We start from the raw sequence: 136994 nt of genomic DNA, 5'->3' as shown, positions 1-136994 counted from the left end.
GCATCCCTAGCTAGGTGTGTCTGACACATTTCCTTTTCTTTGTACTTTGTGAGATGCTAGACTTCACAAATCCTGCCTCTGTGACAAGCACACCCTGGCCCTGGTGTTTCTCCTGACTGGTCGCTGCTGTGTTTTGCTGCAAGCGGCATTTTGGACCTCCGCGTCTTGGAACCGGAGACATGAGCGAGCCAGTTTTTCAAGCTGGAAACAAAATCTGGTTTTAACCATGCAATCTTAAGTTTGTTTTCTCGTTCGTTTCCAGTCTTCTCTGGAGTAATGATGGGATCCGGCCCCCATCAGCTTGTGATGGATAAGCCTCCACTGTGATTTGAGTGTAGACTGTTGCTTGTTTAGGCAAATGAGGAATTCACGCAGGTCATTCCTCGACTTACCACAGTTCATTTAGTTATAACGGCACTGAAAAAAATGGCTTAGGACCATTTTTGACACTTAAACTGTTGCAGCGTCCCTGTGGTCACGTGATCAAAATTCACAACTGGTTCATATCGATGACGGTTGCAGCGTCCCAGGGTAATGTGGGGGGGTGCAGATTTTGCAGGAGTGGAAAAAAGCCCTCGGGGGGGGGCAAGGAGAGGATGGTCCCACCCGGGGGATTCCAATTTTGCATTTTCACTTGGCACGCCTCCTCCAAAACCTTGTCCTCTGTAGCGTGTGCAAATTGATCAATCACATGGTGTGATTTCTCATTCGCTGTCAACTTGCTCACTGATACTGCAATTACAGTGACAGTAGAAGGATGGCACATAAATGCAGAATGCATTCTAACCACATAGATGGTTAGAAAGGAGAGCTTGATAGAAAAAGAGATATTTAACAATAAGGCAATGTTTGTAGTGTGCAGATAGGTAGAATTGGCTTTGTGGTTTTTAACTTGTCTTGGGCTGTGTGTATTATTTGCTTCCCTGGCTAGGGTTTGTGCTTTGTGATGAGGTCTTGTGGTTTTCATGGAGAGGATCCCCACAGCTTCCTTGCATTAAATGTTTCGGTGGACGCGGAGGGCAAGCTTAATTGTAGGCTTCAAAAGATGGTGACTTCTGATCTTGGCTTCACAGCCAGGAGCTCACATCAGTTTTTGCCTGTGTGGTTTTTCACTTGTGAGAATAACAGCTGGAGCCTGACTGAAGGGTCCTAGCAGAGGTGGCACCTCCGATGTTTCAGAATTACACTTGTGAGGAACGCTGGAAATTGTGGTTCTGCAACACACTTGAAGGTCTTGGAGGTGTCCAACCTTGTCCACTTTAAGACCTGTGGACTTCTAATCCCAGAATTCCCCAGCCAGCTATGCTGTCTAAGAAGAGACTAGACAGCCACTTGTCTGAAATGGTATAAGGCTTCCTGTTTGAGCAAGGGGCTGGGCTGGACTAGAAGGCCTCAAAGTCCCTTCCAACTCTATTATTGTGTATTCATCCTGGAAGCCAACATGTCCCATTGGAATGTCCCTCCTGCGGTCTTCCCAAAGGTCACTCCAGTTTCTCTCTTTGACTTGTGAACCAGCTGTTCTTTGCATCCTGTTATTTCTGGCTGTCCCCAGCAGATGACCTATTGCTTGTTTGACATCTATTGGGGTGGCTCTTACAACAACGGCAGGACCATGTGCTGAATCCTGCCTAACTTGATTTCTCTCTGCCCAGAGATGGATTTCCATAAAAGCTTTTTAAGTGACTGCAATTCTTTCCACCATCAGTTCTTCGCTTCTCTAGGTTTTTTTTGTTGTGAGTCATTTAATGTTGTTGCTTTAGCCAAGTCCCCGTTTGCCCTGGAAATCTAACATTAGAGAAAGGGGAGTGTCTAGATTGTGAAATGCTAGAGGCCACCAGAGTGGAGTAGCTTAAGTTTCTCCCTTTCTTAAGAAAAGCAGAAAACTTTGAGTTGTGGGTCTTGAAGCCCCTGAGTAGAGATGTCCAACCTTGGCAATTTTAAGACCTGTGGACTTCAACTCCCATGTTGGCTGGGGAATTCTGGGAGTTGAAGTCCACAAGTCTTAAAGTTGCCAAGGTTAGATACCCCTACTCTAGATTCTACATTGCTAATGCCAGCTCCTTATCTGACCACAAGAGCTTAGACTTCTGGAGATGAGAAGAATTTGAACTTCAGAAGGTCATCTGTTTGAAAGGTGGCTTATCCATCACTATCATGTTGCTCTCCTTCCAAACCTAGCTTCTAGAAAGCATTGGTGTGACTTGGATGATCTTTTATCCCAATTTTGCATTTGGCACATCCACTCAGTGCACTTTTCCGTGGCATCCTTTGATGCTTTTATTGTTCTACAGAATTTTAAGTGGCCCTCAAGTCAATGTTGTAAGGTTAATGTCCCTTTCGTACCCATGCTTTTTCCCTCTCGTCATTATTAATCATTCTTTTTTTGTTAAACGTAGCTGTCTGTTGTTTGCCTGCCAAAATAAAAGGTCATTACCGAAGTCTTTTTTTACAGTCAATTCATAACTCAGATCTCAGCTTGTCTTTAATTCCCAAAGTAGCAGCCTCTTTAAAAATCACTTACAAAACACAAATGAAAGGAAGGGAGGGAGCAGGGAAGTGAAAGAACAGGCTTCTGCTGTTATTATTATTATTTTAATTACTTGATAAGGGGTACTTCTCGTGCTACCCATCCTGATAATGCATGGACAAGGAATAGAAAAGTATTCCTAATTTCCCAGGTGACATTTTGGGGCCCCGAGAGACAGGTTTATTTGGAGGTCCCCTTTTCAGCCATTCTTAGCTTAATAATATTGATATTTATCTGCCCATCTATTCCTCTAATTTCAGAAAAAGAGCCGGGAAGAGACTTGTGGTGAAGGCAGCGGCGTGGAGATTTTGGAAAACCGACCGTATACCGATGGCCTAGGTGGCGATGGGCAGTACACTCATAAAGTATATCATATTGGTATGCATATTCCCAGCTGGTTTCGATCGATACTCCCCAAGGCTGCCCTCCGAGTGGAAGAGGAATCCTGGAATGCATATCCTTATACGAGGACGAGGTACCACCCAGCGATTTTTCCCTTGCATCTTTGCCCCCTTGGTTTGTTGGTTTGTTTTTGCAAAGAGCCTCTGAAGTGGCAGACCAGGATTTGGGAACATGAAAGCGAGCGTTAAGGGTGACCCATATCTCTGCTCGCATGTGGCGGGAACGGCACTGGACCTCACCACAAATCATAGCAGATTTTCTTCCCCCTTTGATTAGAAAGAAATTGGCTATCTACAACATCCAAGATAGCATTTATATGTGGAGAAAAATGTCATTTTAGTTTCTCCAAATCTGCCACGTTGGCAAAAAAAAAAAAGCTTTGTGAAAGCTGAAGTGCTAATGAAATTCTGTGTTACTCTGTGACTCCTGGAGGCCTTTTAATTTATTTTGCTGGCTTTTTCCTTAGGAAAACAGCTGCCTTTATTACACACCGTTTTGAGGTGAAGAGGTTTTTAATCTTTGAGCTTTGAGACTGCTCTTTTTCTCCTCCTCCTCCTTCTTCTTCTTCAGGTACACCTGTCCATTTGTGGAGAAATTCTCCATCGATATTGAAACCTATTATATATCTGACTCAGGAGAGCAAGCCAACGTGTTCAACCTTTCCCCTGCAGAGAAGAGGCAGACTGTTCTGGGTGGGTGTGAGCTTTCCCCCAAATTTTAATTTCTATCTTACGGTTGCTAGCGTGGACGGACAGGTGAGTCCCGTTCCTAGGTTTCAGTTGTGATTGGCCTTCCTCAGACCTCGGCAAAATGGGGATAATTCTTGTGAGTAATTGCATAAAATTGTGACGGGACTCAAATTGCTCCCTGCTGTTTCCCATTTGACCTGAGAGATAGATAAAACATACGAAGAACACTTGCAGGGATTGGGTATGTCTAGCTTCATGAAAAGAAGGGCTAGGGGTGACATGATAGCAGAGGTCCAATATCTGAGGGGCTGCCATAAAGAAGGGGGGGGGGGTCAACCTATTCTCCAAAGCGCCTGAAGGCAGGACTAGAATCAACGGATGGAAATTAATCAAGGAGAGAAGCAACCTGGAACTAAGGAGAAACTTCCTGACAGTTAGAACAATTAACCAGTGGAATGATTTGCCTCCAATACTGAAGGTTTTTAAGAAGAGATTGGACAACCATTTGTCTGGAATGGTATAGGGTCTCCTGCCTGAGTAGGGGGTTGGACTAGAAGACCTCCAAGGTCCCTTCCAATTTTGTTATTTGATAGGAGAAGAGATCTTTTCTAGTAGGAAAACCTCTAGTTTCGGCGAAAGTATGTATCGGCCTCTTGATGTCGTTGGAGCCATCTCCATTGGGTTTAACCTATTAGAATATGGTGTCCTTTTAAGAAAGAGGTGACAGTTAAGATGGCTTCTCCTGAAATGTAGAAGAAGAGAGGTGTTCTTGCTGGCTTCTCCAGGGGAAATTGAGGCCACCCAGCTTCTGCCAACTTGGAATAAACTGTTTAAACAACCAGCTCTTCTTGTGTAAATAGAAAGAGGTGGAGACGATGGTGCTGTTTCTACAGCTCTCCAAACGCAACAAGCCTTTAGGAAAAGGTTGTTGAGGGACAGTTTCCTGTGGCTTGCGTGTATTTATTCTGTGTATTTCCCTCTCCCTGTTTAGATCCTATCGATATTGTTAAGGATCCCGTCCCACCCCACGAATACAAATCAGAGGAGGACCCAAAGATATTTAAATCAGCCAAGACAGCCAGGGGCCCTCTGCCAGAAGACTGGATCAAAGAGCACAAGAATAAACCCGGGAAGTATCCCATCATGTGTGCCTATAAACTGTGCAAGGTGGAATTTCGTTACTGGGGGATGCAGTCGAAAATTGAGCGTTTCATCCATGATGTTGGTGAGTCTTTGATCTCAGGGTCTCCACCTTGAGTTCCGTTCATTTAGGGGGGGTCCTGGCTCAGCCTCCCCAGTGACAGGCATTTCAGGACAGCCTGGTTGAGCCTGGGCATCCTCCAGATGTGTTCCATTCCTAGAATTTGAGAGTTGTCATCTTGACACCCCTGACGTTTGGGAGAGGAAGTTCTCAAAGACCAGAGGACCAAAGATCCGGAAGAATGGTGGAAGAAAGCACAACACCTTGTTGTTCTTCTAACCACTATGGAACAGCTTAAGCCAACTTGGGTTAACCGTTCATATGCAAACAAGCATTTCAATTTCCAGAATTCTGCAGCTGTTGCCTAGAATTCTGGGAATTAGTCTACACATCTGGAAGGCTGGATCTGGAGTGGTATTGCCCAGTGGACTCTCCAGCAGAATCCGTATAAACTGACTCAAGATGTGGTCTGCAGACCCAGGATGAAAGACATCCTGAAATTGAACAAATCCAGAAAGATACATTCCTCAGAAAATGAGGTCCCCAAATAGAGCTCTATCTCAACTGTGAGACGCAGGTACACCCTTCCCAATAAGTTCTAGCTACCTTCACAACTTACAGAAACATCATGAACTCTCTCCAGGAATTTCAGGAAGGAAGGATTTATATCTGAACAGGGAAGAAAATATGGAAACAAGCAAATTATTGTCTTTAGTGGATCGGTAGATGGAAGGTTTTCATTATTTGAGAAGCTTTTGTAGCTTGTCTTAACATGAGTTCAAGACAGCTGGTTGATGAGGGCTGATTTTGGTTTTCCCCCCAGGTTTACGGAAAGTGATGGTAAGGGCTCACCGACAGGCTTGGTGTTGGCAGGACGAATGGTACGGACTCACCATAGAGGACATCCGGCAGCTGGAGAAGGAGGCCCAGCTGATGTTGGCTCAGAAGATGGCCCAGTTCAGCATCAACGAGCCTGATCTAGAACCACACCTTCCCCAAGACTCCTTGAATGAGCGCAGTGTGGAATCCAAGGCCATATCGCCATCCATCGAGGGGGTGGATGCCACAAGCAATACTGACGAATCTTTGCCAGGGCGAGTGCTAACTAAGCAGTGGTCAACGTCTTCCAAGTCCTCTTCGAAAAGGGGAGGTGAGTCGGGCCCCAAAGCTGGCAAAAAGAAAGCTATGGGACTCTAGGTTCCATGGTGGATTTTAGTGTAGTGTGAGGAGAGTCATCCTATGAACTGTATTTAATAGAACTTTCTTCTTCTTCTTCTTCTTCTTCTTCTTCTTCTTCTTCTTCTTCTTCTTCTTCTTCTTCTTCTTCTTCTTCTTCTTCTTCTTCTTCTTCTTCTTCTTCTTCTTCCTCCTCCTCCTCCTTCTCCTTCTCCTTCTCCTCCTCCTCCTCCTCCTCCTCCTCCCCCCCCTCTCTCTCTCACACACACACACAGAACTGCTCTCTCCCTTGAGACCAGATCCACCCAACTGCAGTAACACAGGACAACAGGTTGATCTAGGAACGCAGGTCCCAGTGGGCTTTTTCATCATCTTTTTGAGCTTGCTTGAGCAGACATCTGCCCACTGGCGTTTGCCTTTCCTGCTGCTCTGATGGGAAGGCAACTCTTCTGCCCACCTGCTTTTCACCTTGCTGGGTTTTCTACTGCCCAAGCGAGACCCCTGGAGTAAGCTTGGAGGGCCAGCCTGTCTGATTCCCTCTCCTATTTTTAGCAGCTTTTACACAAGAGCCTTTGACGTCAATCTAGAGTGATTTAATTGTCAGTCTGCTCCCTGATCCCCAAAGGATTTGGGGTGGAATCAGCAGGAAGGGTGCACGGAGCCAAGGCGGAAGACAGAATTAGTTCCGCGGCTCATCCCATAGCCTTTCCAGAGGACAATTAGTGAAATTGGAGTCCAGAGCAATTGCTGGCAAGGTCAGCTTGTCTTCTGGTCTGCTTCAGAGAGAATTTGTTGCAGCTCAAGGTTGAACTGTGGGGTCCTTGGTGCTCTCTGACTTTGGTGGTTTTCTTGCAGATCTTTCATTACCCAACTAGGTAACATCATCAGTGCACTGATAGTGTTACCTAGTTTGGTTGTGAAACATCTGCAAGAAAATCACCAAAGTCAGAGAGCACCAAGGACCCCACAGTTTCGTCCTCCTTCAGTTCCACTCTGCAACCCCCCTCCCTCCTTCTAGCACTGATGATGTTATCTAGTTGGGTAATGAAATGTCTTCAAGAAAGCCCGGCAAGCTCAGAGAGCACCAAGGACCCCACAGGTCTTCGGGCATAAATGAGGGGTTTGGGGTTCCCGTGCCATCCTCCATCAGCCTTGCTATTCACCAACACAATCCCAGCAGGAATCTCTATTTGTTTCCCTGGTCCTGCACTTCCTAGAAAAAAAGCAGATTTTTTTTCCCCCTCAGGGGGGGCCAAGGTGTAGTTTTGGTGAGGAATGTCAAGTACTTTAGGAATGCAGTTTTCATTTTCTTTCTGTGTGCTTTTCTGCATTAATGCGTATCTCACTGCCTGGCAAAGCACAGAGCTTCTCTGCTTAATGACAGGCGGAAGGTCTGGTTTGTAGAGGCAATTAGGGTTGATAAAAAAAAAACCTGAATTAATCACTCTCTGATCTCAACAACTGCTGAAATTGTAATCTTAGCTGACAACCCCAGCACTGCGCTTAGATCTCTCTCTCTCTCTCCCTCTCTCTCTCTCTCTCTCTCTCTCTCTCTCTCTCTCTCTCTCTCTCTCTCTCTCTCTCTCTCTCTCTCTCTCTCTCTCTCTCTCTCTCTCTCTCGTTTTGCCTGCTACAAAAGCTTGCTGTTTTTTTTCTTCTTCTTTTTTTTTTTGCAAACCTTCCTAACAGGGGAACGAAGCTCTTTACTGCAACCTCCCTGTGCTTTGGAAAGAAAAGAAAAAAAAAACATGTTCAATTAGACCACTTCCTTTGCTAAATTGCCGGCCTGTGCATCCAAAGTGATTTTTTTTCCATCCTTCCCTGGCTTATAAATAGCTTTACTCATTCAGAGCGAACAGCGGCCGGAGGTTCTCTGATTGTCAGGCTGTCTGGGCAGTGGGTAGTGAGCACCATAAACAAGGGTCAATGTCGGCAAGGGAAATTGGACGTAGCATCCTTGGATCTGCCGTGCCCTGAAAGCACGGCGGATGAGTTTCCACGGGGCTGCGCGGCTGGGCCAGTGCCAGCAAAGGCACCCACCCCTTGGTCTCCGTGAAGAACTGAGGGTATAAACCTCTCCTATTTCTCCTAGCAAGCCCCTCGCGCCATAACATCTCGGAGTGGAGAATGCAAAGCATTGCTCGGGACTCGGAGGAGAGCTCCGACGAGGAATTCTTCGATGCACACGGTAGGTGGGAAAACACACACACACACACACATGTACACACCCGCTTTCCAAAGGGGTTGCCTTAGATGGGGCGGGTGGCAACCTGAGACTTTGCGTTCTTACTTCCAATTCTCGCCATCCAGGCAGGCAGGCAGGCAGCAGCTGTTTCTGGAAGAGAAAAAGCTGGCATTGCTCGGCTGACACTTTTTGGTTTGATGGGTGGAGGGGGCCAAGGAGGTCCAAGATGCTCAGAGGGGCAATATATATATTGATATATATATTTAAAAAGGCAATGAGAGCCTTCCCCTTCAATTCAGGCCCAACTGACAGATGATAAAATATGATTAAAAATATAATGTTAAAGTATTTATGCCTTAATTGCTCTCTTCTTCTCTCCCTTCCACTTCCCCTTCGGCTTCCTTCCTTTCTCTTTCTTTTTTTCTTTCTTCTTCTCTTTCTCCTTCTCTTTCTCTTTCTCTTTCTCCTCCTCCTCCCCCTCCTCCTCAGAGGATCTGTCTGAGAACGAAGAGGTGTTCCCGAAAGAGATTACAAAATGGAGTTCAAACGATCTCATGGATAAGATTGAAACGGCAGAAACGGATGAAGTCTCAGGTAGTATATATATATGTGTGTGTGGAACAAATTGACGAAGAAGAAGAAGTTTCACTTCACATCCAAGAAGCTTCATGGGTTCACCAGAATGATGAAGCTTCTTGGAAGAGAAGTGAAATTTCTTCTTCTTTTTTTCTTCAAAGATAAAAACAGTCCAGTTGCCTTATGACAAAGCACTTTTGAGACATTCACCTGACTGTGTTGAGTGTGGCTCAAGCTGCAATGATCACAAACTTCCTCCAGATTAAACCCCGGCTTTTATCTCACTGGCAGGAGATAAACCCAGTTTACAGGCCCACCTTTTTTTCCTTCCAGACGATCCTGGCCTGGAATCGGCAGCGGGATATCATGTCGGATGCAGCGTGGAAAGACTAAGCATTATTGAGGTATAACATTTGAATCCATGTCCTGCTCTAATCGAAAAGCAAACCAACTTAATTCTCCTGCACCGTACTTCTGTGATCTGTCCATATGACCTGGGACTTGGGATGTGGGCTCCAGAACAGCTTGGCTTGTTCTCTGAGGATGTTCATCAAGAATGGACCCAGAATTACGGTCATTAAGTCATTACAGTCAAGGCGACACATAACCAGACCCTATTTTATGACCATGGGACCGCGGCAAATAGCCGTAAATGTGGCCACATGTCTGCATGGGGGAAGAAGTGGGGCAGCTGTCACATGGAAGAGGTCCTAAGTAGCTTTGGGGAGTCTGTCATAACTTCGAACGTTCTCGAGTGGTTGTAAGTCAAGGACTACCTGTCGTGTTCCGTCCCTACTATCCTCTCTATGCAAAACCCATGGAGTTTTCTGGGAATCCAGTTTTATGCAACACGTCTGGCTAATTATAAGGAGAATAAAACACGTAGCAGCAACAGTGTTCAATTAAGGTGCCAATGTGCCAAGGGGAACTTGGAAGTGATACAAAAAAATTGAGCAGGTTCCAGGAAAGAACGCAAATCTATTCTTGTCACCCTTCCAGCCGATCCTCCTTTGTGTTTACATGTCTTTCTTCATCTCGCCTGAAGCATCTGAAGCCTTGTATGGTGTCCAGGGGCCCATAGTGATGTCTGTGAGATTTTTGGGGTTCAGTTAGGGATCTGCCTAACCAGCAGGCCAGAAGATCTGAAGGCTTCCAAATGATTGGACCATACCCCAAACTTCCTGCTTCTCCAACAGATCCTTGAGAACCCATTTGATCTGAATCTGGTCTTCCTCGCTCTCTTCTTCCCAGGATGAAGTGACACCTCCACGGGTGCAGCCCAGCCAGATCCATGTCCTCCTTTTGGTTCTGCATGGAGGCAACATCCTTGATACAGGGAGTGGGGAGCAGAGCTCCAAGCAGGGGGACGTCAACACCATCGCCACCGCCTTTGAGACCGTCATCAGGGTCCATTACCCAGCTGCCCTTAGTCGGATAGCCATCAAACTGGTCCCTTGCCCAGCTATCTGCTCGGAAGCATTTTCTCTGGTTTCCAAGTGAGTAACCGCTTGGTTTTCCAGAAGGTGGGATGGGATTTAGGGAAGGGTAGGCTTGTCTTGGTGCCTAACCCAGTCTCTGGTTTGTTTTATTATCCAATGGATTTAGGCGCCAGCTGTGGACCTAACATCTGGTTTTAATTTTGATGGCTGCATGTGTAATAAATCACTTAAGATGGCTACATTGTAACTTTGAACAAATGGTTGTAAGTCAAGGACTACCTATATCCAGTAGGCTTTTCCGAGAAAGGAAAGATCTTTGACTCCTCCTCCTCCTCCTCTCTGTAGCCTCAGCCCATATAGTTACGACGAAGGCTGCCTTTGCAGTAGCCAGGATCACATCCCCCTCGCTGCGCTTCCTCTCCTGGCTACGTCCTCCCCGCAGTACCAAGAGGCGGTTGCCACAGTGATCCTGAGAGCCAATCAGGTGTACAGCGACTTCATCAAGTCCCAAGAAGGTGTATCGTTCAACGGGCAGGTGAGCAGGGGGATGGCCTCCATCATCAGAGATAAGCCCAGCCACCCTCTTTCCGGGCTGGCGAAAGTTTTATCAAAACAGATAGTTGATTTAAGGCTTGATTTAAGACCAAAAAAAAATTCAATATTGAATAACCGTTATTGAAAGGAGTCAATCTGCAGATTGAATCTGCCAGTATCTGGATTCCTGTTGAATAGGTCATTGGCCACATTGCGTTGACTCTCAGCTGAGGAACACCAGTTGGGTCAAATTGTGGCTGTAGCTTCTTTCCTTACCCCAGGAGTAGGCAAGATATAGACTTTCAATGTACACTTTGATCTCCTCTCCAAAGTCCTTGAAATCAACATGTTCACCCCTCTAACTCTACTGGTGGTAGCTAGTATCTTCACCGGTTAGGATGAAATGGGAGAAACAGGTGTGTCTATACATTCGTGACTTTAATTGTTCTAGTTTTGGACTCCTGTCACCACCAGCCTGAACTTCCCAAGGGAATGTTCTAGAAGCCACATACTTTTTTGGAGGAGAGGGAATATTAATGGATAAAGGAGAACCTCCAGGCTGCAGCAGCCTAGATTTTTATGAGCTGAAACCATGCCAATTGCTGTTCTGCCTCCAGCACCATCTGAAGGAACTCATTAGAAAGCAGGTTCCTTCTGCTTTCAAGCTTAGCCAACAGGCCTTCCACGTAACCATGGATGAAGGTGGCCTTCATCAACATCTGGCGTTAGACAACTGTGCTGGGTCCACTCTCCTTAATCTAACTTAGTGATCTTCAAGGTGGACCCTCTCAGTGAGCCCTCAGACATGGCTTTCTAGAGATACCCATAGCCCCTAGACTCAATGTTTCCCAACCTTGGGCATTTCCAGAAGTGTGGACTTCAACTCCCAGAAGTCTCATTCATGATCATGCTGGCGGTGGAATTCTGGGAGTTGAGGTCCGCACTGCTGGAAATGCCCAAAGGTTGGGAAACATTGAGTCTAGCCTTTCATTCTCTGCTTTTGGTTGGGAACTTGAGTTGGTGTCCCTCAAAAATAACCAGGTATGGGTTTTGTTTTCCTCAGGTGTGTCTGATAGGGGACTGCGTGGGAGGAATCCTGGCATTTGACGCCCTGTGTTATAGCAACCAGACCATGCTGGAGAGTCAAAACAGTAGCCGGCGTGGGAGCGTCATCAGCGTGCAGGTAAACAAGTCAAGCTCTCAAGCTGGTTCTGGACAGAAAGCAAAGGCAATCAAACCAGGTTGGTGCAGAATCCGGGACCCACAAAACCCCTGTTGGGGACCCCAGGGCCAACATGAATATGGCCACTAAACTGTGATGTTCAGTGCAACGGATGAAAAAGGATAGAACACACGGTGAGTAACAATATTAATGGATTTTTGTTTTTTATCTTGGGTTTAGCTTTGTCTCTGACTCTGCGTGTTTCTTTCTCTTGGCCCTGGTCCTTTGGGAATTACGCAGAGAAGGAATTACGGACACGTTATGCTCTCTGGAAACTGGGCAGGCTCTGAGGTAGACACAGAGCCTGAAATAACAATTCCGCAATTCCTTCTCGGTGTAATTCTCCCATTTCACCTCTGCAAGGCCAGCACTGAATTTCATAAACCTGCTTAGCTCATCTAATTATTTATTAAATTTATATGGCACCCATCTCACAGTCAAGCCACTCTAGGGGGCTTGCTACAAGATTAAAACAATCTTATAAAACAGGGCTCTCTCCAAACTTGGCGACGTTTAAGACTTATGGACTTCAACTCCCAGAATTCTATGGGAAGTCTATGCTGGCTGAGGGAATTGTGGAGCTGAAATCCACCAGTCTTAAAGTTGCCAAGTTTGGAGACCCCTGATCTAAAACACTGACAAATATGAAGATTGCAATTAACCAAGATTCGCTCGGGAAGGAACCCATCTCCACCCGACAGGATGGAGATGAACCCAGATACGACAGGATGATGTTTTGCATCCTTCCACGGGATGCAAATGCTTGGTGAGCACCAGTGATCTTTGCAGCCTCACTTTCTCCCCTCTGGGCTGGTGGTTAAAACCACAGCGGCCACAGAAAGAATCAGATTACTTGCTAAGTGCAAACCCGACAAGCGAGGGGTGAACCGGTCCAGCAGCCGACGGCGGTTGAGCTGGCAGTCGGGCTGTGCGTGGATCTCCTTTCCCCAACAGAGCTGGACACCCTTCTGCCCTTTCTCGAGACTCTGATGACCTGGCCTGTGTCGTTCAAATTCCAGGACGCGGATCTCCTGTCTCCCGGCATCCTGGTGAACAACAGCTACTGCTCGGAAGGCTGTGGGCTGGAAGCCAGCCGGCATCTCAGCCGGAGCACGGCAGATCTGCCGCGCAGCAACGAGGAAGACCCCCAGAAGCAGCAGCTGCTGCGGAAAAGGAGCGACTCCTCCACCTTCGAGCTGGACACCCTGAAGCAGCACCAGGCGTTCCTGTCCAGGTAGCAGAGGTGGAGAGGCGGATCTAGTTGGGCGCCATGTTTGTCTTGGACTTCCTAGAGAAGAGAATAATTGTAGCTTGGGGTTGAATCGTCGGCGTCCTGGGTGCTCTCTGAGCTGGGTGGTTTCCTTGCAGATGTTTCATGAGCCAACTAGGCAACATCATCAGTGCTAGAATGTCTGCAAGAGATCCACCCAGCTCAGAGAGCATCAAAGACCCCACAGTTTTCTGGGGGGGGTGCCAGGTCTCCCCTAATACCTATTATCTCCCAGCAAGATCAACCCTGTGATGAGGTAGGCCATGTTGAGATAGAGAGGAACCGGCTCAGATTGCTGAGCGAGCTCTGTGGGGACTTGAACTGAGGTTTCCTTGGGATTCTCCAGACTTGTTCAATGGACGCCTCCCCCTCCCCCCAGTGAAGCGTTGCTCTGCCCTCCCCCCCCTTGAAATGAGCTGCCCAGGAATTGATGTGCAGGTGGTCCCAAGCTGATAAGAATGCTTGCTGGCTCAGCCATGCTGCCATCAATTTTATTTAGCATGTTTCCCATCGGTAGGAAAATTCTCTCTGTTGTTCCGAAGATTTATCGGATTTGGGCGGCTTTTGTTTTACTCCCTGCACTAAATAATTTGGAGCACTGTTGTCTTCCTCCAACCTCGGAGGAAAAGGGAAATTATAACACCTTCGCTTCGACTCGCTGCTTGTGATTAACGGCTTCCCCAGCTCTGCAGATCACCCGGCAAAAAATGCTGGATGATTGTAGGGACCTTGGAGGTCTTCTAGTCTAACCCCCTGTTCGGGCGGGAAACCCAATAATTACGAGAACCTCATTTTAAGGTGGTGCTAAACTAATTTTTTGGGTTTATTTATGTTTTAGTTGATATAGTTTTTATCTTTCATGATTGTTAGCCGGGCAGAGTTACCTTGAGGTAAGGTGGGTGGCCTATACATTCTACAAATAAATAAATAATGTTGTGTGCGAGCTGCCGAGATTGCCTTCCTCTTTCACTTCCCTCTCTTATTTCTTCTCTCTTGTTTCTTTTCTTTTCTCTTTACCCCTTTTAACTACCCCTTCTTGCCCCAACACCTTCCTTGAGGAAGAAATAGGTAAGCTGCACTCACCGCTTTCTGTGTTGTAGAGAAATCTAGAACGTCGGGGGCATGGTGCTAGTCTGGAGGGCAGCCATCTGCCAAGAAATCTCTTGAATGTAATCCAAGAGAGCAGATTCTTTTAGCAATAACCCCCTTGATCGAGGGGGTCTGACTGATGGAAAGCCTTGCCCTCGTGGCATGGAATAGCCCAGAGAATAAAGGCATTCAAGAATGGCTGAAACCTTCTGCAGATGTTCTTCTCATGGACGAGAGAAACTAAATAGATATCTGAATGTGTTTTTTTCTCTCCAAAATATCATGGGTTGAAAATTAAACCTGGCTTAAGGGGTTGTATTCAGAAATATTTCAGCCAATGCCTACATTTCTTCCCTTCCTGTGGCATTCTGTCAAGAAGTACCAAGTCAGATATCAATATCAGTGAAAGACAACAAAGAATACAAATAAAAGAGAATGGTCAAAAAGCAATGAGAGGGAGCAGAGCTTTGCTTAATCCCTTCTTCTAATTTAAATTTTGCAATCAAAATAATTCCACGTGGGGTGGACCCTACAGCATAATCATGCCACAAAATTGATGGTTATTTCATTCTGCTGCTGCTTTAAGCAGCTAGTCCTCAACTTGAGACTGGGATGGAGCCTGTCCAGTATATGGCTACCAGTCTTAATGGTTGTAACTCTTGACCGTTGTGAGTCAAGTGTCTGTGGAGATTCTCCATCATCCAGGTCATGGTTGTCCCAAAGAGGCTTTTTCCACAAGGCAATTGGACTTCCTTGGTTTTTTCCCCTTGAAAACATTTTGCTTCTCATCCTGAAAAAGCACTTTTGGGACAATTGTTGAGTCAAGGATTCTCTGTACAGGCCACCCCTGCAAATGTCCTCTGTCCAAGGTTCTGATGAGTACTTTTCTGGTATTCCTACAGCAAAATTGCATGTTTCGTCAACTGGAGCATGAAGTATAAATGTGTTTATTACATAAATGTGTTTTACTGATTGTCCCTCTTTTGGTGTGTCTGTATCGCTGCTGATGTTCTATCTTTTGCCCTCTCTAGTTTACATTCTAGTGCTCTGAAGAACTTTCCGGGATCACGGCGATCCAGTAGCTCCACTCAGTTGGACGGTGGTGGGAATCTTGGGAAGCTTGAATTTGAGATCTCAGACTTCTTCCTCTTTGGGTGTCCGCTGGGGCTGGTCCTTGCCTTACGAAAAACCATCATACCAACTCTTGACAGTAGGTTCCCTGGTGGGGAAGGGGGCCTCCTGAAGCTAGGTCTTCCTTTTCACAGGTTTTGCGAGCAAAGATGCAAACTTGGAGTGCTGGAATTAATCCCGAGACCAACGCGAGCATTTCTTAAGAGTTTTTCCAATGTATGACAAAATTCAGAGTTGCACAGATTGCATTAACTTTGACTATCTGGAAGAGCTTTAGAGCCAATGAAGAGGGTTGTTCATGAGATAGCAGAGCTGTGGATTATGGTTTCAGTATCCGTCCCCTTTGCCAATTCTTTCTCTTCTCTCTATGGCTTAGTCTTCCAGTTGAGACCAGCCTGCCAGCAAGTCTACAACCTCTTCCACCCAGCTGATCCTTCTGCCTCTCGCTTGGAGCCTCTTCTAGAGAAGAAGTTCCATATTTTACCTCCCTTCAACATACCACGTTACCAGCGGTTCCCTCTTGGGGATGGCAATTCAGCTCTTCTGGGTAAGTTCAGTCTCCCCATTTCTATCTTATAAGCAAACAGGTGATGGGGTGGGCGGCACGTGCTTTAAATTCCTGAAGTGTCTCTTGCCAGCGAGAAGAAGTTGAGACACGGTCAAGATGTTCCTCAGGAATCTGAGGTCCACATATTGTCTTCTAGGCTGGGGAAGCATTGATTTGCAAATCCAGATTTCCTTAAGTCCTTAAGTGAAGCTGGAGAGTTGGAGAAAATCAAATCCAGCTGAGGTGGCCAAGTTAAAACTCTTTGGATGACGAGATACACAAGTCCTAGACCCTTTGTTTCTGAGGAACACAAGCAATGGCAATTTCCTAGGGTTTTAATCCTTGCTGTAGAGTCGCCCTTGTCTTCAGCTGCCATAGATCCTTTTTCATGTGAAGGACACACTATTCTGAGTCAGCCATCAGGAATTAATTGCTGTCAAGCTTATGTCCCATGTGGAAACTCTGTGGGATTAGCTTTTGAAATGATCTCCAGCACAGTGGTGATCAAATATTGAGTCTTGGGCTAACAAGCAAATACAGCTGTCTGTTTAATGAACAGCGATGGTAGAATGTTAGCTTTCTCCCTACGGGTGTGTAGGAGCCCCTGGAGGTAGACTTCAAAATCGTTGCTCTTAGCTACAATCCACCAAGTCTTCTGCTCCAGACTTCTTTAAGGTCCAACCTGATAATTAGAACCAACCTCTGAAGGATGGGTGGGAGCTCAGCTGAAATGGTCATATCTTGGACATCAGAAAAAACAGATCAAGTTGGATTTATGGGTGGGAACTCAACCAAAATATTCATACCTTGGACTTCAGAAAATAAAATGCACCAACAATAAAAGAAAGCGTTCTGCATAGCCACGAATTCTGGTTTTTATGCCACTGGGCCCACGTCACCGTGAACTGCCCCCACTTCTGCTTTTGGGTCCAGGACAATGTGATTGGGAGAAGATCTGTGTTTTGGACTATGGATCACCACTGAACAGGTATAAAAGGTGGGTTGACTTCAAGTGGAGAACAAACAAGGTGGACAAAGAATCCATCAAGACTCTCCCTGTTCCTAAAAAGATAACTCCATTGTCCTCTCGTCTAGATGTGGACCTCACCCCCACAGCAATTAAGGTCCAGCATCTTCTCTCAGCTATAGCCACCACCCTTTTATACCTGCTCAGACCTCACTAGGGTCTACCACCAAAGCTTTGTTTCCAGCATCCAAACTCTTGTAGAAGACGGTGTTGATGTTGGTTGTAAGTGTCCTGTTCCAGTGCTTGTGGCCACATGTCTCTTGTCTTCTTGTTTTTTTATTTTTCTTGGTGCCCCTTTTTGTTTCCTTCCTCGTCTGCTTCTAGTGGAAACAGTCCAGAACAATCCTGCCCTCCTCGTTGAAAGCAACCTTCTGGTTGCTCTTCAGAACCAGGACAACTTCATGGAAACCAGTATCCCCGTCCCCACCTTGAACTGGCAAGACGTTTCCAATAAAAATTCTGGATTTGCTGAGTGTGTGTGATCTGAACCTTCCCCCATTTGGTCTGGTGTGGTGTTTTTGGAGTGGCGACTAATGCTTGTGCATCCCATCTTGAAAGCTTTTCCATCTTCTTAGAAGACAGACCCAGGGAGAACGTTCCAGCTGTGCTGGAGAAATCAGGAGAGATGAACGAAAGAGGAAACTCTTTGCATTGCTGGAGAGACAGACCCCCCAAATCAATATCCATCTTTGACGATTTTCCTCTAAAGATGAATGATCTCCATTCGTTTCAACCATTTTCTCAAGCGGGGCCCCTCCAGATATGCTGAGCTAGGGTCACCCGTAAGGGACCAGAACAGTTGTGATGTTGACTGAGGATGATGGGTGACAAGACATCTGGAAAGTGCCAGGCTTCAGGGAAAAGCTGCAGCCACGTCTGCTTAGAAGTCACCTTTGTGTAGTATTTCAGTGGGATGTAACTCACGTTGGTGGGTACGGAATTATGGAAGTTCTAGCAACAGAGTGCCACCTTCTCTAGAGCTCAAGTTGAATCGTCAAGTTGAGTTCTTGGCTTATTTCAGGGCCCAGGAAAGGCCATGCTTGCATTTATCTTTGCAGGGGCTGCCTCCAAACCTACTTAATTTTTGGCAAAGGCTGGACTTAAGAATTTTTCTTGCTCCTTTTGGGAAAGCTTTCACAACCCCCCCACCTTCTCCCCATCCTTCTTGTGGCTTCTCTTCCCTGTCCCAACAGCTCTCCTGCATGGCGTATCTGTCAGCTTGTGGGTGTCTTGTTTGAGTTTTAGGATTTGGGTTGCCTTGCTTTCCCATGCCCCCCTCCCATTCAGATTTGGAATCAACTCATGAAGCCCCTCTAGAGCAGGGTTTCTCAACCTTGGCAACTGGAAGATAGGTGAACTTCAACTCCCGGAATTCCGCAGCCTGCATGGCAACCTTAAGATGTACGGACGCATCTCCCAGAATTCCCTAACCAGCATGGTGACCTTAAAATGTGTAGACTTCGACTCCCGGAATTCCCCAGGCTGCATGGCAACCTTAAAATATGTGGATTTCATCTCTTAGAATTCTGGGAGTAGAAGTCCACACATCTTAATATTGCCGAAGTTGAGAAACTCAGCTCCCCACAAAGTCTGCCTGTTGGTGTGAGTCATTCCAGCACTCAGGTGGAATTCTTCGATTTTCCCATTTCCTTCTAAGGAAGATTTGCTTGGTTTCTCTTCTGTTGGTTTCCATGGCTGTGGAGATCCTGTTTTGATGCTTTTGTCATTGTCCACCTAATTTTTCCCCCTTGGTGCTTCCCTACCAAAGCTTCTTCTTCTGTGGAGTTGGTTTTGAGAGCTTTGATTTGATGTCCACCAAAGTGACATCCAACCTATTTTTATGTGCCTGCCTGCTTTTTCTTTCTTTATGTATTTATGGCATCCTGGTTGTCTTTGTGTGTGTGTGTGTGGTTGGTTTTAATATTCTCGATTTCCCTGTTTCGTCCCTGTAGCAGATGTTGTTCAGTCTCATGGTGGCGTCTTGGTGGAAAACGCATCCCCGTCTGCTCCCGTTTCCACTCCCCAGTTCAGGGCCTTCCGGAGAGCAAGTGAAGTGAGCACTGTCAGCCAGGTGTCGGGGATGGCAGACAGTTACACTGCTTCCAACATAGCCAACAGTAAGTGTTTTTTCCCACGGAAATGAGCCTACCCTGTGCTTCGTTCCCTCAACCTATGAAGATCAGCTGATACCTTCTGCTTCTCTTTGCTCCTACCATGAAGTTCTCCAAGACTGGGAATAAACCTTTTCAAGATGTTGCAGAAGAAGGAAAGGCTCGTGGTTAGCACCCAAAATGAATGCCGTGTCCCTCACAATCAAAAAAGCCAACTCTTTACAGATCCAGAGTTTGTACTGCAGTGTTTCTCAAGCTTGGCAACTCTTAAGATGTGTGGACTTCAACTCTGGGAATTGAAGCCCACACATATTAGAGTTGCCAAGCTTGGGAAATATGGCTGTATTGCAATAAATCAGAAGTTAAATTGTCCATTTTTGTTCCTAGGTTCAGAGAACATCATTCCAACTCAATGCCCCGTTGACCTTCAGAGTTTTTCAACTCTACTTTCTTACCCTCCCATAATTCCTGAAACCCCAAAGAACAAGGGCGCAACCCTTGTTAAGAAGTCTTAACTTTCAAAAATTGCTTCCCTTTTCAACTTCCTATCTTGGTTCATCAGCTCAAGATCACAAATTCCCAACTCCGAAGCCAAAGGAATGGTTGACTTTTACCTCATCCAATATATGGTTGAACGCATTCTACACCCCAATGTATTATTAGAGGTCAAAAATCTGTGGTGCATTTTTTTTTGCATGGTTCCCTGTCTGTTTTAACAAAAGCGTGTGTTTTATTTTTGTGTTGTCTTTCTCCGTCTCTCTCTTTCTCTTTGAAAATGTGATTCCTTTTAGAGAAAAAACACCATCTCAACCACTCCAGAGGGTTTAGCCTTCTGGCTCTCCTAGCGCTCCCCCACAAACCCCACATCCAGTCCTTCCCCCAGAGGACTGGGGGGCACAAGCTCGAAAGATCCCCGAATCCTTTAGGACGAAGGTTTGAGAGCTCCCTCCACAGGGAACTGGAGACCGTTCATCTGATTCCAGAGCTTGACGTCCATGAAGGTATTCTGGAGAGTGAGGAGAACGGGATCAAAACGGAGCAATTGCTTATCTCTTCTTTCGCTGTCTCCAGAACCCAAAAATCATCTTCAAAGGAGGTCTTTCTCAAATCTTGCTCTGTTTAACAAACCACTCTTTTTACTCTCGCTCTGATTAACCGACATGCTACTAACAGCCCGTCACAAAGAGTCAAGCTCATTCAGATTCCTCTTAACGTTCTACGCTGCACGTGTCCTCCGATTATCTTGTCCTCTTGAGCTGTTCCTTGGGAAGGAAAGGCTGGTTCTTGACTGCCCTACTTTGGAGAATTCCTTAAATACTTGGTGAGCCTGAAAAAGCAGAAATCTTTTTTTGCAGAATTTGGCTTAGAAGCTCTCACTTTGCTTTCCCAACTCTCAATTTAACATTGAGAATCTGGTCAAATGTGGTCCCACTCCATATTTGAGTGGCTATGTGTATTATCATCTCAGGTGTGGCTTTTTCCTGGAATTAAGAGCAGAATTAAGAGAAGGAATTGGATGAAGTTCAGCAAAGTCATTTCTTCTGAGATGGAGGCTACATAAATTTGATTTATAAATAAATCAACCAAGTTAGTTCGCTTTTCCGGACATAAAATCTAGGGATTCTCCTCATGGGCTAGTCTTTGACACTTTCCATTTAAATTTCCAAGAATGATAACACTGAATAACAGGTGAGGACTTTCTTATCCAGTTCAGCTTCTTTCTGTCCTTTTTTTGGGGCCCAAATTTTGGCTACTCTTGTCGTAGATTCAGAAATAGGTTCCTCAAATCACAAGGAATGCCAATCTGTTGACTCTCCCAAGGTGGTGAGGCAGCTCCTCCTGGACCTTCCATGGTCCGAGAAGAGCCGTGGCCAAACACTTCATAGGATTGACGTGGCCAGGGGAGTTTTCTCACCCTTTTCCTGGAGGGTACATGGTTTTGGGAGTTGACACAGATGAAACGATGGGATACTTTGAAGAAACCTAACAGGATCTCTTTCTGCTCTCAGTTGCGGCAAAGTGGTGGGGAACCAAAAGGATTGACTATGCTCTCTACTGTCCGGATGCACTGACCGCCTTTCCCACAGTCGCCTTACCACATCTCTTTCATGCTAGTTACTGGGAATCCACGGACGTGGTCTCCTTTCTCCTCAGACAGGTGAGTGTCCTCCTGCCTAGATCCTTTCTATCCCTTTTTGACTGCCAGCTGACAAACCATTGCCCATCCCGGGCTTAGTGTGGAGTACAGACTCCTTGGCCATTTGTAAACCAGAGTTTGTGTCTTTGTGGGTCGTGCCAATGTGGCCTGTTCATCAGACGTGGCTTCGCAGCGAGAACAATCTCAGTTTCACCTTTCAGGTGATGCGCCATGAGAACAGCAGCATCCTTGAAGTGGATGGGAAAGAAGTCTCCGTCTTCACGCCTTCCAAACCCAGAGAGAAATGGCTGCGCAAACGGACTCACGTCAAGCTACGGGTGGGTTGCGTTCGTCCCCCCTATCTGCCAGTGCCCCAAACGGGGGGGGGGGGGGACAGAGAAGGATGAAAAAGCCCCAAATTGCAACTTTGGGTTTAGAACCAGGATGATGATGGTAACACTGATTCAGCCAGAAGGAATAATAGCAGTAATAACTGGCTGTTTGTGCCATGAATAATAACAATAACAATATGAAACAGTTTGAAAACGACGACCACGATCAAGTGTATAAGAAAAAGGTTATAAGATGGAGTTTAACTGGCAACATGCAGAATCTGTTGTATAATCCAATATTTGTCAGTGCAGCGAAGGGGGGGGGCTGACAGCTACCCCGAGAGTTGAATTAAAAAGTAAATTTAAATCAATGAATCCACTCAGCCAGGGAGAAGAAAGCTCTGTGCATAAAAATGATTAATCGCCATCCAGACTCATTGATCACCCTACGTCAACTAACAAACAAGACATGTCAAGAATTATGTACGAGTAGAAGATGTTGAAAACACAAAATCAAAAATAAATGATAAGATTGTGCTTCTGCCGTGTCCTTCAGGGTGGGAATTGATGCTCCCAAATCCGACATTTGCTCCCTCTGTTCTTTTGGCAGAATGTCACAGCCAATCACCGAATCAACGACACCGTAGCCAACGAGGAAAGGCCCCAGGTGTTGAACGGGAGATTCATGTATGGCCCGTTGGACATGGTCACGCTCACAGGGGAGAAGGCGAGTTGCTGATCTGCTCCCGCGAAGCTCGAAAAGGTGGCAGATGTAGAACCAAAGGGCGCTTGGTCCTATAGGAACTCACGTCCCAACTGTAATTGCTCCGGTAGCAGTGGCATTTGTAGAATTCTAGAACAAAAGAATTGGTATGGGTTGTAGAGGTCCTCCAGTCCAATCTCCGAGTAGGTCTACCTATCTTAAGATGCCAAGGTTGAGGAACATTGATCCAGAGCTCTCAATCTCGATCATGGCTGGCGGGGGAATTCTGGGAGTTGAAGTCCACCTATCTTAGAGCTGCCAAAGTTGAGCGCTATTCTAGAGCTCTTGGTCAACCAGAATAGAAATTAGAGCTAAGTAGAGCCATATTAGCAAGATCAGTAAGAAGCCGCATGCCAGATATACCCAAAAGAAAGTGATGTGTGGACTTCAACTCCCAGAAATCACCAGCTGAGGAATTCTGGGAGTTGAAGTCCACCTATCTTAGAGCTGCCAAGGTAGAGAAACATTAATCTAGAGCCCTCGATCAGCCAAAATGGAAATTGGAGCTAAGTAGAGCCACATTAGAAAGATGAACCCGCAGCCTGATGCCGGATTAACCAAAAAGAAAGTGAAGTGAGTTCTACTTCATGGGGGCACTTCATGTTTTCTCCCCCTTCTCAGTATAAACGCGTAATGAATGCAGTGGACTCACCCAAGTCTGTATGACAATGGGATTCAAACTCGGATGGTCTAGAATATTCCAGACTTCTTCTTTGCACTTCAGGTGGACATTCACATCATGACCCAGCCCCCCTCAGGAGAATGGGTTTACTTTGATACAGAGGTCACCAACAGCAGTGGCCGGGTTTCCTACATGATTCCTGAGCAGAGGCGGCTGGGGATCGGAGTGTATCCTGTCAAAATGGTGGTGAGGTATGTTCTTGTGCAGGAACGTTTGCTGTGGAGTGGGGTACAACAGTGGAGCGGTAGGAACAATGGGCACGGCCTGAAAATCACAGATGTGACAACTGAAGCCACCTGACTGTGGATTAGCTAATGGCATCTTCCGCCTTAATCCAAGGTTGGGAGCGATTGGCCATCTTCTTTCCCCCTTTGAAGGCAGGTGCATATGACAGCTTAAATAAGGACAGGAAATAATCTATTCTGCAACGGTTGTAAGCGTGAAGCAATGGTCCTAAGTCACTTTTTTCAGTGCCATCGTAACTTCGAACGGTCGCCAAATGAACCGTTGTAAGTTGAAAACTGCCCGTATAATGAAGTCAAGATTCCCTCTCTGTTTCTTTCTCCTTAGGGGTGATCACACATATGCCGATAGCTACATAACCGTTTTACCCCGGGCGACCGAATTCGTGGTCTTCAGCATCGATGGTTCCTTCGCAGCCAGCGTCTCCATCATGGGCAGCGACCCCAAAGTCAGGGCTGGAGCAGTTGACGTCGTACGGTACGGAGGGCTCAGCGGCGGGCAGAGTTGGTGCCAGGAAATTGTACTGAAGAATGGGGTTTTATGCTGTTGCTTTCGTGTCAGAAGCTCCAAGGCACTTCCAGGTTGAACGGATTAGCCAGTGACATCATCGTTTCCCCAGGGGATGCCCAGTTGGGGTCTCCTTTCATATCCCTATAGTGAGCCCACCGAAGTGGTACCTATTTAACTACTTCTGTTTGCATGCTTTCAAACGGCTAGGTGGGCAGGAGCTGGAGCGAATGACAGGAGCTCACCCCATCACACAGCAGCAGGCGGCTCTCGAACGCTTCCTGGTTTTCAACTCATTGTTCTAAACACATGAGCCGCCGTGCTCCTTATGAAATACTATGAGTAGGAACACTTTCTTCCAGTTGAAAACGAGAGGCCCTTTTCTGTCTTTATGTTCTCGCTGTCTCTCTCCGCTCATCTGTCTTCCTCATTTTCCCCTCTTTAGGCACTGGCAAGAGCTCGGCTACCTCATTGTCTACGTCACAGGCCGGCCCGACATGCAGAAGCAGAGAGTGGTGGCCTGGTTAGCACAACACAACTTCCCCCACGGGATTGTCTCCTTCTGCGACGGACTGGTTCACGATCCCTTGCGGCACAAAGCCAACTTCCTGAAGTCTCTAGTCACGGATGTAAGCCGAATTCGCAACAGGTTAAAGCAGTTGCCGTCAGCTGGGCTGAGTCCTGTGAAACACGCCTTTGAGAATCCAAGACCATCTAAAATGACCAGTGCTTGGCATGGAAGCCCCTGATTAGCCTGGTCTGTGGGCAGTCATTTAGTGATGGCTTTGGTATAGACCTGTGTTTAGGGCTGTTCTGGTTGGGAGCTCAGCCATCGGCAGGAAAAGCGCAACAAGAAAGAGGTTGTGTTCCTGCTGATCCATGCCTGGTCCTCTCTGCAGGAACTTAATTAGCTATTGATTTGCATTGGAGGTGGGGAGGTGGGTGAGTTCTCCAGCCATCATGTTTCAGCTCTGTAAGATGCTGAGAATGTGAGAGGGAGGAGGCCACCACATTTTTCTATTTTCACTTCTTATACATCTAAACCACCTAACAATGAATGTTCCCAGCACGGGCAGACATTCCTTAGCTAGCCATAGCACCTAGACTTACATACCGCTTCATGGTACATACACACCCTCTCTGAGCAGTTTATAGAGTCAGCCTATTGCCCCCAAACATTCTGGCTCCTCATTTTACCCACCTCGGAAGGATGGAAGGCTGAGTCAACCTTGAGCCAGTCCGGATCGAACTGCTAGCTGTCAGCAGAGTTAGCCTGCAATACTGCGTTCTAACCACTGTGACACCATGGCTCCTGACTCAACCATATACCCCCCCCCCCCCCGGCTCTTGGGCTGATTGACTTTTTCTTCTTATTCTAGCTGGACATGAAGATCCATGCGGCCTATGGATCCACCAAGGATGTCTCCGTCTATACTTCCATCAACTTGTCCCCTCCACAGATCTTCATTGTCGGGCGGTCTACCAAAAAGTTGCAGAACCAATGCCAAGTAAGATCCTTTTACTGTCATGGGTCCAGCCTGCTGTCCACTGTCCATAAATCTCAGGGAAGCAGCTTGTAGAAGAAAGGGGTTCTTTGATCCTAAGCTAAGGGCAGATCCTCTCGCACAGTAAGCAGTTTTTGATGTCTTTTGTCCCGTAGTTCATCACGGAAGGCTACGCGTCCCATCTGGCCCAGCTGGAGTACACCCATCGCTCCCGGCCTGCCAAGAACACTACTCGAATGGCTCTCCGGAAGGGCAGCTTCGGACTTCCGGGCCAAACTGAATTCCTGCGCAAGAGGAACCATCTCTTGCGGACCATCTCCTCCCAGCCCACCACATCAGCTGGCCAGAGTGCCAGTCACCGTCCAGAACGGACGCAAAGCCAGTCCGAAAGCGAGCGGGAAAGGGACCGAGAACGCAGCCAACGGAGCATGAGTCTTGCCACAGGCTGCTGGGGCCGAAGCCCGCTCCCGAGGCTCGAACCGGGGAACTTGGGTCAGAAGTAGAAAGGCGTCCGAGGCGCGATGATGGCCAGCTGCACTTGCCCAGGTGGCGGAAGCAGGGGCCACGACAAGGCCAGCAGCATGGAGCTCGTGGGCAAATATGGTGCTACTCATTGCCGGTGGGGCGGCAGTGACCTGGCCAGGAGCAACCGAGCGATTTGGGTTTCCTTTCCCCCACAAAACATGCAGGCCTGGACAGTGGCAAGGAGTTGGATACGTGGAGCGCAACCGGGCGGGCCGAGACCAGGAGCCATCTTCTGCCACCGAGACTTCAAGCGGCCTCATCTTCGAGATCCACTGTTTTCCTGCTCTTATCCAGGGTTAGAGACTGTAAATATGTGCCTGTTCAGCTTCTTCTTAGCCATCCGTCAAAGATGAGAACACACTGGTACATTGGGACCAGCAGCAGAAGAAGACCAGGTTGTGGGTAGGAGGACCGTGCGTTCACATAGGCCGGTCCTGGGACCTGGACACGAGGAAGGGAACACCGCTGACTCTCACTTCTTTACAACCGCAACGCCAGTTGATTAATTTCTGGAATCTGGAAGGACTCGGGACCCACAAGCAGAAGCCAAAGCTCCAGGCCGAGTCAGATTGACAGCTTCCACTCGGCGGACGGTGACCCCGGGTGTCATGCGCACACAACTGGATTGGTGGTTTATCGAGGCTGGTTCTAATTAAAGGATTTTTTTTTTTAAAAAAATAAGAGTTTGGAAGCTGAAGGATTGCACTAATTCAGGAAAAAAAAAAGTATTAGCAGGCACAAGGTTCTGCCCCTTCAGACAGGAAGGAGCACAATTTGGGCATGATCTCCAGCCAGTACCTGCAGTACGATTCGAAGCACCTGGCAAGTGCAATATTTGCTCAGCCTAAAACCGAAAATAAAAAGAAGCTACGTCCAAATTCTTCCCAGCCCTTGTCAGATTGTTGTTGTTATTATTTATTCATTCCCCCTGCCCTTAGACTGGAGTCCTTCCTCGTTTTTCCAACGTTATAGTACCGGCTTTCGGCGGAGGTTGTAAACTCGTTTTCTTTTTTTAAACCGTGGGTCTATTGCAACTGTACACCTCATCATTGTTTAGGTTTTGCACTGAGAAACTTTTAGGAAGAAGGTCTGTTTGTTTGTTTGTTTTTTTCCTCAAGCGACTCCTTCCGGATTTATAGCGCATGACATTAAATGTTGTTAAGCCACGGCACAACGGTCTGCTCCTACAGACACGCAACACGGCAGGCGGAACGCAGGGAGAGATTTCTCACCCATTTCACCCTTTCAATAGTTCAGGGGATTTTTTAAAAAAGTTCATTAGCCATGTCAACCACCTTGTCGTTGTCAACTCGACAAGGGAAATTAGCAGAGGGAAAAGGTGTGTCTCCTGCCTGATGCTGAAAAAGAGCCGAAGTGGATTTTAATACAGGCAGTCCTCGACTTAGAACGTTCATTTAGTGACCATTTGAAGCTACAACATCACAGAAAATAGGGGGACGTATGACTGCTTTTCACACTTACGACCGTTGCAGCCTCCCCGTGGTCATGGGATCAAAATCTGGCCACTTGGCAACCGGTTCATATTTATGACGGACGGAGCGTCCCCGGGGGTCACATGGTCCCCTTTGGCGACCTTCTGACGAGCAGTGTCAATGGGGGAAGCCGTGATTCCCTTAACAACCGTGTTACCAGCTTCACTTAACAACTATGCCAAGAAAGGTCACAAAAGGGGGCAAAACTCACTTAACAAATGTCTCGCTTAGCCACGGAAATTTGGGACTCAATTGTGGTCGAAAGTCAAGGACTACCTGTATTTCCTCTGGCTTTTCTACTCATTTACCTGGCTTTAAAGATGTTTTAAAGCTTTTGGCATCGGGGGGGGGGGGGAAGACGGGGGCATTTGTCTCTGAGGAAGGGCCAGGCTGTTCACCCTCTTTTGGTCTCCACTCTTTGCAATTCAGATTTTCTAGCTGCTGCCAAGGGGTCTTTCAGCCCATCCTAAAGCCTGATCCTCCCTCTTCACTGGGAGATCAGCCTTGTCTTACTGGCCTGCAATGCTGCTAGTTTTTTATATTTACTCAAATTTTATCTCCTCTTTCGCCTCCGGTCGCTTGTATCACTCTCTCTCTTGCAGGCGCGTCTTTGTCCAACTTTGCTTCCTTTCCCCTAGACTGATGGGCATCCAAACGTCTCAGACTTCTGCACTGTGAAACTGGCCTTTTTCCAACCTTCGGTGGTTTGCCTGGATATTTTTTAAAAATGAACCAATATTCACCCAACACTCTTTTTTATATACCCCCCTTTAAAAATTATGTGCACTTCTCCGGCGTCCTGTTTCTCTCCCCTTGAAAAATGCCGGAGTAAAATTCACTGTATGGAGTAAAATTCTCAGTGGTTTAGGAAGCCATATTGCATGATCCTAAGCCAACTGCGAAGGGGACGGGCAGGTTTTTATTACTTTAGGGAATTTTTTTCCCCCTCTGATTGAGCCTAGTTCTTAGGGATGGATGTTGAAAAACAGGAGTGGAAGAGGTGTCCCAATGGATTGCGTTTCTGCTGTCTCGTCTGATCATTGCGTCTCCGTCTGTCGTGCAAAAGGACGCCACAAAAATTGCCAAGAGAATCAAGAGTTTGGGACTTCATCCCTTCCTTCTCTGCTCTACACAAATCCTTGAGCCAAGACACAACCCGACGCGTACACTGGCAAACTCTAAAGGGGGAAATAAAAACGTCTCGTGTCTTTGTGTGCATTTGCAAAATGTGTAAAGAGAAAGTCAGTGTCAGTGTTTTTTTGCAAGCTTGGCAATTTAAATGTGGGTGGACCTCAACATGCTGACTAGGGAATTCTGGGAGTTGAGGTCTGCCCAGGTTGGCTGGGAAATTCTGGGCGTTGGAAGTCCACAGGTCTTAAAAGTGGCCAAGGTTGGACACCCCTGATCTCAAAGGAGGGTATAATTCAGTTTTATTTTGCTCTTAGCCCATCTGCCTGGAGCCAACCTGATCAGAGACCTGGCAATTCCCACACGTCACCCCCTTAAGCCCCACGATAGCAGAAAGGTGGATTGTAAAGGTAGAAGGCAAATGGGAATGTCTTGACGGAAAGAAAGCCTACTTCTTTTCAATCGGGGCAGAGTTTCAAACAGGAAAAAAGTTTGAAGAATCGCGTCCTACAGTGCAGTGAAGCTGAGGGACTTCAGTTAGGTTTCTGCCAGATTGAGCTGAAGTTGCGTTCCTGTTAGTCCTCTTTTTCTACCTGTTCTAATGTCATTTTAAACCTGTCCAGTTGGCACCAGAAAAGGAGAAATCTAACTGTTAAGGATACAACTGGGATGGGGATAAAATGATCCCCGGTGGAAATACACAACTGGGATGTTTGAGGGTCTAGCTTAGCCTGTTCCATCTTTTTTTGTTTGTTCGTTTTGCTCCTGCCTTTCTTTGTGCATGATACTGTCGGGCGCTTTGCTGTTGTCGTGTGTGACTACCATCTTCTCCCCTGCCACCTGACTGTGCTTTGTATCCAGTTATCAGTTGTATGTGAACCTCTTAATTAAAAGAACTGGGAAGGTTTTGCTCACCGTGTTTGTTTCTTTGCAAGGCGTGCCGGAAACCGGATCGGAAACGCCCCCGGGCCAGTTTTAACCAGTGTCCATTTCCCTTGATGGGCATCGTTGGGTTCAACTTTCCCTGGCACTCCCTAGATTTTTTTTTGCAAATATAGTCTCCCTTTCCTTAATCAGGGTGGGTTTCAAACAAGGGAAGTCTCTTTGTTTTAAGCACCCGCTGTGCCTCAAAGCTCAAATGAACTCACTGCAGTATCTTGGAAACTTGATAAGGATGCAGAGATAAAAGGATCGTGTTTTGCAGTTTCTGCTAAACCACGGAGGCAAAACAGGAAAGCAGGAGAACAAATTGGTTTTAGTTATTTTATTATTCATGGGTAGAATAATTTTATTGGTGATAGTGCAGGCCTTTCTTCATTTAGGAAACCATCCCTTCTTCCAGTGGATCACCAGGTGGCGATCCATCCTTATCCAGGATTTAAACTGGCCTAAAAATGTGGAAAACACACCCAGTTCCGAGCAGCTCTCCTTCTCTAACTGAACGGACGAGGCCATGAAACCACCAAGATCATTTAGAAGGTTGTTTTAATTAGTTAAATTAGCTACATCAGCATCCTGTATAAGCATTTCCAGTTGGACAGATGACACAACATTCATCGCTTCAACAATTTCAATTTTTCCTTCAGCTTGGTGCTTGCAGTTTTGAAAAGAAACAACACATGCAAAGAATACAATCCAGCCCATTTTTTTTTTTAAAGAACACTTTCATTTGGCAGGTTTCACAGGAAGAATATTAAATTTGCCTTTAGCTCTGGGAATCGGCACGATTTCAGGGCCTTTAGCTCTGCAGGACTGGGTGCTCTGCAGAATTTTAAACACACACTTTACAATATTTTCCTCTCCCACGCTTCTGTTTGATTTTCTTTTGGGGTGAATTCAGCCTAGGTGGCGTGTTCCAAGCACGGATTAATGATTAACTGGTTGTGATGGGAATGGGGTTTACATAAGCTAGCTCAGCAGCTGCTTGCTTGCCAAAGGATGCTAAGAATTGGCCAGCGTGTGGTTCCCACTGGCCTTGTGGGTCAGGGCAACCCAGTCGGTGCTTGTAGGGCAATCAGCCCAGGGCAGGATTAGAAACAGGAGGAATCGGAAAGAGTGAGAGAACTCTCTTGCCCCTAAGGAAGGCTATGTGCACATTGCACAAAGCGACTGTCGGAGAATGAATGATTGACAAGGCTTTGAATGCTCTCCAACCCAAGGAGGAGGAGAATGGAAGGAAGAAGAGAAGGAAAAGGAGGGTGGAAGAAGGAGAAGAAGATTGAAAGGAAGAAAAGCAAGAGAAAGATAAGAATAGAAGGAGAGGATGGAAGGAAAAGGAGAATGAAAGGAAGAGAAGGAGAAGAAAGATGAAGAGAAGGAGAAAGAGAAGAATAGAAGAAAAGGGTGGAAGGAAAAGGAGGAGGAGGAGCATAGGAAGAGGAGAAAGACGGAAGGAGGAGGAGAGAAATTAAATTAAACCAGTAGCAACCAATGCAGAATTAAGCTAGCAGCCCAGGCAGAGGGTAGATTTTGCCAGACCGTCTGTTATGAGCTTAGGAAGCTACGATGCCCTTCTTTGCCTTCATCACTAGCAGGAGGTGAAGTCAAATCACACATCGGGGCTGAGCAACTGGCAACCTTCCAAGACATTCTCTGACGTCCAAACCAACTGGGGAAGACCAGCCTTCTCCCGGCCCTGCCCACAGCAGGAATCCAGAATCGGCTCTCTGGAAGCCCCCAAACTGGCCTTTACCCTCCCCAATTGGCTGGGAAGCCAGGGCACCCTTAAGAAAAGAAAGCCGAGCCCCTTCTGCCTGGAAAGAGAGGAGCTGAGGCAGCTGGAGAAACGGGCCAGGAGGCCTCATTCCAGACTCCCCTGGAGCTCTTGTGCTGCCTCCTTGATCAAGGGGGTGGGTGGGTGGGTGGGCAGCGTGCCAGGCAGACCTGAAGGAGAGCTGCAGCAGGCCTGCGCTCTGCCCTCCTCTGGCCGGATCAGGGAGGCGATGAGTCATTCTCCCTCCTGGTAATGAGCTGGTGCAGCGCCCCAGTCTCTGGACTGCATTGCTGGCAAGGCTGATATTTTCCTTAGCGTGACGGGAAGTCGTTCTTTTGCTCGGGTTTTCCCTGCCAGGTCACCAGATAACCGACGAGGAGATCGGCAGCCTCTTTAGCTGCAAGGAATCACTCAGGAGGGGGACCTTTGGCACAGGGGGGGGAAGCAGTCAGGGACACCCCCCTCCCCCCCAAACCATTGCCAGCAGCCCTGTATTCACCCGTCTTTGCTCCTGTTTCCAACTCTCCCTTTCCCCCCCCCAAGAAGAACGTGAAACTACACTCCCTAACCTCAAGAGGATGGGAAGCCGAGAAGAGCAGCTGAAGTGACTCCTGGGAAAATCAAGGGGCCCCTGGAGCAGAAGGGGAGGGGGAGAGCCCCCCAAGGCTGGTGCACTGCGGCCTTAGAAGAGATCCTGCCCTCTGGCACCCGGGCGTGCCTCGTTTGGGGCGAAAGCTTTGCAAACAGCCAAGGAGGCCATCTCTGCCGTTTCAGAAATCCGTCCCGCTACTGCAGCATCCCCATCTTCATCTGAAATGAAAAGCCGTCTCCCCGGGTGGATTGCTGCAAAAGGAGATAAGGATACAGGTTAGAAAGGGGGGGGACTTGCCTTAGAAAAAGGCAAAGTCTTCTTTAGCTGCCCCCCCCCCCACGTCCCAATCTGCCAGGATCCCCGGAGACAGAAAAATCCAGAAGGTGGATTGGTTGCCCTGAAGCTATTAGGTTTCCAGGGCTGATGAAAATCAAGGGGGAATTGGATTGACGTCTGTCTGTCCGCAATGTCTCACCCCACGCGTTAGGAAGTTCTGATCTTGCTAAGGGGAGACTGATGCTCGGGGTGTCAAAGGGGCTTTTTCAAAAGGCAACTGGATTTTCTTTGCTTTTCGTTTTACTTCTCATCCAAGAAGCTTCTTCAGTTCATCTTCCTTCCATCAGAACCAAATAAGCTTTTGGATTGAGAAGTGAAATGTCTTCAAGGAAAAATGAAGTCCAGTTGTCTTTTGGAAAAAGAACTTTTGGGACAACCGTGACCTGGATGGCTGGGAATCTCCATAGACATGATGCTCGGGGTGCTTTAAAGGGCAGATGTGGAGACAGAAACCAAGTGCCTTGTCAACAATATGGGCCGTGAAATGCGAACCTCTGAAGAAAAGCACAGCCCGCTTTTAGTTGTGAAGTCAATGACCCTCATCCTGTCCAAGCAGGCCAGCTGCATCCAAGCTTGTTGTGATCACAGAAAGTCACTAACCTTGTTTATTTCTTTATGCCTTTCTTTCGTCACAATCTCCTCCAGGACCTCTCCGTCGCCTTTAATAAGCCTGCAAGAGAAACACCACTGACTTCCTCAAGCAACAGATGTTATCCATAAAAATGTGGAAAGCAGCTGACCCTTAACAAGAGGTCAAGTTAACTATTGCCACGAGGGTTTATTCGCGTAGCAACCGTGGCAAAAAAAAGTCGCAAAATCAAGAAGAACTTTGTGAACAACTGCCTCTTTTAGCAGCAGAAATTCTGGTGTCAATGGTGGTCATAAGCCAAGGACTCGCCTATACGGCCTTCTACTGTGCTTGAAAGCTTTCAGGAAAGCCGGAAGAAATCGATTCGAATTTAGCAAACACGTGTTTGCAAAGGGGGATGAAGGCAACACCCGCCCGTCAGCAAATATTTGAGGATCCAGATGCTGTGTTTGTAATACTGAAGACTTTTCTGGGTACTAATAATGGAGATGCCAACTTCACAGATTTGTATCTTTGAGAGATGGCTTGTGCCCAGATCCACCTCTGATTTTAGGGCAAAAGAGATCTCGGTGCCCTGGCAGCAAAATCAAACCAGCAGCAGGCAAGCTCTTGCAGAGACAGCAAACAAGACAAAACGAGGGGGGAAAACACACCCCGATGTTCAAAAATTAAAATAAATGATATTCCATGCAAACTGCTTTCCGTTGAAGTTGTCCTACCTCATCCGGCCCGTTTCAGGGTCGAGGACCTTCCGTATAACGCTCTGGCGGGCGTCCCACTCCTCTTTTGTCATTGGCTTCATGGCCTGGATGCGGAACTTCTGTTCGTCCGTCAGGGCTGGAAGAGAAACCTACGTCAGAAAATGGGGGAGGCCACCAAACTCTTCAACAGTTCCCGTAATCGGCTGTAGGAGAGGCTCTGCCTTTTACCCCACAGAGAGAAAGGACCCAGGATTTTTTGGCCCTCACGGGAAAAACAACAAACCTCTATTCATCACGGACAAGCATTGAGAGAAAGAAGGACGTGAGGAGAAAGCAACTGACCAGTGAAGGATCCTTAATTTTGAGACAGTGCCTGGCCAGCCTCGAGAAGGAACCGACCCTCGGCGTGAGAACAAAAAGCAGCCAATCATGTTTGACTAGGAGAGCCAGGTTGGCGCAGTGGGGAAGGCGCCAGCTACCCCTAAGAGGATTCTGAGTTTCAAAATTGGGGCACTTGGCAACTGCGTGGATTTACGACGGTTGCCACGTCCTGGGTTCATATGATCCCCATTTGCGACCTTCCCAGCTGGCTTAGCTAGATTCTCTTAAGGACTGTGGCAGCAAGGTCATAAAATTGGATAACAACCGCCATGCTTAGACGTGGAAATTCTGATTCCAACTGTGGTCCTAAGTCAAGGAGAACTGTTTTATGTTATTGTAGCCTCTCAATTGCTCCTCCAATCTGCTCTTGGGAGAGTTTTTTCCCCCCAGGCTTGCTTGAGCTGAGTTTCCGTGCTATAAAGGCCAGACTTACCAGGCCCAGAATCCGATCCAGCCTCCTTCTGCCACTGCTCCAGTGAAGGGCCTGGAGCCTCCTCCTTCTTAGTTGCCTCCTCTTTTCCCCTCTCCTTCTTGGCTTTCTTCTTCTTCTTTTTCTCTTTTCGTTTCTTCCGCTTCTTGTCTTTCCCTTTGGAAGCCTTCTTCTTCCTCTGCTTTTTCTTTTCGGATTTGGCCTTTTCGTTGTGGGACTCGTCCGAGGAGGCACTGGAAGAGGAGGCCGACCCAGAAGAGGAGGAGGAGGAAGAGGTGGTCTCAGAGGAGGAGGAGGAGCTGGCCTTCTTTTTCCTTTTCTTCTTCACTTTCTGCTTCTTTCTCACTAGGAGCCAGAATGGAACAGAAGATAAGCAGGCGCTCTGGAGGACAATCATCCCCAACCTGGCTGGGAATTCAAGAGATGTGGTCCCACCGCCTTCATTTATTATCATTTCACAGGAGAACTGCACATGATCATCACCAAGGGGGAGAGGAATTGATCCTCTTTGCTGGTCCCACCCAGACCCAACCTGTCATGGAGACTATGTCCGAATGGGGTGAGCTGGGAAACTAACTATTTAAAATAGTTTGGGCTCTTCTGCAACCCTAAAAAATGAGGTAATCGGTATCAACCTGCTTTTTAAAACCGTGTTTCTCAACCTTTAAGATGGGTGGACTTCAATTCCCAGAATTCCCCCCTTTTAAGGCTGCCTTAAATGCGTGCCTGCAAACAGCGAGAACTGACATTCAGCCTCTTGCATCCACCCCCACTCTACCCGAGAGACCAAGCTTCCTGTTTAAAATGTTAACATCTTCAAGTTACTAGTCCTGGTGGAACTCCCGGGAAGTTTTAAAGTAGGGAAAAGCGGGTTTGGCTTACCAAGCCAAAGCCAAGGAAGGCAACCCCCCCCCCTCTGAATTGGCAAGGAAACAAGATGGAAGGTTGAGGAGAGGTCCCCATCCTTCCATCTTTCAACGACGTTCATTTGGAAGCCACAACTACGCATTTGTTAACCCACAGATTTGCAGCCATACAAACAGGACTGCAATTTGGGGGAAAAGCTGGGGTGTTTTTTTTCCTCACCATCTTTGGAAGAGGATAAACTCATCCTGAATTCCTGGGGTTCCGATTCTTTTTTGCTTGCTGGGGACCAACTCCTCCTCTCTCGGGAACCTTTGCTGTTCTTCCTCCTTTTCTTATCTTCCTCCTTGTCTCGCTGCCGGCTCCGGGAATCGCTTCGACTCCTCCTGCGTTTTTTAGCTTGGCTGTGAGCCATCTTGCTCTTCGTCCTGTTTCAGACAGATGAAATGGTTTTTTGTTTTTTTTTAACATCCACAGTAGAATACCCTTCATCATTGCAACCCTCTAGAAATGCCTTATTTGTAAAAAATACAATATATAAAATAAAGTATGAAATAAAATATGAAACATGTTAAAAATAATATAAAATATAACAAAGACCTACTCCTGTTATTCATCTCCAACTAAAACTTGCCTCTATCATCTGAATTGATGCAGAAACAACAGAATCGATGTAATTTTTATTCCTTTTAGGTTTTATTCCTTTGGAATAGTGAAATTGCTCCCTAATGGTCTTCCAGCTATCTGTACGCAAAATATTTATAGTGTTATTAATAATCTTCCTTTTCTACTTAATAAGGGGCGGGTCTTTCTGAGTCTGGAGTACTGGCCTTTTAAGAAAAGCCTCGCTTTCCTAGCTGTCGTTTAGCCGCCTTTGGCCAATCCGCGGGCATCCCTGCCTTTATAATCCCGCCTCCGCCAAGTCTCCAGAGCGGCCGCTTGGAGCGCATGCGCGCTAAGGACGAACCTGCTCCGCTTTTATGGATCCGAATTCGCCCCGTTGTCTTTGACTTACCGAGTCAGGTAAGCGCCCCGCCTGTGGGGTGGAGGAGGCCCGGCACGGCGTGAGGCGCAGAGCCCTCGTTAAGGCGGCTTCTCTGCACCATCCGCGGATTCGGAAAGCGAACGCAGCCGCCCCCCCCTCGCCCCAACGGCGGCCGTTCTCTAAACTGTAGCGGCCACTTCCGGTTGGTCTGTTGGTACATAAGTCCGGCGAGGAAATCGGAAGCTGCGCACTTTGGTTCCCACCTCGGTTAATGCACGTGAGCCGAAGGTTGGAAGAGTTTCCTTCCAGTTAAGAGATTTCGTTGATGAAACGTGTTTTCTTGATTTCTATGCCGCCCATCTCCCCTACTCTTCGCTCACGATTTTTTTATTTAAAACAAGGTGTTTTTTTTTTTATTTGTTCCCTTCCAAGATTCCTGAAGCTGTTGGCTTTATTACCGGAAGTTATAAATAGAAAATTTTGCATTCCAGTTGGAAGCTGTTATAACTGAGAAGGAAAGGTAGTTATTTAAAAAATAAAGCATTCAAAATAGTATTTTTTTAAGCTCCTGATTTTAAAAAGGTACTTAGCTGTTATGCTGGAGAGATACCAACTAAATAGGATTGATGGGGGGGGTGAATTTGAAGATGAAGAGACTCTAATAGAGGTTGGCATATAAAAGCAGGGAGCACTTCACCCACCCTCACACTGATGATGTTGCCTAATTGGGCAATGAAACGTCTGCAAGAAAACAATCTCAGAGCACCAAGGACCCCACAGTCCTCCTCCTCCTCCTCCCACATTGCCTTCTACCACTGATGATGTTGCTTAGTTGGGCAATGAAACGTCTGCAAGGAAATAACCAAGCACTCAGGACTGCACAAAGAAGAGACTATTGATGTCTTAAAGTCAGATTTTGAAAATTTATTAAAATCCAGACATAGAGTTCTCCTCTTCCTCTGTGGTCTTTTTATGTTAAAGAGCACACGTCTGTGGTCCCAGGTGGGCTGCCCTCCAGAATCGTAGTGAACCCATCCCCAAATCCCTCTGCTTCAATGAGGTCAGGCTCTCTGTTGCACATGGGACAAAGTCGGTTGCGGACAGCCGAAGATCGCATCCAGATAATCAGGTTCCTGCGTTCGCCAGAGGCAATGGGCAGCGCCCCGTGGAGCTGCCCTCCGCGATGGAACAATCCATAGAACAGCACATGTTCAACCTCCAGGTAATTTGGCACAGGCTTGGCATCCTTGAAAAGAGTGGACAGATCAGGTTACGAGCTGCTTCAGCAGTTGAGTTCTTCAAATCAAGGCAGCTTTCAGAAAATATTCATTCATGCTGTATCTACATATGCAATTCACTACTACAAGCTGTGGAAGTTAGTGGTTAAGGCACCCAGCTAAAACCAGGAGATGGGGAGTTCTAGTCAGGCATGAAAGCTGGCTGGATGACTTTGGGCCAATCACTAGGAGACAGTGAGTTCTAGTGCTGCCTTAGGCATGAAGGCTGGCTGGGTGACTTTGGGGCAGTCGCACTCTCAACCCTACCCACCTCACAGGGTTGTTGTGGGGGAAGTAGGAGAAGGAAGGAGCATTAACTACCCATCATATGGTAGTTAATTGCCCATAATGATGTAAAAGATTACAATCAACTGTATGAAGTTTTAAAAGCGGCACCTGTCTAAATTCTGCAAAGTAAAGGCTGCCTTCGGTGAACTCTTTCCCCAGGCAGACGTTGAGGGTCACTTCTGCGTTGTCGTAATGAATGTGCAAGTCCAAATCTTCACGCAGTGCGTATTTCACAACAAAAGCTTTGTGGCTGTCCAAGCAGCTCCCTCCACAGTCCGGGTAAAGCAGCGCTGTCAGCGGTTGCAAATATTTCTCTCGCAGAGGTGTAAGAAATGTTTCGTCCAGTCCAAGTTCATTCAAAAGCACCTGCCATAAATGTGAACGAGAAAGGGCGTCAGAAAATAAAAGGGAAAAAAAGATGATGAATATTCTAACAGAAGATTCGGGTCAATTTCTTTCAAGGGTTTTGGTTTTTCTATTATGCCAAATATTATCAATGTAGCATTGATAACTGTTTTGTATTTAAGCAGGGCCAGGATAGAATACAAATAACCCTGTTTTCTCTAATGTGAGAAAATGCATTTAACAAAACGAATTCCCACATCATTCCACATTTTTGCCATCTACAGGATGTGAAACTCACCCCATAGTTATTCATAGAATTGGGTCTTCCCTTAGGCAACTCGGACTGTTCAAAATGTTCTAGTTCCTCAACAAAAGCTTCGCAGAATTCCTTGGTGAATATTGGTAACCTGTAGATTCTCTTATCTGAAGTAGAGAAGAAAATCACCAGGGAAGACAGAAATTCACTTTTTACTGCCTATTATGAGTAAGTATATTTTCCAGGTGATAAAATAAGTTAGTCTATTTTTTTTATTTATAGTAAAGCTTAGACGTTTGTGGGCAGAAGGCCATAATTCAGGAGTTTTAATTTATTTGCATATAAAATAATGAATTTCCCCAGTTGAATGGAACTTCCATCAGCAAGGGTGAGAAAGATTCATCTGTGCATGAGAATCGGAACCTTGCCTCTGGGCCACAGGCCCAAACAGTAAGCTCAGCCCGCCAGAGGCATAGCCTGTTTGCAGGCTACTGATAAATGAACGTCGATTTTTACCTGATAAAGATTCCACACGGCGCAGGAGACCTTGGAGATCAGCATTTTGGGATTTGCAGTATTTGACGGTTTCTAAAAATTCCGGATTAAAAAATGATTCCTAGCATAGCAGAAAGGGATAAGGAGAGAACAAGAAAAAGAGAATTGAACAGAATAACTTCTGATTAACTTGCATTTAACTTTTATCAGACTTTGGGGGCTGCTGCCAGTGCTCTTAACTCTAGGGACTCGGAGCAGGTTCCAAGGCTGCATGCTTCTCCCTAGCCAGGTAAATTATCCCTCTATCTCATTTAGATTATGCAGTTTCCTCTTTTGTCAGAAACGGCTGTGAAGTCTCAAGTTAGTCTCACTTTTTTTTATAATTTGCTTAATAGAAAAAATCTCCCCCTCCCCTTTCCTCCTGGTCCTCTGAGCATAAACTGATGTGCAAACGCAACAAAGCACATCCTTTACCTGTAAAATATATAGCTGTGGGTGCTTTGGTCTGTAATTCTGAGAGATGATTGCTTTTCTTTCTCTGGATTGATGATCCAATTCCTTTCTCCTCTGCACTTCTTTTTCAACCTGCAGCAATTCAATCTGTGTTTATAAACTGTTAATTAAGATACTTAAACAGATGCAAGGGAGGTTTCTCTCTTGGTTTTCTTGTTTACAGAAAAAGCCAGGGGTCTCATAAAATTCAAAAACTGCTGGACCAGAAACCGGGTATCTAGTACACATAATTTTAGTACACATAAATCTGTGGGTGATGGGTGACTTTTGATCAGAGTCTTTCGCACCGCCCAACCCCCCTCACAGGAACATTCTGGGGAAAATAAGAGGCAAGGAAGCGTTTTGTACACTGCCTTGAACTGTACAAAAAAGGGCAGGCTACCATTCTAGAATCATAACCATCGTACAGTTGTGTGCCATTGTGCCCCCAGTAAAAGATGACAAAGGTTATCTATTTTTCAAGCTAATATAGCGCAATAATACTATGGAATAATTCACAATTGTATGATTCCTCAAAATAATGTAATAAGACTGAAATTCCACAATGGTGTGATTCTTCCAGCTGATATATATGTGTGTGTCTATAGATACACACTTAAGCTGGTGTGATTCTACCAGCTAATACAGAGCAGTAATAACTCAAATTTGGGTGTCAATTGTGGTTGTAAGTCGAGTAGTGTGTGTGTGTGTTTTTCTCTAATCAGGCTACTGAGATTCTTCAGCAGAAAAAGGGCAGAATCAATGCAACAAAAACCCGGAGGGGCGACGGGTCTTCCTGCCCAGCCTCGCCCGACCAGACCTCTCGAAGGACGGCCGCGAAGTCCTCCTCGCTCCTACAGCCGCGCTGCCTCAAGACCTGCGAAGGAAAGAACGGGGCTCAGCAGGGCACGGACGATGGGGATTGTAGTCGAACCCTTCCCCCACCCTTCCCCACTGTGGGCGAGGGATCCGCCGCCGCCCCGGGGCTCACCGGCCCGTACTCCCTGCGCAGCTGCTCCGGGTCGCCCTGGTAGCGCAGGTGGAGGCCGTAGCGCTCCACGAAGAGATTATCGGTGAGGAAACAGGCGCAGGCCAGGAAGCGACCCCGGCCCGGGCTCCACGCGCCGCGCTCCATGTTGCCGCCCGGACCCGCCGGCGGACGGAACGGGGTTGCCCGGGCAACGGGTCCGTCGCTCAAAGCGTCCCGACCGCCAGCCCGCGCCAGGGAGCGTCTGCAAATTACCCAGCGGCGCCCAAAGCGGAGGAAGCCAGGTCGGAGCATCTCTCCCAGCTCTGGAGTCCCCAGAGGAGCGGAACGGCCCGGAGGAAAGAAGGGGAGCCCTTTTGGGCCGGGGCTAAGTCCGTTTCGTGACCCCAAGAGAGCAACCCAGCGGAGTTTTTGCAAGCCAGCCTGGGAAAATCTGCAGCTTTGTTGCTAGCAAGAAGGCAGTTGCCATTGCTTTTTTTTTTCTTCCTCCTGGCAGGGCTCCTTTACTTAAAAACAAGAAAGCTGGCTTTCTCAATAGGGTCTTTTGCATACTGATGTGGGGAGAAAGGACAACAGTTAAATGCACTGGTTGGGGGATTCTGGGAGTTGTAGTCCATCCGTCCAGCTGGGCAAGAGTCTGGCTGGAGGGACCGAAGATCGCTGGGCTGCTTCTGGGAAACTGTCTTTTTTGTCCAGGAATTGCAGGGGAATCCAACTCTACTTACCTTAAAGTTGCCAACTTTGGAGGTCTTCTAGTCCATCCCCCAGCTGAAGCAGGAGACCTTTTACCATTTCAGACAAATGGTTGTCCAATCTCTTCTTAAAAACCTCCAGTGTTGAAGCACCAACAGCTTCCGAAGGCAAACCGTTCCATTGATTAAGTGTTCTGTCAGCTCTATGAATTGGCACTTTTAATTAATACTCTGATTAATTGTTCTGTCGACTATGTCAAATGTCAACTCCCCCAACCCCCGTGCCCCAAAGTATGTACCAGATGTACCCGGAGCATCCCATCCTGATGCAAACAGCGGGAAAGAGCCCTCCCCGACAGCTTTGCAAAGCAAGGGGCACTTGTGCATCATCCCTTAAGCCAAAGCAAAACCAGCAGAGCACAGCTGCAGTTCCTGGATAAAAGGATCGGAGCTTCCCAGCTGCAGCCCAGCGGTCTTCAGCCCCTCCAGCCCCTGGCCTGAGAAGCCAGGCCCTTGCCCGGCCGGACCCTCCTTTGCAACATGGATTCTGCCTTGCAAGTGGCCGAGGAGGAGGAGGAAGAGGAGGAGGAGGTGGTCGGCGAAGGCTCCTGCAGCCCCACCAGCAAGTTTGAGGATATTTTCCGCCTCCTCTCCGAAGGCTGCTTCCCGGCCAGCTTCTGCTCCATCAAACGGAAGAATCTGAAACGCTACGCCCAGAAATTCATTGTGGAAGGTGAAAAGAGAGGGGGGAGAGGATGTTTTTTTTTGGGGGGGGAGGCATGTCTGCAGCTGCAGCAGCCCGAGGCTGGCAAGGAGGCATCGGGGACATGGGAAGGGTTGGGGGGAGGGGAGATTAGCTTGATTGGCAGCAGGAAAAGATGGGGAAGGGGGAGGGTGCAGAACAACCCAAAGCTGCTTCTGCATCCCTTCCACCAAGAGATCTCGCAGGCTTTGGACTGATTGGAGGTGATTTGGGTTTTAATCCTAATTTAAGAAATTAGGAGAGTGGCATCATAGCAAGTAAGTCATTCCAAGCAAGGTGTTATTTTGTTAAAAGATGTTAGGTTCAGTAAATTTAAAACTGATTCTCCTTCCTTCCTTCTCCTTTTGCTTCCTCTTCTCCTCCTCCTCCTTCCATCCTTCTCTTCCTTCCCTTTCCCCCTTTCCTTCTTCTTCTCCTCCTTCCATCCTCCTCCTCTTCCTTCCCTTTCCCCTTTTCCTTCTTCTTCTTCTCCTTCCATCCTCCTCCTCCTTCTTTTCCTTCTTCCTCTTTTCCTTCGCCTTCCATCCTTCTCCTCCTCCTCCTCCCCTTTTCTCCTTCCTCTTCTCCTCCTCCTTCCAACCTTCTTCTCTTCCTTTTTCCTCTTCTTTCTTTTTCCTCTTCTTCCTCTCCTTCTCTTCCTTCCATCCTTCTCCTCCTCTTCCTCCTTCCCTCTTTCAATCCCATCATCCTTGGTCCGTTGGTCCTGTCAGTTGGATCAGCCTCATTTCAAGGACTTCTTATGGAAGGATTTCATGCACCCCTCCAATACATTGAAAAGGACCAAGAGGGGAGATTGACACGTGCAGAATGACAGATGCACCTTGCACTAGAAATGGTAGCCAATCATTGCACCCATTTTTTCCAGCTTCTTTTTCCATCTCATTGTATATATATTTTTTGTCTTGTTCCTTTTTCCTTGTGCAGGAGGCTGCCTCTATTATGTGGGCCCCAAAAAGGAAGAAAAGCGGGAAGTGGTGGTTGACCTCGAACGACGACGGCAGGTCTTCCTGGAAAGCCACTTCACGGAGCTGGGGAATCACCTGGGGCAGAAGAAGACGGTCCACCGGATTCAGAGCCGATACTATTGGCTGGGTATTGTCAAGGATGTGGTAGACTGGGTAAATGTTTGAGGGGGGGAGGAGGAACTGCTCGTTTTAGGCAGAGAAAATGATTGCTTGGAGTGTTCGGATTCATTCCCAGAGATCCAAAGGAAGCGATTATTTGCAACGATACAGGTAGTCCTTGACTTATGACCACAATGGAAGGCAGAATTTTCACTGCTAAGCAACGAAGTGAGTTATAGCCAACGTTACGATCTTTGCTGCCACGGTTCTTAAGTGAATTTCTGTGGCGGTTAAGCAAATGACGTGGTCAGTAAGCAAACCCAGCGTCCCCATTGACTTTGTGGTCAGAAGCTGGCTGGGAAGGTTGCAAGCAGGGGTCATGTGACCCTGAAGGTCGCAAACGGTGACCACGTGACCCCAAGAGCCTGCAACTCTCACGAATACATGCCAGTTGCCAACCGCCCAAATTTTGGTCACGTGACCCTGCAACGGTCATTAAGCGCAAGGACTGGGTTATAAGTCACCTTTTTCAGTGCCCTTGCAATTTCAAACGGTCGCTAAGCAAATGGCTTCTTCGTCTTTTTTTTCCTGCCTGTCTTCCTCCAGATCAAGCTGTGTGAAACCTGCCAGAACGCAGAGCATAGCAAGAACCTCACCAAAAAAATCCGGCCGGTTAAAGTGGAGCTGCCTTGGGAGGTTGTAGGGCTGGATATTTATGGTGCGTGCGTAGTTTATTCCAATTTGTATGGCTTTTAAAACAATTCTTTCTTTTTTCTTCTTCCTAGTGTTTTCCCACAAGTGCAGGATTTGGGGTTTTTTTCCCCAGATAAAACAAGTGTGGATCCATTTAGTTGCAATAGAAATTGATAAACTATCTTGTCACCTGAGCATGCCACTGTGGGCTGAAAGGGAGTGGCTGGCCCAAAGTCATCCTGCTGGCTGTAAAGCCTAAGGCGTGACTAGAACCATCTCCAGATGATTGACGCAAGGTCATCCAGGTGGCAATTGTGCCTAAGGATTGACTAGAACTCACCATCTCCTAGTGATTTTCCCAAGGTCATCCAGGTGCTTTCATGCCTAGGGTGGACTAGAACTCACCATCTCCTGTTAATTGGCCCCAAAGTCACCTAGCCTGTTTTCATGCCCAAGGCAGAACTCACCTAATGATTGACCCTGACTGCTTTCATGCCTAAGACGAGACTAGAACTCACAGCCTCCTCCTTTCTAGCCTGCTGTCTTTTTAAACAAATGCTAGTTTTTAATTCGGCAACCCAATCATCTCCTCCTCCTCCTCCTCCATCTTGCTGCTGAGACCCTTTTCTGTTTGTTCCTTTCTCCAGAGTAACTACCTTGTTTTACCTTGCACACCTTCGCCTAAATCTCAGTGAGGTCACCTCAACAACTGACTCTCTTTGGGATGTTCTCTAGGTCCTTTCCCGGAGTCCAGACAAGGCCACAGTCACATCCTTGCCGTGACGGATTATTATACGAAGTGGGTGGAGGCTCTCCCGTTGCTGAAGAGAGACGCTTTTTCGGTGGCCAAAGGCTTGGCTTCCTTGTATTACAGGTGGGCTGATCTGCTATTACGGGATTTAAGGTGGTAGATGCACGTAGGGCCAATCCCTAAAACTAGGAATTGTAGATTTGAAAGCCACGTTGTCTTACCAGATGCCCTGGTCCACGCCTTTCGTGGACATGGCAAAAACATCTCAACCTACACATCTACTTAGGAGTATTTCTCGTGTGATTTCTTAAACAGGTTTGGGGCATCCAGGAATATCTTGTGCAATCTGAGCTGGGACTTCTGCAAAGAGGTGAGTCAGAATTTTCATCCCCTGGAGCAGTGTTTCCCAACTTCGGGAACTTTAAGATGTGGGGACTTCAACATCCAGAATTCCCCAGTAAGTCATGCTGGCTGCAGAATTCTGGGAGTTGAAATCCACACATCTTAAGCTCGCCATGCTGGCTGGAAATTCTGGGAGTTGAAGTCCACACATCTTAAAGTTCTGTGGTTGAGAAACACTGCCCTAGGGCCTAGAGGCTGGGCTCCTGCTTTCTGCTAAGCAGTGGTCTGTGCCTCCATGCTCCCTCTGGGAAACTTACCATCAAGCTATTGAAAGATCTGTTTTTAATCCTGTTGGCTTCTAAATATATTCTGCACAGTTTCTTGTTCTCCTCCGTGGGCAGGACCTAAGCAGTCCATGCAAAAAAAGGAGAAAACTACGTAGCTATTTCTAACTTCAACTATTGGCACCTTTGGAGTCCGGAGCCCAAAGTTTCATGTAGTTCTGCACTTTCAGGTGGTCAAACTCTTACTAGAGAGGTGGAACATTAGTCAAAGTCTCACCCCGGCCAACTGCACGAACCTGGACTGCCGCACCAACGGCCTGCTGAAGTCCTCCATTTACAACGTTGTGAACGAGAAGCCGGGCGGGTGGGACGAGGCCCTGGAGCCAGTTCTGTTTGAGCTCCGCACGTCCGCCAGCCCTGTGACCAAATACCCCCCTTTCTTCCTCCTCTACAACAGATACGCCTGCCTGTCCTCCGAGGTAAAGGAGAACAAATTCAGGGGGTTGTGTGGCTTGAAAAGGGCTGTGTGTGTGTGTGTGTGTGTGTGTGTGTTTGTGTGTCGAGTCACACCACATCATCACCAGCAAGGATCCTTCTGATTTCTCCAAGGTGGCAAATGAACTTGGGGAGATCAAAGCCAGCATCCTTCAGAAGGGATTTGCAAATGCAAATTCGGCCTTTGCAGTTGGTGACTTGGCAGTGCCCCCCTCATCTGAAATGGTAGAGGGTTTTCTGCCTGAGCAGGGGGCTACTAAATGAACGGTTGTAAAATGAGGAGTGGCTGTAGCGTATTTCCTTTCCCGCCCAGCCCTAATAATAATGAACACATTCAACAAACGCATTTCTTTTCCTCTCTCCTAGGCTGAATATAAGAAGGAGCAGGGATCCGGGGGGTTTAAAAGCAGCCGCTTCCCGCCATTCACGGCTGCCGCCCAGGAACAACAGAACGCCGTGAAAGAAATTGTAAGTCAAGACTTTAGATCCTTACAGCTGTTCCTCGGTTTACGAACGGTCGCTGAAGAAGCATCTGAAATAACAAGCAGGCCTGGAACGGATGCTTTGTGGCCCAAAAGGCACTTCCGGCCATCATAAAACGACAGGCGACATCCTCACCACCGCCTGTAGTCCCGGGGCTGCATTTTTGATCAACTGACCGGCCTTTGTGACCGGTTGCAGCATCCTGCAGTCCCACGATTGTGATTTGTGTGACATATTTTGCCAGTTTCCAGTAAAAAAACAGAAGAATGGGTTCAGACGTACGACTGTGGCCTTTGCTTCACACCTCTGGGGATTCTCTTAAGAACTACCTTAAAAAATGCTGTAAAATCGTTTCCGGTCATGTCATTGCCTCGACTTATGACCGTAACAATTCAACACCCATAAATCTGATCCCAATTACAGTCGTAAGTCGAGGACTGTCTTCTGCATATCGGAGGAAGCTTAGTGTGTTTTTAAGCGTGAGGCCATCTTCCCGATCTTTTTCTCCTTCCTCCTTTGCAGGTTATCGCCAACATGACGGCTACTTACAAAGGGGAGCCAAAAAGCCTCAAGAGAAAAGGGAAACCTCTGTCCTCCCTCACGTACAAAATGGAGGGCGGCCTTTTGGGGAGAAATGGGGAGCCCCCCCTGAAAAAATTGAAAAGGAGCCAGTTTGTCTCGTTCCAGATCGAGACGGTCTTGAGCCCGGAGCAGAGCTTATCGAGTGTGAAGAAAACGGGATGATTGATCAAAGAGATTGTGCCTCTTGTAGGCATTCACTTCGGATGTATACATATCTATGCGTAACAGGTAGTCCTTGACTTACAACCGTCCCGTTTAGTGACTGTTTGAAGTTACAATGGCACGGAAAAAAAGGGACTTTATCGTTTTCCACGCTTTCGACTCATGTAGCATCCCCGCGGTCACCTGATCAAAATTCAGGCGCTTGGCAACTGACTCGTATTTATGACCGTGTCCCGGGTCTCTTTTGCAACCTTCTGACAAGCCAAGTCAGTGAAGAAGCCAGGTTCACATAGCAATTGTGTGCCTAACTTAACAACCGTTGTAAGTCGAGAACCCCCTATATCTAATAAGACCAACAGAGACATATAGATATATAAGAGGTGGGAGCAATATGGTTTAATTGAAATTCTCGCCTTTGTGGAAGAGTCCTGCATAAAGGCTATACATTTTGCGGGTGGCATGGGGATTTTCCTTATTTATTTTAGCTAACAAGTGTCGGGTGGGGTCAGAGCATTGGGTTTTGACCCAAGAATGCTCCCTTCAAAACCTCACATCCTTTGCAAGCATGCTCTATGACTTGGGGCCTGTCTCGAGACTGCAGTATTCCCATCTGTAAAATGGGTTTATGTATCTTCTCCATCAAACACACGCACTTACACACACACACACACCAGGCTGGATGCCTGCTCAACCTTCTGCGGGCTTTATTACGATTATCTAGTTTATTTACTGCCCGTCTCGCAGTTGGAAGCGACTTTGAGCAGCGAAGCCGTCAAAGTTTCTTGAAAATGAAAGAAAGAACGAGAAAAAGGTTTCTTAAAAGAAATTCTGAAAAGGCAGCAGAGCAGGCCTTTTGTGATTTGAGGTGTCTATTTTTTGCAAGCTCTGTGCACTGTATTAATGGAGGAAGGATCACTGATAGCCACAAGCAATATCAGAGGAGGTAATTCCTTTCTCCAGCTAATCACAAAGATGCCTGCATGTTCGTTTTATCCTTAGGAGAATGTGGGCGACAAGACTACAATGTCAACACTATGCTATTCTGAACACAGTCTGGGCACTGAGGTGGTGTGTGTATCTTTGCATTTGTGTGTGCAAAAGAAGCAGATTGACCAACACTCAGGCTGATGAGCTAAACAGCGGGGTTGGGTCCAAATTGCCTCTGTGAATATGTAAATAATCATGTAATAAATTTAGGCTGATGCACTGAAGCAGCTTGCTTGTCCAAGTGTCTGACCCAAGTTCTCAGCGTGAAGTGCTCCCACATAATTTCAAAATAGCCCCGCTTCCCACAGCCTAAGAAACTCACTGCCACAAGATAAGTCGACTGTGAGGATGCAAGGACCTGGCAGGGACGCTGGAGGGCTGGAGATGACAGCAGCTCTCAAGAGTAACTTCAGTAGTTTGGAAGGAGCCATTGGAGGCTGCGATGCCACATAGAAACACACCCGCACACCGCTTGCTTTGGAAAACCGCCTTTTCCTGCACTTCTGCTCCCGCCCCGTCACGCATTATGGGTTTTGCAATCCATGCAAAGCCCTGGGAAGGGCCAGGCTGCACCCACCAGCCCTGCTTGTCTTCCTTCCCCTCCCTAGGAAGGGGATGCTTTTTGCTTTTTCACGCGGGATGATTCAGTCTCTCTCTCTCTCTCTCTCTCTCTGTGTGTTGCGTTATTTATTTTTGTTTCCTCCGCTTCTCCATTTGGTAATCGCCCGAAAGGGAGGACCAGCCTTAGCATCTTTCTCCAGCTGCAAAGGTAGGCAGGCAGGCATGGGCGGGGCCTCGCGAGGAGGCGGGGTCCAGCCGAGACCCCGCCCCTTCCGACCTTGTCCTGGGAGCCGCTCATCCTCCGCCGGCCAAAGGAGATTAGCGCGTCTTGCTCTCGTCTGCAGGTAAAGAGGGTCGGGGAGGGGGGGGGTTGGCGTGTTTTGCATGCACACGTGCACCCGCAGACCCGTGCAGGCTGGCTTCCCTCCCTGGAAGGATGCAGAGAGAGAGCTAAGGCTTCCCACGCCTTTTTTTTTTTTTTGGACCCATCCCTGCGGGAAGATGAGCCCGTCTCCTCTCTGCAAAACACCTGTCCTTTTAATTTAATTTAATTTAATTTTTTTTCTCTTTCTTCCATGCTGATGCAGACGCCAGGCGGGGCAAATCCTTGCTTGCAAAGGCAGAATCGCCCCACTTTTGAACCCCCGGGTTTGCAGAAAGAGAAATTCAGACCCTTAACTGGGATCTGCCCACCTTTTCTTGCTGGCTTGCTTGATGTTGGCCAATCCTTTGCTGCCCCCAAGCTGTGGCTGCAGATACTGGTCCTGATGGGAGCTGCTGGAGAGTCCCTGGCGTTGGCTGGGCCTACCTTGCAGGGATCTCAGGAGGATTAAAAAAAAAAAAAAGATTTGGGAGGCTTTAGAGGCACCCAGCAGCTCTCCCACCCATCTTGCCAGTCTTCAGAAATATCCTGAATTTTGCAAAGAAGACCTGTGGGTAAAAAAAAATGATCTCTTTTCTATTCGGATTAGCTTTTGAGGTGGAAAGGATGCAACTAAAAGCCGAATGAGATGAAAACAAGTCTGACTAAAAGGGAGGTTGGGAATGGGGGCTTTTGAGGGATCCAAGGATCTTTTTTTTTTTTTTTTGTCCTGCCATTTTATCAAAATGCCTGAGTCACACCGGGAAATAAGTTGAGATCTGGGTAACTTCCTTTGCAGCAGATTGATCAGGCTGAATCAGTCTTTTCCCACCCACCCTGCGTGTTTTGAATCTGGTGGAAAGTGGATTTTTTTTTAAATTTGGCATCTGAGCAGCCTGGATGCTTTATCGGGAAATTAGGAAGCACTCCTTCCCATCAAAGTCAATCTCTCCCTTTCATTTAAGGGCAGATCCAGCATCTCCACTGCGGAACTCTCTGACAACTGCCTGGTAAAGGAATAAAAACATTAAAATGTTTTATTTTTGGCAAGGAGCGTATTTTTAGGTCAAAGCAAGGCAACTGTTTAGCCAAGGTATGAAATAAAGTCAATAAATTTGATTTTATTGTGCTGGCCAAAAGTTAATTTTTGCATTGCTTTTTTCCTCCTCTTTAAATGACTTGGCAGATTCTGGCAAGGAGCTTTGGGGCTTATTATGCCATTAAGCATATTTAACTGGGTTGAAATGAAACTTCCCCAAATTATGTTTCGATGAGTTCCCTTCCCCCCCCCCCATTCAGGATTTTGGAGCCTTTACACAGAATCTGTTGTTGGCCCTGAAGTTGTAATGATGATCAAAGTTGAGCCAATGTTTTCTGCAGATGTTAAGGTAAGGGAAAAGAACAAAGGAAATATAAAAAGATAGGCCAGCAATTTTATAGAAAGTTTAAAAAAAAAAGAATTTATCTTTATCTTTTAGGCTCAATTTGGAATGTCTCCATTCTGGTTGGTTTGGTATAAGTCTAAAAATCTGAGCATCTCCAAAGGTGTTCCCTAATCGGGGAGTTTTTCACCCCGTTATCTGAATTAAATACAGAGTAAGATTTATAGGCCATTGCAGTTTTAAATGTCAATGTTTTCGGATTGGCTTTTGATCTGGAAAGGATGCAACTAAAATCCAAACCAGATGAAGGCAAGTTTGAAAGGGAGGTTGAAAAATCCCTGATAAAACCTGGATGCTTTTAAATCCATTTATTTATAGCATCTGTGAAAGCAATGTCCCCCCATCTCTCTCTAGTTTCCAAAGCTTGTGCTTAACCTAGAAAGATTAAAACCAAAGAGGTTTTTTTCATTGTCCTTCCTGTCCAATTCTTTCTGCTTCCTACCCCTTTCAGAAGGGCCCATCATCCTTAGTCATGGCGGATAGGGTCTGGAGTCCTTTCTGGGAGTCCCAAGCCTCCCAACTTGATGTGATTCCGTTCTCTGGATCATCCGGTACTTTTCCTGAAGGCTTCAGATTAAATAAATAGGAATATACACATGTCCCATTCAGGGCTTTGGTTTAGATTTGAATGAAAGGCGAACAATTTTTTTTTAAAAAAAAACCAGCCCAGAAGGATCAACTTTCCCTGTTTCCATGGCAACAGCCAAGCGGCCTAGCAGTCCTTGGTTACAGGGACCATCCATCCTTTATTATTAAGGACAGTCCTTTATTTCACAAAACTGGTTTATTTTTCCAAAAGCCATATTTTTGTTTTGGATTTTTCTTTGTCGTGCGAAGTTATGAAGTTAAATAATTAGCATTTTTGGTCCTTATGCCTAGACTTTTGGATTTGCCGGCTTTTCTAGGTTTGTCCTTTATTTATTTTTTTCCAAGAAAATACGGTCATTGAATTGCCGGGCTACCTTAAAATCCTCATCTTTACTTATCTAAAAAGATGCTGAGAGGTGAGGTTTGTCCCAGGATGCTGGTTTAAAATGGAAAGCAACAAACAATTGAGGAATATTCATTGTTTTAAACCCTCAGCTTGTCATAAGGCTAATTCAGTTGGCTGTTCCACTTCCTCTTTTGTACGGCCAGGTAGCCTAATTTGCAAAGGTAGTTTATTATGGTTTATTCCAGAAAATATCAATAACAAATAAAATCCTGATTATATCCATAGACCAGCATAAGAGGGTGGGGTGTAGCCATGAAAAAGAAGAATAAAGGAGAGAGAGAGAGAGAGCGCTAAAACATCTAAAAATGATGCTCAAAAGTTAGAAGATATAAAAGATATATAAAAAAGGGAGAATTTAAAAGAAGTGGTAGGAAGATCAGATGAGACTAGAGGAAGAAACAAAAGTTTCTGAAAGATTATACAGGTAGTCCTCTACTTACGACAAGAATTATGGTTGTAAGTTGTGCTGATCGTTAATGGGTCATCAGGTGATTGTGCCCGATTTTATACAGTGGTTGTTAAGCAAAATGGCGGCCATTCAGCAAACCCATTGTACCCAATGAGTGGTTCAACTGGTTTGGAAGTAGCACTGTAACACGGTGAATTTGGTGCTCATAAGATCTAGATGAAACCAGCCACGGTTCGATGCCCAGCTATCTCTTCCCTTTTCCTTGGTTGTGCAAAGCAAGCCCAGCAACTACAACTTAGGTAAATCATAGTTAAGAAGTCATGTGTGAATACGCTGTCCTGTTCTCTCCTCTCTTGCAGGAAAAAACTGAGTAGTGATGTTGGCGTTAACCCTGGCCTAAGAACTTCGTGTCTCTTCCTTCCCTTCTGTTTTATGATTCCCACCTCTCTACCTCATTCTGGAACCGGTTTAAGATGCGTGCTTGGACAGCGGTGGCCAGCACCCTCACCTTCATAGGGACGGATGTGACGTTGACCACCCTGTTGTACGAACACAACCGCCACAGCAGGACCATCCTTCAGGATCTCAAGCACTTCAACATCTTTGACTCCATGCTGGATATTTGGGGCTCTTGCCTGTATCGCAGCTGCCTGCTCTTGGGGGCCTCCATTGGGGTGGCCAAAAACACCAGTTATGGTCCCAAACGGTTGAAAGGGTCCCGGATCTTTATCATCTTGGTCTGTTTGGCGATTGGGATTTATGCCCTGATCAAGTTGCTTCTTTATTCTGAAGTGAGAAAGACCATCAAGGACCCTTGGTTTTGGGGTTTGTTCGCCTGGACCTACATCTCGCTGGTGGCCACTTTCTCCTTCTGGCAGCTGCTCTCCTCTGTGACCCCTGCCAGGGATGCCTTGGGGATTAATTCAGAATCCAGGGCTGAAGCAGAAGACGTTGGAGACCCCAGTTCTCCTGGGGTTCGGGGAAAGAAAGAGGAGGCCTCAGCTGCCACCATTTGTAAACTCCTGTCCTACACCAAGCCAGATGTTCACTTCCTTGTGGTGGCCTTTTTCTTCCTCTTACTAGCTGCTTTAGGTGAGTAATTAGGGTATAAAAATAGAACGTGAATACTCCTAATTGCCTTGGTGGTGTGTTTGAAAGACTAATGACCCTGTGGTTTTGTGACATTATGGGTGGGGTAGATGTTGGTTAAAATAAAGTTTACTGAATGTTTGATGGTTTTGTGGGAAAGATCAATATCAAACGGGAAGTTAATGTAACCTAGAATAATTGAAATTGGTTTATTCAAAGCATGGATCCTTTGGTCATTCTTAAATTCCAGATGAGTTGAGTGGCCACTTCTCTTGTGATCTGCAACATCTGGTAGATCATAGCTTGTTCATTTCTACTTAGCACCGTCAACTAATTCCCAACTTTTTCAAATCTTTTGGGACTTGGGAAAGAAATTGCTCTGAAGTTGACCGCCAAATCCTTGTGCTTTTCACTTTTATTCTGATTTTTTGCTTCTCAACAGGAGAAACCTTCCTTCCATACTACACTGGCCAGGCCATTGATGGGATAGTCATCCAGAAGTCCATGGACCAGTTTTCCAAGGCAGTGGTGATCATGGCGTTTCTAGCCATAGGAAGGTAGCTTCATTAGATCGTTGGTGTGTTTACTATCTTACAGTCTGAAGATTGGAATGTATGGTTGTTGCGTGACGTAGCTTGCAATGGTTCCAGGCTGTCATGTAGATTGTCTCTTACATGGGAACTTCCAAGAAATTGCAAGTTCTGGAATTGGGGAAAGAACACAAGTTAAAATGAGTGGGATTGTGTGGAATAATCTTTTCTGCTATTTCCATGGGGTTTGTGTGTGTGTGTGTGTGCGTGTGCGTGTGTGTGTCTGGGAAACCTTGCAGGGAGGGAAAGGTATCCTGTGACTAGTCAAGTTTGGGAGAAGTTCTGAAATTCCTCAAATTGAAAAATGTCTTTTATAGAACATTATAGATGGAGTTCCATGGGAAAGGTCCAAATTTTACTCCTGTCCTGTAAAGATACTGCTTTTGCAGAATGCTCTCTTGGTTTTAAAATTACATTTGAATGTAATATTGGGAGCAAAACCTGAGTTGAATCTTACGGGTGCCTCTCTGAAGCATTCCTTTCTTGATAGCGTACAGGTAATCCTGGGCTTAGGGGTGTTGCGTTGTTGGTTTCTGTCAGTCCTATAACATCTCTTATCTGCAATCAGCTCATTTACCGCAGGTATCCGAGGCGGCCTCTTCACCCTGGTGTTTGCTAGATTGAATATCAGGCTCCGTAACAGACTGTTTCGATCGCTAGTGGTGCAGGAAATGAGTTTCTTTGACGAAAATCTCACCGGTGAGTTTCTCTACATTTTGAGTCAGGTCAGGAGTGGGGGGGGCATGACCCTGCAAATGTTGGTCAAGTACAGTATCACTAATCAGGCTGGTTGGGGCTGTTGGGAATTGTAGTTCAGGAGAATCTGTCGGCTGGTAGATTGAACACCTTTAGTCTAGACCGGTGTTTCTTAATCTTGGCAACTTTGAGACACGTGGACTTCAACTCCCAGAATTCCCCCGAGCTTAAAGTTTCTGAAGCTTGAGAATATTGACTTGGTTGGAAAATCAGAGTCCTAATACTTCTTCAGTGCCATTTTCTATAGATTGTATTCTCTTGTTATGTTGTCTTTTCCGTTGATCCTTTGTCTTCTGTCCTCCTTCCTCTCTCGCAGGTGACATCATTTCCCGACTGACCTCAGACACAACCATTGTGAGCGACCTTGTCTCCCAAAACATCAACATCTTTTTGCGCAACCTGGTCAAAGCCACCGGGGTCATTGTTTTCATGTTTAGTCTCTCGTGGCAGCTGTCCTTGGTGACCTTCATGGGCTTCCCTATAATCATGCTGATGTCAGACGTTTATGGAAAATACTATAAGGTTAGTTTTATGGAGGTCTTAGAATATTTCTTTAATCCTTGGCAATGTTGGGGGGAAGACCTCTTAAACCCTGTGTTGCTAGTTATGGTCAGGTCAGCTGACATATCTGAATGATCACATATTGTTCAAATACGTTTAGGCTAACGTTGAATTTTGGTCAGGCTCCCCAAGTTATGAAAGATGCTCAGAGCTACTTCTAAGCAGTTTCCGTTAATGTCCCTCACCTGCAGACAGAATCTTGCCAAACTAAAGTAACTACTTGCATAGCTAAAGATTTATTCTGAGAACTTCTAGGGAGGTGCCATCTTAACTCTCTTCCTCCCAACTAAACTCTAAACTTGGCTGTCTCTTGCTCCTCTGGAATGCAGCCCCTCCTTTCTCGGAATCCAGACGATGTTCCACCACAGTTTTCTTCTCAAAGCCACATCTGGCCCTGGATACTGACTGCACATATATGCACATACCTATATTTCTATTTAGCATCTGGAATGTCAATTTGAGGGCAGCTTGGAGTACTGTTGAAGTAGGACGTTTTTAGAGGTGACTCTTCTTCTTTCTTTTTACCAAGTAGAAGCTCTCTAAAGAAGTCCAGAACGCGTTGGCCAAGGCGAACAACACTGCCGAAGAAACCATCTCCGCTATGAGGACAGTTCGAAGCTTTGCCAACGAGGAGGCCGAGGCTGACGTCTATTGGGAGAAATTGCAGCAAGTCTACAAACTTAATAAAAAAGAGGCGATGGCTTACACCTACTACGTGTGGTCAAATGGAGTAGGTTGAAATGGGTCCTCCTCTCTTCTCTCTTCAACAGAAATAACTAAGAGGGCTTTTTTTTTTTTTTTAGTCTTTTCTGTCCTTTTTTCAATTCTGCTTTGGGCACACAGGACTTAGGCCAAGAGTAAATAAGAGCACATTTATTGTGCCAAGTATTTTTTCAGAGTTGGGTTCACGTCAGCAGCTGCCTGAAGTCCCACATGTCCTTGCTACCTTAGGAAAGTGCCGATAGAAAAGAATATTTGTAGTTCAGTGCTGAACTGTGGGGTCCTTGGTGTTCCCTGAGCTTGGTGGTTTTGCGGACGTTTCATGACCAAGCTAGGTGCTGCTGATCGGAAAGTGTTTTGTGTGTCTGAAGAAGTAGACCAGCCTTGCCCAATTTGGTGTCCTCATGAGTTAAACTGGAGTTCAACTCCAAAGTTCTTGGTGATACAAAGCTCAGGTGTTTGTCTTTGATTCCAGCTCACCCTACTCATCGTTCAAGTGAGCATCTTATACTATGGAGGCCATCTGGTGATCACTGAGCAAATGACAAGTGGCAACTTGATATCCTTCATTATTTATGAATTCGTCTTGGGGGACTGCATGGAGGTAAGTGACACTTTTTAGAGCATCTCTGTATTCTTGCCTGATCTCAGCTGAATGTCTTTCACTGTTTTCCCATATGTATGAGCTGGGTTTTTGTAAATATGAAGACTGTCCACAGTTGAAGTCTTAAAATGTCTTTTATAGAAGTTTTCAACCAAATCTGTCCTTCATAAACACCCTTGCCATTTTTCTATTAAAAATTAGAGGTGTCCGTGGACTTACCTTTTTTATGGGTTATCCGTCTGCAGCCTACAATTTAGATTTCTTTAAGGCAGAAATGAAAAATGGCCCTTATCCAGAACTGTATTTTCTCAGACATATTTCTTTTCAAATGCAGAACAATGAGCTTCTTAACAACCCCAATTGCACAGTAAGATTTTTGTTGAAATGAAAACACCTAGTAATTTTCTTTCTTTCTCTCTTTTAGTCCATTGGTTCAGTTTACAGCGGCCTCATGCAGGGCGTGGGAGCTGCTGAAAAGGTATTTGAGTTCATAGACCGTCAGCCCACGATGTTAAATGATGGGATTCTGGCTCCTAGCGAACTGGAAGGAAAAGTGGAATTCAGAAATGTCACTTTTGCTTACCGCACGCGTCCTTCGTCCCAGGTTTTACAGGTAAGTTTCTCATATTTATATATATTTTGGTGTGTAAAAAAATTCCAGATCTAAAGAAGAAGGATGAAAAGAATAAGTGCTGAACTTTCTGCCCATGGTTCTAAAACCACAGTTTCTCCATATTATTTCTTTAGAGTTTTGGTGGGGCTAAAGAACATCTTTCCAAGTGATTTCAAGCTCTAGGCATACACCTGCCTTGGAAAGGTAATCCCAAAAGATGCCAAGTCATGGATGAGACATGATGATGATCTGTTGGTCTTGCAGGATGTCTCCTTCACTCTCCATCCTGGGAAAGTAACAGCGCTGGTGGGTCCTTCAGGCAGCGGGAAGAGTTCCTGTGTCAACATCATGGAGAACTTCTACCCTCTTCAACAGGGCCAGGTTCTTCTGGATGGACAGCCTATCAATCTGTACCAACACAAGTATCTTCACTCGGTGGTATGAATCGCCAATAGCTGGCAGCCTAGATTGGCTGGGTATGACAAGAAGGACACCTTAGCCCTTCAGGTTGTGAAGATAGGTTTGCAAGTAGTTGCAATAAAATCACAAGGACAAATTAGGCTTCTAACTGTCTGAAGGACTCACTCACCCCTGTAGCTCATAGCTACCAAGTCCCATTGGTTAGATAAAACCAACTATCGTTTTCTTTCAACTGAAAAATGTGTAAAGTTTGAAGAGTTCATCTTGGATCCCCAAAATGGAGAGAATTGGTTGGTTCCTTGAGTGAAGGTTCGACAGCCAATTCACCCCATTGTAGCAGCAGTTGGTGGGAAAGGCAAGGGGAATGGATTCAAGAGAAGATAGCTCCAGAGGAGTCCTAAGGGGGGTGATAAGTGACTGCATGATGCACCAAGAAACATTACATCATGTAATTCCCATTCATTCAGCAATAGAAGTCTTTCTGATAGTCAGCCAATTTTCTCTCTAGATCTCCCTGGTGAGCCAAGAGCCGGTCTTGTTTGCCCGATCTATTGCGAAGAACATCTCTTACGGTTTGGACTCAGCCCCACACGATTTAGTCGTTCAAGCTGCCCAAAATGCCAATGCCCACACCTTTATTATGGAATTGCAAGACGGCTATCACACAGGTAGGGCTTGACACCACAAATCCTCCTTGCAGCAAATTAATCAGCCCTGAAATCGGGGCCGTTAGCGTCACCTTAAGAGGCAAATTAAATTTTTTTTTTGTTGAAGTCAGGTTGACTTTGGCTGACAGGATGGCTTATAAAGAAATCCAGCAGGGTTTACTATTCTGGTTTTTTTTTTCTTTGTTTCCTTCCTCCTGCAGAAGCTGGGGAGAAGGGAACCCAACTGTCCGGCGGTCAGAAGCAGAGAGTGGCGATCGCAAGAGCTTTAATCAGAAACCCACCAATCCTGATTTTGGATGAGGCTACAAGCGCTTTAGATGCAGAGAGTGAACACGCGGTGAGCAAGATCGGTTTCCTGTTCAGACTTCCTGAGCCTTCAGCAGAGTTTGTTGTTAGCTAAGATGTCAGAGAACGAGGTCGTTTGCGAACAAAAAGAGATTCTATCTCTTAAGTCAGTGTTTCTGAACCTGGGCAACTTTGAGGCATGCGGACTTCAACTCCCAGAATTCCCCAGCCAGCCATGCCTCAGTTACCAAAGGTTCAGAAATACTGCTGTAAATGTCACATTGCCGACTTCACAGAGAGGATTCTCAGCTAAATCCTTGAGAGAAATCAAAATAAAAACCAATATATGAGCCAAATATTAGATTTACCCAAGAGACACATTTTTTTGCGGGGGGGCTTCCCAAAACATTGAAAACAGGCTGGGTTTATACAGTAGAAACCGCCTTCAAATTATCAAAATTAACCCCAACTAAACTTGAGTTTAACAGACGATCACAGCTCCTAACTTGATTAAACATGTTTTGAACATAGCTATATTATTAATAAGGACTTGAGGGGTTTTATTGAAACCTGCTCCGTTCTTGTTACTCCTGTTTTGTTGTTTGATTGCTCGGAAGCTCTCCTGAGCAAATAGATGGAATATTTTCCCGTCTGATTTGGGGAGAGTGTTTTGGATGAAAAGTGGGGATGTCTTTTTCTTGATATAATCCATCTCTCTTCCTGGCAGATTCAGAAAGCTATTTATGGACATGTGCAGAATCACACGGTGCTGGTCATCGCCCATAGACTGAGCACTGTGGAAAAGGCACACCACATCATTGTTCTCGACAAGGGCCGTGTGGTACAACAAGGGACGCATAAGCAGCTTATGGAAGAAGGCGGCCTTTATTACAAGCTAGTGCAAAGACAGATTCTTGGCCATGAAACAGGCACAGGGGACAGCTGTCCAGTGGATGGTGGCTTGGCTAACATCCAGAAAGGTTCTCCCAAGACAGGATTGGCAGAAGAGATAAAGAAGTGACACCACAATTGCCGAACTTAAAGATGTTCAACTGGGCCGTCCGGCTGTCAACTGATCCCAGGAGTGAATGTAACAAGGGTTCCCATCAAACCCTAGATGGAAGAGTTATCATCTTTCACAGGGCTTCCCTAGTCTTCCTTATCTGATGATGGCTAATTAAACAATCCTAAGCAGTTGTCCAACCTGAATTACGCCCAGGAGGTAGCCTCCTGTAGATCAGAAAGAAAACCAGATGCAGCTCTCTTAACGGGCTACATGCTCTTCCCACTGATATACCTTGCAAACTTTGCTCTTAACATATAAATGGGCATGGTTTTTAGGGGTGTGCACTATAAGGAAGAATAAAGACCTTTGATGGACCTCCATGTTGGCTCACCACTATGGGCCAAGATGGAAATAACATGCTTGGGATTGGCATTGAAGCCAACCGGTTGACTTTGGGATCACTCTGGTGCCTACAGATTTCCTTTGCGCTTCCATGAAAGTTGAACTGGAACTCCAGATCTAATGCACTTTCCATAGGGAGGCTGGCTCATCCGGAATTTAGAATGTCTTGATAGTTACATGTTGTAGTCCAGGTCAATGGTTCCCTGGGTATCTCTGGTGAACTGTGGTACTCCACAAGCTGCATATGCATGAAGGTTTTCTTATAAAACCAGCGCTGTTTCAGTTGGGTAGGGGTTATTTCTGATTGCTCTCAGAGGTAGTAGTAGTAGTAGCATTGCAATAAAACCTCCAGCCCTAACAACAGAGAGAACAAGAGGACTGCACCTGTTGTCTGCAGTGCATACCTGAATGGCAATAAAGGTGGAGAGAGAGCCTTGGTTAGGAGAAATGGGCAGTTTTATTGCCATTGGAATTATTTACATTTTTATCGCTGGTATGCACAGTTGCACACAATCTGGGTTGGGCACCTGAATAGCAAGTCAGCTCTGTTTGCAAACTATTTATTTCTCAAGAACAAAGGTTTTGTTTTCCTTTTTTTGTTTTGTTTTAATGCCTAAAATCAGACACGTCAGTTTTAAAATACGCCCATTCTGCCAGGGAACATTTCCTGCCAAATTATATATTTAAGATATAGATTCTGCTAAAAATTCCAAATATTGAGGGTTATAGTTGTTTTGTTTAGTTAATTAGTTAATCATCAAGCATCAGTTTTCCGAATTATTTTGATGGGTTTGTTGTGTTCCAACTAACAAAGGAAAGGAAAGGGGGAGGGGAAAACCCTCCCAAATCTAGCTGCGTAATTTGACCTATTGTGATATATGACGTTTCCAGCTGGATAAATATTAGAGTTCTCAGCCAAATACGTGCTTAAAAAAACAAAACTGTGAATTGAAGTGGAACAATTACCCGGCAACCCTTAATCTTAGCAATCTTGAAAAGGTAATTTGTTCTCTCTGGGTAGCCTTTCCAGTTGCACTCGGTTGTAAAATGACTCAAGCACTTTATCATATTTTAATTACTTTCTGATACTTCGATGAGCAGATTTTTGTTGTTAGCAGTGTTTCAAAAGAACATATTTTACAAGCACTTCACTAAATTAAACAAAAAAAGACTACATCTGATATTCTACTTTTAGTGTCTTGTGTCTTCAATAATCTGTCCCAAATAGCCTTTTATTGGTAGAGTCCCCCTCCAAGAGATAGCAAATGTTTCTTGATTAACAACAACAAAGAGTTAACCCCTTTAATGTAATGTTTGTTTATGCTCTGCTGGTGAAAAGAAAAAAAGTTCTTTTTTTTTTTTTTTGATAAAGCCAGTTCTTCCTAACTTTGTTTTGCAAAGTAAAGTTAATCTATTGCTTCCATTACTCAAGGTAGCATGGTCCATAATAATGCAAGTTATGGGCAGAGATACTATAGGTCCCATGGATGAGCAGCACAAACGGCTGATTTTCTTACATTCTCTTTTGTTGTCTTGCGTTAGTTGCAAATAATTTCCTTGACTTTGCTGGCACCATCGTGAAATTTGTTTTATGCTGGTTTCTACAACCCAGTCTTCACCCAACCTTTTATGCCCCCTTAATCAAAGGTTTGGCATTTTATGTACATCTTTTATTTGCAGTTTTGATACATGTACCATTGCGCCAACAACAACACAGATGGCCAGTGAAGTTTACCGAGTAAACATACATGGATTTATGAGAATCTGAACCGGTAGTAGGATGGTTTAATCAGCTATCTCGGGAGAAGGTTGAAGGCTTCTTAAGAGTGCAGGTAGTCCTTGATTTACAACCAGAATTGGCAAGGCAGTTGTTAAGAGAGTCCTGTCTGATTTTAAGACCTTTTTGCCACAGTTGCTAAGTGAGTGTTATCTCCCGTCATTAAGTGTATCCAGCTTCCTCCCATTGATTTTGCTCATGTGTCACTTTCCAAATGTCTGAATTTTGATCATATGACCTTGGGGATGCTACAAAGAGGGTAAGTGGAAGACTGGTTGTATATCACGTTTTTCAGTGCCGTTGTAACTTTGAACGGTTGCTAAACGAACAGTTGTGAGTCAAGGATTACTTGCAGGCTTGCAAATTAAATCCTGTATGAACTTTCCAGTATTAGCTAGCTATTGTCATACATTCAGCTCAAAGAAGTGGGTGTGCATCCTGAAAGCACAATTACAAATAAATCAGGTCCAATGTCTCCTCCTATTGCAGGAATTATTCAAAGAGGCTGGGTGCCAACACTTTGTAATTAACAAAATTAAATAATCATGACAGGTTTCAAGTGAATCCTGGATGTATGTACCTAAGCACCGACATGCCTCACCTTGAGGATTTCATAGACCAAGGGAAAGATTTCATATGGGAAGCGGGAAGTCGGGGAGAATGATGCAATTAAATTGTATTAATAATTCAGCAGCTCCAAATCTGATAAGGTAATTGAACAAATTCCATTCAATGCAAATGTGTGACTTTATTAAAATGGAGGTGGCCAGTCTCTGAACCTCAGATGCAAGATCCAAATGTTTTCTGCTCAGCCCAAGAGCAAATTCTACTAAAATAACTATCTTTTACCCTCGGGGTAGAGAAATTGGTCTAAGGAAGAATTGCAACCTCAAGTCTTCTTCCCATGCTAAGGAGGCTGGAAGGTATGTCAAATTATTCCTGAATTGTTCGACCACAATGCTAACTCTTAGGTTGTTTTCTTTTCCTCCTATATTTAGTTTGAACTAATTATAAAACATTAGGAAGAGGGAAAGGAATGGATTTTTCTTTGACCTGCAGAATGCCACAGCTCAAATCAGGAAATCCGGTCTGGAAAAAAACAATCAGCTGGGCTATTGTTGACATATTTAGCTATCAAGGCTTCCCTGGCAATGGAGAAGGCACACCTTGAGTTGTGCAATGCCAGGTTATCATTTAAACCTTGCCCTTGAAGTTGTTTAGACATTTTAGCTTGGAGAGAGCGAAGACCACATCTGTACTTAAAGATGCAGGTCTCTTTTAAAGTTAAAAAAGACGTTCTCCCCTACGAGAATGCAGATGAATGCTCCAGTTAGGAGACCTACAAATTGTAATAGCGAAAATCAATGAGCTTTTGAGCATTCTGATTATTGCATTGGTTTTCATCCACTAGCTACAGCCTATGTAGCATCTTTCTTGTCTACTGCCCTGTCTTAAAAGCACATAAGTTAGCAAAATACATAGGGGGGTATCTCTTCAAGATATTAAAAAGACCAGCCTTAACAATTATCTCAAAGATTCGGTTATGCAAGTTCAAAAATATGTTTAATTATTTGTAGCAAAAGAAACCTCAAAAGCATGCAACTTATGTACCAAAGGTGAACGTAAACATTCATCTCAAGTTACACCATTAACATGTTTAACTTTCCAATCATTAAATCATAGGGGGGAAAAATGGAAACGAAGCTGATAAATGAGCATATGCAGTCCAGATTATTTATTTGTTTATTTGTTTGTTGGTTTATTTATTTCCCTCCCTCCCCTTGAGGGGATCTATACTACAGCAATCAGCCAAGGGGGAGAGAGAGACTGGATCATCCAGGCAAACAAGCCCAAATAAATAAAACACATTAAAAAAAATAAAATTTTATTTTAATCGTGAAGTTTAAAACAGGCGGGAAAAGCGCTTCTTCTCCGCGAGCCCTCAGCGCGTTTTCCCGCCATTTTTGACTTTCGGGGAGGGAAGGGGGGAGCGCGAGAGGCGCGATGACGTCTACCTCCCCGCCCTCCTCCCTCCCTCCCTCTCTCTCACTCCCTTGCCTACCTGCTGGCGAGAGAGAGGAGGGAGGGGGCCGGGAAGAGCGGCAGCAGCCACTTCCGGTGGAGCGGCGGGAGGGGCGGGCACAGCCGCCGCCGCCGCCGCCAGCGCAGAGCTGCGGAGGGCGGCGAGCGGAGCGGACGCCTTTTTCTCGTCCTCCTCTTCCTCCTCCTCCTCTTCTTCCTCCTCCTCCTCCTCCTCCTCGCCCGACATGGCGGTGGACGTCAGGCGGTTGGAGGGCCTGAGCCTTCACCAGCTCAACGAGCTCCTGGAAGACGAGGAGCAGCTCCAGAACATGGCCCTGGAGATGGAGGAGGTAGGGCGGCCAGTCCCGGGGGGGAGAAGGGTGAGGGTCCCAAGCGGGAGAATTGAGGAAAGGGGGACCCCAAGAGGGAAGATTTTTTGGGGGGTGGGAGGCCCCAAGGGGGAGAATTGAGGAAAGGGGGACCCCAAGAGGGAAAATTGGGGGGNAGGGAGGCTGGCTCATCCGGAATTTAGAATGTCTTGATAGTTACATGTTGTAGTCCAGGTCAATGGTTCCCTGGGTATCTCTGGTGAACTGTGGTACTCCACAAGCTGCATATGCATGAAGGTTTTCTTATAAAACCAGCGCTGTTTCAGTTGGGTAGGGGTTATTTCTGATTGCTCTCAGAGGTAGTAGTAGTAGTAGTAGCATCCCCGATGGCATTGCAATAAAACCTCCAGCCCTAACAACAGAGAGAACAAGAGGACTGCACCTGTTGTCTGCAGTGCATACCTGAATGGCAATAAAGGTGGAGAGAGAGCCTTGGTTAGGAGAAATGGGCAGTTTTATTGCCATTGGAATTATTTACATTTTTATCGCTGGTATGCACAGTTGCACACAATCTGGGTTGGGCACCTGAATAGCAAGTCAGCTCTGTTTGCAAACTATTTATTTCTCAAGAACAAAGGTTTTGTTTTCCTTTTTTTTGTTTTGTTTTAATGCCTAAAATCAGACACGTCAGTTTTAAAATACGCCCATTCTGCCAGGGAACATTTCCTGCCAAATTATATATTTAAGATATAGTTTCTGCTAAAAATTCCAAATATTGAGGGTTATAGTTGTTTTGTTTAGTTAATTAGTTAATCATCAAGCATCAGTTTTCCGAATTATTTTGATGGGTTTGTTGTGTTCCAACTAACAAAGGAGAGGAAAGGAAAGGGGGGGGGAACCCTCCCAAATCTAGCTGCGTAATTTGACCTATTTTGATCTATGATGTTTCCAGCTGGATAAATATTAGAGTTCTCAGCCAAATATGTGCTTAAAAAAACAAAACTGAATTGAAGTGGAACAATTACCCAGCAACCCTTAATCTTAGCAATCCTGAAAAGGTAATTTGTTCTCTCTGGGTAGCCTTTCCAGTTGCACTCGGTTGTAAAATGACTCAAGCACTTTATCACATTTTAATTACTTTCTGATACTTCGATGAGCAGATTTTTGTTGTTAGCAGTGTTTCAAAAGAACATATTTTACAAGCACTTCGCTAAATTAAACAACAAAAAAAGACTACCTCTGATATTCTACTTTTAGTGTCTTGTGTCTTCAATAATCTGTCCCAAATAGCCTTTTATTGGTAGAGTCCCCCTCCAAGAGATAACAAATGTTTCTTGATTAACAACAACAAAGAGTTAACCCCTCTAATGTAATATTTGTTTATGCTCTGCTGGTGAAAAGAAAAAAAGTTCTTTTTTTTTTTTTGATAAAACCAGTTCTTCCTAACTTTGCTTTGCAAAGTAAAGTTAATCTATTGCTTCCATTACTCAAGGTAGCATGGTCCATAATAATGCAAGTTATGGGCAGAGATACTATAGGTCCTATGGATGAGCACGACAAACGGCTGATTTTCTTACATTCTCTTTTGTTGTCTTGCGTTAGTTGCAAATAATTTCCTTGACTTTGCTGGCACCATCGTGAAATTTGTTTTATGCTGGTTTCTACAACCCGGTCTTCAGTCAACCTTTTATGCCCCCTTACTCAAAGGTTTGGCATTTTATGTACATCTTTTATTTGCAGTTTTGATACATGTACCATTGCGCCAACAACAACACAGATGGCCAGTGAAGTTTACCGAGTAAACATACATGGATTTATGAGAATCTGAACCGGTAGTAGGATGGTTTAATCAGCTATCTCGGGAGAAGGTTGAAGGCTTCTTAAGAGTGCAGGTAGTCCTTGATTTACAACCAGAATTGGCACCAGAATTTCCGTTGCTAAGCAAGGCAGTTGTTAAGAGAGTCCTGTCTGATTTTAAGACCTTTTTGCCACAGTTGCTAAGTGAGTGTTATCTCCCGTCATTAAGTGTATCCAGCTTCCTCCCATTGATTTTGCTCATGTGTCACTTTCCAAATGTCTGAATTTTGATCATATGACCTTGGGGATGCTACAAAGAGGGTAAGTGGAGGACTGGTCGTATATCACGTTTTTCAGTGCCGTTGTAACTTTGAACGGTTGCTAAATGAACAGTTGTGAGTCAAGGATTACTTGCAGGCTTGCAAATTAAATCCTGTATGAACTTTCCAGTATTAGCTAGCTATTGTCATACATTCAGCTCAAAGAAGTGGGTGTGCATCCTGAAAGCACAATTACAAATAAATCAGGTCCAATGTCTCCTCCTATTGCAGGAATTATTCAAAGAGGCTGGGTGCCAACTCTCTGTAATTAACAAAATTAAATAATCATGACAGGTTTCAAGTGACTCCTGGATGTATGTACCTAGGCACTGACACGCCTCACCTTGAGGATTTCATAGACCAAGGGAAGGATTTCATATTGGAAGCGGGAAGTCGGGGAGAACGATGCAATTAAATTGTATTAATAATTCAGCAGCTCCAAATCTGATAAGGTAATTGAACAAATTCCATTCAATGCAAATGTGTGACTTTATTAAAATGGAGGTAGCCAGTCTCTGAACCTCAGATGCAAGATCCAAATGTTTTCTGCTCAGCCCAAGAGCAAATTCTACTAAAATAACAATCTTTTACCCTCGGGGTAGAGAGAAATTGGTCCAAGGAAGAATTGCAACCTCAAACCTTCTTCCCATGCTAAGGAGGCTGGAAGGTATGTCAAATTATTCCTGAATTGTTCGACCACAATGCTAACTCTTAGGTTGTTTTCTTTTCCTCCTATATTTAGTTCGAACTAATTATAAAACATTAGGAAGAGGGAAAGGAATGGATTTTTCTTTGACCTGCAGAATGTCAAAGCTCAAATCAGGAAATCCGGTCTGGAAAAAAACAATCAGCTGGGCTATTGTTGACATATTTAGCTATCAAGGCTTCCCTGGCAATGGAGAAGGCACACCTTGAGTTGTGCAATGCCAGGTTATCATTTAAACCTTGCCCTTGAAGTTGTTTAGATATTTTAGCTTGGAGAGAGCGAAGACCACATCTGTACTTAAAGATGCAGGTCTCTTTTAAAGTTAAAAAAGACGTTCTCCCCTACGAGAATGCAGATGAATGCTCCAGTTAGGAGACCTACAAATTGTAATAGCGAAAATCAATGAGCTTTTGAGCATTCTGATTATTGCATTGGTTTTCATCCACTAGCTACAGCCTATGTAGCATCTTTCTTGTCTACTGCCCTGTCTTAAAAGCACATAAGTTAGCAAAATACATAGGGGGGTATCTCTTCAAGATATTAAAAAGACCAGCCTTAACAATTATCTCAAAGATTCGGTTATGCAAGTTCAAAAATATGTTTAATTATTCGTAGCAAAAGAAACCTCAAAAGCATGCAACTTATGTACCAAAGGTGAACGTAAACATTCGTCTCAAGTTACACCATTAACATGTTTAACTTTCCAATCATTAAATCATAGGGGGGAAAAATGGAAACGAAGTTGATAAATGAGCATATGCAGTCCAGATTATTTATTTGTTTATTTGTTTGTTGGTTTATTTATTTCCCTCCCTCCCCTTGAGGGGATCTATACTACAGCAATCAGCCAAGGGGGAGAGAGAGACTGGATCATCCAGGCAAACAAGCCCAAATAAATAAAACACATTAAAAAAAAAAATTTTATTTTAATCGTGAAGTTTAAAACAGGCGGGAAAAGCGCTTCTTCTCCGCGAGCCCTCAGCGCGTTTTCCCGCCATTTTTGACTTTCGGGGAGGGAAGGGGGAGCGCGAGAGGCGCGATGACGTCTACCTCCCCGCCCTCCTCCCTCCCTCTCTCTCACTCCCTTTCCTACCTGCTGGCGAGAGAGAGGAGGGAGGGGGCCGGGAAGAGCGGCAGCAGCCACTTCCGGTGGAGCGGCGGGAGGGGCGGGCACAGCCGCCGCCGCCAGCGCAGAGCTGCGGAGGGCGGCGAGCGGAGCGGACGCCTTTTTCTCGTCCTCCTCTTCCTCCTCCTCTTCTTCTTCCTCCTCCTCCTCCTCCTCCTCCTCCTCGCCCGACATGGCGGTGGACGTCAGGCGGTTGGAGGGCCTGAGCCTTCACCAGCTCAACGAGCTCCTGGAAGACGAGGAGCAGCTCCAGAACATGGCCCTGGAGATGGAGGAGGTAGGGCGGCCAGCCCCGGGGGGGAGAAGGGTGAGGGTCCCAAGGGGGAGAATTGAGGAAAGGGGGACCCCAAGAGGGAAGATTTGGGGAGTGGGAGGCCCCAAGGGGGAGAATTGAGGAAAGGGGGACCCCAAGAGGGAAAATTGCGGGGTGGGAGGTCCCAAAGGGGGGAATTGGGGCTGGGGAGGGGGTCTCAAGTTAGGAATTGGCGGGGCTCTGAAGGGGGGAAGCTCAAGAGGGGCAACTTGGTTTCCTAGGAAACGGGAGTTTCAGCGTCTCTCTCTCTCTCTCTCTCTCTCTCTCTTTGCTATGACTACTCTGGGTGTTAAACCAAGTCACCCCATTGGCGTTTATGGGTCTCTTAGCCCCTGGGTGGCTTTTTACATCTGGCCAAAATGGGACTCTGGAGATGCCATAGTTGCATTTTGAAAAAAGCACCTTTGAGACTTTTAACAGCTGTCCCCGTCCCCTATTGGGCATTATGGGTGGGGGGGAGATGCTGAGGTTTCCCTGTAGCCCCAGGCTCCGAGGCTCCATAGCAAAACGGGGGTCCAGACGGAGCTTTAGATCTGGGATCCTTGGGAAGCCCCTTTTTCAGACTTCGCTGGCTTTGGGAAAGTGACCCCAGATTCCTGATTTGGGGGTTTAGTCTACATTAACAGGGCTTTCCCCAGGCTTGCCTCCAGGAGGGGGGGAGGGAGCAGGTCTATTTCTGTCTTGAGTTTGTCCAAAGAGTCCTGGGAGGCACAAAGTTTCATTTGCTGATTTTTGTCCGTTGGTATTTGGTCTAAGAATAGCCCGGTTGGCTTGGGAGGACTCGCTTTCTGCTTAATAACAGCCGTGGCTGTTTCCCCTTTCAATAAGGAAGTGGTGTGCTTAAAAAGCCAGGGTGCTCTGCGTTCTTGGTGGGACATGAGTTGCACCCTTCTGGGGAGCTGTGGAGGAAGTTGCAGTAAAGATGTAGGAAAACACAAAGTGGATAGATCAACAGGTTGCCTGTCTTTGGCCATAAGAGTTTGTTGTGGTTTGTGGGGGGAAGAAACTATTATTTCCTTGTTGGTGAGGGTGTTCTCGGCGGAATCGCAGAGCCTGCTTTGAAATTAGGGTGAGGAAGATGGAGTTGGCTTGACCGTGATTGGAGTGTGGATTTAGGTGATTGTGCATCAATTCACAACCTTGTGGTTATTGTGGGAATAATGCAGCCTGGTGAGAATGGGAGAGCGAGGTTGAGAGAGGTGAGGCAGGGCGGCAGCTTCCCAAGTTGATTTCTTATCGTGTAAAAACAAAAGGACTTATTAACCAAAAGATAAAAGATAAAGCCTGACTTTTAGGTTCCCCAACAGTTTAGTGTGCTTGACTTACTGAGTTACTTCTGTTTTTGCATTTAGGGTGTAATTTCTTGCCCTGTAGACATGAGTAATTTCTGAAAAGAAGATGGGATCTCCTTAGGGGTTGAAGGCACTCCTTGAACAGGACAGCCATCTGGTGGCTCACTCACAGGGGAATAGCTTGAATTCATTGTTAATTTCACATTGCTTCCACAATAAATGTAGTTCATATCCCCTCCGCCCCGTTTCTGTGCTCTGGTTACTTGATAGGGAAGAAACATTTTCAGTAAAATAGGGTCCCGGCTTCTTCTGACCTGCCCATCAAGCTGCCTAACAATGACTAATCCTAATTGTATTCACTGGGGGGGAAAAACCTGGAATACTCTATGTTCCTTTTGCGTCATTTGAACCTGCCTCCCAAGGCTTTCTCTAGGATCAGAACTTTTGTTCCATATTGCCTGCGGGGTAGACTGCATTCCAGGATAATTTTGAACACTATAGTCCGCTCACTTCCTTGAGTAAGGAGCTACCGAAGCATGAAAAGGAAGGCCTGAAGTAGTTCCTTCTTCAATTTGTTACAGATGAAGTTTCTGAATTTAGCAAACATATGCCTTGCTAATTAATCGTACCCACACTTGCAAACTTGTGACTTCACACCTTATCCTGTTATTGTTGCACTTGCTTTTTGCTAACTTGAGATTTGGGCTGCTTTGTCCTTGAATAATTTTGCATCTGGGAACTTTGTTCTAGCTGCCAGTCAAAGAAAGAACTTCTGTGTCTTTACAAATCTTTCCTGCCTGGCTCTGTGCTCTTTTGTTGTCTGGAATTCATACAGTGAAGGAGGATCTTTAATTCCTAGTCACTCCGTGGTAACCAGCTAGTACAAAATCTAAAAAGCCGCCAAACAGCGCTAGGAACAGCTGAGCTCCGAGTCTGAAAGGACATTTTGTAAACTGTAGAAATACTCCCATGCAGCGGCTAAGGTTGTGAAAGACTTTCTGATATAATACTCTCCTTGTATTCAAGGCTGCGAGGAAGCATTGTAGCAGAATGAAACTAATATCCGTTTGTGGTTTGTAATTCAAGCAAAAATGAAGCCCTGACTAACGTGCAGCCTAGCCTCTTTTGCTCCTTTTACAGCCAGATGTCCTGATTTGACAAAACGAATCCTCTATTTTGTGGATGATATGTTTATGTGGAGGGACATCTGGCACTCCAATAATTTTAAAAAACAGCCAACACGAAATGTTAGTTTTATTGTATCGATGACCTAATAATAATAATAATAATAATAATAATAATAATAATAATAATAATAATAATAATAAAGTTGGAAGGGACCTCAGAGGTCATCTAGTCCAACCCCCTGCTCAGGCAAGAAACCTTATACCATTTCAGACAAATGGCTGTCCAGTCTCTTCTTAAAAACCTCCAGTGTTGGAGCATTCACCGCTTCTGGAGGCAGGTTGTTCCACTGGTTAACTGTTCTCAATGTCGGGAAGTTTCTCCTTAGTTCCAGGTTGCTTCTCTCCTTGATCGGTTTCCACCCGTTGCTTCTTGTCCTGCCTTCTGGTGCTTTGGAGAATAGTGGGAAATCAACTCTTCTTGACTGTGATGTATTTTAAGTTATTTTGCTGTGTGAGCTGGCGTCTAGAGTTACATTTTCAATGTTAATAGTATCCGTGTGGGAGACCCACAGGTTAAAGAGGTAGAATAACCTTGAGCATTTTACCTTTATTTCCCATTGTATGTCTCAGATCTTGACTACAGAGGGACCAGTGGTGTTTGTAATGCAAAGTCAAGTGCCTACAAAGCAGTATTTACCATTTGAGCAGGGCTGGGGTTAGTCCTAAAGCTTTGGTTAGTAAATTCTTGGCTGCCATTTATGCCCTGTGCTTCTCTTCAATTGGCAGAGTTACTACTTTCTTAAGTAATTGGCCTGTAATTAGACACAGAGTCTGGAATAAATTAATTATTGGGCTACCCTGTGTTAATTTTTCATGCTTTCAGTCACTTGCTCCAACATTTTTAAACTCTAGAATTACAAAGGAGAGAATTCACTTACCCTTTAAAGTAATTTTCCTCCGCCTGAAGGAAGTGAAGAAACATTTCTTGCCTTGAAAACCCACTTTTAACATGCTTTTGCTCTCTGTTCTTGAAATAAGTTGTTGCTTTTGGGTTTGTTTGTTTTTTTTGTGCCTGATACATTTTTTTTATTCTTCCTTCCTCCAGTACTTCAGAGGCTTTTTGCTATTCCAATTACTGTAGAATGTAGAATGATCTACCAAAAGAAATCTTTCTCAATCAAAGGTCTTGGAAATGCATTTGGGTTGCCGTGCTACAAACATTACATTACAGTATAAACTGTTATAGGACTCTCAAATGTAGAGTATATACAGTATAAATATAGGACTCCCAAAAACATAACCTGGTCAGTATTGCATGAAATCAAGACAGGAGAGGTTTAAACGGTTCAGGACTATGCCAGCTGATAGGATTTCATAGACAGTCCCTTGTATTCCCACGAAGTTTTGTCCTAGAAGAGAAAGCAAACAATCTAATAGATAGAGAGATTTCTTGGCTCCATTACACTGTTTTCCACCCTCACAGTGAATGTGGTCATGTCCTCTTCTGCCAACATGAAATTAGGTTTTAAGACTACTAATTAACCATGCCAGTAACTACAGGCTGGTTTTCTGTTCTAGCGGTCAGTCCATTAAGAAAAGCCTGTTTTTTGTTTTTTTTAACAAATAGCTTACTCTGTCATCATGGCATGGATATGTTTAAATGCACAAAAGGGGTGGGGAGGGAGAAGGGTTCTCGAAGAGACGATAGAGAGGAACAGCCATGGGACTGGGAAAGAACCTGAATTTGGATAAACGAAGGGGTCTTTCTTTAGAATACGATGACACGAGTTTTTATGAAAAAATATCCTCCGTGGTAATACAGATCTCTGAAAAGCCAGGTCAGATAGGTACTATTTCCTTGTGTGTGCTATAGTCATTATTAGTTTGTGAAAATGTAAGAAACAGCCAGTGGACTAATGAAGGGGTCCCCAAATCCTGATCTGTGGATTGGCACCAGTCCGTGTCATGCCAGAAACTGGTCCGCACAAAAAAGCGAAACCCCATCTGCGGGATGCAGTCAGCACGCAAGACCACCACCCCTCTGGTCCACGGAAAATCCTCTCTCCGTGAAACTGGTGGTCCCTGGCGCCCAAAAGATTGGGGGCCGCTGAATTAATGCATTTCATGAAGCTAAAGTGTAGAGTGGGGGTGTCCAGCCTTGGCAACTTTAAGATTTGTGGACTTCAACTCCCAGAATTCCCCAGCCTTGGCTTGCTTGGCTTCTCAAAGCAAAGTGCTAACGTCATTGTACATTAAATAGGTTTTTTTTAAAAAACACACACACATTATAATAGATGTACCTGTGAGTGGGATTCTGTGTTATAGGAGCTAAATATAACATTTTCATTTACATGCCCCAAATAAGTAGGCTGATGATCTGGAAGATCGAAAGCAGAGCGATGCACAATGAGTCCTAAGAAGAGAGTTGATAATTGAATGTAGAGAATGCGTTTACCTTTGCCTTTGTTCTCCTTCAGTTTTAGCCTAGCGACTTATTAAGATTGCGTAGCAAGCCTGTTGGGAGTTAGCGTTAAAATCAGTCATTCCCAGGATTAACAAAAGAGGCTGCCTAAATCAGTCCAGGACTGGCCCACTGCCCTCTTTCCCACAATGACCGACTAAGAGTTTCTGCCTAATGGCCAAAATCTTTTCAAGTAGCTCTTTTCGCCTATTTTTGATGGCTCTAAGTGGCCTCACATGACTCATCCTTATGTGGCTTTTAATATCTTGAGGGATGGTGCTGGCGTTTGGTATAAAATGGAAGAAAATGATTCATTGCAGTACTCGGTGTTCTGTTTCTCGGTCTGGAGGAGGGGGGGAGACGCCAATATATGGGGGGGGACTCGGGGCAGCAGCTGTTCCACCAAGTTGTTATATTGCCTTTATAAAGGAGCTGGTTCTTATTTCCTTGCCTTCCCCTCTCGTTCCCACCATTCATCTTAAATTGTCAACTCTTGGTGTGTTTTTTTTTCTTTTTAAAGTTGTGCTGCCTTGAGAGAATGCACATCACGGTTTGGAAAAGCATCCAGCCTCTTCCAGTTCTGTTCACGCTATCTTCCGAGCACAATAAAGGCGCCTTTATCAGATCCGTATAATCCAGGAAACCAGAGGGGAACAGAGCCCTGCTGTTCACTCCTGCTGAATGACAGTTCTCATCACACAGTTTCCCTTTTGATCTACAGGGTCTCATTATGAGTTCTCGCAGGAGGAGACGGTGCCAAGCCAGCTTGTTCTGCTTCCCCCAAAGCTCCTCTCTTTGCTTTCTCTCTCCTCCATAAATTAAATTTATAAATCAGGGTGAGGGGCGGATGAGGGGAAGGGGTGTGTGTGTGTGTGACAGCTTGATTTACATTCTGGCTGTGTTTCCAGTCTGCTTGTTTCTTTGAGAGAGGCCGGCAATCCGGATCGTGTTCCCCTTTCCTCCCGCTAATTAATATGAATACCAGGAAAAAGTGGTTCAACTGCTGTGCTTGCTCACCAGAGAGAAATTTAGAAATATCCCACCTCTGTAATTAATTTTCTGCCTAACCGTCTGCCTCGTTTTCTCTTGCAGGCCCAAAATGTTCAGCTTGGCAAAGATATGACTCTCGCCAGTAACCACAGCCTAGCAGAAGGAAATCTCTTATACCAGCCAAAATTAGATGCCCTGAAAGCCACATTGACCCAAAAGTATCAAGAGCTACAGGTTCTCTTCGAAGCGTATCAGATAAAGAAAACCAGGCTAGGTAATATTCCAAAGGAATGAATCCAACCCCCTCGTCTTTTCCATAAGCAGCACGGGGTAGCTGGGACGGGCTTCAAATTATTGGATAATATAGATGCATATCAAAGTATGGAGTCATTTAAGGATGTGAATGAGCCGAGCAGCGCCTAATTAATCTAGAGATATTTAAACTTTTATCTACTCTTTTTTATCTAAAGAGGAACCTAAACTTGGTGTCATGGTTGGCTCTGGCATCAAAATATAAAACCTATTTTAATTTAGAACTAAACTCATACAAATTAATAAAAAAAAGTACAGCTTGTAGCCAGTTGATGTTTGGTAGCCTCAGTTTTTAGTAGTTTGCCTACAGACAAGTTAAATTTTTAAGCTGCTGGTTATGAGAATAAATGTTTGGGGAAATGAGGTGTTGATAAGAACAGATACATCCTGCACGCTGGTGGTTCCAGTCCCTGGAGATGGCCAGTCCGTTTGGAAGGCTGCCATGTTTCCTTGCCCAGCCCTCAAAAGCTCTATGGAGTATATTGTCTTGTAATAAAAACAGGGAGCAGGGCGGTAGAAGTTTCCAAGCAGCCTGTATTATTTCAGTACTCATCACAGACAGTAAGGTAGCGTGGCCTTGCTTCCACCATGCTTTTCCCTGCATTTTGCAAAAGAGATTAAACTCTGCTTTGTTCCTATCCTACTTTGGTACTGATCAATTGATCACAAGCATTCGTATCTGCAAATACGTATGTATGGGTGCGTTTCTGCTGTTCTTGTTCCTCTCAGCCTTCTGGTATACCGCCTAGCATCTTGCAATTGTATTTATTGTAAATAAATATTACAATGCAGGGAGTGGGCTTGTTGGAGAAAGTGCAGCACACCCCAAAATTCACTAGGGAGTTTGAATCAAGACATCCCAGCGTTGAAATTCACTTCCTACCCTACTTAATAATGAAGACATCCCCAAGCCAAGCTCAATTCCTTGTTAGTGCATGGTTTCCTTTAAATATGTACAAAATTAAATGTCCGTTTTACCTCTGCCCAGTCTGTTTTACAATCCTGGAATAGTCACCCATCCAAGAATTAAACAGGCTCAATGTTACATAATCATAAACTCCAGACAAAATTAGCCATGGTTGCTAACTCCTGCAGTACATTGAAACAGAGCTCAAGCATTGTGCTTCCATGTTCTACATCCAGAGTTAATGCATCTTTTCCCATAAACATGCATGGGATCAATCTGTTTGCTTGCTATTGATCCAGCCTCACCCGTCCTACGTGCATTTACTGTTTAAACCTCAGTTCCAAAAACTGCACGAAACAAAATATATGCCTGACAGGGCAACTAAAGTCACAATCTCCCCGTTTCTAGCTGAGACTTTAACCACTGCATGAAAACTGGTTTTCAGTTGGTCAGGAATGAAAACCGTGCCAGACCATAATCATTGCAAGTTCTGAACCGGCACTCACATTCGTGGCTTCCCTTCTGGGTTTTTATTTTTTAAATGGTTTTACTCTGTGGTAGTCATATATTTATGAGCTCTGCTTTAATTCATGGCTGTCCCCAATGTCCCACCCCCTCTCCCTTCCTGGTTTGCAGACAGACAATCCAATAACGCTTCGCTGGAGACCCTCCTCGCACTTCTCCAGACCGAGGGAGCCAAAATTGAAGAAGACACTGAGGTAAATAGGGAACATCTGCCATTGGGGTTTGCTGGGATATTGTTCTTTCTTCTGAGGTTTTAGCGCTGCCTCGCAAAGCAAAAGGGCTTGTCATGAAACACTTGCCCGCTAGACTTGCCTGCTCGTGGCTTTCATCCCAGGAGGGCTTATTAATTTATGGGTAGTCCTCGGCAGTTCGTTTAGTGACCGTTTACAAAATTACACTTGTGACGGCGGTTTTTCAAAGCTGCGGCCTTTGCAGCATCCCCATGTGGTCAGAATTCAGACGCTCGGCAACTGACTCCTATTTATGACGGTCGCCGTGTCCCGGGGTCACGTGATCCCCTTTGGCGGGCCTTCTGACATGCAAAGTCAAAGGGGGAGCCAGATCCACTGCTCATTTAACAACTGCATTCCACTTAACAAACGTGGCAATGAAAAGTCGTAAGATGGGGCAAAACTCACTTAACGAATTTCTCCTTTGGCAACAGAAATGTTTGGGCTCAACTGTGGTTGTAAGCCGAGGACTACCTGTAGAGTGAGACACGTGAGAGGAGAAGCTGCTGTAGTAGGTGAAGTCCTCTCTTCCGAGTTTCCTCCCAGCGTCGAGAGCCAAAGATGCCGTGAGAAACGGGCTCTGCCTTTCCAGGCTGCGTCCCTCCCTCCCTCCCTGCCTCACCATTTGTTCCTTCTTTCCAACAGAACATGGCCGAGAAGTTTCTGGATGGCGAAGTTCCTCTGGACAGCTTCATCGACGAATATCAGAGCCAAAGGAAATTGGCTCACCTCCGGCGGGTCAAAATAGAGAAACTCCAAGAGGTGGTACTGAAAGGACCCCGGCGGCCCCCGGTCCCCCCTCCCCCCATGCTCCAGACTTCAGAGGCCAACACGCCTCCTTCGGTTATGCCTCGTCGTAACCCTCCCCCTCCCCCTCCGGCATCCGTGGTCCCGGCAGGACGTTTCCCGACCCCATTTTTGGCAGCCATAGGCCATAGTCCGTATCCATATCCTCCACTTCCCCCAAGAACGGGGGCTCCACTGCCGCCGGGCCAAGGGCCGTCGCCGGGTTACCCGAATCCCTTCCTGCCGTTGTACCCGTCCACGCCGCCTCAGAGGCCCCCGCCTCGCCTCCCTCACAACCCCGGTTTTATCATGGAATGAAAACGCCATCGAGTCGTGACTCTCGTACACTGGTGCTGACCTTTACGATCCTTAAAAGCTGGAAACCCAACCGAAGTCGTGGGAAATCAACAGGGCTCCGCGCACAAAGGAAACCGTCAGGGGATCCTGCAGATACCACCGGTTTTTGGTCGTTTCTTTTTTATTTAAAGAGAATCGGCGTCTTCGCCGAGGCCTTCCTCGAAAGGCCTCAACCCAGGGTAGAATTGGCGAAATGCTTCCATTGCAGACTTGCCTTGTTCTTCCAAGGAGAATCCAGCCATTGTGGCGTGAAGGCCACTTCCCAGGAGATCTGAAGTTCTTTTTATTCCTTGATTTGGAAAGAAAAAAAAAAATCCAGAAACGAAACCCAGTTCTAATCCCGGGACGGTAGCTTTTGAGTATATATGTTCTGCGAACAGACTCTCACCAAAATGGCAAAACAGAGATTCGTGCTGGTGGCACAAAAAAGACATTTAAGGAGCTAGTGAGCTTGTGGTTCTGAGTTAGCAAATTTTTGTGTTAGCTGCAGTTGGGGGTGTGTGTGAGTTTGTTTCCCCACTAATGTAATCCAATCCATTTGAGCAACAGGCTGCCAATTTTCAGTGGCCGAGGGTGGGAAAATCAGCTATTTTGCACCCGTGAAAACCTCAGGATGTAAAAAATAGCAATTGGGACTTTAGATCTCTGCTCTTGATGAGGGTAAGTCAGGAATATACAATTCCATGCCACTGGAGCAAATATTGTCCTTCTGCTTCTTGTACCTCTTTTCACCCTACATCCATTCACGACTTCTTGCTTGCGGTGAGGGTTGTGTGTCTCTGACATATTTTCCTAGCAGGGTTCTAGAAAGTCTTGGCTTTTAATGGGTCTGTGAATCCAGAAATACTCAAGGGTCCAAGCTTGACTTAATGCCTGTCTCTATCTTAGCCAATTAGTTCCTCCAGCTTTATATTCCTATTCCTTAATCCTAAACCAAAGTTATCCTATATCTGGAAACCTCGTGTCTACTTCAGATTGGGGCAAAAAAGTGTCTCTTTTTCCCCCCCTTCACCTTTCCTCTACAAATTGTTTGTATGCTTCAGAAACTATGCTCTTCCAAAACAAACAAACAAACAAACAAAAAAGGAATTTCTCAAGGTAAAGAGGTTATTGGCTTTTTTAAAAAAGAAAATCAGGTATATAACCTGGTGTGAAAAATTCACATGTTCAGAAAAACAGGTTGAAAGTCGTGTTTCCTAGTTAACTGGAGCATCCATCTCTGAGCTAGTGTCTTAAAGCATCTCTCTGTCTGATTTGCAGCAGAGGTCTACATGAGACCTGTTCTTAAATAGGTTAGTTTTTATATATATGTATGTCATCCAACACTTCCCTGAAATTGGTGCTGCCACAATCATGTTTGCAAAGAAAAAAAAGGGAGGGGGGCAGCTTCACACCGAAAGGTATTTGAAGAGGGTGATAACAAGGGGTAGAGAGCGCTGTGAGAAACACAGGTGTGAAGTTGTGAGAACACTGTATCCATTATCGGGTTCTGTTGCCGTTTGATTTTCTGCTAATGCAGAAAGTCCTCTGATTTATCTTTCTGGAAGAACCCAGAGACCTTGATGCATCCATTCCAGCTTTTTTTTCCTCCTGCTTGTCACTTCTTAGGACTCTCTAATTCCTGTCCCCTTCATGGTGACTGAAGCTAATTTACCATGTTTACTTAACCATACCCTGGTCTGTCACACCACATCCGTGGCTCTTCTGAGTACTTTTTCTAAGTGATTCCAGAATAACTCTTTTAGAGCATCAGCTTAGGTTGAAAGGTTAAACAAAATTTGGGTTATACTCTTTTGTCATTAATCAAGCCGTTCTACGCTTGTAAGGCCATCTGCAAATTGCCATTTTAGAGGGCAGATTTCCTTCTCTTGGGCTAGAATGATCCTTCTAAATTCAAAATGTTGAGATTTTCTCTGCCAAGACTGGTAGCTCCAAGCCAGCCAGAGCCTGCTCTACCCCTGAAGATGTGGGCAATTATGAAAAAAAGTAGGAAAGCATTTCTATTCCTTAAAAAGACGGTAAAGGTATGCAAGTATCACTCGGCACTCACGGTATCCCTTGCTTTGTTTCTCCGCAACGTGAGCTGCATGTGAGGCACGCAAAGCTTCTAATTCCAGAGCTTGTTAAACGGCTCTGTAAATTGATTCCCTCCAGAGAGCCTGCCCCTACACGTCCTACACAAAGTTGTTCCTAGCAGGGACAGCCCTCGGAGGGGCTGGGGTGCCCCAAAAGACGTCTGATGCTGGGAAAACCACTTGCAGGATCTGCCGTCGGAGAGAATCATAAGCCGAAGCTTCAAGGACCGTTTTCGGATGTGTCTCAACCAGTTGGGTGCGCTTGAGCAGATGAGTCATGTGCCTTTTAAGCTTTGGGTGACTTGCAAAACTCTCAGAGTCCTGGCAGTTTAAGTCACAAAGATGAGTCTTGATGCCATTTGCATTCGTCTTTCAGGGTGTCGCACAATCACGCTTTTTTTTTTTAAAAACAGAATCGAGAACAGGCCTCGCAGCCATTTCTTGGCATTTCTCGGTTGTGACTTCCCACCTCTTTCCTTTTTTTTTTTTTTAATTGAGCAAAAGCGTGACTCAAAAGTCTCTCTGTCATGCATCTGTTGTTCTTCCAGCACTGCAGATTAGCAACATTAACTGGATGTTTCTCCAACGTTAGAAGAGCGGCTTTAGTTTTTAGGAAGAAATGTCTCGTTGGCCACCCTTGTGTAGCCGATGCAGCAAGATACATTTACAGACAACTGGTCAGATCCTGGAGGCGTTCTCAGGTGCTTAATGTCTCAAGGATCACACATGCTGAATTCCAGTTCTCGCACATCAGCAGCGGGAATGTCTGAACTTCCCAAGGAAAGGAGAATGTATGAATTTTACAGATCCCTTTCTTGCTCTCTGATCATCGTGTTCCTGTTAAGACAGTCTCTTCCTCCTTCCCAAAATATGTGCTACTCATTGACTTTCCAAACAATATAATCATTGTGCAGAGAGACCTTTTGGCAGAGGCTGCTACAGCTGTGATGCGCCTAAATTTTGTACGGCGCGTTAACGCTGGGCGAAGGGCTAACCCGTGCCTTAGAACCACTGCGTGGAATTTTGTCAGGGAGAAATTCTTTTTACAGTTCCTCTTTTTCATGTCGAGAGTTTGGGAGGAAAGGGATGATGGTATCCATTTGTCTATGGTAGGAAAGGCAGATCTTTGGTTTTTGCTGATAGGGTTTTTTTTTTTATCAGAGAAAGAGAAGTTTGGTCTCGTGGTAGGAGTTTTTCAAGCTGGCTGGGAGATCTAGAGGAAAGGCCACGTTAAATCAGGGTGGCAATCTTTTGGACCCAGGGCTATGCAAAACTAAACAATAAACAGCGAGATTGAAGCTGGTGAAGGTCATTGCTAATTGCGGGTATTCCTGCTTATATTAATGTTAAAGGGCTGGTTGAAAAATATTAGAAGAGGAACGGATCTTCAGCTCTTGCTTAATGACAGGCGAGAAAAGCTGTCGAGCCAGAATCTGAGTTTTGGAGGAAAAAAAAGGAAACCCAAACGCCAGCTGAGATCGTAGGGATGGTACAGAGATTGTTGCAAACCGTAGCAAATAGGTTGCTACCTCTATTTCTTGCTCCGTAAGTTTACACCAGCAGCCAGCCACTTTTTGCAGGTAATCAAGATGTGATGGACAGAAGCATCAAGCAGACTTTTTTCCCCAGTGGTCATTCGGTCTAGGAACTGATTGTCAGGAGCAATAGGCCAGTATCAGTGAAGTTATAACCTTGCCCTGTAGTACTTCAGCCTTACCACTTCCAGGACCTGGTGACGACTTTAAGCTACCTTCAAAGACATTGTTCTTAAACACAGAACCAGCCACGCTGCTTCCGGAAAGCAGTTTCAACAGCCTAACACAGAATTATTTCCTCTTTGTGCTCAGGGTGGAAAGTTACTCACTTTTGATAAGAAGGTTTGCAATAGTTTTGTTTACGCGAGTCCTGTTTTTAAAGCGGCCCTTTAAAAAAAATAGCCAACTGCATTTGAAGCATAAGAAGCCATGTTTTCCCTAACGGGATTATCCAAAAGGAAAATAGCTGCAATTTTATACTGTGGTCTTAATTGCCCTTTTTTTCCCCTACAAAAGTATACAACTGGAGAGGGAAGTTTGTGGCGGTGTGGAATGTCTCGGTAATCTGGACTGGCGTTAGCAGTGGCCTTTATCTTGATTAGTATTTGCATTGTGGAAAAACATGAACAGATTTTGTTGGTTAGCCTTTATTCTAGCATCAAATCTGCAGACCAGTTTATTTCCTGGTAGGTAAGCAAGATCTGTTCTCAAGTCTGAATTGGACTATTTCTGTCCTAGGAAAGGAGGTAAAGAGAAAGGCCATTTAAGGCCATTTGAAAATCCTACAGCAGGATAGTTTTCCAGTGCTCAAATCAGCGATTTAGCATTTTATGTCGGAACAAGCAAGTTCTGGACTACAATGAGATCTCTATAGCCTCCAAAATGTGCCTAAGATGCCGACAAACTTCATCTTCCTTGCTTTTGAGACTTCTAATGTATCACACCTGTTCAACTTGGTTGTACAACTTTAAGATTGTGATCCCAAGGCCAGCCTCCGGGCTGACAATTGTTCCCTTTTTCTTGTAGAATTGCTGTTTTATAGAAACAAATTTTGGGGTTGCAGTGATTACTCATTAAAAGAAAATCCTAAATTTTGTACAAACAGACATTGCTGGGGGTTTTTTTGAACCAGAAACCTGAATGTTTCGATTCTCAAACTCTTGCAGCATGCTGGCTGTCTGTGGTCGAGATCTGAGTCCTCCAACTATCCATCTGATTTCAACCATCAGAGAACGGTAGCCAGCTTATGTAATTGTGCTGCTTTTGGGCTGGCCTGATTTTGTAAGAAAATGGAGCAAAACAACGCTTAATTGGATTTCAAGGCTAGAAATTCAGATGGCCATTCTATACACTAACGCAGTGTTTCTCAACCTTGACAATTTTAAGGCATGTGGACTTCAACTCCCAGAATTCCACAGGCAGCAATGCTGGCTGTGGAATTCTGGGAGTTGAAGTCCACATGCCTTAAAATTGTTAAGGTTGAGAAACACTGCTTAACGAAACATCTTAGCGGGCCTATATCAAATAGCAATCATCTGATATTTTCTAACATTGCACAGTCAAGGTGGTCAATGGGTTAATAAAGATGATCAATGGGTAAAAAAAAAATTAGATGTGAGAAAACAAACAGAACTTCTTTCTATCCAGAATTTAGCCCCGTAAATCAGATTCTTGCTTGGCCATCTGAACAGAAATGAAAAGAGTCAGAAGCTGCTTTATTTTCTAGCTATAAAATCCTTTGGTAACCGGTACAGCTGGAAGAAAGAGATAATGGCTATTTAGGTCCCAGGAGAAAACTTGCTTTGCTTCCTATGCTGAGAAGACAATCCTACCCCATCTGCAACCCCAGTCAGCCAGTTGGCAATAAAGGAGAATTTTTGTAGCTCAGGGTTGAAATGAGGAGTTCTTGATGGTCTGTGTGCCTGGTGGCTTTCTTGCAGACGTTTCATGACCCAACTAGGTAACATCATCAGTGGCAAAAGGGAGTGGCGTTTGCTTGCAGCACTGATGATGCTACCTAGTCTGCAAGAAAACAAACTCAGAACGAAGGACCCCTAGCCAGTTGCTTAATAACAGTCATCAGGGTGATCCCATTAGGAGGAGAGGACCCCAGTTTGAACCCACACCCGTGCCTTGGAAGCTTTTTCGAGCACTGGCAGCAGACTAAATAAGAGTGAATTAATAAACAAAACTTTCATGCCCAGACAATGACACCCCCCCCCCAAAAAAAATGACACAGTCCAGTTTCAGCTAAATCATTTTAATAAGCGAAAATGTTTTAATTGTAAAGATTTGGTTAAGAACAGTTCCCATATCTGAGTCTCTTTCCTTTGCAAAGAAGCCCCCCCCCTCTAAATTTCAGTTACTGAAATAAGTGGGGTGGCTTTCTTTTTTGCACGGTATTCCTAAGCGAGAGTTTAAGGCAGTGCTTCCCAACCTTTTTCCTTCATTACCCCTTCCCCCCCCAAAAAAACCGCTTATCAGAAAATCTTATGCAAATTCGTTCCCTTCCTTTAGCTCCGTCGTAACTTGGGACGGTGGCTGAACGATTGGGCACAAACCCGAGAACTACCTGTATTATAAAAAAGAATACAGACCGATATTGGTCATTTCAACCAATTGGTCATTTCCTTGATTTTCATTTTGTCAGGAATACTTTGGGAGACTTTTAAGCCCACTGGGCAACCTTTTAACTCAATTTAAATCTCCCTGTTGTGATGGGGAATGTGTGTCGTTACCCAAAGAAAACAAAACTACTTTTAGCTAATTTGGGGTAATTTCACCCAGGTTTGGGAAGCACTGGCTGAAGGGATTTGAAAACCACTGAGGGTTTGTTTTTTTTCCTCCTCTGTATAAATTCAGTCCTTAAATATGTACTATGCAATCTCTAATTCCATCCCCCTCCCTTTTTATATGCTTCAGATCTCAGCATAAAATACTACAAAGGACCATCTAGACAACCGACGACAGTAGCCACAGAAATTCACATTTCTTTTTAAAACATCTTGGTAGAATAATAGATACACCAATATTTACTCGAAATTTCCCAAATGATTCCTATTGCTTATAAATAATTATCAGCGAGCACTTAATTCCTTTTCCTGTATGGGATCTGCCTTCTCCTAGATGGCAGTGGGCAGAAGAGACCTTTCAGAATTGGTGCTGGAAGGCAAGGGTGATCCAGTTGGTATCTGTTTAAAACACAGATGTTTAAAGGGTTCGGAATGTCTCAATGCCGTACAAAGACTGAAGGGTGCTGACATCTTAGTCCTCCATCAAAAACCTATGATGTTTTGAGGGTACCGGTGAAAAACCAGCAGATCCAAGAACTGAATTCCTCAAGGGTGGGCAGAATTAGAAGCTGGACCCCCAGTTTTCCTGGCCCTGGCTTCTACTCTGCTCAGCTGCTGGCTGGCTTTGCCCTAGAAGTTAACCACGTGGGCTTGGTAGATGCCATCCTGTGCCAACTGAAAAAGAGAAGTAGCAAAAAAAAAAACAACCCACAATTTTTTGCAAAAAGCTATCATTGGGGGGGGGGGAAACCAAATTCCAGGGAGAAAAGGCCCAGAATTATGGCTGGTCTGATATAGTCCCTCCCTTCTGCCCATGCTAAAGGTGGGGTTAAGGGGCCCCTCCCTATGCTCACCTCACAGTCCGACTTGCTTGGACCTGGTTTCTGTGCCATGGCAGGCCTCTGCAAGGATGCTGGCTTACGAGCGATCGTGGGCTTCTTTCCATCCACGTTCTCGGTGTAAAGACCAGCCAAGGCATAATGCTGCCGCCTCAGCTCCCCAAGACGCAGCCTCTCGTTTTCCAGTGTCTTTTCCAATTCTAGAACCTTCACCTGCAAAAGATAGGATCTTCTTGGTCTGATATCCACCACTTGTTCTCCTAGGCCAACTTTAGGTGTCCATCCTTGGCCAACTTTAAGACCTGTGGACTTCAACTCCCAGATTTCTGGGCATTGACGTCCACAGGTCTTAAAGTTGGCCAACCCTGTCCTAGAGAGAACCCCAACCTTGTGCTACGGTTAACACAAGAATCTGCAGTTGGGTTGTTATCAGAAAGGGTTATGCTGGTGGAAGTCTTCTTGGACCACCACCTTTGCGGAGAGGTGCTACATTCAGAAGTTCTCATCTCTACTCAGAGAACTGAACAGCCTTGAGAAACTCAACATCACTGCTTTAGCCAAACCTTCCTTTTAGGGATGTGCTTCTTCAAAAATGAAATTAAATTCCAATACTTCTATTAAGAAATTCCACATTCGCACGATACCTACCTGGGTCTCCATCTCCTCTTTCTTGAGTTTGATCAAGGACATCCCGGAGAAGTCCATGGTGTCTGGTTGGAAGAGCAAAGAAGATGTTCATTTCAGATGTGATCATGACCAAATCTCTCCAGATGTTCTGCAGTCGTAGCAGAAATGGAAAGCTTGCCCTATTCTGCAATTTTGGACATTCCACAATTCTTCACCCCCAACTTTTGTCTAAATAAAACCTCACCATGTCTCTCTCCAACAATATCTCCAGGCCATTTGCTCTACAAAATCATGGACCAAGCCTGCAGGCCAGGAATTTCTATTTCCTTCTTGAAAATAAAGCTGTGATCCTCACAGATCCAGCCTTACAGAATTTTGTCTAACACACCCTAAATAAAACCACAATTTAAGTCTCAGTTAGTCCTCACTTAACAACCAAAATAGAGCCCAGGATTTCCTGCTCCAGCCAATGAGGTTGCCCAGACTGGAAACACTGCCAATCAGCCAAATTGAAGTACAGATGGGAAACCTGCCAACCCACCAAGTCTCACCTTTCTCTTCTACCTGCTCTTGACCGGACTTGGTAGACGCCATGACATTAGCTGCCATCTCGTTGACGGTACGCGAGCATTCCTGGAGTTTGCTGAGGTTCCTGCTGTGCTTCTCCGCTTTGACCTGGCATCCAAAACCAAACACCCCACCCAAAACCTCAATAATTTATTTGAAGGACTGTCTTCTTCTGGTTACATCGACCTCACCCACCAGAACAGGGAGGCTAGGAATGCTATGGATCCCCCCTCTAAGGGGAGGTCCATCTATTCTAGTGGGACCACACAGGGCCTTCTCAGTGGTGGCTCCTGCCCTACGGAACATCATCCCTGCAGAGATAAGATTGGCTCCCACTTTGACACTCTTTCGGGAGGTCCTGAAGACCTGGTTTTGCCAATGGGCCTAGGGACCCCAGAGTGGGCTGGAGCCCATCAAGTGGCTTATTTGATCAACCGTTGTCACCAGGGACATAGGGAGTTATCGCTTTTTATTGTTTTGTATTAGGTTTTTATCTCTGTAAGCTGCTCAGAGTCGCTGACAATGAGTTGGGCAGCCCTATGCATTTTCTTAATAACTCCCTTTTAATGCTTTGGGAAGAATAATATGTGCTTCGGATCCCTTCCAACAACAGAAACTTCACAACAAAGAAACAATCCAGAGGTTGCAGCTGTTTCTCTTTGAGGACCACTTTACCTTGGAGGCGGCTACGAGCTGAGCTGTGCTAGCTGCAATCTCGTGCGAACAGACAATCAGCTCCTCGTACTTGCCGGTGTGCAAGACGACTTTATCAGCAGATTCTCTGATGCGAAAAAAGGAAAAATGCATGTAAGCTGTGTCAGAGGAAACAAGCCAGGCAGGGAAAGAAAGCCGAGAGGCGATCCAGATACCTACACGAGCTGAGTTGCTCCCCATCCCACAGCTTTGGATGCCGAGATCAGCCCTTCCGTCCAACAGGAGTTCTTGGCGTAAAATTCCTGGGGTGTTGCTGCCCCCTAGCGTTGAAGAGAAGAAATGTATTTTATGATTGCGTTGTACGGACTCGCAAGAGCAAAATAAATCCGGAGAAAAGGATCCATGGTGGGAATTTAAAAGACATGAGTCTCAACAAGCTCTAATCTATCTCAAATTTACAATAGCTACAATAATGGATTTTCTAGGATCCCAAGGAGGAGGGAAGGAGTCTGCTTGAAATGTCACAATCAAGCAAAAAAGTGTAATGAAAAATGGCAGAGAGAGACCGACTCCAGCAGCTGATAAAGTCAATCCACAGTCTTTCCCCAAATATTTAATTTTCTCCATTCTTTAATTTTTTTAAAAATAACAGCAACAAAAAATGGTCTCCTCACCCTTCCGCCTTCCACAATCTCCTTCTGCAAATATGTGGAGGTCAATACAAGCTGCCGGATAGCCTGAAAGCAGACAAAAAAAGCAGAAGAATTTCGTTGAATTCTGAGCAATTTCTATCATGGTCAGACCTGTGGATAGCTGGGTTTCCAGCTATCCACAGGTCTGACCAAAAGTAGGCAGCAAGGAAATTTCTTGCCATGTATCCCAAATGGAAGTATTTTTAATGATTGCGGTCACTCACCTTCATTAAATCTGTGCAGGAATTCAGGATTCTGTGGGGAACAAATTAAGACAACACTGTTAGAACGATGAAGCCTACGCGTTTGGAAGTCATTCTTTTTGTAAGCCAAGTCACAACGCAAAATCTGACCCCCACTAAAGGATGTCGAACACTCATCACTTGCAAAGATAGTAAAGCAACCGCATCTGTGCACACTCAAATGAAAATATTTTTAAATCTGTTGGGGTTTCTCCAAAGCAGCATTGGTAAACTTTAGGGATTTTATGACGTGTGGACTTTATCTCCCAGAATGGAAGTCTACGCATCTTGAAATGACAATGTTATGTACAAAGTCACCCATTGAAGCAACAGATGAGAAGGGTGAGGGTTTCACCTCAAAATAATCACGTTGTAAGCAGATGAATGGATCGGTTACCCCCAACAGGCCTTCACGAGGTAGGGTTTGTAGGAATTTGAAATATGAGCTTATTATAAACATTTTAGAGAATGTATTAAGTATAGTAGCTAGGGTACTTCTCTTTTAGCAAGAAATGGGTCTGGGCCCATCTTCTCCAGAAGTTTCCATTAAGGACTTTCCTGGCTCTGGTGACTTCAAATCTGTCTTAATCTGAGACTTTAAGACAGAATCTGGTGGTTTCAGATTCAGCATGCAAACCTCCTGGAAAATTACACCCTGGGTTTTTAGTTGTGTTAAATTCATCCCTGCCACCAGCTTACCTTTCGTTAACTTCTAGTTTCACTCCAGAGCTTTTTACTCTGGCTTGATTCATCATTTCCTGTAGAGAAACGGAAGACAGAAGGTGAGTTTGGCCAGCCAATAGATCCAAAGTGGTTCATCTCCAGCTAAGGAGGACCAAGTTGGATCACTGCAAGGCTGGGGGATGCTTCTTGGCACCACATAATCAGGTGTAGATGCTGCTATCAGAATCTGCAAATGATTGCGTTCCCACAACAAACACCAAAGTTAAACCATGCTAGAGCTTAACTTGCACAAACCAATATGTCCAATCCCTTTTAAACTCTTTAAATCAAGGAGTGATACAAACAGTACACCGGTCAAGTTAGCCCCACCTCTATTCTTCTGACTGCATCTTCAACTGCTGCAGAAGTGGTGGCCATCTCTTTGTCAACCAAGTCACCCAGTTCTTCTTCCCGGATGTCCAAACTTTTGGGTCTCAGTTCCTAACCCCCCCAAAGAAGAAAAGAAAAATTGATTGAGGCTTCTGAGGAGAACTCTGGTCTAAGAAAGCTTCAAGAGTTTAGTCAATGGTGAAAAGCAAGCAACGAAGTCACTGGCGCCCAACATTCCTCATGGAGAACTTCTCCTGGTGGGCTTCCATTCTCTCTTCACCTGTCCTAGCTGGAATAGCCTCTGCAGAGTTGTCCTCAGGTCTGCAGCATCTGCTTCTCGGAGAGACTGTTTATCTTTGAGTTTGTTCAGGTAGTCCAGGCTGTGTTGCCCACAGTCTCTGCAGGATTCTGTCAATTCTGGACCAGGGAAAAACCAAGATTTAGTTGGTTCCAACACTGAGGCCATTTCAGGAAGCTTTAAAAACATAGACAGGGAAGTCAGTCAACCTTTTGAAGGAAGTTACATCTTTGGAAGACCCTAGGAGGGCTTGGCCCTTAATACAAGGATCAAAAATCATATCAGACCAAAGATCTGAGGAACACAGCTAATATATCTTGTGGATTGGATCACTTTAGGCACCACGGAGGTTGATGTTTCCAGTCTTCTATCTTATCAGGGTGGGGGTGGGGTGAAGCCTTTTCCACGCCCTACTCACTGTCAGCGTGATCCGTCGGAGCAAGATGGGATGTGGCGCTGCCGTTCACGATGGCGTCTGCCGTGAGATGGGCAAACTGAGCCAACGCAGCAACCAGTCCAGAGGCATCTGAGACAAAGAACAAGAATGGAGAGGGATGGTGAGGAGGTAGATGACTCCAAAAGTGTGTTGCATTCAAGGAAGATGGAGACCAACTTTCTCTGGAGTTGGTTGTCCTCCTGTTGCCCTTCCTTTATGGCAGTGTTTGGCCCCCTTAGCCACTTTAAGATGGGTGGACTTCAACTCCCAGAATTCCCAGCCAGCATAGAATTCTGGGAGTTGAAGTCCGCCCATCTTAAAGCGGCTAAAGTTGAGAAAACACTGCTTTAACCCAACCCAAACCAACAGTGCTTAAATCAAAAGGTGCACAAATGAAAACTAAACACAAAAGGGACATTGGCCATGTTTAAAAACTGCTAGTTTTAGAGTGTTTGCTGTGCCACAAACAGCTACACCATCAAACTGTTTTTGGACAGAAGACAGAATGAAAATCTATTTGGAGAGAATTTCATAAGACTTGATGCCACTGAGAAGATGCTAGTCCCAGCTTTGTCCCCATCCCTCCCCATGAGTGAACCTCCTGGTGACTTCATGTAGGACTTCCTCAGATGATCTAAGCCCAGCTTATATTTAAGTTCCTGGTTCCTGAATTGGTAGGGATTTCTTTGTACAAGAAACCATGGTCCTCACTTTAAACCTGGTCTGAAGCTTTAGCTACACATCCTCACATGCTGTGTCTTATCAACTGACTAGCTCCATAGTTTGAGGAACTAGGAAGAAGAACTCCCCCCCCCAAAAAAGGAGGAAAACATGAGTTTGAGAACTCTTTTTGCTTGCTTGCAATATCTGCAAAGCTTCCAATCTCAAAGCTCGAGGTAAGGAAACCGGGGAGAAAACTCAACACGTCTTACCGGCCATGTTGCCTAGATAATGCTTGTGTCCCTTCTCCAGGGCATTCACCGATTCCAGAGCTGCCTGGGTGCGGCTGACGAGATAATCTGCAAAGAAGAAATTAAGGACAAAGAATGTGGTTTGGGAGGAGACGAAAACCTGCATGTCCCTGGTTCTGACTCAAGGCAGCCTGAGGCTAGATTTGGAAGGAAATGAAACACCTTATTCTCTCTCTCTCTCTCTCTCTCTCTCTCTCTCTCTTTTTTTTTTAAGGGTTTAAGTTCTTCAAGCAAGGATTCAGGACCCACCTGGAGAACTGGTGCACCGGATATGCAGGGGGTCGTCCAACTTGGCCACGGCATCCTGGATGATGCTCTCGGCTTCCTTGATTGTCCCTTGCAAGATTCGGAACTGGTCGTCCAAGAGCTTCTGCTGCAGGTTCTGTTCGTGACTTCTCTGTGGGACGGACCCAAAACATGGATGAGCAAGTATGTTTACACATTACACGACCAGGTATTTGGATATGAGTCCAAGGAAAGTCAGGAGGACGTGCTGGTCCCCTCCTTCCATCCCGGGCTGACTCCCTCTCGCCTTCCCCAATGATGTGGGAGAGGGAATCCCACCCCCAAGTTCAATGTTTCTCCTCCGTACTTTTTCTACCAACTTTTCCTGGAGTTCCTGCACTTCCTTCGTCCTCTTCTCGGCTTCCTGGCTCAACAGCAGCTCCTTCTCTTGAATCAGGCCCTTAGTTGAGATGAGCTCACATTCCTTCTCGTTGACCGATTTCCTCAGGGCCTCCTTTTCGGCTTGAAGGGCGTCCAACTGGCTGTTGAGGTCCGAACCAACCTGCAGATCACACGGGAAAGAGTTCCACACGCTGGTTCCTTGCTTGAAGAGTTCTCACACCCTCTCTTCACATTATTTACGTGGAGAAGGTCTTTCCTCTGTTCCATCCTGAGAGCAAACTAAGTAGGACCTCACAAACGCAGATTTAAGATGAACGTTTACGGAAATGGGTCCTTGGTCTCTACAACAGGCTTGCCTTTCTTTCAACTCACTTCTATGCATTTCAAGGTTTTAGTCTAGCTATTCTAGGCCACACGTGTGTTGAAGACAGCATCCGAAGCTAGAAAACTATAAACAAGCGAAGACATGTAAAAAAAGTATCTCAAAATTCAGACAGGGCTGCAGAAAATAGGACCCTCCTGTCCATACAATCTCCTCCTTAGGCCGAATACCTGCTTAGAATGGCTGAGCGACTGCTGGAGCTGAGTCAGTTCGTCTGCTTTGGAGTCCAGCTCTGTCTTCATCTGTTCCACCTGAAGTATCTGATCTTCTAACTGCAGGAAAACCCAAGAGACAAAACCTATTACGGGGTTTCCAAGGGGCCAAAATTATGTTCCAAGACCAGTTCTGCATTCAGACTTTAAAGAGAAGGAGTTGCAGCCTTGTCCAAAGAAGAAGAAGATGACTTTGACCCAAAGTGTCCCATCCCAACAGTAACCTACCTTCATTTCTGACTCTCGCTTGACTTGCTCCATCTGGAAAGCCAGCTGTTCCTTGACCCGGGCCACCTCTTCCTGGCTCTGTTGGGTGACGGTCAGCTGCTTGGCAGTATCTGCGTTCTGGGGGGAGGGGGGGAAAGATTCAGAGTTGAAGAAAGGATTGAGAAGAAAAAGGAATCTGGCCAAGCAAGAAACAAATCATGGTGTCCTCTTACCCTTGGTTTATAATATTGGGGAAAGGACCTCATAAGAGACAAATCATGGTTTCCTCTTACTTTTACTTTATAGTCTTGGAAGAAAACTCACTGAGTGAGGGAGACATTTAACTATGACCACAGAGGTGTCCCCCCTCAACATGGGCACCATTACCTTTCTCAAAAGCTCCGCGTGAGTGTTGATTAACTCGTTGTGCTTCTCCTTCAGCTTGGTATAGCGGATTTCGGTGGTGCTGGCTTTCTCTGCCAAAGAGAGGAATACTGGCACATTACTTTGGTCTATTAAACCATGATAAATCATTTGAAGGAGCCCTCTGACACCCAGGCTTCTCAGTCAAGGCACAAATGACCAGGCTCAAGTTCTCCCACTTTGGACACATGATATGAAGTCCCAGCTCTCTGGAGAAAGCTCTGATGTTGAGAAAGGGGGAAGAAAAGAGAAGAAGAGGATAACCAACAGCAAGAAGGATGGACTCACTGTGTTGATTCAGTGGTGAATCATTGAAAGTCTTGAAAGTTAAAGACTGATTGTCGTGGAGAACATCTACCTTGGTGGTTGCTAACAGCTGACAACAACTTGATGGATCATATAATCCAACTGATCATTGCAACAAGCCAGCGGACATTCTCAAACTTGGGGACACTGCTTACCAATCAGAACTGAGAATATTTGTGTGCTGGGACGTTCTCTAGATTTATTGATTACTCCTTGGCCATTCTGAGCAGAGCTAAATGATCAAGCAGGGTCCCTTCCCCTCCCTCCCTCCCTCCCTCTCTCCCTCCCTGGCACCCCCACCTACTTTCTGCTTCCAAGTAGAGTCCATGGTTCTTATCTCCTTCAAATTTTGCTTTCTGCAGCTTCTCCAGTTCATCCCGGAGCTGTTCGTTGTCCACCAAGGCTTTCTGCTTCTGCTTCCTCTGGTCTTCCACCTCGGCATCCAGACTGTTCACCTGAGCCTTCAGCTGGGTGATGTACCTTTGAGCCTGGAGAGAGAAAACAGGTAGCTGTAAACAAGCCACCCCTTCCCCAGAAACACCAAAGTCACATTCCACCTTCCTCCCGAGTTCCTTCAGTCAAACAACTCCAAAGAACTGTCCTTTCAAGAAATACTTCAACAGATATGGGGACTTTCTAGTGACCGAGAAGTGCAGTAGTCCTTGACTTAGGATGACAGTTGAGCCCAGACTGACCTCCAGCTTAATCTTCTCTAGTTCTGTCTGAAGCAGTTCAATTTCTTTCTTCAGATTTTCGATTTGCAGATCTCTGAAGATTAAAAGAACAACACATTGCATTAGCGGTACGCAAAACCGATCTGCTGCTTTGGGTTTTTCAAGTTGGTCTTTCTTTTCCCCTACTTCCCCATCAGATAGCCAGGTATTCCTGCTTAGATTTCCAGTGTTTTTCACTAAAGATTCTTTGGTATATTTATAAATCCTGCAATTCCATTAAGTCATACTCCCTCCTGTCTCTAAAGAGTACCTTTTGACTGTCAAAGGAATGAAGCTGGCCATTATCATGTATAATATCACCTTAAAACAGTGTTTCTCAACCTTGACAATTTTAAGGCATGTGGACTTCAACTCCCAGAATTCCACAGCCAGCAATGCTGGCTGTGGAATTCTGGGAGTTGAAGTCCACATGCCTTAAAATTGTCAAGGTTGAGAAACACTGCCTTAAAAGATTGTTAAAGACATATACATATTCTACCTTTCTCCTGGGTTTCTTCTGTCACCAACCATCCAAAACCACACTTTTATTAAAATTATTTTTACTTTGGGAATCCCAAGCACTAGATAGCTTAAGGGTTGTTGTTTTTATTAACTAAAAGGTGACCGAGGTTTTGCTGATAAAATACCTGTCATCTTTTAGTCCGTTGGGCGGCCCGAAAGTCTGCTCAAATATATCTGGCACATTCTACAAAAAGAAAAGAAAAATTCTGGGAGTTAAAGCCCACCCATCTTAAAAGTTGTTCGATTCAAGAAACTGTCCCCAATAAAGAAATAAAACAACAAGCTGCCAAATTTGACGAATTGCAAATGTGCAGATTTTTGTAAAAAAAAACAAAAACAAAATTACGGAGAGCTCTAGCTGTTGTGAGCAAGCAGGTAGCTGTGGTATTTTGCCCATGCTCAGAAGCATGTTATGCCCTCCAAAGCTGAGGAAATGGAAAAACCATGGGGCTGAGCCCCAACTGGAAGGGGAGAGTTTGCACCAGTCGCCCACTTCCGAATGGTCCGACTGAGCACCTGCATCTCACCTGCTGCTCTACGGATGGAGCTGAGCTGATCTCAATCAGGTTTTCCGCCTCCTCGTCTTCGGGGGCTTCTTCTGGAATTACCACCACCGGCTTGACATGTTCAGCCAGGGCGGACGCCCTCAGGAAATTTGGGGGGTTCTGTGGGAGGAAGGAGACCCACATTCATTGGCAATCTCAAACTGCAATGAACAAGGACATGCATTGACTTTTGCAGCTACTAAGATTGTTGGACGAGCGGGTACAAAAACAGCCAGGGAAATATCTGAAGCCTGGGAAATGGGTCCCTCGTCAGTTAACGGGCGTGCTGATTTACCACCAGCTTATCGAGTACTTAGGAGGCGAGGGATTGGCAACACAAGGAAAAGCCATCAATATCCCAATCTACATCTAAAAAGCCGCGGACAGCAGGCATCGCATAAATACCACACACAAAATAGCCCAAAGCACACACACACACACACACCTAGAGAGAAATTCCCTGAAAATGGGCTCCAGCATGAGTCTGAAAGCTCGGAAGACAAAACATCAGGTCCTGGTGACCGACCCAGATTGGATCCTGCAACATTATCCTGAGACCTGTATATTCGCCTTCATTCGGAAGGAAATCAGATCCATCCGAATATCCTTCCCCACTGATCATCAATGTATCGGGATTGGCTCCCCGTTCAGACAACCCTGTGTGAAGAAAACTGGCAGGCTTCCTCCCTCACACCTCCTTGCTTGGGTTTTCTTTCACACGTGCATGCCTGCAGGCAGGGATACAGTCATATTAAAGGCGTTTGGCCCTCTTTCTTGCAGGAAAAATAAAGGATACCTCAGGCAGCCGTGGAATCTGGATGAGACGCTTGAAATACAGCATGTCCGAGGCTCTTTTGAAAAAGTTCTTGAGGCTAACAAGGAGAAAACACCAGGAGGGTCAAAGGAGGGTAAGATGTTCCCAAGAAATCGACCATGCTTACTACTGGATGCAGTTAAGTATTTTATTTACAAGCGTCTGTTCTTCCTAAAGGAACAGAGCAGAAAAGTGAATTGAAAAATAAGGAATCTAGCAAAGTTAGATCCTGTTGATCCTGTCCTTACTGTGCTGTTCTTTAGAGGTTAACCCAACCCACAAATCTATCCTGATTGTAACCAACATTCATCCTCTCTCCTTGAATCCCGATTTAATCCACAGTGCAGCGTTTCATAAAACCAGCCAAGTTTCTAGGCCTCATGATCTCAGGAATCTGGATTGGTAAACCGTTCCTGGCTATTCTTCATGTTGCTGTTGCTGTATTTGCTTTTTATTTTATTTTTTTAACTCTGCATGTTATACAATGGGCTGTCTTTTTAAGACAGGATTCTTAAGGAACCCAATTCGCACAATATTCTTGCAGTATATTTCTGTTATTATTATTTTTTAAAAAAAACCAGGACACGATTCGATTAAACGCTAGGGAATACCTAACACAGCACTTGGGAGGTTTTGGGAGTTCACACCTGGCAGCCACAAATTACACGGAGGGGTTTTTTTTTCCGTTACCTGCGAAACTGTTCGTGGAACCTGTCTCGGTGACCTTGCAACGTGTCGGCTGGCAAACCTGAGCAAGCGAGAATCAAAAAGGACAGGAATGGACCTCAAGCGGTTTCCCAGGGCCATTTTTAATCAGAGATGGGGGGGAGGGAAGCAAACAACTCTTTGTAAATAATAAGAAATCCAGGCCGATTTTAAAAACTGGGGTTTCGGGATGCTCAAAGGAGATTGACGTTCTCAAGTCGCCCTCTCTGTCCATTAGCTGCATTTCAGGAGGCGTCAATGAGAGACGGGGTGTCTGAGCAAAACCCCTCCAGCTTAAGTAAATCCTTTGAAAGGAGGCATCAGTTTAAATCCTGCGCTGCCTCCTCCACGGAAGAGCTGCAAGCAGTTGACTCAGGAGCAGGAATGTCCCCTCAGGGGTCCCTGGCTGGCACTGCCTGGATTGTTTTTCAACGGGCGCCTGTGTTGTGATTGCAAACCTTGTTCTTTGCAAACTTTCCTGCCTCCGAGGCACCCTTCCCACCCAGCCAGGAATTCCTGCTCGCTCTGCAAAGGATCCTGGGAGGTGCCAGATACACAGAGGAGAAGCTTGAATCCCTAATCCAGTTTCTTCTCCAACTTATCGTAATTTCTCCTCTTGCACCGAGCAGTCTGCAAAACCGGCTGACTTTTGCTGAATCTGCAGCAAACGGACCGGACATCCCTGGAAGTGTTAAATCTTTGGCAGACTCAAAAGCCCAGCAGATGTTTTCTAGAGCGCCCTACCAGTTTGTTAGTCAATTCAGATCAATTTCCACGTGACCAGACGCTGAGTGGGGAGAGGCAGAGAAGCAGGATAGGAGCAGAAAAGATTGTCGGAACATGTCCCGAACTGTTGCAGATTTTTGTGCTTTAATTTTGGCTAGGATAATTTGGAGAGTTTATTCCATTGTTTGTCAACCTTAGCAACTTTCAGATGGGTGGACTTCAACTCCCAGAATTCCTCAGCCAGCCATGCTGGCTGGGGAATTCTGGGAGTTGAAGTCCACCCATCTGAAAGTTGCTAAGGTTGACAAACAATGGTCTATTCTCTGTAGCTTCTGCTGCTTCTGCCTATGTCGGAATCCAGGACTTTTAGGCCCCAGATGGGTCCTGGATGCGACAGCTGTTCTCCCTTGCAGCTAGGGCCAGAACTGGGGTGCTCTGAAGATCCACTTACACGAATGGAGGTTGAACATCAGCTTCACGGTGTAATGATACAGGTGGCTGCAATCTTGGATCACCTGGATGAGGGGAGCCAACCGGCACTGAACGGCCGACATCTGGGAGATGGCCATAGAGGTGTTGAGCTGCCTGAAGACTGTAAGCAGAGGAAGAGAGAGAACTCTCGCCTTCAGCGACTTTACGACTTCAACTCCCAGAATCCCCTAGCAAGTATGGATACGAAAGCAAACAACCCAAGGACACCCATTTGCACCTTAAGCACCAATCCCACCTAACAGAAAAGTTGGAAGGGACCTTGGAGGTCTTCTAGTCCAGCTCCCTGCTCAAGCAGGAAAGCCTAGGCCATTTCAGACAAATGCTTGTCCAACCGAACTGGTTGAGGGAAGGTACAATTATCACCAACGCCGGAAGCTCATGAATTTTATGTATTTATTCCTTGATTAGATTTTTTTAATCCTGCCTTTATTGTTTTTATAAATAACTCAAACATCTATAATACTGCCTCCTTCTTTTCCCTAAAACAATAATCCTGTGAGGGGGGTTGGGCTAAGAGAGGGTGTCTGGCCCAAGGTCACTCACTGCCTTTGTGCAACCTATACATTTAGTCTACTTCCCTCCCACTCCTCCAAAATCATTTAAAATAAACACATTTCCATTTTCAGAGGTAAAATTTCCCCCGTCACCAACTGGAAAGTATGCAACGCAGCAGCCAAGAGTTTGCAGATGGATTTGTGGATCCAGCTGTTAGGCCAGAGGCACCACCTCTACAACGTTTTAAAATTCCGGGTTCCAGAACCGTCACAGAAGAGCGTCTGGCCAATTCAAGCGTTGACCGGTTTCTCTATTGCTAAGAAACCCTCTTTGCTTACTTAGGCTGCGACACGGTTGGCTTAAAGCGAGATGCCGCCCACGTTATTACAGGTTTGCCATTAACTCGGAGCATACATTTCCGTGCCCGCAGGGAGGCCAGGCCAAGGTCACGTGACAGCCACAGAACTTGGCAAGGGAAAAAAAGAGCACCGATCAACGTCAAACCTTGCCGTTATCTGATGCTCCACACAAAGGAAGCTCAGAAAGAGCAGGACGGATAGGAAGGGCTTGCCAAAGTCAACAATGGTTCCGTTTCACCCAAAGGACGTTGGCTTCGAGGGGCAGAAATGCAAAATTCAGGGACGCTTAACGGGATTTTTTTTAAAAAAAAACACAATGCCTCAGTCCGACGACCCCCCACGATTTATACAGCAGCACCCTTGCCCAACATCTCTCTGTCTGTTTCAGGGTTACATATTTTATTTGCCTAATAAAAGACTCTGGGAGGGCCCGCCCTTGCAAGGTGGTTGCGGAACAAGCCGATAAATTATCGCAACCGGGCTGCAAAACCGCAGCGGGGCCGCCTTAACGGAAAAGCCAAACCAGCTTCGTTTTTGTACATTGTGCACAGAGTGTGACGGGCAGATCTGAGCAGGGGGCGATTGTCAAGGAACGTCCTCCCTGCCAACTTCTGCAGACAAAGCTTCTGTTCAACCCGTTTAAAAAAAAAAAAAGGAAATCTTGGCAACGCTGCTCACGTCTCCGCCTGGGTTTAAAAATGGCACCGAGAGGGGGGAAAAAAAAGAAAATGAAAGGAGAGAGAGAGCATCGAAGCTCAGGGCAGTTTACCTGATTCTGCTAACTTGAGTTCGCAATCCATGTAGTCAAACATCTCAACGGTGAGCTGGAAGCTGCAGAGAATTTTTAAACCAAGAGCACAGGAGCAGCGATCAGTTTCCCTTCCCATGTACAGGCAGTCCTTGAGTTACAACGGTTCGCTTAGTGGCCGTTTCAAAATTACAACAGCACCGAAAAAAGGGACTTAGGACCGTTTTTCACACAACCATGGCAGCATCCCTGTGGTCACATGATCGAAATTCGGACGCTTGGCAACTGGCATGTACCCATGACGGTTGCAGCGTCCCAGGGTCATGTGATCCCCTTTTGTGACTTTCTGTCAAGCAAAGTCAATGGGGGAAGCCAGGCTCGTTCAAGAACCGGCTTACTCAATCTTTACTCCAGGAAGTAAAACGTAAACCTGCCCCCCAAGGATCAAAATTCCGATCCAGGAGGGGAAGAAGTTAATGTTTTCGCTCTTGAGATGCTACCTTGGCATCAAGGAGCAAAAACAGCTGTTGGGCTTTCAGAAAAAAAAACCCAAGGAAGCCTTGAGATGGGAGACGCACTTACATGTTATTCACATCTGTTCCCGCAGCCTTTTCCAGGACCTCGTCAGTGACTTCAAGGTTAGGAGGGAACTGTGGATGCTACAGTGGGAAACAAAGCAAGAATTAGTCAACTAATCAAGAAGAGAAGCAACCTGGAACTAAGGAGAAACTTCCTGACAGTTAGAACAATTAACCAGTGGAACAACCTGCCTCCAGAAGCGGTGAATGCTCCAACACTGGAAGTTTTTAAGAAAAGACTGGACAGCTATTTGTTTGAAATGGTATAAGGTTTCCTGCCTGAGCAGGGGGTTGGACTAGACGACCTCCAAGGTCCCTTCCAACTTTATTATTATTATTATAATTAAGCAGTTGTCACCTGGCAGAATCCTGCTTTTCACAAGCCTGGTGGGCTTCATTGAAAAAGGACTGTCTATAGGTAATCCCTGGCTTACAACTGCTCGTTTAGTGACTGTTCAAAATTAACAGCGGCACTGAAATAAGTGACATGCCCATTCTTCACATTTGTGACCACTACAGTATCCCTGTGATCAAAATTCAGATGCTGGGCAACCTGTGTGGACCCATGACAGTTGCGGTGAGTTACCTTTACGTGGAAGGAGATTTTGATCAGCAAAAGCTTGGTGTAAATATTCACCAACTGGCCGTAACGGTCGTGCAGGTGGCCCTGGAAAAGGAAAACCACAAATGCATCAGATTCCAAAAATATATTTGGAGAGGCGAAATCTATTTCCGTGCGGTTTTTCAACTCCTTGCCTGCACTGAAGGAAGTCCTAGCTTAGTCTCATAGGATGCTGTGTTTTTCTCAACTTTGCAACTTCAAGCTCTGTGGACTTCAACTCCCAGAATTCCCCCAGCCCCGCTTTACATTTGGGTAAAGGTCTCAGCTTAGTCTTCTAAACCCATTTAAGATCTGAAAGTTCTCAAAGAGGCAGAAGCAGATCTGGAACTTACCCAAAGATCTCCCGTTTCTCGAATGTTACTTCGATATCGCTGACAATCCTGGAGAACCTAGAAAAATCAACGGGTCGTTGAAAAATAGATGGAGAACATAGATCTGGGCTTCTCACAAATGCTGTTAATAGCTACAAGGGGGAAGATCAAGGAACTTACGTTTGGATGACCATCTCGGAGGACCTTGTGGAGCACATGGCAGAACTTCCAGCTCAGGATGGCACTGCTGGGCAGGGGGAGACCAATGGCATACGACCAGAAAGTAAATGCACCTTTCTCGTGATGGGTCCCTAGAATAATCCCTTTGCACAAGTTAAGGTTCATATTAAATTTGGGACACACGTTCCTCATTTTGCTAAGATCAACAGTCAGAAAGAATCAGAGAAAGAATTTGGGCGAGGAAAGGCTATCTTATCAAGGAATTTTGTTGGCAGCTGAAACTTCAATTTGAATGTTTTCTTCAGGAGATGGTATATAGTTTATCTTACGCCTATAGTCTCTGTTTCTCCATGCCTGTCATCGAAAGGGTGAAGGAAACTCAAAAGGAAATGCTGTCTAGTTATAAGGGGAGGTGGATGAGATATTATGCAGGGAGAGAATGAAAGGGGGTCCTGGAAGACGGTGCTAGATAGAGGAGACCGAGAGACGAGATAGATATAGAAAGATAGGTAGATGGTAGATGAGACATAGAGAGATGATAGACAGATGATATATGATATGATAGGTAGGTAGGTAGGTAGACAGACAGACAGATATAGATAATAGACAGATATAGACAGTTGATGGAGAGAGAGATGGGCAGAGAAAGAATGGATGGCTGGATGGAAAAAGATAATGGATGGATGATGGACAGACAGATGGATGGATGGAGAAAGATGATGGATGGGTAGGTAGGTAGGTAGGTGTGTGTGTGTGTGTTGATAGATGAAGAGAGATGGACAGAGAAAGAAGATGGATGGATGGATGAGAAAAATGGGTAGATAGACAGAGATGGACACAGAGAGAGAAAGATGATGGATGAATGGAGAGAAAGAGGGAGAGAGAGAGAAGCCAGTTTGATCTAGTACTTAAGTTGCTGGATAAAACCTGAGTTTGCTTTTATTTACCTTCTGACCTTGTTTGCATTTCCTGGTGTAAGCTGAAACTCTACCCTGCTGGAGGCAGAAACCCTTCCCTCCCCGTGTTTGCTTGCTTGTTTTTATACCATTTTGCAAAAGTGCCCCCAGATGCTCCCTCCCAACCTCGGCCAGGGACATCAGGCGAGCCAGGGAGATGCTCAAAGGATACTCCGAGCGTGCTTCTCCTTCACAGGGACTTCCAACGTGTTGATGGCTTTGCTGATGCTTATCGCCTGCCAGGGGAAACAGAGGCAACAGAGGTGAAAGGAAGCCAGGATTCCTTACAGCATTTTCTTTAAATTTGCTTTTATTTATTTACCGGCATCCCGCCTTTATTGTCTTCGCAAATAACTCAGACATATCCCACACGCCTTCCTCTTCCTTTGATCCGTCATAACTCTGAATTAATCAACCGGCTGTAAGTGGAGGACTGCCTATATACTATATCTCCAAAAGGACGGGATTGGATTCCCGCAGAGTCCTGCAGGCATTCACACATTCAATGCAACCTGCATCTTTTGATCCGGCCAACCTGGAGCTCGGCTAGGACGGCTGGCGGCTTCCAGTGACCGGTTAAGGCCGCGGAGCCCTTCGAGGGGAGCCCTGACCTCCTTTCGCACAGAGCTCCATTGTCGAGTTGTTCATTGAGATTCCACGAGTGCTCGGCTTCCAGCTGAAGCGGGCAAGTTGGGCGGAAAAAAAAGTCGTTTTTGAATGACGCTTGGAACCTGCACAGCTTTTCCAGGATAACAGCAAAAAAAACCCCAATCTGCAAATCTGCAATTTATTTCCAGCACACCTTGCTAGATCTGGGTCTCTCGCCCCAAAGGGAACCCTTGGCTCAACGCAACACACAACGCCCGAGCAACACTTCCAGCTTATGCGGTGGCTCCTTGAGTGATTTTTTTCCCTCCAATACAGACTTCTGATTTACAACTCAGGGAGATTTTTTCCCTCTCCCCTCCCTTCCTGCCTCTTTGTATGCCTGAATGTGGAAACCATTGTACCTTAGAAGGCAGCACAAAAAAGCTATAAACAAACATTTCCACATACAGGAGTGTGGAGGAAGGGAAATCACTTCTCCAGTTTCGCTCCGGAGAAAACTCCCAAACAAATAGCTTTCTTTCCATGCTCAAGAAACCTGGAAAATGTTGGCTTCCCACCTGCATGGAGAGCTCTCTCTTGGCAAGAATCCGACTCCCAGCATAGAATACGGGTGGGGTGGGGGACCCCAGCCCCAACTCTCCAAATACCCAGGTTCTGTGTGTCTTTCACGGAGAAAAATCCACAGATAGTCCTAGACTCACAAATCATTCATGGAGCAAAAGTTACAATGGCACTGAAAAAAATGGATTTCCTTGCATTCGTGATTTGCACTCAAGAAAAAGCATGGATCCAGCAGGTCCGCCTGGCCCAGACTGAGAAAAAAAAAAAGAGCAAAGATAAGGAGAAAACTTTGGATCTGCTGGTAGCATCTCACGAAGCCATGGCTTAAAAAGGGTTCTGAAGAGAAGGAGGAGAACTCTTGACTTCCTGCTCACCGGGATAAATTTAGCCCCTGGTGTTTGCTTTCCTTTTCCCTTTGGCCTGGGATGCTAAATTCTTAATGAGAATTTCTTGCTGAGGTCGGAGAAGAAAAGGTTTTCCTTGCTCATCAGATGCGAAGGAGACATCTGACCCTCGTTCTTAAGAGTAGGTCATATTTCACGCTTCTTCTGGAGTGCTAGGAATGTCAACCGAGTGGGGGGGATCCAGGAACAATGAGGGAGAGACCTTCCTAATTCTGAGGTGCAGAGTGATGCGCACCAGATGTTCCAGCCAGTTGTGTATTTTCGAAGGCAGCTGTTCTGGGCTGACGTAAAGCAGGGCAAGGTGAAAGAAGGCAACTGACCCAAGCCCAGTGTGAGGGTAGCAAGTGGGTGGGTGACACACCCTGGTAAGCAACCACCAACATTCTTTGCATTCCATCATCTGAACGCATCTGGAAGGCGATAATTGCGCAAAGCACGGAAGAACGCTTTGAGTAGAGCTGGGGAGTTGGAAAAAACTTTCTCATCCAGCTTCCCTAGTAAAACCCCTCTGAAATGGCACAGGGTCTCCTGCCTGAGCAGGGGGTTAGACTAGAAGACCTCCAAGGTCCCTTCTAACTGTTATTCTGTTACTTTTTCAGGCCTCAGACTAAGATGGTGTTCAAGTGGTGCCCCAGATGTTTTGGGACCGCACCCAAGGCACCTATTATTATTATTGTTATTGTGGATCAAGGTGTGTAGACTTCAGCCATGGCTAGTTTCTATTTCAGCATATTGTGTGTATTAAAATCAGGTCAATTCAGTGAGGAGCTTAAGTCTCTTGTATGTAGTGAGGGAGAGCCACTGATAAAGGTTTAAGCAGGTGACCGAGATAGCAGAGAATAGGTCAATGTGAATTTGCTCTGAGTCGTAGCCAGGGCAGCGTGCCAGCAGCTTAGCACAGTGTTCCCTGCAGATGAAACTTTGGAAAGTTCCTACATGAAAGAAACTCTCCTACAGCCATCCAGATCTGTTGTCCTTCCATCTCCATCAGCCCCAAACGGTGGGAAAAGATGATGGAGGGACATTTTGAAGAACATAGAGGATCATCATCCTAGAACAGATTCTCTAGACACACAAACTCTTTGCATTAGACCAATTAACAACCTCTTTGGAGAAAGATTTGTCCCACCATCACCCCTAAAGTCCATGTGGGGTGCTCTCTGAGCTTGGTGGTTCTCTCGCAGACGTTTCATGACCCAACCAGGTAACATCATCCGTGCTAGAAAGGAGTGGCGTTTGCTTTCTGTTTATATACTACTGGCTTGCCATGTTAGTATTGGCATGAGTGTTGTTTTCTTGATAGTTCCTTGATTAGGCTGTTGTTTACTTGTCTAAATTGGTAGTTCCTTGACTGGAGTATAGTTTTACTGCTTGACTGCTGGTCTACGGTCACTCTTGGGCCATCCCGTTTCCAAATCTGAGCACCTTCTACCAAATAGGCTTTTCATGCCAGCTTCCCAGAGGTCAACCCTCTCCCACCACCCATCTTCTTCTTCCCAGTGTCCAGACCCAGGAAGCAGAAAGAAGGAACTGACTCAGGATTTGTTTGGAACGGCTGAGATGAAGTCACCAAGCTAGAGAGACCTTCAGAATCTTCCTTAGAAGCAGAGCTTGTATTTCTAGTTTCAACATCAGAGGTTTCCTAGTTGTGAAAATCTTATTTCCGTCACGGTGATCTCATTTCCTCTTTGACACCTGATTCTTAGCCACAGAAGAGCAAAAGAAGGAACATGAGCCCAAGGGTTTGGTGTCAGCTTGGTATGGCCTGTAATTTGACCTCGGGTGAGCAAAATCACCCTTAAAACATCTCAGGAGGGTTGCAATCCAATTTAGACGTGTCTGCCAACTGCCGGCAGCCCTTTCATGACACCCCAAAATGGGCAGAGCTGGAATGTAAGGATGCCATTCCTGGGTGTGCTGTCGGTCTTCCCACACAGAGCCAGATGGGTGCAGCCAAGAAGGTTGAACATCCTCTGTGCTGCTGCTGCTCGCATTTGAGCAATTAAAGATGACTCAACCTACAATTACAGACAATGATGTCCGATGAACAAAGCTTATCTCAGTTTCCATTTCCAAATAGTCAAAAGATGCCCAGATGGGAAGTGAACAAACCAGCATGTTTGGCAGGCACTGGAGAGAAGTATGAAGGGGAGGTGTATAGCCACGTAGGGAGCCCCATTATGTCAGAGAATAAGGACCAGAATTACTTCAGCCCACACAGGATGGAAGTGGAGATTTATTGGGATGTGCTTTCAGTGGTTAGCTATGAAAAATGATGAGCTTCTGCTCCATTATGGACCTTCTCTTCATCCATGGACCTCCTTCAACGCTGGAGGACATCTACAATTGGGACCAGACCCATCTACCAAATGGTCTTGGCCACCATTTCAATGTCCGTCATGCAAAGCTTCCATATTCTTCCAAATCCATCTTATTTTGGGTCCTTCTGCTTCTCTTCTTCTTTCAATGGTTTGTTTTCTTCTGCTTCCAGAGAAGACACCACATCAGGTCCTTCTAGGCCATTTCACGTGCTGCAGATGGGCTTTTGAGTCCTGGCTGGCCCTCAAGGCTGTGAGCAGTGTGTTGTTGAAGGAGGAAGGTTGCATCACACTTTATCCAGGGAAGGAAAAAATCCAAGGCAGGGCTAAGAAGGACTCCAAAAAAAAGTCTTTCCTAGCTAAAGATAACACCAGCTATCTCGCATCAGGCAGGCAATATTGAAAGTTAATCATTAGCCACAATGATTAACCACTTTTTGCAACAGACCTGGGGGGAGCCCAGCCAGGTTTCTCCTCGCTGGTGATCTGAAAAAGGATCCTTTGCATGGCCACAGGTAGATCTCCAGCAGCTGGGCTAGGGTCCAAAGAATCTGGTCCTCTGGTTCATCTGGATCTTGCCAACCTCCTTTTGGGTTTTGGATCCTATAGAGGATTGGCAAATGGCCATAATAGACACTCAGCGTGACGGGAACTTTTAAAAAGCAGCCCTTCTTCCAAATGAACCCCATGTTTGCACTCACTGAGGCTGTGAGAGTCGGACAGAATTCCTTCAGCTCGCTGCTCCTCCAGCTGGAAGCTCTGCATAGACTAAAGGCTGCTAAATCCGTGATGGATGGATGGATGTACACAGATAGTCCTCACCTTGACCCCCTCACAATGGGGGTCAACATTTCCATGGCTAAGCAAGGTGTTTTTAATTGAGTTGCTCCTGATTCCAGAATCTTTACTTTCCACGGTCGTTAAGAGAATCACATGGTTTGTGAGCACCAAGAACAGATCTTTAGAAAGCCGCAACAATTGACCCAATATCCAATATCAGCCACTTGGTTGACCCCCTGAGAGCCTTCATAGCTTTCTCTCGACTTTAACCAGTGGTTATAAAACTTTCCTACCTTTGCATAACCAAACGAGAAAAAAAAAACAACCAACTTCAAAGAATTAAAACTCTTTCTCCCCCTCCCCTCTCTTGTGTGTGTTTGTTTGTTATTTCACACAAGGCTATGTATTTTAACAAACAGCCTGTTTGATCAAACATCCAATGGATTTTGGGGGTTTTTTTACGACTCCAAGCCTTGGCATGCGCCAAACCGGATTTGCTAGAATAACTAGGAACAAAAATAAAAGTTTGGTTTGTTGTAAGTTAGTCTGAAGGAATGTAAGGTTTTTGAGGAAGAGGGCGAGAATGAAACCAGAAAGGAAGTTACCTAATTCACTTGAAGATGGATTTTAAAAATGGACGTCTGGATGTTTGTGTTTACACACATAAAAAGTCAAGGCGGCGTCAGCTCTAAGTAGCACAAAGGTGTGTGGCCGTGAAAGAGGATCGGGCGAACTTCCTAGTTCTTTCAAAGGGCCTGTTTAGACATTGAATATTATATTTTAAATCAAGGGAACTGGCTAATGGAGAGAATTCTGCCCATGGTAAAGAATTATTTTACTTGATTCAACGTGATTTCTTAACTCCTTCATTGAGAAAAATCAAGACAGCTCTAGTTAAAAACTCCAGAAAAATAACCCAGTCTCCATGTTGAACAGGAAAAGAAAAAATAAATCCAATCTTGAGATTTCCATTAAACCAACCCTAAATAAAAAGGAAAATATTTAATAGTGGCAGAAATGTTTTGTAGTCTCTGCTTGCTTCAAGCTATGAAAAATGGGTTCATGATAATCTAAGGGGCAACAAGTTCTTATTAAAAAGATTTTAAAAACACTAGTCGAAAAAATATGACATCATAAATCATTGCATCAATTAGGAATATGCTAAATTTTTGCTTCCCCAAATACATAGTTATGTTATAGATTAGTGTTTTTCTCAACCATGGCAGTTTGAAGATGGGTGGACTTCAACTCCCAGAATTCCTTAGGCTAGGGAATTCTGGGAGTTGAAGTTCACCCATCTTCAAGTTGCCAAGGTTGAGAAAAACAATGCTACAGATGGAGAGAATAAACCGAATATCAAGAGAATCAACAAACACAGATCTTGTTCTGGCCAGAAGTCGACAACGGCCACAGCATCCACTCTTAAGCATGTGCAGAGTGCATTTCTCCTCTTCACCCGAGTCTCAACACATCTATAAGGTATCCTTTGGAAGCCACGCTGAAGCTATTTATGCATACAAACACTTCGGAATAGCACCCCAAAAAATGTAAATAAACTTGGAAAGGTCAACAGGAACCATCTCAGGCTGCTCCAGAGCAAATCTCTCCCCAGCAATAAATATCAAAAATATTCAGGAAGTAGAATCAGCAGGGTTGAATGACCGGACTCTCCAAAACAAAAGCATTGTCTGGAAGCTAGGAAATGTATTCCTCCACTCCCACCGGTCAGCGAGGGTGACACATAATTTGCGTGCATTGGAGCAAGATGCACATATATGGAGAACACCCTCGGATCATCATATTTAACAGCAAGACATATTTTTTATTTTTTTGCATCACTGAAATTCCGAATCAAGGAGATTTCTCCCTCCCTTCCCGAAATATCAAATGATTTGTGGATTTTAATTGAGTCAGGGGCGCATTCAGGCGGTTGGGCCGAATCGCCAAGACATTTGGAAAGAAAAATATTCAGAGATAACAAATTAGCACCAAAAACAGTTCCTTTCTGAACAGGGGCCTCCACTGGTGTTCACACCCAGCTGCGAAGGAGGTGCTTCCCGCTGTGGGGTATTTTTTTCCCCCCCAAATTGGAAAAGAGATCAATTCCCCCTCCCCACCCTCCAAACTACAGCCTCCCCCCATGCAAACCAGCCCCCCCCCAAGGGCGCAACAATTCCTTGAATGACAAGGGGGCAATTGCAGAGAAGTTTTACAGCCGTGTAAAATTTAAGACAGTATAATTAAGCAGAAATAACAACGGCATCATCGCAATATTCATAATAATAATTAACTTGTAATTTATGGGATGTTGGGAGCCTGGGCAGGTTTAAAATTCTTTCTTGCTTCTGCTTCCCTTCTCGGGGTCGACCCTCCCCAGCCACCCAAGACCCCTTTGCAACCCCCCCCCAATGGTGCTGCATTCATTTGGGGAGGGGGGAAAGCGGCTTTATCGAATTGATCCTAATTGCCTTCCTCCCCCTGCCCCCCCCGCCCTGTGCTTTGCCTTCCTTCCGGGCTCTCTCCAGCTAGGCAAGGAGCCCCAGCCTGGCTGTGGAGAAGGGGAGGGGGTGTTTCCTTTGAAGTAAGGCGGCCCCTCCCCGGATAACCTGCAAAAGATGCGGGGGGGGGGGTTTAGCAGGGAAGAAATCGGATGCATTCTGGAGGGGGGCGGCTGTAGGCAAGCATGCATGGGGGAGGCTCTTGCAATGTGGCGGGGAGGGGGCGCAGATGCATCTGGCAGGCCCCCTTTTATGGGAGGGGGGTGCGCTGATCAGACCGCGGGGTCTCCTTTCCTCCCCCACGATGACTGCGTGCACCCCCTTTGCAACCTGACAGCCCCCCCCCCCAGGAAGCAGGGGACCCCCACCCTGCCTGCCTGCCTGCCCCCCCCCATCCCATCCCCATCCTTGCCTGGTTCTTGTCGAACTGCTCCCGCTCCGCCTCCAGGCTGTGCCCGCCGCGGCGGCTCAGCACGCGGGCCGGGACGTTCTTGATGGTGTTCATGGCCCGCGATGCCCTCCAGCCCGCCTCGCTCCGCGCCCGCCAGACGCCGCGCCTGCCAGGGAGCCCCGGGGGGCGTGGCGCCGGCCCGGCCACGCCCCCCGGCGGCGCCCACTCGCCAGCCGCCCGGGAGCCGCGCCCCCGCCAGGGCGGCCAATCCGCCGCCGCCCTCCCCCCGCCCACCCCGCCCGGGCCACGCCCCCGCGGGACTCAGCTGGGCGGGGAAGAAGCAGCAGCCGGTGCGACCCGGAGGCTGGCGGCGCTGCGGCTTCTGGCCGGGGCAGTCCTCGGGTTACGACCACAGCGGAGCCCAGCAGCCTTTCTGTTGCTGAGCGAGACAGTCGTTCAGGGAGTTTTGCCCCGCTTTACGACTTCCTTTGCCGCAGTCGCTAAGCGAATCGCTGCACCTGTTAAGTTCGTCCCCCGGTTGTGAAGGGGATCCGGCTTCCCCCTGGACTTTGCTTGTCAGAAGGCCGCCAAAGGGGATCACATGACCCCCCTGGGAGGCTGCGACCAAGCGTGCCAGTTCTGACCACCTGACCCCGGGGATGCTGCCGTGGCCGTAAGTGTGGAAAAGTGTCATCGTTCACTTTTTTCAGTGAATTGGAGGCTATTAAAGCTTTTTTATTTTTCCCCTGGGGAAAAAAAGTGGGGCAAGCCTGAAAGCAGAAGCTGGTGGTCCTGGAACCCCGGAGGAACCTGTCCCATCAGGCTGAGCCCCAGCTTTAAGCTTGCCAGAAAGAGGTGGTGGCTGTGGGTGGGCTCCCCTTTGGAGCAGTGCTTCTCAAACTTGGGCCCTTTAAGATGAGCAGACTTCAACTCCCAGAATCCCCCTGCCGAGCCGGCCACCATTTTGACTTTTCTGAAGGCCCCTGCTGAATAACAGCTGGTGCAAGTACCATTCTTAGACTCCAGCAATAAACAGGCCTTCCTAAGGGAAACCTCCCTCCCCCAGTGAAAGGCACCGAATAAAAACAAACACTTTCACTTCACACCATAAATAGCTGGTAGGAAAACACAGCCAGCCCCCAAAAATACACTTCCCGTTGTATAAAATTATACATAACGGTGAACTCCCTCCGAGCAGGCTAGCAATTAATCTGCGCAGAACATTTCTAGAAATAGTTTTTATTCATTTCAGCATAATTCTAATTTTTAAAATATATATATATATATAGTTAAGGGAACGGACTTCCAGCTTCGAGTCACGAATTTTGAGGATTTTTTTTTCTTCCCCAGACTGAGTGGCGGGTGACAATCCGGGGATGATATTCCGCCTTCAGGAAGAGAGTTTTCTTTCCTGTTGTAGACAAAACACAAGACAGCTGGCCTTAAAAAGAAAAAAAAAATCAACTTTGGATGAAGCAAAACAAACCAACGCACGTTCCCAATTAGTTTCAGGTTTTTGCTGTTTTTATGCATTTGGAAAAACACTGCCCCTCGTAGCCTTGGGGATACTTTTTAAACAATATTTACTTCATAAGCTGAGCTGCCTTGCTGAAAACTGACTTTGTATCAGGACTGGAAAGTTTTTTGGTTTTTTTTTTTAAGTTTTCCACTGCTGTGCAAACAGCTGGCATTCCTGCAATCGCCAATTACTGTATATTTTCTCCTTAGGCGGCTAAAAAAAAAATCAGGACCGGCAGGGGTTTGCAAGCCGTCAGATTTGCTGGAGCTGCCGAGCGCTGGGTGGATTTAAGACCAGGCTGCAAAAGAGGACTCACTTGAGAAGCAAAAGGAGAAAGTTTCATTCTGGTTTCTTCCTCAACGGGCACCTTCCGTTCACAAACGGATTTGGGATCGTCCCCTTTCTGTCAAGAACCGAAAACAACATAAAAACCAGGCAAGGCGTCAATTGGTCTGTGATGGCCGCCATCTTTCTGTTTTTGACCTCACCCTACAGACCCCCCGTTGGAAAGGCCGAAAAAACCCTACTGTATGGAGGCTGCTGGTCGGGCTGGAGCGAGGGCCGGCGCTGAGCAGGTGGCGGTGCTCAAGGTGGGTGACCATCTGCCGGGTCTCGGCCCACATCTGCTGCAGCTGGTCGTCGGGTGAGCGGGCATCCTAGAAGAAGCCCAACAAAATGGGTCAGGAACCATCCGGGAAAAACTCAGCCCTTGTAAAAAGCGGTCAGTGACAAGGCAAGCCACCAGAAAATAAACTGAGCACAAACCACACTCCCTTCTAGCACTGATGATGTTCCCTAGTTGGGTAAAGAAATGTCTGCAAGAAAACAACCAAGTTCAGAGAGCACGAAGCCCCCCCCCCATAGTCCTCTTCCTTTTCCTCCTCCTCCTTCCTCCCCATCTCCTTCCTCCACTCCACTCCACAAACCCCATCCTCTTCCAGCACTGATGGTGTTACATAGTTGGGTCATGGAAAGTCTGCAGAAAAAGTACCAAGCTCAGAGAGCCCCAAGAACCCCTCGCTGTGTTTTGTTTCGTTGTGGCTGCAAAGAAGCTAGAATTGGGGAAGTCACTGCCAATCATTTTGGGCCAGGTTGGGTGGGATCAACAGCCAGAATATTTTGGGCCTGTTGCTGTGTTTCGACGGCAGATACTTACGCGATGGGTGGGAAGCTGGCAGCAGCCCAAGGTTCCCCGAAAGTCCGAAGGGTGCTCCAGGGCTGAAGGCATCTCAGCAGGCTTCATCTCCTTTGACCTCAGGGTCGATGTGAAACAGGGCGCACCCCAGTCAAAACCGTTCAGGGTCCCGTCCTGGTCACTGTTAAAACAAGAGCAAAAAATCTCACGGTTATTAACTGTTGGGCAAGTTGTTTACGAAGAAAATGAGATATATGCTAGGCTGGGTTGGTGAGCCGCCTCTGGGCACCTCAGTTAAGCCTCGCTTAGCAACGGAAATTCTGGTCAGGACGACCTGTACACACAGGTCCACATATTAAACCCACAAAATAGAGGTGAACCCCAAAGACCCTGAGGCTTAGCTGAAATACAGAACCTTTTCAACTCGGGAGCATCCTGAGGGCTCGGGGATGACTCCCTGCCCCATAAGCCACTGCCATCATTCTCCGCCAGCTTGCGCATCTCGGTCCACTCCTGCTTTGAGAGGCCCTGGTAGAGGCTGGCTTTACGGACGGCGCTGCAGGCCGAGCATCCTGATTCGCAGGCGTGGCTCCCCAGGTGGGGGGGCACGCAGGCTCTTTGCCGAGGGGGGATTCTGGCCGGATCTGGGGAAGCCTCTTTGCAATCCCCGCCGGATTTGTCGAAGAATCTGGGCGCCAGGCAGCCTGAGGACGCTGCGCAGAAGTTTGCTTCAAACCAGTGTTTGTGTCTCGGTAAAGGGGTCACCGTGCTCAGCTCCGACGTCCAAACCGTCTCCCTGGATCTGGACTTTCGGGGAACGTCCAGCTGCGCGGCTGAGCGGTCCTCCATCTCCCCAGCACTCCTGGGACTGCTCGGCGTCGCCTCTTCCCGACGGAGGCATCTGGGATGGCAAAACAGCCCTTCGTGAATGTGCTCCGTCCGCTGCTCTTGCTGCCTGTTCTGGGCTCGGCAGGGGTGGCCGGCCTTTTTCAAAGGACAGTCGGGAAGGTGGACGAAATGCGTGGGAATCTTCCGGCTGACTTCGCCGCAGAGGGAGTCTCGCTCACCGCTGGTCTCGAGGTCCGACAAAACCATCCCTGGGCTGAAAAGAAGAACCTATGTATTATTATTATTATATAATAATAATAATAATAATACTATGCATTATCTGTATTATTTTTTCCCAGCCTGGCTTTGAATTTTTAGGAATCGACTTCAACGCAATTCCCCCCCCCCCCTCCCCAGTCAGCAAAGTTGTGTACCTTCCATCTTGCGATTCCGTCCCGCGTTTCTCTTTGCTTTCTTGGGAACTTTCCAGGTGGAAATGCAGAAACTGCAGGTCCTGTTGCTGCTTCAGGTAGATCTGGCAAGAGAGGACAAAACCAGCCCTCAGCCTTGGAAAAGTGGGGATTTTAATTTCGGGGACCTTTGGCCTAAGAGACTTCCAAGGATGAAAAAGTAATTTTCAGAGAATTCTGTTTACATCCTGACCTGCCTCAAATTGTTCAGTTCCGTGTCCGTCCGAAGCTGTTTCGATTTGGCGGAAAGAAGCAGCTGATCTTTTCGACTCACCCTCTCGGCTGTGGGAAAGGAAGGGGTGGAAGAGCCGAATTTTACTTGAGTAGTTTTGATTCCTATGCTTATCAAATATGTGATTTTTTTTTAAAAATAATCATTCAATTCATCAGGAGCCATTTAGAATTCAAGACTCAGAAACCCTTCAGACTTACCAGTAAGCATTAATTCATGACTTAGATAAACGTTTTCTTGCTTCAGCTGTATAATTTCTTCCCTTTGTGCGCTGTTTTCTTTGGTTTTTTCACTGAGATCCCCTTTAAAAAAAAGAAAGAAACAGCAAACTCCTGAATTTTCTTAGCAATTCTGTTCAGACAAAATTTCTTCCGCTCCGTGGCTGGCTGGAAAATTCTGGGAGTTGAAGTCCACAAGTCTTAAAGCTGCCCAGGCTGCCGTAAATATAATTTACCTTTCAGTCTGTTTGCTTCTAACATCATTTCCTTCAGCCTGAGTTTAAAATTCTGTTTCTCCTCGTTGAAACTCCTTTCTTCCATCTTGGAGGCACACAGAGCACTTTCTAACTTTTTAAATTTGCTGGCAAACTCAGTGATCTGATTGGTTGCTTCAAAGATATCATTATCCTACCGAAACCAAGAAATAAACCGGGTTGTGCATGAGTTTGCTGAAAAGCAAGGAGCTTCTTTCAAAAAACGGTTCATTGGTGGAGAGCTTAAAAGAGCTTCATTCCCTAACTGGGGAATTCTAGGGGTTGAGGTCCACCCATCTTCAAGTTGCTGAGGTTGAGAAACGCTGTTAGAAAGCATCAAATGGATCTGTTTGTGCCTTTTTTAACCTCCCAATGATGGGCAAAAAAAAAATTGCAGGAACATTTCAAGGACCCAAATAAAATACCTTGAGTCTTAAAAGCGTCAGAAGCTCTTGCTCTCTAGCTTGAAGCTGACCCACTTGGTTTGAGAGGTCCATCACGGAGCCAACCAAGGTTTGGTTTTTCTCCTAAGAAAGAGAAAAGAGAGAAGAAGAACAGGATGGAGGTCAACTTGTAGGCGGGGATCTTCTCTGAACTGACCTATCCCATCCTATCAACACAGTGAAGTCACTCTGAGCTTTGCTGATGTCTTTATCTCTGATTTGCAGGACCCCAAAGAGACCGGGCAGCCCACTGACCTCCCAATGGACAAAGCAATAATTTTATTTTGAAAGGAACACTACAAATTTGCACACTGCAAATACAGCAACAATGGGAGGTTCCTGCAAGAGACAAAGATTTAAATGGCCCCCACTTTGCTGGTGCTTCTAAAGGGCCTGAAAATGTGGCTTTTTGCCCAGGCTGAAGATGAGTGGGATGCAAGCTCCCTTCTCTCTTTTTCTTTATTTCCAACTGGGTTTATTTTCTCTGCCTCTTTATTCTTTGTTTCTTTGTTTCACGTTGTATTCTGGATTTAAGAGTTTTGAACCATTTGCAAGCCACCCAGAAAGTCATCGGCATGTACATTTAAATAGTAGGAAATTCAAAATGATAATAGTGGCCTACCTCGAGGGTCTGACATTGAAGAGATGTGTCGGAGGCTTTTTGAGACACTTCTTGCAACTTCTGCTGAGTGTTTTCGAGCGTCGAACTGCAGTCATTCTGCAGGGATCCAAGCAGCTTTAATCTCTGCGTCAGGGTTGTTATCATTTCATTTCTCTTATGTAGCTCATCTGGAGGGGAAATTCAAATCTTGTTAACAGTGGTGAACCCACATTTAATTCATCCTCCATCTCTCCGTTTTAAAATTACAATTCGAAACTCTGCCGCGCCCAAATTATTTATTATTTATCAAATTAATTTGCCACCCCGGCTGTGGTTCGGGCGAGGCTGAGTGGCTTTAAATTAAGCCAGTCAGGAGCAGCCTATTCAATTTGGAATAAATATTGAGAAAAAAATATTTAAACATTGGAAAAAAAAAGAGATGGAGGACACGATTCTCCAAAAGAACACCCACATCCTGGTCTCACTGCCCACTTTCAGATTGTTCTACCTGCCATATTTCTTTGTCCTTAAAACTGCACAGTTCAGGATGAGGGTTTAACACAGTATTGGGAAGCTCTACTATTGTTAGAGAATCTCTTGAAAGGATTCTACACCTAACATAACATTCCAGGATTTCCATGGCGTAGGAGGAATGTCAACAATTGCAGGCCAACATTTCTAGGACAAGACTTTAGGTCAATTGTTGAAATTCCTGCTTGCTGGCTGACAACAAGCAGCTTAGTAAATGTGTGGGGTAAACAGTAATGTGGTGTTTTTCCCCCCAAAAATGCACTTGCATTTAATGTTCTTCCCTAGTGAATCAAATGTAGAACGTTTTCCCTCCATCTGACATTCTAGGTATGTGAAGCCAACAACCACATGGGCCAGAAACCATGGTTTGAAAGTGGCTTTTTTTCTAGAAGGCTGGGGTAGAGCATAAGCCTAGCTTTATGGCTAAGAAACCATCATGTACCTGATGCCGTGACGGACTATTAGCCTAACTTGTTAGTGCTTTTAATCTCCATGAAATCAGACAGAGCCAAACTTTTCACAAACTTGTTAGCCAACACTGGGATTATCCACTTGCAAGCCCCTTTAGCCCCCCCAATGTGCAAATTAACCTTTGTTATAAGTCCCTGGTGTACCTAGGACTATGCCAGTGGAACCATCGGCCTCAGTTTTACGATCTGAAAATGGGAACATCAATGCCTATACAGGCTGAGGTCCTTGACCATCCTAGGCTTTGGGAGACTCACTTTCCAACCTGCTGCTTCGTTCTTCCAGGGTCAGAATTTTCTGACGATTGTCCTCCCAAGCCAAAAATTGCCTGTGATGCACAGCCACCATGCTGTTCAGCTCCTTATCACGATCTTTCAGCTCTGCCAGTAGCAGCTGGAGTTCCTTCCTCAGTTTCTGAACAATGTCGCTCTCTGATTCGGAGGCGAGGTTCTAACAAGGCAGAAAGAGAGACTTAAGGAAGGAGGACTACAGTATTATGATAAATTACATCAGATACCCCTACCCAGTTCTCTAGGCTGATCCGGGCATTGTGAACGGTAACCTATAACGCCAACGTCATTTTCATATTTCACATTTCCCTACCTGGAAGGGACTGGAAAGGCCCAGTGAAGAATTCATCAGGTTTCTGAGATCAGAACAGGGTCAAATAAGCCAACTTCATTTCAGGTGTAGCACAGAGAAACTCTGTTATCCGGGGTTGTTTTAATAGATAGAAATTTTAATTTAGGGTTGATTATAATAGTAGCTCTAATACAAAATGATCTGAAAGAAAATAGAGTAAGGGGGAAAGAGGTAAAAACGGAGGAAATTCCCCGTGTAATACACAGTAATACAACACACATCCAGACCTATTAACCCACCTCTATACGCAAACGCCTATGTTTCTTGTATCATACACAACCACTGATACACACCCATATCCACAGACACTGAACTCACATCAACACACAGAAATCCACCGCCACGTGAAAATACACAATCCTACATTACTTACAGGCCACCCAGAGGCTAATACACACACAGAGACAAACGCCCAGCCGTGTGAACCCACATCTGCACACACAAAGATCCACCAGCCCGTGTAAACAACAACCGCCCCCTCCTCCCAGGTTCCTGGTGCCATACACAAACCCTGACATACACCCAACATAGCCCCAGGCAGGTGATCCCGTGTCTACAGGAGAAACGAGTTCCGGGATACCTGCCGGCCGCCTCCCCCCCCCCCCCCGAGCTCCCCATGGCTGCTCCTTCGGGCGAGGCCAACCTGGCCGGCGCTCACCTGTCCGGCAGCAGCGCGAGGGCTGCGGGGCGGACCGGAGGGAAGACTTCGGAGCCTCAGGTCCGCGCCGGTTCCAGTCTTCGGGAAGTTCCCAGCGCGAGGGGCGGTTGGAGGCTCCGGGATGAGTTTCCTTCGCGTGATTCTCGGCTGCCCCATCGCGGCTGCCTTTCTTCCCCTTCCCCCGCGCCCCCTTTATGCCCCCTCCCAACACACTCCCCGCCGGTCTCTCCCCCCCTTCCCGGGTCTGGAAAGGAGTCTGTTGCTGAAAGATAGAGGAGGTGCAAAAGAGATTTCTTGCAAGACTGAATCACAAAAAAGTAAAAAATAAAAATCTGCTTTTCCGGACCTCACTTTCATCAGTTGCGCTATGTGCTTGTGAAGTCAGCTTTTTTTTTTTTTTTTTTTGCTTGTGAAATTAAACCTTTTTTTTGGCCCAAAGAGGAAAGGGGAACCTCAGTTTCATCCATTGGCTCTGAGAACTTTTCACCCATGGGGGTTTGGCTCAGAGAGGGAAAATCTGCAAGCTTTTAGCCTTCGCCAGAGTCTTAAAGAGGCAGGGTTCTTTGTGCAAGGAAAACCAAAGTCACTTTTATTTCAAGACCAGCCTTGTGGCACATCCCTAGCGGCTATGATCACATATCAGGCCAGGCCTCACTTTCAAGGAAGCTGCCAACTTGGGTTGAAACCTTGAGTTAAGAAAACGAAGGACACACACACAGCAAAGAACAGTAACTTCTTTATTCGATTAAATCTCTATTTCCAGCCAAAGCATGATACTCTCTCTTTCCCCAAGTTTAAACTTTGGCAAAAAAAAAAATGTATCACAGACAAAAAAAATAAAAAGCAGCAAATAGACAACAGTAAAAATGCCACCAAGGGAACATGCCTCTTCAACAGGTCTGACAGGAGGAAAGTCCCACTTGGACTATATTGGCTAGAACCAGGGGTTTGTCCACAAAAGGCAGGAACTTGTTTTCCAAAGCAACTTCACTTCTTTACTTCTCCTAGATCTTCGATACTGTCATCATCCACCTGCAGCACAGAAGGTCAAATGTATTATCACACGAGAAAGGATCCTATGGAAATTAACTGAATACCTTGAATTTGAAAGATTATTTGGGGGTGGGAAGAAGATAAATTCCTTTAATTCCAAGTTGAAAAGCTCTTTTTAACAGAAAGCCACTCAGATGAGCTCTGGTGTATTACCTCGGGCCATTTTTCCTGAATCACTTCGATGATATCATCTGTGAAATCTCCCTGAATAATGATTTCATCTTCTCCGGTGACGGAGGCACCACAGGAAAACTTTTGAGCAAAGAACCTTTGTGCCTCCTTAAGATCTATTTCTGTTTGGAGAAGAGAAAAAGAAAGAAAAGATCAAGACACACTGCTACTCGGTTACCACTATCTAAAGCCAGGGTTTTTCAAAACGGGCCATGTTAAGACAGATGGACTTCAACTCCCAGAATTCCTCAGCTAGCTATGTTACACTGGCTGGGGAATTCTGGGAGTTGAAGTCCACCTGCCTTAACATTGCCCATTTCGACAAACTATGTCCGAAACCACCAATGTCTTTACACAGTGACAGGATTGTGAGCCATCCCAGAATCCCGCCTAGTCAGGTGCGAAACAACCGAGTCAGATTATAGAAGAAAAAGCTCTCTATCCAGACTTGAAGCCCAAAATTGTAGGCCCACATCCAAAGGGGACTCTCGCATCGTTTTTAGAATATAGATTCGCAGCTTTGAAAAACTGGTCCCAGCCCGCTCTCCTTGGCAGCTTGCAAGCTGCTCCAGAGATAAATTTGTCTTTAATACTAGCTGATCTCGACTGAGCCCAGAGACTTCTGTAAAAACGTGGTTTTGCTTCACTCACCAAAAGTCGCAAGACCGCATACTCGTGTGACGTATTTTTTCTTCGCTCGGGGGATTTTTGCTATCGTCACTTTCTGAGGCACCGTTTTTTTCTTCTGTTTTATCTGACCCCTTCCACCTGGCAAGCATGCAGAAAAGGAAAGGGAATAAATAGCTTTTCAAAATCTAGCTTGCCGGATGCAAAAAAGGATTAGCTGACTCTCTCACTGTCTACAAAGTCACCTCAAACTACCTTGAGCAGGGGGGTTGGACTAGAAGGCCTCCAAGGTCCCTTCCAGTCCTATGATTCTATGTTCTCACCACCCCAGCAACAGCTGAGCTCGCCTTGCCCAGCCTGGGGTGCTCCAGATGTGTCTGGAGTTCTAATCCCGGACGATACGGTACCAGAAGAAAAAACTGAGCCATGCATTTATAAAGGAAAAAAAGCTGAATCCAGCTAATCATTGCCTCTCTTTTGTTTTTTCTTTTCTTCCTCTTCACCGATCGTTCCTTGGCCTTCTCCGATGCCAGATTCTTGTTTAGGGCAGTTTTCTGGAATTCAAATATACCCAGTTATTAGGAATATCGGAGTCTTGCAAACAAATAAAGTAAGTGGTTATAGATTTCTTTATGGGGCTTTTTTTAATGAGGCTCCCTTACGATGATCCTACTGAGAGTTATTTCCATTTAGCAAATTAAGCCGACCTATTGGTATTATTTTCTCACAAAATGCAACTTTGGAGTCCTCTTTGAAACCCAGAAAATCCCACTGGATTTAATGCAATGGTTTCCCAGACAAACGAGGATAGGATTAAGAAAGAAATTTCACGCTCAAAAGGTAACAAAGAGTATTTACCTACAGTAAGCTTCGCAAATTCCTTTGGGAAATTCTTCTCTAGCCACTGCCTGCATTTTGCCATGTCAGGCATGTATTCACAATACTGGAGGGGGGAAAAAACAGAGTAAAGTTATTTCTTTAGAATGGCTTCAGGACTTGCATGTAAGGGCAGAGAAAAAAATCATTTTGGGCAAATGCATGTTATAGATCTTTCCACACAGGGAAAGGAGAATCTACTTGATCCTTTTTTATAATAAAAGCTATTTTAGCCATCTTTAGTGAGATCAATGCAACTGTGAATAGGCTGAGCTGGCATAATTCTAACCGTGATTTCCAATTAAATCTTTATACAAGATAAATATTTTTTAAAAGCTCTCTTTTAAAAGCTCTTGCACAAATCAAGCAAAAGCTAAAATGAAAGCAACTCACCTCTGTTGGCAAGGAACAGACTGGGAAAGAAAACAGGAAGAGTTTAAAGCAATGATAATGTTCTTTTGTATAATCCAGTTTTAAAAAAAATCTATTTAAGACAAGGTATCTCAAAATGCATTTATACCACAATACCCAGCAGCCCCAGCCAGCATGGCCGATGAAAAGAGATGCTGGAAGCTGTGATCCGATAATATCAGAAAACCTGCAAGCCTTTTATCCCATGTTTAAGGCTGGCCTTTCTAATTACAATCATGACTTGCATTTTCTTAGTTACAGAACACCATTTTGTAGAATATGCTAACTTATAATGTATTAATTCCTCTCTTTTTTTGTGAATGCCTATTTTCATTTTTAAAATACACAGGAGATATCTGTATTAGTGTTTCTCAACCTCAGCAACTTTAAAGATATGTGGACTTCAACTCCCAGAATTCCCCAGCTAGCTACATTTGCTGAAGTTGAGAAACACTGTTCTAGATAAAGCACTTTCTACTGTCCAAACCTGGATAATCTGCAAGTAGCCTGAACTAGGATAAGTGGAAAGAAAACCCACTGGTAGCTTATGAAGAAGCTGTCTTTTTCACACCTACCTCCACAGTACAGCACCCGAAGGGGATAGTCTGTATCTGGTCTGGCATTACATCTTTGGTCTCCTTGGGAGTCAAGGACCACAGGCTCTGCCGTCTCCATTGCCGTCTCCCCAGTCCAGAAACCAGAGACCTTCAGTTCAAACGCCAAACCTAGAAACAGACAGGCGATTGACCTCCAGGGATCATAAAGGCAGAAAACTTAAAAGCGGCCTATGAATGAGGGCTTGTGAAACTCGTTGCCAATCTGTGTGTTCTGAAATCGTTGTTTGCCAGGTTACTCTACTATTGGTCTACTTCTGCATATGACTTTCCTCCAAGGAAAAATTCGGAGAGAATTGGGGCCACCTTCTCCAACCTGAGGACCCCCCCAGAGTGGAACTTCAGCGACCACAATAGCCAGCCTCTTCCCGGCTGCTGGCAGAGATCCTACATTCTTCTGAAATCCCAACTTCAGGGGACACCAGGACGCTGGGCAAGGTGAGGGATACTCGCAGGTGCGTGACTTTTTTGGGGGGGGAGAGGAGGGAGAATCTGTGCAAATCAGAAAAAAATATTCACAAGCAAATGCTGGTGTCAGAGGAAGGCAGAGGGGAGGCTGATTGTGAAGTACAATCGGGCTTGCTTCATTCTTGGACGGGAGACCCCCCCCAAAGGAAGCCCAAAGCAGTTGCACCCCAATCTAGAAAGTGTGGTCTGCAACACTGCCAAGGAGGAGCCAGGATGCCAAATGGGGGGGGGGGGGCGAGAGCTGGGAAAGGTGCCCAACAACCCCCCCCCGCCAAAGGGCGGCCCAGCCAGACCCCGAGGGAACCCCGCAAAGCCCCCCCCCAGAAAGAGGACCTCCTGGGTGGTTGGGGGGCGTCACGAGATGCCCGAGCCAAGAGCGATGGGATGCCCATCCCGGGCTGGGGAAAGGCGGGGAACCCCGGGTCTCCCCCGAGCGCCCCCTTACCCGCACGGCCCCTCCAGGCGGGTGGCTTGGCCGGACGTCCAGCAGCAGCAGGCAGGCAGGCAGGCAGGCAGCCAGCCAGGTGGGAAATCTCGCGAGAGCGCCGCAGGTCGTGGCGGACTAGAGGGAAAACCTCAGCTGCTCTTCCTCGGCTTTTTCTCCTCTTCCTCCCTGGGAGTCGCTGTGCTCGCGGAAGTGAGCCGCAAACCATAGAGCGACGGGAAGGAAGGGCCGAGGCGGCGGCTACGGGTCGTTCTTTGGATCAAGCGACTTCACATTCGTTGTCGTCTTTTTCCCCCCCTCCTCCCTTATTCCGGGGGCGGCCTTCTTGGCCCGGGGGTGGCCATGCCTCGCTATGCCCAGCTGGTGATGGGGCCTGCGGGGAGCGGGAAGGTGAGTCGGGGGGGGGGCACGCGGCTTTGGCTTGGGGGCTACAAGGTCTCTTGCGTGGGAGGGGGCCATGTTTTTCAAGCTGGGCCACTTGAAGATGGCCAAGGGTGGATCTGGAGACAGTGGAACTATCAGCCACTAGATGGATGGGTGGACTTTAATTCCCAGAATTGCCCAGCTAGCATGTTGAAGTCCACCCACCCATCTAGTGGCTGGTAGTTCCACTGTCTCCAGATCCATCCTTTTTTCCCTTGTGCCTTGATTTCTCTCCTCTTCCAGAGCACCTATTGCTCCATCATGGTCCAGCACTGCGAAGCCCTCAACCGTTCTGTGCAGGTTGTGAACCTCGATCCAGCAGCAGAACACTTCAACTACGATGTCATGGCAGGTAAAGGGGTCTCTGTTTTAAGACTGGGGCTTACCTGGGACCTCCAGTGGACCTGTTGGGTTGAGAAAGAAGCAGCACCTTGGGAATTTATATAGGCTGGGTCCCTCCTCCTCCTCCCCCACCCACCCCTTTATCTTTCAGATATCCGAGAGTTGATTGAAGTGGACGATGTCATGGAAGATGATTCCCTCCGGTTCGGCCCCAACGGCGGCTTAGTTTTTTGCATGGAATATTTTGCGAACAATTTTGATTGGCTGGAAGAATGCCTTGGTCACGTAGAAGACGATTACATCCTGTTCGATTGCCCAGGTAAGCTGAGGAAAGGTGTAGGATACAGTTCCTGGACTCTTGGATGAAGAATGAGGATCTTTGGCACTTGTTTTGTTTGACTTTAGATTAAAAATGGGCTTTAATTCATGCCTTATAGGGGAGATGGACAGCACGATCATTTAATAAGTAAATGAATAAAATTTTGAAGCTGTGGAAATTCAGTGGCTGTAATCTTTCTGGCACTTTATGGCCTTGGAGGTGTGGAAGAAATCCGTAAACTTTAGCACGATAATAAAGCAGAGAGGGAAGATATATCGCATTTTATGAGAGTCAAAGAGTTCATCTCTTTCTGGTTCTTCCAGCACAGACAAATACCCAGTCTAGCATTGTTGATGTCTGATTCTTTCTAGTTTTAAATATCTTCTCTGCAGTGACCTTGAGGTTTTCTTCGGTGGAATTGGAACGAATAAACTTATTTGTTTTTAGGTCAGATTGAACTCTACACTCACTTGCCTGTGATGAAACAATTTGTAGAGAAGCTGCAACAGTGGGAATTTCACGTCTGTGGTGTTTTCCTTGTCGATTCTCAATTCATGGTGGAATCTTTTAAGGTATCTTCCTGATTCAGAGGTGTTGAAAATTGAAACCTCCTGCTGTGGACGGCCAGCGAGATATTATTATTCATTTTGTTTTATCAGTTGTTTCCGTTTGCAGTGACCCTTTTGTGGGTGTTCATTAGATAACATTTTGAGGAATGCGGTAATCACAGACCTTGTGTGATTTTCTTTTTCTGCCCTGTCTCCTTCTGATGATAGTTTATTTCCGGTGCGATGGCAGCTCTCAGTGCCATGGTTTCCTTAGAGATTCCCCAGGTTAATGTCATGTCCAAGATGGATTTGCTGAGCAAGAAAGCGAAAAACGAGATCGAAAAGTATGTGTGAGCGAGGAAGGGCTCCGCTTTGCCTGGGAATTTGGGGGATTTTGACCCTGGGGAGGTTGGTTCAGTCCTGATTTGATCTTCTAGATTTCACTTCTTGCCAGGCATAAAAGAAATTGTGCAATTTTTAAAAAAAGCCCTGAAGAGGCAAAGGGGAAAAAAATGAAACTAACATTGATGCTTTTGTCGGTTTAATGAATCTAGTCAATTTCTTCCAGATATCTGGATCCAGACATGTACTCTTCCCTGGATGATTCGACAGACTTGCTCAAAAGCAGGCGGTTTAAGAAATTAACCAAAGCTATCTGTGGCTTGGTAGGTGGTGGGTGTTTGTTTCGACACGTGGCTCCCTGACCAAAAGTAACAGCGCCCTTATTTGCGGAAAATGGGGAAGTTAGTTCCCAAATCCTGAATAAGAGAAGAAGGATGAGGTTCATAATAGCCGATCCGGTTTCTTCTCTCCAAACGGACTGTCTGTGGTGTGTCCCGTTTAGATCGATGATTACAGCATGGTTCGCTTCCTGCCGCTCGATCGCTCCGACGAGGAGAGCGTCAGCATCGTCCTGCAACATATTGATTTCGCCATTCAGTACGGGGAAGACCTGGAATTTAAGGAGCCAAAGGTGAAGGTGCCAAACCCTTTGGGCAAAAGCCGGCGGCGTCATTTTCCCTAAGGATCCACCGCCAATTCTAGTCCATCTTAGTTCAGTCTGAACTAATAAGACAAATGTGGGTTATATTAATATCCAGAAATTCGGTCTGGATCCCCCCCACACACACACCGCCAGCTAAAAAGAAACGGTGTTGGGATTAGAACTCTCTGCCTGAAAGCTGGGAGGGACACAACTTCTCAAAGTGTAAAGCAGGCAAGGAGGAAGCTTAAATAATTTCTAAAATGAAATGCTGTGTTTTGTACAGGAAACAGAGGAAGACAAATCTTCAGCTTTTGATGAATTCTTCCAGGATCGAGTGGATGAATGAAAGGTTTCGATTTCCTTCAAACGCACCGAAAAAGGTGTTGCGTTTCTCCACGCTGCATTTCAAAACTCACAAACTGTTGGAAGCAATCGAAGAACGGGGCTCTTTGCCCACAAGGGGTTTAACGTGTAAAAATGGATCGCGCCACAGAGTTTTATTTTTGGAAGGTGTTAAGTATGCATTATAAGAAATAAATTATTGTGTTTCGTTTTTCTTCCTCTTGGTGGTTTTCCGAGTGAACGGAAAAGAAACTTCAGGTTTGCTTTGACATTATTTAAAGTACTGTGGTTTGTTTTACTTAGAAAAAAAAAAGGAGGGCCAAAACTCAGACAAGCTTATTATTTTATTGCAATTGTGTGTGGTGTAATCTTTGGGAATGGTATAGGGTTACCTCCCTGAGCAGGGGGTTGGACTTGATGACCTCCAAGGTCCCTTCCAACTTTTTTATTATTATTATTATTATTATTATTATTATTATTATTATTATTATTATTATTATTATTATTATTACTATGCCAATTGCAGTTATATGCAGGATGAAATTCAACAGGTGTAACTTTGACCTCCCAAATTCCCTATTTAGAGACCACTGGAGATCAGGAAAGGGGACCCAAAAACCATTTTCATCCTAACAAAGGAAAAGGACGTCCCCTCAGTTCATGGCCCTTGCTGCTTTTTTAAAAATTGTTTTTATTGTCATTTCTTCGGTTGTGTGTGAGCTACCCAAAGTCGTTGAGAATTCAGGTGGCATATAATTTTAATAAATTAAAATAACAATCCCGTAGTGATACCTTTAATATTATTAAACAATAACACCTGCCTCGCCCAAGTCCTTAGGAAGGACTTGATAAGTGAACAAAAATGACCAAATCCAGTCTGAACATCTGGCTGACTGTGCAGACCAGTCATTGGAAATTGGGTGACATACAAGTTTCATAAATAATAATAATAATTAATATGGCCATCTATCTAAGGCAGGGAGGATGTATTTCAATGGGGAATCTCCCAAAGTCCAAAAAAAATGCCTAATTAAATTTTTACAAAGGTTTCTATGCTCAGTCTGCTCTCCAGCGCTTTAGCATTGCCCGATGTGCTGGCCTTCACTTCCTACAATGCGCCTGCGCCCGCCAAGGCATGCTGGGAGTTGAAGTCCGCCGAGCCTGGGCCGGCTGCGCTGTGTCCTCCGACGCCCCCTGCCGGCCGCGCGCAGCTAGAAGAGGAAGGAAGCGAAGCCGCCTTCGCACAGCGGCTGCTGCCCGGACATCGCCTCGCCCGAAGCCGCGTCCCTGCCCGGAAGAGCCGCCGCCGCCACCGAGATGCCGGTGAGGGGAAGGGGCAGCCGGCCCGAGGGTCGCCTGGAGGGGCTGCCGCTTGCAAGGCGGGCCGGGCAAGCGGGGAGCAAAGGCGGAGGCGTTGCAGGCTGGCTGAGTGGGGGTGGGGGGAGTGAAGGAAGCTGGAAGGATGATGGGCACAAAAGTTAACACAAAGCTGAGTGTGTCTTTTGGTGTGTGGTTGTGCATGGGTGGGGCTTGCCTGCTCACCAGGCCTGAGGTGGGGAAGCAGGAAGTGCATTGCTGAACATGGGTGTCATTGTGCATGTGGGGATGGGTCTTGCCTGCTCTCCCACCCACCCCTTTCAGCCCTGCGGGAAAAGAACCCCGTCCTGTTTCGCTGCCCACCCTGGGCGTTGGGGATGAGTGGGTGGTTATTCCCTCAGGCCAGGTTGGAACTGGTGGGCCGTAGGTTGCAGACCCTCCTTGACGATTCTAGTTGCTTTCATGCTCTCCAGGCAGATCTGGGGGTGGCATCTTCTGAACGTTTCTAAGGAGAAAGCCACCCACGGTTTTGCCCAGGCATGGTCCTCCTTCACTGTCAATCAACCCCCCACCACCCTTCTTTTCCCTCACAGGCCTATCACTCCACTTTGATGGACCCCGACACCAAACTCGTGGGGAACATGGCTCTGTTTCCGATCAGGAGTCAGTTCAAAGGACCAGCTCCTCGTGAAAGTAAGTCCCCTTCGGGGCGGATCTCCTCTGCCTTGTCCTCGCCTCCCAACACTGGATTACTCAGCTTAGGAACTTTAATGCGGGTGGGCTTCAACTCCCAGAATTCCCCAGCCGACTATCCAATTGATTGAAAAATCCTTGGTTCTTTGAGAGAATATTTGGAGATATACTTTGGATTTTTGCACCCACTCCTGTTGGTTAGTGCCATTATTATAACACTAGATGTTGTCATTGTGCTGCTGTTAATCCTCTGGGGTTTTTGTGCGGCACAGAAGTGTTAGTAATCAATAAATGAACGTATCCTGCTACAACAGCTTCCTTGGGGGGAGACGTTTGTGGGTGGTTTTTTTAGGAAATTTCCTTTCTTTCGTGATGACTCCAAAGACATTGTGTTTCCCTCTTTCTTACCAGCGAAAGATACGGACATAATTGATGAAGCCATCTACTACTTCAAAGCCAATGTGTTCTTTAAAAATTATGAAATCAAGGTAAGGGGAAGTGGACTTAAAAATGACCCCTCAAGTCTCTTAGTGACAGATTAAATAGAAAAATAAAATCAATGGCTAGAGTTCCTTTTTGAGAGGGGAAAATAGCCGGCTTGATATTCCATCTTAAATTCTTTCTTTCTTGCAGAATGAGGCTGACAGAACCTTGATCTACATCACTCTCTATATTTCGGAGTGTTTGAAAAAGTTACAGAAGGTAAGGGGGGGCTGGAGGTTTTGCGGTGCTTTAAAATAAAAAGCAGTGCCTTTTTTAAGTAAAAAAAATAAAATAAACTCAAAAATCCAAATAAATAAAATGTAATACGAACTGTAAGATGACTGTGACATTTTCTCCTTTTCTAAAACAGACCCTGCCACTAAAAAAATAAATTAAAAGCTTATTTCAGAGAGAAACGGACTTAAATTGGTTTTTGTTTTTATTTTCATTTTGTATTTTATTTTCAGTGCAATTCCAAAGGCCAGGGGGAAAAAGAAATGTATACTTTGGGGATCACCAATTTCCCGATGCCTGGAGAACCGGGATTCCCACTGAACGCTCTTTACGCCAGACCCAGCAGTAAACAGGAAGAAGGTAAGCAGGTTGGAAAAAAGGGAAAATTGCAAGCTATTGTACTCAATCTCATTCACAAACATGGCTAGTTAGATATAAGAACACCTGAGTTTTGTGCAGCTCACTTCTGTGTATAGCAGTGGAATAATATGCAACCCAGCCATGGTTTCCTGGAACTGCTTTTTCCATGTCACTGAAAATTAAGATTTAGTTAGACATTTTTCCATTCCTACTGACAAAGGAATGCTGAGTTTATTTTATTCAATTGGATGATTCATCCATTTATCAAGTACCCATGTCAGCTCAGTTGCCCTGCATTTGAGCCACAATTTAAACATCCATTCAAAAGTCTATCAAAAGTATGGCTGGCTGGTTTAAATCCGTCCATTAGAAAGGGTCTTATCTTGCTTTAAAATGGGCTCACATAAGAGAGGAAAAGCCAGATCTTTTGGAAAAAAAATAGTTTCTAGAAAAGCTGGTGGTTTGGGAGAAAGGGGAGAATCTTAAGCTTTAATTCTTTAACTTGCAAATGCTGTAATCGGATGAGGGTGCTCTTCTTTCAGAGGTTATGCGAGGGTATTTGCAGCAACTGAGGCAAGAAACCGGCTTGAGGCTTTGCGAAAAGGTCTTTGATCCCCAGAGTGACAAACCCAGCAAGGTGAGAAGCTCTTCCTGTTTATGCTTAAGAAAAGAACAGAAAAATAGTTGAAATATTGGGTATATTTCAAGACCGTATCAATCTAAGATTGCTCATTGAAAGTGGGTCTCAGGTCTTGAAAATGGGTTTAAGTGACTGTTGTGGTTTCTGGTGACAACTGCCTTTCTGTTACTATTTTTTTTTCTTTTTCTCTCCTAGTGGTGGACCTGTTTTGTGAAAAGGCAATTCATGAACAAAAGCCTATCAGGACCAGGACAGTGACGGCAGCGGCTGGATCTTTGGTTATAAGCGCTCTGTTCCCAGGGATAGTCAGATAATATTGCTTCTAATATAAGTTTTCTACTGAAAGAGAAAAGGTGTTTCTGGATGCAAGGCCACTGATGGGAGGAAGGGCGGAGCTTAAAAAAATCATGTGCAATGTTTGTCAAGCTTGATAATAATAATAAAAGTTCTTTCTAATGGTGTTTTATCTGTATTTGCTCTGAGGCTGTCCAGCTTGAATTCGGAAGAGCTTAGCTATTATTCGTAATGGCTGGGAATTACGAGAGACGCTCAGAAGGCATTGAGTAGGAAAGACTGTTGGGAACTTTTAATATATTTGCAGGGTACATCTGCTCCGAAGTTTAAGTCCCATGCAAGCAGTGCAGGGCAAGAAAGGAGCAGATCCACAATTGCATAGCACAAAGCCATTCTTTCCAAGAAAACATGCATAAAGATTCAGTCTGTGTGAGTTGGGGGTCCATTAATCTATTAAATGCATAAATAAATAAAAGCTCTGTTGCTGTAGCAATAAATAGCCTGTTGCTATAAGGAGCAAAATGTTCTAGCTCTCTCTCATCCTTATTTATTTTCAAATAAATACTTCTTGCCAAGGATCTGGTACGACCCAACACTGCCTATCTACAAATATAGAGGGTGAAGGGCTTTGCGCTACAGTGCTGAGGGCGCCCGGTTGGCGAAGGAAGTGGGTTCTCTTCCGCGCATGCTCAGAAGGTACCGGTCTCCCGTTTGCAAGCTGTCTAGCTCAGTGCCTGTTGTAAACCTTTCCCAAATTAGAGAAACGATAAAGACTGTACACTGATATATATATACGTTCTAGAAGAGGAGAGTAAATCCGCGGAGCGGTGGCGCTTTTCCTTCTGGAAAAAGCGGCTGTTTTTTTGGTGTTTTTTTGGTGTTTTTTTCTGACAGGCGTGAGTTAGACAACCCCAACGAGGGGGCGTGGCGGCCGGCGTCATGGCCGCCCTCCGCGCGAGGACCCGGCGAAGAGGCGCCATTTTAGAGTCTTGTCGCCGCCGCCGCCGCTTCGCTTCTCCGCCGCCATGAGCGTCGTGGACCATGTACGGGAGATGGCGGCCGCCGGGCTCCACTCCAACGTGCGGCTGCTCAGCGGCCTCCTGCTCACCATGAGCGGCAACAACCCGTGAGTGAGGCGGCGCCCCGGAAGCGAAGCAGGGCAAGCGGGGAAAGGAGGCCACGCAGCGATCGGCAGGAGACCGCAGCCCACAGTCTCCTCTTCACTAGGGCTGGGGATGATGGGCTCCTCAGTGCTCCTCAGCCTTGGCAGCTTGAAGATGGGGAGGAACTACAACTCCCAGAATTCCTGGCTGGGGGATTCTGAGAGTTGTAGTTTCCCCATCTTCAAACTGCCAAGGTTGAGAAGCACTGCTCTAGACTCTATGGGAGGCTGGCTCAGGAGGATGGGATAGGGAATCTAGGCACGGAGGGTACCAAATCTGGCCAGAAGGTGGGTGTTGGGGCTGGGGATGATGGGAGTTGTAGCTGAAGGAAGCTGGGTGGGGGAAACCTGACCTTGCCAATGTTTGCGGTAGGGTTTGCCTCCCAGAGGCTGGTCCTGCTGTATTTTCTCTGAGTTTGGCCTACCTTGCAGGGTGGGTGTGCAGGGGAAGGCTGACTCTGACTCTGACTCCAGGTCCCTCTGGTCTCTCTTGCAGGGAGCTGTTCTCCCCCTCGCAGAAGTACCAGCTGCTGGTTCACCACGCGGACTCCCTGTTCCACGATAAGGAGTACCGCAATGCCGTCAGCAAGTACACCATGGCCCTGCAGCAGAAGAAGGCCTTGAGCAAGACCTCCAAAGTCCGGCCCTCCCCCGGCAGCGCAGCCTCCACTCCCCAGAGCCAGGTGGGTGCAGGGCCCACCAGCCTGGTTCTAATCATGATTACTTAGGAGGTTGACCCCCTTCCTACACTTATAATAAGAGCTGGAAGGGACCTTGGAGGTCTTCTAGTCCAACCCCCTACTCAAGCAGGAGACCCTTTAAACAGAGGGCAAATCTTGATGCTGCAAACCATTAAACACACCCCTGTTTTTTTTCTAGTGTCTGCCTTCTGAAATCGAAGTGAAATACAAAATGGCCGAGTGCTACACCATGTTAAAGCAAGACAAAGACGCCATTGCCGTCCTGGATGGCATCCCTTCCAGGCAGAGGACGCCCAAGGTAAGTTCCTCTCCATGGATTGAACCCGGGAAAGATTTTTTTTCCTGATGCCTGAGATGCTCACACTCCAGGGCTTCTGGTCGAGAGTTTTGCTGCAGTTGCTCCTTCGCCTGTCTGTTGCAGATCAACATGATGCTGGCCAGCCTGTACAAGAAGACGGGCCAAGAACGTTCCTCGGTGACCAGTTACAAGGAGGTTTTGAGGCAGTGCCCGCTGGCTCTCGATGCCATTCTAGGTAGCTCCCCCCCATTGCTTGTCGCTGTTGGCAAGGAGTAAAGTTGGCTAGTTTGACATCAAGGTCTGGCCGAGTGTCAACATTTTCAGGGAAAGGATGCTGGAAGGCTTCCAAGTGAGCGTAATGTACTTGTGCCTTTTCAGCGATCTTACTCTCTTTGGAGATAAGGAGATTAAGTGCAGGAATGGTAGGAAACTACTTTGGTAGTTCAGTTTTACCAAAACTGAATTATTTTGGTTGAAATGTCCTTGGTCTGTTCCTGCCATGCTGGGCTTCAGCTCCCGTTAAACTCTCAAACCTGGTCTGATTGCGTTCAGCCTGCTTTTGTCAGCCTGGAAATTATAATAAGAGTCTGTCCTCATCTAGGCTTGTTGTCGCTCTCGGTGAAGGGTGCAGAAGTGGCTTCCTTGACCATGAACGTAATTCAGAGCATCCCGAATCTGGATTGGCTTTCGGTGTGGATCAAAGCGTACGCGTTTGTGCACACGGGCGATAACACCAGAGCAATCAACACAATCTGGTGAGCATTCCCATGGAGAGGCACCGTTGCTGGTGGTTTAATCTGATTGGCTCGGAGAAGTTCTGGGAGCCAAAATGCAAACTATAAAATCTAGAATGCATTTTACCTTTTTCCAGATTACAGAATGTCCCTGCATTCGTTATAGACGCGTACTCCAGAATAGTGTTTTACAGCAAATTCTGATTTTTCCATTTCTGTTTTTCCCCAAAAGCTCCCTGGAGAAAAAGTCACTCCTGAGAGACAATGTGGATATATTGGGCAGTTTAGCAGACCTGTACTTCAGAGCCGGGGATAACAAGAACGCCATTCTAAAATTTGAACAGGCCCAAATGTTGGATCCCTATTTAATAAAAGGTAAGTCTCCAGAAAATAGGGACAACTATTTGAATCCTTCATTCAATTTGCAATTTCAAGCCTTAGAAATCAGCCACTCTTAAATTCCTGGGTCTTGCTTCCCAGGAAAGATTGCTGCTATAATAAAACAGAAATACTAGATTTATAGTGACAGTGAAGATGAAAGAAGAATTAGAGCAAATTCATGATGCTTCATAAAATTAGGCAAATGGTTAAATTTGAGTTGTTAATTGGTCAAAAAAAATGTACAGTTGAACACTGATAACATTAGCAGCAAGGGGAACTCTTTGCACCACTACTGCACAAAACATTAAAGGCTTTTTACATTTTGTGTTGGGCAAGAATACTCAGGGATAATGAATAGGATTAAAATACGAATTTTAATGTTTTCCATTTAAAAACTAAATTACGATAAAAGAGATTTCCAGTTTTATAGTTTTGCAAATTGACGTACCAATGAAGGGGCTCTCCTAACCCTTTGCCGGCATTTCCAGATATATGTTTGGGGGGGGGAGAGATAATCTTAGCCATATTTAAGCACCTTCGTTGTAAGAGATGGATGGATTTGGATCCTGGGATCTCTCCAGATTAAATAGGGTGTTTTTTTTAGTAGTTTTCTTGTTCTTTTGAAGTTTATTTTTCTTTCCTTTGTGTTTCCTAGGAATGGACGTCTATGGCTACTTACTGGCTCGGGAGGGTCGCCTGGAGGACGTGGAAAACCTCGGATGCCGGCTGTTCAACATCTCTGACCAACATGCAGAGCCCTGGGTGGTCTCAGGGTAACAGCCTCCGTTCCCCTCCTTTCCCCAAAGTGTTCAGAATCCATCCGAGCTCCGTCTTGAGGGCTGCCTCTTCCTCCTTCCCACAGCTGCCACAGCTTCTACAGCAAGCGCTACTCTCGGGCCTTGTACCTGGGGGCCAAAGCCATCCAGCTGAACAGCAACAGCGTGCAGGCCCTGCTGTTGAAAGGGGCCGCCCTGCGGAACATGGGCAGAGTGCAAGAGGCCATCATCCACTTCCGCGAAGCCATCCGGCTGGCCCCGTGCCGGCTGGACTGCTACGAAGGTGAGCGACAGCGCGGGGCGAATATTTTGACAGCCTGAACATCCCCAGCGGCTGGGAACTGAGGCTCTCGGTTTCCTTTTGGGGCACCTCTGATCTTCTGGGCAGAGATTGGGGGGCATCTCTGGAGGTTTCTGGGGATTCTCAATCGTCCAAGTCATGGTTGTCTCAAAGCTGCTTTTCAAAGGGCAACTGGACTTCCTTGGGGTTTTTTCCCCTTGGAAACGTTTCGCTTCTCATCCCAGAAACTTCTTCAAGAACTGAAGAAGCTTCTTGGATGAGGAGCAAAACATTTTCAAGGGAAAAAAACCTTCAAGGAAGTTCAGTTGCCTTTTGGAAACATCTTTGAGACCCCTCTGAAGCTTGGAGCTTTCTACTCCTTGTGCTGAACTTGGCCACGGCTTTGTTTCTGAGCCGAGGAACCCTCCTTTCCTCTTTGCTGCTTCTCCATCGGCCTCTTTTGCCCTTCAGGCCTCATCGAATGCTACCTGGCCTCCAACGGCCTCCGCGAGGCCACCGTGATGGCCAACAACGTCTACAAGACCCTGGGAGCCAACGCTCAGACGCTGACGCTCCTGGCCACCGTTTGTCTGGAGGACCCCGTGGCCCAGGAGAAAGCCAAGACCTTGCTGGACAAGGCCCTGATGCAACGTCCGGATTACATCAAAGCTGTGGTCAAGAAGGCCGAGCTGCTCAGTGAGTCGGCTTCCCCCTCTCAGGCACTGAACGGGTGAAATCCAGCCCGTTTAAGGGAGCCGGACCATTTTTGGAAGGGGAAGGGAGCAGATCTGCAGAAGCAGAAATTTGCATTGAGGTTTTCTTGTTGGTTGGTCTTTATTATATTTATAAATAACTCGAGCACATACAATACTCCTTCCTCCTCCTGTCTTCCCCATAACAATAGGTTAGTTAGCTAGTGAGGTAGGTTGGTCTGGGAAAGAGGGACTGGCCCAAAGTCACCTAGCCAGCTTTCATGGCTAAGTCAGAACTAAAACTCATTGTCTCCTGGTGACTGGCCCAAAGTCACCCAGCAAATTCTCATGCCTAAGTTAGAACTAGAACTCACCGTCGTCTGGTGATTGGCCCAAAGTCACCCAACTGGCTTTCACGGCAAAATCAGGACTTGAACTCTCCGTCTCTTTGCTTTCCAGTCTGGTGTTTTAACCCCCCAGATCAAACTGGCTCTTACAAATGGCTGCTTTCACGTTCCTTTCCCAACAGGCCGAGAACAGAAGTACGATGACGGGATCGCTCTGCTCCGCAACGCCTTGGCCAACCAGAGCGACTGCATCCTGCATCGGATGTTGGGGGATTTCCTAGTGGCAGTCAATGAATATCAGGAAGCCATGGACCAGTACAGCATCGCCTTAAGGTAACCTTTCCAGACCCCGGCAGTTTCTGCCTCATTCTCTTCCTCCTCCGCTCTCCCTTAGGCTGTTCTGTGTCTCTCTTTCTCACGGCCACCCCTGCAGAAAGGCCTCAACCTCTTAAAAATGGTGTCTGGTGCCTTCCTTGTTCCCAGTTAAAGTAGAATAGTCTTTGACTTACGATCACCATTTGAAAAAACTCACACTTGTCATAAATTCCTTTGGGGGTTCAGTTCAGCCCCTTGTCCAGATTCTCCTTTCAGAGAGACTGATTCACTTGGATTAATAATAATCACAGCTATTTTTTTTTTCAACTTGAACTTAAAACACTTCCATTTTTAATAGGGTAGAAATTGAAACCCTCAAAGGTTTCTTTCTGCATTTGAACCTCCCAGCACATCCCCCCTCCCCAAACAATCCGTCAAGGGTGCCTTGAGAAGAGGGCAGGCCAGGCCAGTGGTCCTCAAGGCCCTGATCTTTCTGTCTCCCCTCCCCCCCTCCAGTTTGGATCCCAATGATCAGAAGTCGCTGGAAGGCATGCAGAAGATGGAGAAAGAAGAAAGCCCCACTGACGCGACCCAGGAAGAGGATGTGGACGACATGGAGGGCAGCGGAGAGGAAGGGGACCTTGAAGGCAGTGACAGTGAGGCGGCCCTGTGGGTCGATCAGGAGCAGTGGTTCCGTGGGCAGTGAGGCAGCCGTGGACGCACGAGGCGGCGCTTGACGTACAGGGGGAGATTGGTGTCCTCATCTTTCTTGGCAAGGACAGGATTGAGGGCCAGGCTGAGGACCAGAACCATTAAAAAAGAAGAATCTTCTGTTTCTACATCATGCTTGTCAGGCTATTTATTGACTGCAAAAGCCAGGCGACTTGTGTTTTGGGGGTTTTTTGGGGGGGAGCAAAGAGACTCCGGGCTCCAGTTGTAATTTTGAATCCTTTCTAAAGTTAGATCCTTCAAAGAAACCCTAAGCCTTTTTCCAAACATGCCTTGCAAATCGTTGCTGAAGTAATTACGCTTTATCCCCAGTGGTGTGTGAGGTGGGCTGCTTTCCTCTCCTTTTGTGGAAGAGGCCTTTATTCTGAGCCTTTAAGAGGCCCAGACGCCTCCAGGAACTGGCAGGAGGGGTTTTTTTGGGGGGGGAGCTTTTCCCAGCGTTTCTCCCCCAACTTCTGAGTTTTGAGTGCAGTGTTTAGCGTGCATGTTTTTGAAACGGAAGTGTGCTGCTTCAGGATACTAACTGACAGACAGCTGTCGAAAGTATATCTGGAGAATTCAGTCCTTTTTACAAAGCGTAATGCGTGAGTGACTTTCCTTTGGAATCCTGCCGTGGATATCAAATGTAGCGAGATGGACCACTTGGCAAGAACAGACGAGCCAAAGCATAATCCCAATTAGTCTTGATTAAGCTTCGTCTCTTCTCTAGAAAAATGATTATTAAAAATGCTTTTTCTCTTGATTTTTCTGCTTCAAACTCTGCTTTGGCTCCCATTCAATGACTCAGCTTGGCAACAGGTTATGCTGGGCCCGACCCGTCGCTCTGGTGTGAATGAACTTTATTTCTTGGTTATATGTTTGGGGGGGTACTTCTCACATGTAGCATTGTTGTAATATTTCACCATTTCTTGGGAATAAATGTGTACTGTTTTGTTAAAATAAACTTCGTCCATTTTGGTAACTCAACCTGTCTCGTTATTGGAATGCCCATAAAAGTGTTTATTATCCATTTTCCTCTTTTAAATAGATTTTTATTTACCTCTACAAGCTTACCTTATTCAGTTCTTTAATGTTTATTTCTTCCTGTTGAACACAAATAAGAATGAAAACACCCTAAAAGGTTGATGATTCAAGGGGGCGATCCTCCTTTCACTTATATATTTTTAAATCATATTCCTGGTTCCGCACTCCAGTTAAGTCAAGGGTGCACTGTTTATTTTCATTTTTAACATCTCTAAAGAGACAGAGACACAGAAAGCCACCCTATGTATCAATAATTGCTGAATTAAAAGTGGGGACATACTTCTGTATGCCAACCTGGGTACCTGAAGCTTCTCTCTTCACCAAAGTTCTCAGGTGCTCTGAAAATCTACTCCAGAGAAGTATCCTGAGAACCTTTTTAAAAAGTTTGGGGATTTTTCTTCACTGCCACTGGAAGCTTTGGGGGCATCGTTCCCTCTTCCCCAGATGTGGGCACCCCCATCTTCCACTTTGCTGCACTTTTTAATACTCGCTAGTGGGAGGTGTAGAAAATATAATTCAATCTACTGGAGGGGGGGGACTGAAGAGATTTACTCAATTCAAATCAAATTATTCCTAACAGTCCAAATGAACTAAACAGAGGTCTGAACTGACCAACTATGAACTAAAACCACTAAATGTTGTTACATGAGATCTGTCTTCTCATCTCACCACATGTGCACCCCCAAAAAATACTTTTTAAGAATTTCAGGTTAGAGACAAGTCAAACCAGAGTGTGCCTTCTTAGGTCAGTACTGGTGAGTGTCATGTACAGATTGTGTCAATTCAGGGTATCTTGTAGGCCAATTTGATAACAAAACAGCTTGATCTCATTTAACCTGATGGATTAGTCCATTTAATTTTTTTGGGGGTGTGTGTGTTATAATCCTTATCCCCAAATATGAGAGATTTGTCCTGCCCTAGGGCAATGTTTTCAGCGTGCTTCTGTGGGAATGGGTCTCTGCAGATATTGCTGCTTTATTTGCATATTAAGAGCAATACCCTACTGAACAAGGAAGCAGAAATCAAGATTTTGCAAATTGAAGTAAATAATGTAACCTTTACTGTGGAGGCTGTACCGGTAGCAAGTGGGAGGGTCAAGCCTGCCCTCTTATGGACACCTTTCATCAACCCCTGATCAAGAATTCTAGGGACTTATGATTCCTACAACTCGGTGCTTTTTTCCTAGGGGCACTCAGTGTACACCTTTGATTAAGGAATATACACAATAAGCAAACACCCGTAAAACTGAGTCAGAGCAGCAAGGTCTGCCCTCTTGTGGCCAGTGTGTGCTGTGACATTTGGCAAAGAAGCCCTGGAGTGGCTTATTTTTATTCTTTCATTTCCTTCCTTTGATGAAAGCTCAAAGCAGCCACAGAAGAGGCTGTCAGGAATATAAAAGATAATTCCAGGAGCTAAAATTTCATTTCTAATAGGACACGGAGGATGGCAAAACAGGGAATGCTGCCCTCCTGTGGCCAGATCGGTCCATGGCATCTTTTTCCTAAGGTACAGCAGAAAAGGTTACTGGAGAGAGAGAGAGAGAGAGAGAGAGAGAGAGAGAGAGAGAGAGAGAGAATAATTTTATGAAAAGTACAACAATAATTTCATTGGAAGTTTATTTTGGTAGAACAGGACATTTCTGAATACACCAAAACCCCAAATCCTTACAAAAGATGATCCCCGGTGACTTCAGCGAACAGCAGAAGCACAAGGTGCCCAACAGGTCCAAGCTCCTCACTGCAGGATCACAAATATAGTTGAAAATAGTTCCTAATACTTTATTGTTTTAAAGCATCACATCTTCTAAGCATAACCCAGCTGCAACAGTTTGTACAATTCAAAACATAATACAGTCCCTAAAGACAAAATACATAAAAATATCATCCAATATTTTAAGGATAAAAAGTCACATTTTTTTAATTGTAAAAGTTACAAAAGCAATGATACAATACCATGGTGGGTTAAATAGATCACTAATTTAAAATGACATTTTTGATAAAAAGGTGAGTTGTAAAAGAAACAACAGTTGTCATCAAAAGATTTCTCTCAGAAGAAAGAAAACGCAACTTCAGTGTTCAAATACATGAATATCACAACAGGTATCTCTTGGTGAAGAGATGGTGATAAGAACAGATACATAAAGGGTACATAAAAACAAGCAAAAGATAAAATATTGTATCTTGTCTACCATAAACATAAAATATTGTATCTTGTCTACCATAAACAACTACTTAACAACAGTAAATCAGGAGTAAAAGAGCTTTATTACAAAAAATACACGTCAAACAGAATGTTACCAAGTCTGAATCCCATTTAGA

General features: G+C 45.8%; 11 protein-coding genes across 11 annotated transcripts in view; 6 read left to right on the top strand and 5 right to left on the bottom strand.

The window, feature by feature from the left end:
- The window catches only part of PITPNM2 (phosphatidylinositol transfer protein membrane associated 2), a 32421-nt gene extending 6623 nt beyond the window's left edge, over positions 1–25798 (top strand). Inside the window, exons 2-26 of the mRNA XM_029283668.1 lie at positions 2788–3002; positions 3500–3621; positions 4610–4843; positions 5643–5969; positions 8088–8183; positions 8670–8774; positions 9090–9160; positions 10008–10252; positions 10541–10730; positions 11793–11912; positions 12971–13185; positions 14284–14289; positions 15342–15520; positions 15818–15988; positions 17340–17489; positions 18968–19132; positions 19918–20127; positions 21136–21284; positions 21485–21601; positions 22206–22322; positions 23083–23231; positions 23611–23760; positions 24236–24419; positions 25170–25298; positions 25451–25798. Of these exons, the coding sequence (XP_029139501.1) occupies positions 2788–3002; positions 3500–3621; positions 4610–4843; positions 5643–5969; positions 8088–8183; positions 8670–8774; positions 9090–9160; positions 10008–10252; positions 10541–10730; positions 11793–11912; positions 12971–13185; positions 14284–14289; positions 15342–15520; positions 15818–15988; positions 17340–17489; positions 18968–19132; positions 19918–20127; positions 21136–21284; positions 21485–21601; positions 22206–22322; positions 23083–23231; positions 23611–23760; positions 24236–24419; positions 25170–25298; positions 25451–25798 (4164 nt within the window). The remainder of the gene's footprint in view (positions 1–2787; positions 3003–3499; positions 3622–4609; positions 4844–5642; positions 5970–8087; positions 8184–8669; positions 8775–9089; positions 9161–10007; positions 10253–10540; positions 10731–11792; positions 11913–12970; positions 13186–14283; positions 14290–15341; positions 15521–15817; positions 15989–17339; positions 17490–18967; positions 19133–19917; positions 20128–21135; positions 21285–21484; positions 21602–22205; positions 22323–23082; positions 23232–23610; positions 23761–24235; positions 24420–25169; positions 25299–25450) is intronic.
- Positions 25799–31877: 6079 nt separating this feature from the next.
- Positions 31878–36280, bottom strand: ARL6IP4 (ADP ribosylation factor like GTPase 6 interacting protein 4). The gene is made up of 6 exons (XM_015813637.1): positions 36063–36280; positions 35270–35475; positions 34187–34528; positions 33391–33508; positions 32683–32752; positions 31878–31997 (listed from the first exon to the last, which is right to left on the bottom strand). Exons 2-6 carry the CDS (start codon positions 35460–35462, stop codon positions 31941–31943), a joined length of 780 nt encoding a protein of 259 aa, XP_015669123.1. The 5' UTR covers positions 35463–35475; positions 36063–36280; the 3' UTR covers positions 31878–31940.
- Positions 36281–36946: 666 nt separating this feature from the next.
- Positions 36947–40320, bottom strand: OGFOD2 (2-oxoglutarate and iron dependent oxygenase domain containing 2). The gene is made up of 7 exons (XM_015813636.1): positions 40177–40320; positions 40006–40062; positions 39168–39278; positions 38715–38814; positions 38241–38365; positions 37706–37963; positions 36947–37278 (listed from the first exon to the last, which is right to left on the bottom strand). The coding sequence occupies exons 1-7, from the start codon at positions 40318–40320 to the stop codon at positions 37003–37005; spliced, it is 1071 nt and encodes a 356-aa protein (XP_015669122.1). The 3' UTR covers positions 36947–37002.
- An 11391-nt stretch (positions 40321–51711) lies between these two features.
- ABCB9 (ATP binding cassette subfamily B member 9) lies at positions 51712–58565 on the top strand. The gene is made up of 11 exons (XM_015813621.1): positions 51712–52330; positions 52770–52884; positions 53486–53616; positions 53990–54195; positions 54767–54964; positions 55430–55558; positions 55983–56171; positions 56436–56609; positions 57100–57259; positions 57460–57596; positions 58272–58565. Exons 1-11 carry the CDS (start codon positions 51712–51714, stop codon positions 58563–58565), a joined length of 2352 nt encoding a protein of 783 aa, XP_015669107.1.
- An 8636-nt stretch (positions 58566–67201) lies between these two features.
- VPS37B (VPS37B subunit of ESCRT-I) lies at positions 67202–76612 on the top strand. The gene is made up of 4 exons (XM_015813656.1): positions 67202–67306; positions 73315–73486; positions 75068–75150; positions 75832–76612. The coding sequence occupies exons 1-4, from the start codon at positions 67202–67204 to the stop codon at positions 76288–76290; spliced, it is 819 nt and encodes a 272-aa protein (XP_015669142.1). The 3' UTR covers positions 76291–76612.
- A 5573-nt stretch (positions 76613–82185) lies between these two features.
- Positions 82186–107708, bottom strand: HIP1R (huntingtin interacting protein 1 related). The gene is made up of 32 exons (XM_015813635.2): positions 107616–107708; positions 100206–100269; positions 99078–99220; positions 98919–98975; positions 98551–98631; positions 97969–98045; positions 97408–97469; positions 95744–95884; positions 94552–94609; positions 93844–93919; positions 93030–93167; positions 92628–92686; positions 91963–92035; positions 91572–91755; positions 90926–91014; positions 90560–90676; positions 90290–90391; positions 89703–89897; positions 89360–89507; positions 89072–89158; positions 88122–88229; positions 87686–87822; positions 87406–87516; positions 87052–87110; positions 86335–86365; positions 86093–86155; positions 85638–85738; positions 85440–85545; positions 84749–84872; positions 84219–84280; positions 83586–83783; positions 82186–83406 (listed from the first exon to the last, which is right to left on the bottom strand). The coding sequence occupies exons 1-32, from the start codon at positions 107706–107708 to the stop codon at positions 83362–83364; spliced, it is 3189 nt and encodes a 1062-aa protein (XP_015669121.1). The 3' UTR covers positions 82186–83361.
- A 1848-nt stretch (positions 107709–109556) lies between these two features.
- On the bottom strand, positions 109557–114956 carry CCDC62 (coiled-coil domain containing 62). The gene is made up of 11 exons (XM_029283667.1): positions 114897–114956; positions 114551–114743; positions 113316–113482; positions 112676–112777; positions 112233–112404; positions 111979–112080; positions 111740–111828; positions 111511–111611; positions 110664–111350; positions 110270–110429; positions 109557–109769 (listed from the first exon to the last, which is right to left on the bottom strand). The coding sequence occupies exons 1-11, from the start codon at positions 114930–114932 to the stop codon at positions 109557–109559; spliced, it is 2022 nt and encodes a 673-aa protein (XP_029139500.1). The 5' UTR covers positions 114933–114956.
- Positions 114957–116316: 1360 nt separating this feature from the next.
- DENR (density regulated re-initiation and release factor) lies at positions 116317–120313 on the bottom strand. The gene is made up of 8 exons (XM_015813652.1): positions 120259–120313; positions 119307–119456; positions 118714–118733; positions 118303–118387; positions 117915–117998; positions 117469–117585; positions 116800–116939; positions 116317–116625 (listed from the first exon to the last, which is right to left on the bottom strand). The coding sequence occupies exons 2-8, from the start codon at positions 119404–119406 to the stop codon at positions 116581–116583; spliced, it is 591 nt and encodes a 196-aa protein (XP_015669138.1). The 5' UTR covers positions 119407–119456; positions 120259–120313; the 3' UTR covers positions 116317–116580.
- A 180-nt stretch (positions 120314–120493) lies between these two features.
- On the top strand, positions 120494–123413 carry GPN3 (GPN-loop GTPase 3). The gene is made up of 8 exons (XM_015813651.1): positions 120494–120648; positions 120925–121033; positions 121175–121342; positions 121790–121914; positions 122119–122234; positions 122459–122555; positions 122735–122863; positions 123159–123413. Exons 1-8 carry the CDS (start codon positions 120601–120603, stop codon positions 123219–123221), a joined length of 855 nt encoding a protein of 284 aa, XP_015669137.1. The 5' UTR covers positions 120494–120600; the 3' UTR covers positions 123222–123413.
- A 1012-nt stretch (positions 123414–124425) lies between these two features.
- On the top strand, positions 124426–127416 carry ARPC3 (actin related protein 2/3 complex subunit 3). The gene is made up of 7 exons (XM_015813650.1): positions 124426–124540; positions 125128–125227; positions 125639–125715; positions 125861–125929; positions 126178–126304; positions 126847–126941; positions 127140–127416. Exons 1-7 carry the CDS (start codon positions 124535–124537, stop codon positions 127200–127202), a joined length of 537 nt encoding a protein of 178 aa, XP_015669136.1. The 5' UTR covers positions 124426–124534; the 3' UTR covers positions 127203–127416.
- Positions 127417–128250: 834 nt separating this feature from the next.
- On the top strand, positions 128251–133744 carry ANAPC7 (anaphase promoting complex subunit 7). Its single transcript, XM_015813633.1, has 11 exons — positions 128251–128364; positions 128897–129083; positions 129280–129399; positions 129523–129634; positions 130001–130154; positions 130366–130508; positions 131170–131287; positions 131377–131573; positions 132042–132266; positions 132792–132942; positions 133441–133744. Exons 1-11 carry the CDS (start codon positions 128264–128266, stop codon positions 133628–133630), a joined length of 1698 nt encoding a protein of 565 aa, XP_015669119.1. The 5' UTR covers positions 128251–128263; the 3' UTR covers positions 133631–133744.
- Positions 133745–136994: the final 3250 nt, after the last annotated feature.

Source organism: Protobothrops mucrosquamatus, unplaced genomic scaffold, assembly GCF_001527695.2.
Source record: "Protobothrops mucrosquamatus isolate PMUCROS unplaced genomic scaffold, P.Mucros_1.0 scaffold180, whole genome shotgun sequence".
NCBI classification, from domain to species: Eukaryota; Metazoa; Chordata; class Lepidosauria; order Squamata; family Viperidae; genus Protobothrops; species Protobothrops mucrosquamatus.
The sequence above is the reverse complement of the archived record's forward strand: the minus strand, read 5'-3'. Positions and strand labels throughout refer to the sequence as shown.

Bases quoted from the DNA above. Each gene is read 5' to 3' on its own strand.
- OGFOD2 (XM_015813636.1), bottom strand. From the start codon at position 40,320: ATGGAGCGCGGCGCGTGGAGCCCGGGCCGGGGTCGCTTCCTGGCCTGC. The intron at 38,366-38,714 runs GTAAAAATCGAC...TCTCTACTTCAG, and splicing joins CCGTGTGGAATCTTTATCAG to ATAAGAGAATCTACAGGTTA. The intron at 37,279-37,705 runs GTGCCGCTTTTA...ACTCTTTTCAAG, and splicing joins ACTTTGCAGAATTTAGACAG to GATGCCAAGCCTGTGCCAAA.
- DENR (XM_015813652.1), bottom strand. From the start codon at position 119,406: ATGGAGACGGCAGAGCCTGTGGTCCTTGACTCCCAAGGAGACCAAAGA. The intron at 118,734-119,306 runs GTAGGTGTGAAA...TTTCTTTCCCAG, and splicing joins TCGGGTGCTGTACTGTGGAG to TCTGTTCCTTGCCAACAGAG. The intron at 116,940-117,468 runs GTGAGTGAAGCA...TTCTCCAAACAG, and splicing joins ATGCGGTCTTGCGACTTTTG to AAATAGATCTTAAGGAGGCA.
- ARL6IP4 (XM_015813637.1), bottom strand. From the start codon at position 35,462: ATGGCTCACAGCCAAGCTAAAAAACGCAGGAGGAGTCGAAGCGATTCC. The intron at 34,529-35,269 runs GTGAGGAAAAAA...TCTGGCTCCTAG, and splicing joins TTTATCCTCTTCCAAAGATG to TGAGAAAGAAGCAGAAAGTG. The intron at 32,753-33,390 runs GTAGGACAACTT...TTTCTCTTGCAG, and splicing joins CCTGAAACGGGCCGGATGAG to GCTTATTAAAGGCGACGGAG.
- CCDC62 (XM_029283667.1), bottom strand. From the start codon at position 114,932: ATGAATTCTTCACTGGGCCTTTCCAGTCCCTTCCAG. The intron at 113,483-114,550 runs GTGAGTCTCCCA...TTTCCCCTCCAG, and splicing joins ACGAAGCAGCAGGTTGGAAA to ATGAGCTACATAAGAGAAAT. The intron at 112,405-112,675 runs GTATTTTATTTG...TGGTTTCGGTAG, and splicing joins TGACGCTTTTAAGACTCAAG to GATAATGATATCTTTGAAGC.
- ABCB9 (XM_015813621.1), top strand. From the start codon at position 51,712: ATGCGTGCTTGGACAGCGGTGGCCAGCACCCTCACCTTCATAGGGACG. The intron at 52,331-52,769 runs GTGAGTAATTAG...GCTTCTCAACAG, and splicing joins CCTCTTACTAGCTGCTTTAG to GAGAAACCTTCCTTCCATAC. The intron at 57,260-57,459 runs GTAGGGCTTGAC...TTCCTCCTGCAG, and splicing joins GCAAGACGGCTATCACACAG to AAGCTGGGGAGAAGGGAACC.
- ARPC3 (XM_015813650.1), top strand. The intron at 125,228-125,638 runs GTAAGTCCCCTT...CTTTCTTACCAG, and splicing joins AGGACCAGCTCCTCGTGAAA to CGAAAGATACGGACATAATT. The intron at 125,930-126,177 runs GTAAGGGGGGGC...TTTTATTTTCAG, and splicing joins GTTTGAAAAAGTTACAGAAG to TGCAATTCCAAAGGCCAGGG.
- HIP1R (XM_015813635.2), bottom strand. From the start codon at position 107,708: ATGAACACCATCAAGAACGTCCCGGCCCGCGTGCTGAGCCGCCGCGGC. The intron at 98,046-98,550 runs GTAACTCACCGC...TTCCCACTGTAG, and splicing joins AAATCTCCTTCCACGTAAAG to CATCCACAGTTCCCTCCTAA. The intron at 92,036-92,627 runs GTATTTTATCAG...TTTAATCTTCAG, and splicing joins AACGGACTAAAAGATGACAG to AGATCTGCAAATCGAAAATC.
- VPS37B (XM_015813656.1), top strand. From the start codon at position 67,202: ATGGCGGTGGACGTCAGGCGGTTGGAGGGCCTGAGCCTTCACCAGCTC. The intron at 67,307-73,314 runs GTAGGGCGGCCA...TTTCTCTTGCAG, and splicing joins TGGCCCTGGAGATGGAGGAG to GCCCAAAATGTTCAGCTTGG. The intron at 73,487-75,067 runs GTAATATTCCAA...CCTGGTTTGCAG, and splicing joins GATAAAGAAAACCAGGCTAG to ACAGACAATCCAATAACGCT.
- ANAPC7 (XM_015813633.1), top strand. From the start codon at position 128,264: ATGAGCGTCGTGGACCATGTACGGGAGATGGCGGCCGCCGGGCTCCAC. The intron at 130,509-131,169 runs GTAAGTCTCCAG...TGTGTTTCCTAG, and splicing joins GGATCCCTATTTAATAAAAG to GAATGGACGTCTATGGCTAC. The intron at 132,267-132,791 runs GTGAGTCGGCTT...CTTTCCCAACAG, and splicing joins CAAGAAGGCCGAGCTGCTCA to GCCGAGAACAGAAGTACGAT.
- GPN3 (XM_015813651.1), top strand. From the start codon at position 120,601: ATGCCTCGCTATGCCCAGCTGGTGATGGGGCCTGCGGGGAGCGGGAAG. The intron at 121,343-121,789 runs GTAAGCTGAGGA...ATTTGTTTTTAG, and splicing joins CATCCTGTTCGATTGCCCAG to GTCAGATTGAACTCTACACT. The intron at 121,915-122,118 runs GTATCTTCCTGA...TTCTGATGATAG, and splicing joins TCATGGTGGAATCTTTTAAG to TTTATTTCCGGTGCGATGGC.